This window comes from Zootermopsis nevadensis, unplaced genomic scaffold (genome assembly GCF_977971745.1).
Source record: "Zootermopsis nevadensis isolate Lab colony 2312 unplaced genomic scaffold, Znev_1.0 Znev_ptg000001l, whole genome shotgun sequence".
NCBI classification, from domain to species: domain Eukaryota; kingdom Metazoa; phylum Arthropoda; class Insecta; order Blattodea; family Termopsidae; genus Zootermopsis; species Zootermopsis nevadensis.
Window position 1 is genome coordinate 22,345,916 of NW_028259133.1, and position 141,974 is coordinate 22,487,889.

The following is a 141,974-nucleotide window of genomic DNA, read 5'->3' on the forward strand; positions in this document are numbered from 1 at the left end:
TTGGTCTGAAAGTAGTATTTATCCACTGGTTTGGTTCCTTTGATCAGTCATTGTTTTTGTTTGTATCGACAATTCTCGTTGACTATCTGCTCTCTGCAGCTGACAGTTTGATTCTCGATCGGAGGTTAAGTTCGGCGGTGAAACTGTCGAATGCCCTGTTTACGTATCGCCTTATTCCTGCTATTTAAGATGGAGGCGGTGCGTTGCTTAATCCGCCTGCAGTCGGCCATCGGGCCACGTGAAGACGTCTTGTTCACCCCCGGGCCTTTAGGGCGAGCGGATTACCGAGGGATTTCGAAAACGACTCTGTAATTATTACTACAGCATCGCGGGGCCGGAGGAAGGCCGGACTAGTCTTCTGGACGGGGTAAGAGAGACAAAACATCGGGCAAAATCTGTTTCTAATGTTGATGTAACTCCGCGTGGACTTTTAAGTGCACCGCAAACAAAACTAATCTTTTATTTTCTAGACAGCAGCCGGGAGGCTGAATGAAGCTCTAGATCTGCGAAGCTCCCCCGAAAGTAGTCCTCCCTTAATTTGTGCGTGAACGCAATTTTGGTTTGTTATTGTCGTTCCCGAACATCTTAACTTTGCGACATTTACGAAGGATTTATTAGTCGCTTGTGTTTAATTATTTTGTGCTGTAGTTGGGTGAGTTGACAGGAATGGATGGTCTTTCTCTGCGGTTGCATACGGCCTAGACCGGCCTCTTCACTTGCTTCTAATGCAGATGTAACCGTTCAGCCCCTGAACGCGGACAGCTGTCTAGCTTTGCTGGGTGCCGTCTCCCCCCGACAAAGTGTGCACACGTCCAGGAATAGAGTCCATCGACTGAAGCTATGGTTTATCAGGCCTTTTAGTTTTAATTTACAACGAAATTACTAAAACCTGTGACTGAGTGTAACATTTTCAAAAGTGTTTGCCGGCCTAACAGGGCTCGTTTCAAACACAGGCTTTATTAATAATATTACGGTCTCCTACAAGTGTTATGTGATAACTTGGGAGATTTCAGCCCATGGGGTAAGTTTCCGATAGGTCCTATTTGTTCTGTGTCAGAAATATTACATCCATTGTAATTTCGGGATAAAGAGAATGCGTGAACTGCGAGACGCAGCGAAGACCTACACGCCATAAAACGAAACTGCTGCCTCCTTCCTCCCCCGACCTGTCATAAACCGTCGGCAGACATCAAAGCACGGCCATCAAGTGCGCATCTTGTCGAAATATTTTGCCCACTCCAATAAAGCCATTAGGCCGACAGCTCAAAGCCGAAGTGTGATTTACGGCCCCGCGCAACGGCTCAATTTGCTGTCTGTGCCTTGCTCAATAGCCCGTACAGGACATGGGCTAATAGCTCGACAGCCTTGCGTTTGGGACACAAACATGACCACTTTACCCTACAAGTCACTCTTTGTGATGGTTGCCAAGCTCGATGTGAGCTGACGTCTTCACGAAATAGAATTAAGCCTGCCTGCAGGTCAGGCGAGAGTAATTACGAGCATCGAACGCCACTGTTCAAGTGCAGAGTCTGCTAATTCTCTTGTACACATCTAGATTCAGACTCAGCCTCTTCTTTTGTAGGGCCTTTCGCCGCTATAAACAGCTTCAGGCCAAATATTGCCTCGTCCGGTCCCAGATATCACAGCGTTAGACCTAACCCCAGATTTGAAGTCCGGCCGGCAACCCAGAAGTACTTAGTTAAGTCCTCCTTGAGAAGCTGGTAGCACGCTCAGCCAGTCAACAAATTCCCCGCCTTTATGTGGAACCCGAATGTTCATTACCGCGCTCACAACAGCCCGCCACCTGTCCCTATCCCAAGCCAGCTGAATCCACGTGACGTGGGTTGGCGCATTCGCAGGGAATCTCCGGCCCGACTGGAAAAGTATATCGAAATCTGTTCAAATCGTCTGATCGTTATTGTCACGCAGTAAAAACAGATGTACCTGTCGTTAAGTATTCATTCATAAACAAGTTTCTCGGCAGATGCGAGAATTTCAAAAGCAAAGCCATCGCTTAAGCTATTTATGGACGTTCCATAAAATATCTACAACAACAAAGATTCCGTGGAAGCGACCAATCTCTCGGAGACTTCATTGGCCGGTCGCTGTGCCATGAGAGGGGGGGCAGGGGGCACTTGTTAACACCGGCGTGGTCAGCAACACAGAAAAAATAAGGGGCAGAACCCAGGGGCATCAGAGAACATGGTCACGCGAAGCGGTGCGTGACTTGAATTACGACCAATCGGGTCTCGCAGACATCCGTCCCCAATAAAAGTGAGATTAAAAGTTGCCTGACTTGTTTTTCTGTGTATCGGGAGGTTCAAGAAACGAAAGTTGCCCTCCATTTAATTATCCCACCTCTCTCGAGCCTCTTCAGATTGAACTGAAAATTCCAAACCGCGTTGCGCGGTCAAAGGTTCCTCATTTGGTGTTACAGCGTAACTTAACCCGCGAAGGGACATTTTGTTTTACTTTGCTGGAGATTTATTTGTCGACATGAATTCAAACAAATGCGCACTGCGTCTTTGGTCACGACTTAATGGCGCGCCAGCCCAAATTTATTCGGTTCGGCATCGGTCAAAATGGCAGACGTAATCGAGGCCCCGAAACAACAAATATTGCGCCGTGAGAAATTCTCTAATTTGACGTAGATCCGTCGGGCCACGAGTGTGCGATGGCATTTGTGGCGAGGTCCGTACCAGCGAGCGTGCTCCGTGAAGTGTACCGACGTTTCAGCGATTCTGACCGCCTCCATCATCAGGGCGATCTCACGCAACTTTTACCTGCTTCGCGTGGGGAACACAGAGGCCTCACTTCCATTGCACGAGGAGAAAACGCTGTTAAATACCTACACCGAATGAGATTTTCCATTAAAACAGGCCACGACTTCGGTTTTCCTCCTTGTTTGAGTGCTGAACAACTGCCACAGTTGATACAGCCTCATAAAATGAGCCGTGAGGCTGTGGAATTATTGATTTCGGCGATAATCATTTGGCTTTGTCAGGACGGCCGAAGTACTTCGGCAAGATTGAGGCATGAAGACGGCAGAGAAACCGACGTAAGGCCTTCAGGCCAAAAAATTGCAATGACAACCACTTGTCTCCATCATCAGGGTCGACTAACCAGCCTTTCGCACAGATTTATCGTTACGAGAGGTTGCGGGGTTTTGCGAGCAGTCGAAGTGAGTGAGGGCAAGTTAGAACAAATGACAGAGCAGATTGGTGTCGGAGGAAAAGCGCGAACTAGTTTCGATCAGAGGAGGAGGCTGCTTGCCCGTGGTCCGGAGTCCTCGGCTCCAGGAGCATTTTGCTGGCGGTAATGGTTCCCCAAGGATCGCTTTACGCTGTTCTTGACGTCAGATTTATGGCTCCGTTTATACACAGCCCAAGAACTGTGGCTGGCAGCACGTCGGTCGGCCATTTTAGTTCCGTCATGTGATGTGGCGCCTCACGCCACCGAATGCTGCAGCTGTAATTAATATTCGGGCAGGGAAGGGGCAAACTGCCGACAGTTTTATAACCACTGGAATTTACGAGCGGTTTATTCCGACTGTGGCAACATCAAACCAGCCTCATACTGGGGCGACACCCTGTAATATGTTAAATAAAAGAAAAACACGTTACCACAGCGAGCAGGGCGTCTGATTTAGATCTTCGGATGAACAACGAGTCGGGCCAAATGAGCATCTGAAACCTCATCTTCGCCAGAACAAAGCACTGACCACCCCAAACGAAGCGTCGTAGGAAAAGCACGTGAGCGGTAACTGCCGAAACGATTTTTCATTCTAAATTATTTACACGGGCGTCCAAAAGTACAGTAAACGGCGCGATTTTCTCATGGAGCGCCGGGAAACTAACGAATGCTTTCTCTCCTTCGAAATTCAGGCACAGACAAGTCCGGCGCGTATAAACAACTTTCCAAGAGAAAATTATAGATTTTTCTGTTTCGAAAAATAGTACGGGGTGGGGGTGGGGGGTCCAGAGAACATGCGGGACGTGGAGTTTTTTCTCAGACGGCCAGTCATTATTAAGATTTTAATTTCAATCAGCCGAAGATTTCTTGGCGCTGCGTCGCATAAACACACGTTGTAATTTTTAATTCCCATTTAATTTAAATTTGTTTAATTTAATTACGGGCATCGCCGGAGTATTTTTGTTACAAAACACGGGGAAATAATACAGCTTGTGTGTACCTGGGATGACAATAGCTTACGTACTATTTTGAAATGAATTTTGAACTGGAATTTCATGTAGCTTGGACGTTGTAATCGCAGAATTGGCCTGCAAGTTCTATGCCAGCTGATGCACTCTTTTTGTAGGCTGTCTGACGGGGCAGTGCCAGGCGGCAACCAATATAACATTCTGCAGTTGATACAGTATGAATAAATAATTACTCCGACATCAGTGAATCAATGGTAGTGCGCCAACAGGGTTCTTCTCCTAAAGCTGATATTCCTTTTATGGAGCCAGGTTCATGTTATCGTGTTTACAACGGTCCCCCGCCGGACCCAATGGAATCTGGCCCAGGCCCTAACAGAATGTTTCAGTGTTGTCTTGTCATCTATTCCTAGGTCTGAAGCAGTTTCTTCACTCCAGGGTTTCGATTATAATTTCTTATGCATTTTTTTAATATTTGTTATGTGTGCTACATGAGGATAGTTTGTCTTGAAATTACGAAAACAATTGCAATGAGCAATTGGCACTAGGGAGGGCGATTTCTAACACAGAATAGATTTTCACTAGTTACAGAGTTCAGTGCCAGGATCGCCATTTGTTAGAACCACTTTTGATGGCACGAGACTGATTTTTCGCCCTCAAACTTGCAACTCCAAAGGTCGATCCGACATCTAGCACACAGCTGCTGGACCGATGTCGGGAAGTTACGTGCCTTTGCTTGTCGAGTTCCATCCATTGCTAATCAAAAGCCATTTGATTAGCAATGCCAGCAAATTAGAACGAACCCATCGTTGGAGAGATCAAATCCATTTTGCTTTGTTGTCTGTCCCTTAATATGAGGCAGCCAGCATTTTAATTTGTCCACATTTTAAAAATATTTACTACGTTGCGAATTTTTCCTGCATGCTACGCTCTGATAATGGTTTATTTAATTATTCTGTATGTAGCAGCATAATTAATGAGCAGGATTAATTAAAATTAATATGGAAGTGGTTGCGGCCTAATTTAAGGCATTCTCTCAGAATACGAATGAAGGGACTGAGGAAAACTACGATACATCTCAGTCAGGATGGCTAGTTTCCAGGCCGAGACGAAAGGCATGCTCGGACATGGCTCATATTCGCAGATCCAAAAAATGAAGGTAACGATGTCTTGATGCAGAGCAACACAACGTTCATTGCAGCTGTCAGCAACATCCATGGATGGAGCGCAACTCTGCCCTCTCTCCAGGTTCCGCATCGGCTACCTTTATTTTTTAACGTATTCAGACCCTTTTAACCTGTAAACTTTTAATTCTTTAATAAATGATTAATTCCTAATTCCCACGAAGCTTTTTAATTTCACATCCATTGTCTTGTTTTTCTTCTAAGTGTCCATGTTTCAGAACTCCGTGGTAATACTGGATTAAAAGTACGTCTTACGTATTTGTATTAACATTTTCTTGGGACCACCTCATTTCAAAGTCGCTCCTTTATACTTCGTTGCAGTCACAAAGTGGTTAATTGAAACGACGTCATCAGGGCGATGATTTTCGGTTCAAAAAAATGAGAAACCAAGTAGGAGAAAAATACTTCATTTAATCATCTGAATGTACACGGACAATTACATCACAACGAAAGACAGTTCCTGTGAAATGGGGCATCCAGTGGCCACACTTCACGTCTCCTCCTCATCCTTATTTTTCTTCGTCGTATTTACTGACCAACCCGGCAGGCGATCGTAACTCTTGGATAATTTTGCGTGACTGAAGTCAAATCCAGGATTCTGGAAATAAATAACAAGACTTGATGTGTCACAAGTCTCAAAATGTCGTCTGTTGACGGACACGAAAACTGAAACAACCATCAAGAACAGCGGCGAGACTCGAAATGGCAATATCAGACGAACCGTGGCACATGAAATACGTGCAAGTGAGGTTATGTGCGACGACTCTTGTGCTGTTGGAAGTGATTACTTAAGAATGATTTTGCACACAAATAGAACAACTTACATAATTTTAATCTATATATTTTGCATTTGTTTCTTATGTAAACGCCTAAGTCTCTGGCATCGATAATTATTCTGTCTACTTAAAATCCATGTATAGAACAGGATTAAAATGTCAACGTACTTCGATCTGAAACCTCTCGAGGTCCAGCTTCGTTCTCATCTCGTGTAGTGTGAATGGATCTGGTCTGTACATATCCCCTTGAAGCAAGGACACCCATATTTCATCCGTTAAGGCAACATCCGCTTTGGCCAGCACAATGCTCAGCAGCGTATTGTCTTCTAGCGTCCAAACTGTTTCATCAGGATGCACTGTACTGTATAACTGACCCTAAAACAAAAATCCAGAAGTTGGGGCAGTTCTTGATAAACACTTAAAAAATAAGAACAGAATTATTATCTAGCATACCTTGAAAACAACCTCTTTGCAGACAGTGCAGTTAATTTCAGTGGCACGGACTTTCACAGACACATCCTTTGCCTTCGTATTTTTAGACAGGTTGACTTCAATGTGCACTTCATGTACGGTCTGCCACCAGCAGCCCCAGTCAGTGCGGCACGACACGACTCCACTCCTCTCGTCAAAATGACTGAGATTGTCCAGTGGCATTTCAACTGCAAATAACAGAGACAACCGCAACTTAGTAATGTCTACACGTGACTACTTTACTTTATGGATATTAAACAAAATCAATCACATATGGTACATGTTAATTGTCACCAAAGCTAACACCATGTGATCTTTAATTTAAGTAATTAATGTTTAATTTCAACCATGAAGAAGAAGGTGATATGTAGCTTTGAAGCATCGGTCACCACCAACAAGATCACATGTAAAAATGACCCATTAGACAACAGACAGATTCATATGGTACAGTTGGCCCCACAAGCCTTCAGGCCTTACACACACGTGGAAAGGCCTGTGCCTCACAGAGCTTTCCAACATGGGAATGGCATAAGAACATTTAAGTTTGACTTTTGATGGCTATAGCTCAATCTGACATCCAGGACATTTAGTTTACAGAAACATATTCTACTGCACTGAGGTCTCCTAGATGTTCAAACATTTCAGAGGGGCTTACTGCCTACCCTGAGGGAGGAGGAAGAGGCATTAAGCTTCTCACTATTTACCAGACTACACTTTGCGATATCCCAGGTGATGACCTTCTTCATACATGTTCCCATTGCAATCTCAAATCTCACCTTCTCTTACATTGATTAATTAACTAACTACTTAACTAGATGGCTTAGGGAACCTGAAGGTTTATCACCAAACTAACCAAAGCCCTCCACAGGTCCCTGTCCTGGGACACTGATTAACTAGTGTTCATAAAAAAAGGCATAAAACAAAAAAAATCACACATAGGAAATGATAGTAATGGTAGACTACAGCAATCAGGAATGCAGTGACTTAATGTGGTAAATGAGACAGTGATGACACCTCTTTAGGCATAACTGCCAAGTGGTAACTGTGAATAAATGGTGTTGTGTTCTGCCTTTAACCAAATACTTGAACATAGATTTTGGAACTTTGCCTTTGTTAATAGATGCAGGTACACATAACCTTGCTGTAGGACGTTAATTTTATATAAATACCGAATTTGATGGTGGATAAAGTGTAATTTATATATGCCAATTTTAAGATGTTTAAAAATAGAGCTGATTAATAAACTACTCCCTTAATGCATGATTATACCGTCGTAAACAAATATGTCACAAAACACTAAATGCATGCATGTACCGAGAATGTGTGGCTATTAAACTGCAATACTGTCACCGAACAGAACAATTTATGCAACGAAAATACTTCCAATACAGTTACACAAAACAATCACACTTCAATAAGTTGCAGATCAGCCAAATCCTACTCGAACGCCTTCATGTTGGCAGTATTGCGCCTGACAATGTCTTTTACGTAGGTATTCTGTGTTTGTAGCTAGCTTCATTCCGCAGATAACCCATGTTTCATACGTAGAGCATATTTGCTACAAGGACGTGTACGTGTAGAGGTGTATGATGTAGTGTGGATTGTAACACGTCACCTTCTGTATTTGTTAATTTTGGTTTACTGTTTTAAGTTTTAATTGGGGTATCAGAAGTTGTTTGTAGGTTATCCGTGATCAGAAGTGACAACAGATCTTGGAAGTACGAGTTTGTTAAATGGTAAGCAAATATTCATTTTTAAAGAATGCTGTTTCATGAACCACGTCGGTTTCGAAGTTCGGTATGCAAAAATGGTTATGAATGGGTACAATAATGTAACAGTAATTTAAATAGAATTATATGGTTATAATTCATTAACATGAATATCAAGTGTGTAATGTATAGCAACTTTCAAACCGAGAGTACGCATATAACACATGGCTTTCAAGAGTTTGCAATCGTGTGCAATCGTCTTTAAGCTATATTTGCAGGAAATGATGAAATAAATTGGTAATATTTCATATTATTAGAGCAGTTGAAATTAAAGGATGCAATAATCTCGATGTAAATAAAGCGAAAATACTAACAATAGTAGGCTTGGTTATGTGGATCCAAAATGTCATGCTTCTATATAATGGAACTCGAAGTACACATTATGCAACTAACTTCACACTTGTTTCACAATGCTACCATTGGAAGAAAGCATAAGCTGGTAAAGCTTATAACCATTTCTGTGTGAGATCAGTGATCACCGTATTGATTTTTCGAGTCAGAAACATGACTTTATTATCAAGAACGACGATTTTTTACGAAAATATGCACTGGGTTTTGGCGCTGTGTACATATCAGCGTTTTGGAGAGACGTACTGTCTTCATCTTCAGGGGTGAAGATGAAGACTGTGTTTCTTCAAAACGGTGGCATTTACCGACGAGTCTACATGACGTCAAAACTCAGAAGTGCAACATCACCACCCTCCCCATGTGACACCCAGAAATCTCACATAAATAAAGGAACATTTGAATGAAATGATTTATGTATTAGATTATAAAAAAAATTCTGTGTGTGTGTGGCTGCAGATTACTGGAACATTTTATGCTCCATGCAAAATCAACACAGCCTCATCTCCCCAAATGTATATGGAACATATTGAATGTGTAGAGAGTAGAGACACATCTTCCTGAAAAATGTAGCTCCTCATGTCTTGTATAATTCAGCACCAAAATTCCCAGACTTACAAAGAATTATGGGAAAAAATTAATTTTATTTTGCAAATTAAAATTTGATTGACAAGCCCTTATGTTTGTGAGGAGGTAAAAATGTCAATTTTTGTTTCATTGAAGTGTCGGTATCTACGTGCAATGTAACATGACATTAAAACCCAAAAGGACAAGACGATGATATGAAGGAAATGTTTGGACAATAGTGGAATGACTGTAACTGGCTGCCATGGGTCAGACTGGAAATTGTGTTTTTCTTTCTTGATCTGGCATGGCATGGCCCATGAAAATGACAGAAGTGGAGCTAATGTCCTCTTTTGTTGAATGGAGACATATGCATACAAACAGAATTATTAATGGGTTAACTCAACTGCAATATGAACACATTAAACAAATAAAACAAAACTTTTAGTATTTTGTAGTGAAGCATTCTATTATGTGTCATATTAAACCATTTATTTTGTTAATTCATCACACATGAACTATTAAATAACAAAATTTAAAGGGGCTGCATGTTTTGAGAAATTCAGTTTCCTGTCTTCAGGCCTACACAGATTGGCTTCATGCAATGTTACAGGGTTAGATTTTGGAAATGGATCAATTTTTTTATTATTATTATATTGACATATATGGAAATAACACATTATTTACAGAGTGTAGGATATTCTAGGGCGGCAGTGCTTATTGAATATTATGATATGGGATTATTTGAAAGTTGAAAGGTGCAGGCCAGAATGCTTTATGGGCTTGCAAAAGAATTTGTGATTAAGTGGTGAATATGAGATGGGTGAATGCGTTCTGTAGTTTGGAATGGGAGATGTGATGTGAATCAAATGCTGGGTGGAATGGCATTGTGCAGAAAGTAGATTCATCAGAATTTTAAGTTCGACGTTTCTTTCACGCTAATCATAACAATTATATTGTGACGTGTTGCTGTGAGAGCAGCATGACAATGTCAATAAACAGTTTAGTTGTCTGTTTATTGGCATTGTTGCGTTTAGCATTGTTGTATTCGTTTATAATTGTTGTTTTAATTTTACTGCAAATCTTGTGGTGGTGATGCGTGAGAGACTATACACCCTCAGATATGAATATGAAAGTTGAGATCATTATAAACAATGGAAGAAGAATCTTTGTGGCATATGCCATTTGTAACATCATAATTTGTAATTTGATCAGCGGTTTTCTTTTTTTGATTTCTAGGCTTCTGCAGTTGATAGAAAGGGTACCTTCAAAGTTGAGTACCTTCAGAAAATTGAGAAAGATGTTCAGGCAAAGTGGGAAGAAGCGAAGATATATGAAGTAGATGCTCCAGCAGAACCCAGAAAGCGTCAAGATGAAAAGTTCTTCTGTACTTTTCCCTTCCCATACATGAATGGCAGATTGCATCTGGGCCATACATTTTCCCTCTCCAAATGTGAGGTACTCATAAACAACTTGCAAATTCAGATATCTCACATGTGGTTCTATGTTTTCTAAATTACTCAGTTTTATCTGTTCTTGTCAAGAACCTTGAAATAAAGATTCCTTGCTTTAATTTGAAATGTGTCTATTTACATTGTGAAAAGTTCTTCTTTCTCTCACACCTGGAAGCAAGTAGTAGTGCATATATTTAAATGAGATGCAAAACTTTTTCTCTTAGAAACATTTTGATTTTGCTGTTACTCAAATTTTATTGTCCTTTGTACATATTTAGCTGTTATTGAAGCCCCGTTTCATATCTTCTGTTCTTCTCCTGACCAAAACTGTGTGAAGAACTCTCTTATGACATCTGTGGTTTCTTGTATTTGTGTTCACTGTTCCCTTTTTCCACTTTATTTTTTCTTTATTGGTCTGTAATGTTTTTGTCCCATTAACGTGTGTGGAAGTAAATAAAGCCTCAGTATTGGCTTCTTAAGCCTGACACGTGATTTCTCTAGTTTGCAGCTCGATACCAGCGCCTTAAGGGTAAGCGCGTCCTGTTTCCATTTGGCTTTCATTGTACAGGAATGCCAATTAAGGCATGTGCTGATAAGCTTAAGCGGGAGATGAAGACATTTGGCTTTCCTCCTAAATTTCCAGTCAGTGCAGTCGAAGCAGAACCTGAGGAAACGACAAAGGCCGACGCGGTCGCCAGGGACAAGAGCAAGGGCAAAAAGGTAACACTTTGTGCAGTTATCATGACAGGGCGCTGTGGTAAGGCTCCATTGTTTCCTCCGCACTTCCTGGTTGTCACTAATCTTGCATTATTGAGTATTTTGTATTTTGTTTTGAAAAAATGTTATTGTGAACCGTCTGTCTTTCCAGAGCAAGGCAGTGGCTAAAGCAGGCAGTGGCAAATACCAGTGGCAGATTATGCAGAGTCTGGGTCTCGCTGATGATGAAATCAAGAAATTTGCAGATGCTTCTCATTGGCTAGAGCATTTCCCTCCACTTGCAGTTAAAGATTTGAACAGTATTGGAATTCATGTAAGGTTTTATTGAGTTTACCTCTCAGGGTGATTAGTAGCGTAAGTTTTTATAAATTTGCATTATGCCACATCATGACACTAAGAAGGGACAGAGGCAACTGGAGAAAATCATGCAGTCCCAAAATGGACTGAGGAATTGCCACTGTGTGCAACTATTGAAATTCAATGGCATTACGAAGTGAGAGTAGCTGTAGAGGTTGCAGATGTTCAAAACTGAGTAAGGTAAATAACCACTGAATTTTAAATGAAATAAGAAACTGTAAAAGTAACATTGTGATGAGAAATAATGTGAAAAATATTTGCAAAAAATGTGTGTTGATTTTGTTTGTGTGGGCGTTTGCCTGAGGAACGTAATGTAAAAATAACGACTGGAAAGCCATGTGACTTAAAGGCACACTGAAGAGAGAAAGGACGAAAGCACTAACGGAACAGAGTCCTTTAGAAATACTCAGTTCTTTCAGTTAGTCAAGATATTCCCGACCTTTTGTGGAACCAGAAGGTTTGTTACTGTGTTCAGAAGAGCCTATCCTAAGGCAGATGAATCCAGTCCATACTCTCTAACCATTTTTTCTTGGATCTGCTTCAATTCTATATTCTTATCTACTCTTTGGTCTTGTGAATGGTCTCCTCCCTTCGGGTTTTCCACCCAAAAATTTTGAATCCATTTTTCATCATCCGCATGCATGCTGCTTGCCCACCTATCTCATTCTTTTTGATTTGATCTTTTTAATACTTGATGATGCGTTACATAAGTTGAGGAACAGATTATTCATTTTTTTAAAATGTTCATGTTAGAATCTTTTAATTGAACATTTATAAAACTAATTAGTGCATGTAATGTGTATAGTAGAACTTACACGCATTCAGCGGACGCACATTTTCGTACTTGGCTGATATAGAAATTATAACCCGCACGTTTTGTGTGTATGTTTCCGCAGTAGTACATACAGTGTTTTCTTTGGTAAGCAGATTTTGTAACCTGCATTTTAATGTTTTATATGCTTTTGTTTTATTATTGTAATATTCTTTTGTGGCAGGTTGACTGGCGACGCACGTTTATTACGACCGATTCAAATCCATTTTTTGATCAGTTTGTACGGTGGCAGTTCCTGCAACTGAAAGCAAGAAACAAAGTGAAGTATGGAAAGCGTTATACTGTGTTCTCTCCAAGAGATAATCAACCTTGTATGGACCACGATCGGAGCACTGGCGAAGGCGTTGGACCGCAGGAATACACACTCATTAAGATGAAACTACTTGAGCCTTTCCCTCCAAAGCTGAGGTATGTGGAACAGATCTGTTCTACTAGGTATCACGTGTTTAAAAATTACGAACTATTGCCCCGGTCTTCCCCTTTCACACGTTACATTTTTACAGTCTAATCATGTTTAGGCCTTAAAGTGGTCTCTTTCAGGTTTTCTGACTACATTTCATTTGCTAACTTCGCATTATGTGTTCTGCATGCCCTGCCCATCTCATTCTCTTGAATTAGATCACCCTAATAATATGTGGTGAAGAGAGCGCATTCTGAATGCGATAGCGCAACTCTGGTAAGCTCTGCTCAGCATTACCTGAGGTCATCACACGCACGTACACTCACACATATACATACGTATGATGATACCACATGCCTCAGGCAAGGTAAAAATTGATGAAGAATAAATTATGTGAGTCATTAAATTTGAAGGATCATTTAGTGTTTCTCTTATAATGATGTTCTTAAAATGAAATGTAATATAATCTGTTCAGAAAGAGCAGTGCTTTGGTGTATTGTGTTTTTCCTAAACTGAAATCTGAATGATGGACAGTGTTAATTGTAACAGATCTCACTCTAATGAGGATGTTCATAATAGAACTCTGAAACATATGTTTGCAGCTCACTTAGAGGAAGACCCGTGTTCCTGGTTGCCGCTACTCTTCGGCCGGAAACCATGTATGGCCAAACAAACTGCTGGGTTCATCCTGACCTTCAGTACATAGCTTTCGTGACAACTATTGGGCAGGGTGAAGTGTTCGTGTGTACGAGGCGCTCAGCGCGAAACATGGCTTATCAGGGCTTCACAGAAAAAGAAGGAAAACTTGGTGTGCTGCTTGAACTTACTGGACAGGTAATTTGTTCATATCACAGTTTGAAATAAGTTTTCAGGTGTTCTTTACACTTCAGCGTAGGCAAATAACACCGCGTGGTTCCATTCTATATATTTGTCTGTCTGACACATCTCGTAGCCAAGAATGTTACTGCCGTCTGTTTCTTATTGCGTTTCAATTTCCTGCAGTGGGTAATACCGGTGTGGCGGATGCTGAGAGTTGTGAGGTTTTTTTGATCAGGATGCCATTACGTGATGTGGTTTTTATGCCTTTTTGAGACCAACCCAAAATTGTACTTTTTAATTTCCTCTAATTGGTAGTACCAACATGATGGTAACTTACCACAAGAAGAAGAATGATAATGATGACAAAGGAAAATTTTAAATGCTTTTACCGTAAAAAAAAAATATAATTTGAGAAAGAAACAATATTGTGTTGCTTTGTTTGCAGTTTCTCTGTTACACTGCTTTCAGGACATTATGGGCGTCACACTGGAAGCCCCTCTCACGTGTAATACGAAGATCTATACTCTCCCAATGTTGACCATAAAGGAAGACAAAGGTACGGGAGTGGTGACAAGTGTTCCGTCAGATTCGCCCGATGATTACGCGGCCTTGGTGGACCTCAAGAACAAACAGCCACTCAGGGAGAAGTATGGGATAAAGGATGAAATGGTCCTTCCATTTGAACCTGTAAGAGACAGACTCATTTAAATGTAATTACTTGCTGAGGTACAATCCTACACCCTGTCGCATGTCAGTGTGAGCGACATTTGTGCAATGAAATATTTTTTAAATCAGTTGTCTGTGAATATAATATATTCTGGTTAGTAACGTAGATACATCTTTCCTTTGGAGATTAAAAAAATAAAGTGGCGAGTACGTAGCAGATTAAATAGTGGACTTATTCAGAACACAAATTAAAAGTTTTCGCAGTGGTGAGAGTTTGCATGCTCCAAAAGTTTTAAGTGATCTGTCTTCTGAATATGATCTTACTCTTAAGGATAATGAAACAGCAGTGGACATGCCAATTGGAATGAGTGCCACAGTTTTATGTGTTGTACTTTGTTCTCTTTTTGTAACAAACGTAATTCATTTTTGTTGTGCAGGTTCCAATTATTGATGTCCCGGACTATGGGTCTCTGAGTGCGGTGACATTGTATGATAAACTCAAGATTCAAAGCCAGAACGATAAAGATAAATTGCAAGAAGCTAAAGATTTGATTTATCTCAAGGGATTCTATGATGGGGTAAGTAAATAAATGTCAGAATAAAAATCAGCTTGAGAAATGGTTCATAAAGATAATATGTGAAAGTAATTTCAAAATAATAATAATAGGATGTGGTATATAATCTGAGTTATCTGGTGAAATGGCAGACTCCTGTTGACATGGTATGGAGTCTTTGGGTTCCAAGGACGGCAGGGAATTTCTTGATCAGCTGAATCAAATTGTGTTTTCAAGACATTGACTCTCACCAAATAATTTTCTTTACTCCAGTTAAGTGTGGTTTTAATTTATGCTTTGACGTTCAGGTTATGTTGGTAGGAGACTTTAAAGGGAAGAAGGTTCAAGATGTTAAAAAAGCTCTGCAGAAGAGGCTTATTGATAACATGGAAGCTGTTATTTATTATGAACCAGAGAAACAAATAATGTCCAGGTGAGTGGGTGATCATTTGCTTATATTGTGAATGCATTGGGATTCCTGGTGGTGATTGTTGAACATTTGTATCCACTACACGCATTTCATTTTAGAAGGTTTAATTTTTGAAAGTGTTTATGGTAATTGCATCTATTAAAAAAAAGTCTAATAAAACACAATCCATAGTCATTCTCGTTTGATTGTTTCAGTATCCGCATTTTCTCTGTTTTGGCAGGTCTGGTGATGAGTGTGTGGTAGCGCTGTGTAATCAGTGGTACCTGGATTATGGCGAAGAACAGTGGAAAGCACAGGCAATTAAAGGTCTGAATAACATGAACACTTATCATGTTGAGGTTAAGAAGAACTTCATGGCTACATTCAACTGGCTGCATGAGTACGCTTGCTCTCGGACTTACGGCCTTGGTTAGTCTCCTGATTTAAGCAAGAAACTTGTTGGAGACGCGACTACTGCAGGAATATTTAGATGGTATCCAATATGAATGTTGAGTGTCGTAATAAAGACTCCGTTACTCAGGATACGCGCTGAATACTGAAGATGAGCCGTGGAAAAGTAGATGTATGGAGATCGGTTATGATTGGAAAATTTGGTTTCCAGATGCTGATTTGGGTTGGAAAACTGCAAGCAAGAGGGGAAGGGTTCCGTGGATTATGCTGTTGATCCATTCTCTATTGTAGTAATGTAGTGAGATCATTAACGTCCTGGATTATAGACGTATCTAACTTCTTATATCTTGCATTATAAATATCCATAATTTTAGAGCCTGCAATAATTTTATTTGTCATATTTATCTGAACAGACCTATCTATTCTGCATTTGTTTGATCCAGTTCATTTTCTGTAATGTTTGTCATTGTGTTTAATTTGTTTACAAGAAATTGTGCTTTGGAGAAGGTATTACTTTTTTATATTGAAACTCATATTTGTAGGTACAAAGCTTCCTTGGGATGAGCAGTGGCTCATTGAATCCTTGTCCGATTCAACTATTTACATGGCTTTCTACACCGTTGCTCATCTGCTGCAAGGTGGAACATTTAATGGAAGTAAAACGAATGCACTTAATATCAAGTAAGTGGATGGATGTGGCAAGGCTCATCGTCTGTAAATATATTCTTGGATGTTGGAACTTTTCAACATTTAGAACTTTTAAACAACTTTATAATCTCCCACCATGTTGAATTTTATATGCCAAGACAGTTTAGCTCATTGTAATTATTATATAATATCAGAAATGATGTATATGCCTCATACGATCTTCATATTAATTCCTTGAGAATAATTTAATATTTTTTTTAAACACCAATCATTAAATAAAAGTAGAAGAGATGATCAAAGATGTATAATGCAAGGGTGATATAAGAAATGTTTACACAATTTTGGTTGGAAAACTAGAAGGGAAAGGACAGATAACTTAAGTCAGCTTGGTATAAATGAGAATAATATTAAAATGTATCTTAAGGTGTTAGGGTGTGAGAGTGTGGGCTGGATTTGTCTTGACTTGTTCCATAGCCTGATTAGTTGGGATTCATTGCATTCATATAGTCAAATCTCCTCTGGCTTGGGATGGGATCTAGTAACAGATTCTTCTGGACATGGCACTGAACCTTCTGGTTCTGCAAAAGACGGGGAGTTTCTTGACTAGCAGAGCCTGAGGGTCTTCACTGCATAGAGTAGTTAAATAATAAATAAGTGTTACTAGAGACACTAATGATATTCTACATGTCTCTGCAGGGCAGAAGAAATGTCACCAGAAGTGTGGGACTATATCTTCTATAAAAATGCGGAGTTTCCGGCAAGCACAAAAATTCCAAAAGATTCTTTGGACCTGATGAAGCGAGAGTTTGAATTCTGGTACCCAGTGGATCTACGGTGTTCTGGGAAGGACCTTATTCAGAACCACCTGACGTTCTTCATCTACAATCACTGTGCGTTGTGGCCGTGTGATGAGAGCAAATGGCCTTTAAGCGTTCGTGCAAATGGTCACCTGCTTCTGAACTCAGCTAAGGTACACAGAGTCATGGGATAGGTAGGGCTTTGCAAGCAGCACGGCCTGGTCTAGCATGCTTCGAGCTGTTGTGTTAGTTTTCATTTTCTTACGTCTTATTAGTTTTATGTGTCTGGTTCTTTAGCACAACCTTTGCAGTTTTGAGGTTTGTATAAGGCATGCTGGAAAAGTATAGAGATTGAATCTCTGAAGACTGTGGTCTTGTGCTTACAGGGATGCGATGTTAATTCCTGTTAAGGCAGTCCATCTATGTCCTAAAGGGAGCTGTCACATTTTCTTTCTTTCACCGTACCTTCTGTCATATTCATACCATTTTTGTAATAAGTTGCTTTGTCTTGTTACCTGAGACCTGCCTCATCCCTAAAGCTTTAGTTAAAATGGCCTGACATGAACCATGCAATTTAAATCAGGAATTCAGTCTTTATATATTCTTTGATCAGGATGCACATAGCACATGTTTGAAGTAACATTTCTGAAACCTCTTTCCACTTCGTGTGGGTTGCCTCTCCATCTTCATTTCTTTTCTGCAACTCGTCCTCCTCAGTTTTTTCCCCATGTTCTTCTTTCCTGTTGTTCCTGTCTTGATCTTGGTTTTCTTAGTTATTTTTATTTTACTTTTTTTAACTATGCAGACAATGAAGGATTATACTGGAATCAAGACAACTGTCTAATTTTAACATGCATTACTTTTTAGCTGGAATTATTTACTGTCTTGTTAAGACACTGGTGTTTTCTTATGCCATTACAGATGTCCAAATCAGAAGGAAATTTTCTTACTCTCTCAGAGGCTGTGGAGAAGTTTAGTGCAGACGGGATGAGACTCTGTCTGGCTGACTCTGGAGATTCTGTAGAAGATGCAAATTTTGTTGAAAGTACAGCAGATGCAGGTGGGTGAACTCTGGTTTAAAGCATATACAGATGTGTCAAATGCATGAGGAAAGATGGTGGCTCTCTGGATTTTGCACTCTGTGGTCTTTTGGTTGCGTGACTGTTTTGGAGGAATCCCCTGACTTGTCTACAGGGCTAAAGGAAGGAGGGTTTGTAAATGAATGTCTTGTATGGGGTTAGTCTGAGATCATGCTGCTGTCAGTCGTAACTATGGGATGAGAGTGGGAGATGGAGCCATGTCTAGGCCAATAGGAAAGAGCTGTTTTCACGGCACCACAGAGGAAGTCTGGCTGAAGAGAGAGACAGAAAGAGAGAAAACGGATCATCAAGGGTAGGAGAGGGACACCAAGAGAAGTCTTGTTCTTGGAGAGAATTTTCTTCCTTTCCTTTAGCCATGTTAGCAGGATGCTGTCTAAGCACAACGTCAACATAGGAGTCATCCCACCAAAGAATTTCTTCAGTTTTCTTTGGCCAGTCAAGGATGACGTGACTGAAAATGCCAGGCATTTGTAGCATCTGCTGTGAGGATGAGATGGTTTCATTTGGTTTGACACATCATTCTATTGAAACCAGGAATGAGGAGTGCCACTGCCATGTCTGGCTTTATCATCGGGATGTGTTGGCTGTGGCACAGCAGAGCATCAGTGTCAGTCTCCATATCCTGCTGACTGACGCCACTGTTCTGACCAGAGACATGAACGGGATTACTGGGGAAGTGATGGATATCGAGCTCCATCCTGACAGAATCAAGAAAGGGAATGGGTGCTGTCTGTGCAGGTCACGAATACCACTTATTCACACCCTGAGGAATTGGAAGAAAATTCTATCCAAGAGCAAGACTTTGTCTTAATCCTGCCTTCCTTTCTCTTTTCTTAAAGGTCATGTTTGCCCATTCTCTCTCCTGATCTAGCCTTGCTGCATGGTGCCAACAATAGGGTTCTTTATTATAGGCCCAGGCATTGCTGCGTCTCTCATCTTCATCCCATGACTCTGAGTGGCTAATCCTCTGGATCTGATCTTTCACCTAATCCTGTATAAACCAGTCATTCCCTAACCTTCACTTTGGTTTGAAGATGGAGATGGTACGTATGTATACAGCCAGAAGACGTACGAGATGTGAGGTTCACGCATTGGTGTCAAAGCCAAGAAGACCGACATTTATATGAATTGTGTGGTTAATTGTTAATTCTTAACTGTCTGTTAATTGTATTTATGCCTGTACAGGCATTCGTCATTTGTTTACCTTCATTGAATGGGTGAAGGAAATGCTGAGTGTGCAGGACTGCCTTCGAGGGGGTGCAGCAAGGACCTTCAATGACAAAGTATTTTCTAGGTAATGTCCCAGTGTTTCTTCCATGCTGAGTCCTTTGAATCTCTTCTTATGATTTTAGGCTGTGTTTGTATTGGGATATAGTCTGTAGTGAAACTTCCCTTCCTTAATAAAACTTTATTTTCTTTATATCGTTATCACACTGTGTTGGTGGGTTATGTGAAAGGTTTAGGCTGAGGGAAACTAGAAGGTTTGCCATACAGCCTGAAGATTTGTGTAGTAGATTCCTTTTAAACATCATTAAGCATACACATGTGTCCCATCACAGTCTAAACTTCCATTGTCCTAAAACCTCCCACATACAAAAGATTAATTGAAAGACCTGAAGAGAAGACATCACTTGGAAGACCAACATGTAGATGGAGGGGTAATATTAAGATGGATTTAAAGATATAGAATATTGATTGGATTCATGCATCTCAGGATTGGGTCCAGTGGCAGGCTGTTGCGAATATTGTAATGAATTTCTGCATTCCGTAAAGGGTGGGGAATTTCTTGGTTGCCCATGTGACTGTTAGGTTTTTAATAAGGACTCCGCTAAATGGAGTTGGTATTCTGATTCAGATATAATTTATTCATTAGCATGTTACTTAACATTACGTATATCTAACTTACCGATTTCAACTGGCTTTGCCTCAGTTTGAGTAAACAGTTTACATGTTATTGTGGTTGTTGTTGGGACATTGATCAAAATATTCACATGCTTAAGATTACAAAATGGTGGTGATGATGAACTCTGGGAACAGGTGAAAAAGAATGTTAAAAGAGCAATGTTCTGATCTTGACAAAGACTGCTTATGCATTGTAACAGAAAGAATGAATCAATATGTGTTGACTTTATGCAACATTGTTATTCATTTCTAAGAGGAATGCAGTTATATTGCACAATATGTGGGATAATAGGCAGTAATTAGATATTTTATTATCCAGTCATAAACTTTGCTTTGAAGCTTTGTGTGTTTCATACACAGTGTAATAAACAAGAAGATTCGTGAAACCGAGGATTGCTACGAAAAGATGTTATTCAAGGAAGCATTACGAATTGGCTTCTTTGAGCTGCAGCTCTCCAGGGATAAGTACCATAAACTGACCCCTTTGAAAGGGATGCACAGAGACTTGGTTATATGGTTCATTGAGGTTCAGGCTCTGCTTCTGTCACCAATCTGCCCGCATGTGGCAGAACATGTGTGGGAGCTGCTGGGAAAGGTGAGTTTCAGGTGTGGGTATTGTGCCATCAGGCCTGCCATTTTGTAATGACAGATTAGGCATGTGAACTTCTGTAACATAGGGTTCTGAAATGTTATATGGTAAAACATCTTCAAGAAATTGCTCTTTTGTTCAGGCCCTTTTTTTAATATCTTGAAATAACATGGTTACTACTGAAAATAAATTTAATGATAGCTTATGAGACATTATGAACGGGAATGTAAAATTACTACAGTGGTAGATCATAAATTTATGAATTTTATGTGAAATATTCTTTGTGTAGAAAATTATCATGGTGATACAATGAAATTTTGAGATATTGTCTGGAGCATATGCTATGATTTTTCATACATCCTGAAGTCAGTATTTAATTTTACAAAGATTTGGTATAATTTATCAAATCGCTCGCCACAATAGAGGAAACAGGTTAGGAAATATATGGATAGCATAACTCTGGTGTGTTTGCCATTCTTTTGTTTAGATGTCAGTTTAGTGATGCTAGCTTCTGATGCTGTCTTAAATAAGTGCAAGGATCTGACCTTGACACTTGTTGGGTAACCCCTAATGGAATGATAAAGCATTTGATTCATTTTCAGAAAAGAAGTATTCTTCATGAACGATGGCCCACTGCTGGGCCTGTTGATGATGTTCTTGTTATGTCCTCACGTTACCTCAAGGAGGCAGCTCGCTCATTCCGGAAAGCTCTGGAGAACCATACTCGGCCAAGAAAACCCAACAAAGGTGCAGGCAGTGAGAAACCAACCCATGCCATCATATGGATAGCAAAGACGTTTCCTCCTTGGCAGTCCACAGTGCTGAAGACATTGAAGCAGCTTCATGATGTAAGTTTGCACAGTGTTAGAAATGGTCATTGTCCGTGTAGTGCATTTTAACTTGTACGGCATAAGGATATATCTACAGGAAAAGAAAGTGTCATTATATGTGCCAGCCTCTATTTTGGATTGCTGGATATTATTGGTCATCCTCAAAGTATGAACCTTTTGATTTCAATATGTAAATTCCAAAATCCCTGCCATACCTGGAAGTATTGCTGAAAATAATTTTCCAAATGTGCTTTCAGTATTGCTCTGAATGTTGTCAAGTGACCAGGCATGATACCCTTTCAAGGAGAATTGGTTTTGGTAACGTGAAATCGTCACACGTGGCCAAGTCAGGTGAATATGGTGGATAGTTGAACAGTGGTATTTATTTTTTGCTCAAAGTGCTGTGGGGAAAGCACTGTGTTATGATGCAAAATCCTCTTTTCCAGCCAAAGATTTGCTTTTTAACTTCTCTCCCAAGTGTGCCGCCATGAAATGTTTTCTTTTGTACCTTGCGGATAAAACTGTTTATTGCGTCCATAAAACAAATTGAATCTGAAAGATTGTTAGAATTGTTGTCTCTGATATATACATTAACAGATAATAGTAATTGGATAAGAATCTTATAACTGATATAGTGACTCCATAGTTTATCTGCTCCCAGTTGACTTCCACTCATTATTCTGGCACAAGTCTTTCAAGATTTTAATGCCTATTAGTGCTACTGAAATTACATAAAAGTAAAGTAAAGCTGTCCCACTATATGCCATTCTTGACCTCGGCACTAGATGGGGGTGAGTGGTCAGCATCACGCCTCGGCCACGCTTTACTCCCGGGAAAGGACCCCGGTACCCACTGGATAGGAGGCAGAACCGGTCTGGACGCAGAGGCTAGAGGAAAAATCCTCTGCCCCGTCGGGGATCGAACGCCAGTCGTCCAGTCCGTAGTCAGTCAATATACTGACTGAGCTATGCCGACTCAACTGAAATTAATTGAATTATATGTTCTCCTTTTGCAGGAGACAGGTTCTCTCCCAGACAACAAAGTAATTTCTTCAGAGCTGAGCAGGAAACCTCAATTGAAGAAATACATGAAGCGTGTAATGCCATTCGCAGAAGAGGTTCGTAAGAAGATGAATGCAGTCGGTGTGCAGGCTCTCAACCTTACGCTCGACTTCAATGAAATGGATGTTTTGTCAGAAAATATTGTCTATTTAAAAACCACACTAAAAGTAAGTATTAAAGTTACAATTCAGGTTGTTTTTATTAACAACCCTCCCTTCTGCAGGATAAAATGGGGACGAAATAATTTATTTTCCCTATGGAGAACATGAAGAGCGTCATGATCAGGTGTTTCACTCATGTTCAGTGACTGGTGTGCTGTTGTGATTTCTTGTAAACTGTTCAACAGAGTATTGCATTGTGATTTTGATATATTCAGAATTTCATTTGGGTAGTGTTCTTGCAGTTTTATATACCAAGAAGACAAATGGTAGTGGTGACAACTTAACTTAATGAAGTTATTCTGTGTTCATGACCACAGGTTCAAGATATAGATCTGAAGTATTCCGATTCCACTGAAGCAACGGAAAAGATCCGCGAGGGCTGTTGTCCAGGGACTCCCTACATAGTCTTCACTGTTCCTCCAAGTATATCATTGACTCTAATAAATCCTCAGCCTCAGAGCAGCCATTTCACACATATTGTTAATGTGAGAGATGGTGATACAGTTGCAGAGTTGGCTGATCAACTTATCAGTGCTGACGGACATATCATAGGTAAGAAATCTCTGCTATACTTACATTATTTGCTGTTGTGTCGTATTGCAGTGCCATGCTGTGAATATGACTAGAATATTTTTAATTTTCCATCTTCACACAACGTAATAAATAAATTCAAGGACCAGTATGTTGCGTGTGTTTATGCTGGTTTTTTGTGACATGTTTCAGACCAAATTGAGCATAGCCAGGTCACTGTTCCTCCAAGTATATCATTGACTCTAATAAATCCTCAGCCTCAGAGCAGCCATTTCACACATATTGTTAATGTGAGAGATGGTGATACAGTTGCGGAGTTGGCTGATCAACTTATCAGTGCTGACGGACATATCATAGGTAAGAAATCTCTGCTATACTTACATTATTTGCTGTTGTGTCGTATTGCAGTGCCATGCTGTGAATATGACTAGAATATTTTTAATTTTCCATCTTCACACAACGTAATAAATAAATTCAAGGACCAGTATGTTGCGTGTGTTTATGCTGGTTTTTGGTGATGTGTTTCAGACCAAATTGAGCATCGCCAGGTCACTGTTATTCTTGAAAAATCCTTTGATGTATACATTAAAATTTATTTAGTTTGTTGAGTATCAAAAATATAATACTAGTGCTTTTTGAACTTTCAAATCTTGTATCTGCCAAAATAATGGCCACACTTCACTATTTTCTGGAGTGACATTGAGGAAAACTACTTATTTTACCAAGTACATTTCTTTGGTAGCCTGTTTCACTGGTAATAGTTCATCAGTATTAATTGTTTTATTTGCATATATGCACCGCACCAGTTATTTTCATCAGATGTTTAATTTTTTATGATTCAGATCCAAACAGTATTCAATTGTGGCGCTATGAGAATCCTGAACTTGGCCCAAGGAAGATGCCCGTATTCGACAATCTGACACAAGGTCTAATACGCATTGAAGACAGTGCAGTATTCCACACGAATTTTGGAAACAAAGAAATTGAAGTTGCTGTCAGTGGTACAAGGTATTCAGTTGGCTCGCAAGCAGTTTACATTGTTCAATAATAAACAGATTAGAACAGTTATAGTAGTTTTGAGTTCTTGACAAAACCAGAGCTATGGTACGGAGGGTGCGTGTGAGGCTGTCCGTCCACCTTCATTTGGTGCAGTTTTCAAGAATGTGTGAGGCTGAACCTCCATCCCCCTTACATCTTTGTGGCGTGGTGCATGATTAAGCGTAGGAACACATTTGCCTCACCATGCATAAAGGATAACAGAGAGAGCTATTTATTCCTCCTGGTATCATACTCGCCCTTTCGTATAGAATCTTCGTTCAATAGCTGCTGCTTTCAGTGCCATGCCATAAGGCAAACTGTTGTACAGACAAATATTTGCAGCAGATGGCAACAAATCAAAATTGTGTTTATGTAGAAATTAAGAGCAAATTAAATCTGGGTAGTGCCTGTTACCGTGCAGTTCAGAATTTTGTTTCGTCTTGTCTGTTTTCTAAAAAAGGTAAAGATTAAAATATAAAATGCATTATTTTGTATGGGTATGAAACTTGGTCTCTTATATTAAAGAAAGAATGTGTATTAAGGGTGTTTGAGAACAGGATGCTGAGAAAAGTATTTGGACCTAAGAGGGAGGAAGTGACAGGAGGACGGAGAAAATCGCATAAAGAGGAGCTTCGTGTATACTCTGTACCATATATTATTGTGATCACATCGAGGAGATGGATGTGTCATGATCTCACATGGGGGAGATGAGAAATGCACACAAAATTTTGCTTGGAAAGTATGAAGGGAAGATGCCACTCAGAAGACCCAGACCTAGATGGGAATAATATTAAAATGGATCTTAGAGAAAAAGAGTGAGAGGGTGTGGACTGGGTCACCTGATTTTGGACAGGAATTGGTAGTGAACCGCAATGAACGCAGTAATGATCTTTCAGTGGTATAAAAGGTAGCAAAATCGATTAGCTGAACACATTATCAGCTTCTCAAGGAGGATTCAGCTTCATAGTGTTTATCTGATGCAGGAAAGAGAGAGATTTAATAATATACGTAACTGATGACGAAACTAAATTTAATTTATTTTATTGAGTCTGAAGTTGACTGCTGGTACAGTGAAAGTCACAAATATTAGCATATACCCCAACATTTGTGCTTATAAGAACATCGCCCACTTCACCATGTTTTCTGATTTCCTTACGTCTTCTTGTAACATGAGAAAATTCCGTTTTTGGACAAGCAACAGACAATGCATTTATTGTGATTTTGCATACACAGTATTATTGTTCAGACCCTCGAATCATTCATGATGCTTAACATTAGAGCAACCAGAAACTTTGTTTTATGGGCACTAGCATAATAAGGCAATGTGACCATTTAGAATACAGCATTCTTTAAGTACAATACACTGACTACTCACAAGTAGAAGCTAAAAAATATTTCATATAGCTTGTTTTTGATGAAATGTACTGACTGACAATTAGCAATATCTTGGAATGTTTTGTGCTGTATGTTGGCAGCAGTTTCTCCTACATACTAACAAAGAATGCACATTGCCATTGAAGTGAAAACTAGCTAATGCGAACAGTATTCTGCTTGGAAAATTTAGGTACATAAATAGTTTTCCTGAGTACTAAGCAAGTGATGAGCAACTCTAATGCGGATATGACTAGTATGTATGTATAGTGCATCAAACCATGCAAAGAGTTTCATACATATGTTACTGACGTATCTTAAATAAATTGTATTGTAGCTTTAAAATATGAGAGAAACTGTCACCATTGATTCATTCCTGTCTTCACATGGGAATTCTTACTCAGCTCCTCCGTCATCTGCCCCCTTCTCTTCTTCGTCCCCAAGTTCAGATTTATTCTCATCAGCCTTGGCCTCGCTGCTGTCACCTTCAAACACTGGACCTGGAGTACTCTCCTCCCCCTCTAAAACAATTTCTTCAGGATCTGGAGCACGTGGAAGAAATTCACTGTCTTGGTACATCTTGCTAAATATTTCTTTTGCCTGAAAGGAGGGAGGAGGGGGAAAACAGTATAAAATCACTTTACATATTAAGTAGGATCTCAGGTTATGAAGATGGCTGTCTCTTGGGTTGTAGTGTCGTAAAGTGTTTTAGAACTTTGCTAACATTTCAGAGGCCCTTGCTGCCTCCATCAGTCTTGATGATGTACATGGTGCTATAACCTAGAAGACAGTCATCTTCACTTTACATATCGCTTTATCTTCTTCCCAACAAGTTAAGTGAAGATTACGTATTAATGTAGGTGACAAGTTTTAAATTTGATTGCTACTCATTAGCTCCTCTGTACACTTTACCTGTTTTACTGCATGTTCAAAGTCTAAATCCACATCTGGTCCAGAGCAGAGGAAAACATTAGTTGGCACATTGGCAGTAAGGTCACAGTCTGATGTCTCAGGGCAATTGAAGAAGAGTGACCAGAGAACTTGGGGTTTCAGGTCACTTCCCGGGTCAGACTTTCCTTTGTCCTCAGTTTCATTCCCCTCTTGTCCTTCGCTGTCCTGACATAGAAATAATACAATTCCCATCATTTAACCCTACATATTTTAGATTTGCTGCTAGACTTCATTTTCTCTCTGAACTGGAATCATTTGTATCTACATGCACTGTATTTAACAAGCAGGTGTCAAATTCTGAGATTTCTCCCATTTTGGTCAGTTAAAGTCTCACCATCAACGTAACTTGGAATGGAGATATTGTAACAACATAAAGATGTCAGGATATGAAACTCATCAATTGGTGTGAAGTGTCTTCATACAATTTTCAAGACATACAATCAGGGCGCCAGTAAACTTTTTCTTTTTCTGGTGCCTTGTTCAAACATATTTTCTCTGTGGCTGGCAGTTTCACAATGAAATGCCTTTCATAGTGGATTTGTGGAGGATTTGCTTGCAGCTACTGCCTGAGTGTGAACTAATGCCAGTCACCTATAAAGATTAGTGTGTCCATGGTGATGGATGTAAACAGTGTCAGTGTAATGATGGTGAACAGGAAGAGGAAAGTACAGCAACATAGTCTGCAGATAAGAATAACTCGTCATCTTCAGACATTCTCGGTATAAAGATGTTAGACCAAGTTTGGTGACATCACACAAGGGAGGGAAGGAGTGCCATGAATGCATGCACCCAATGAAGGATGTGAGGGACATGTAACTTGCTGCCATTTCAGTAGGAGTACATAAGTGACATGGCATCTGAAGTTGATAACCTGATGTCTTCCTTCTTTAATTCCTTCATTCACATTAAGTGCCTGGAGATAAACTAAACTGTGCTGCCTCATCTTGTTGTATATGAATACCTCAGAATGTGTCTTGTTGGGCGACGCAGTTTGAGTCGACTGGGTGTCAGTGTTGGTGCGGATCATGGCACCATCTGAGAATTCAGTATGTAGAAGTTTCTGTACCACAGTCTGCAGGTCCTCTCTGGCCGTGATCTTCTGCTTGCAAGTCATGTGCACCACATCTGCAACAAACAGCTCTTTTATGTCACATGGAATCTTCAGTATTTAAGGAATATTTATTAGTCAGAGAATGTTCATATTTTACTTACACATCCCAGGAGGACAAGCATTTGTTGAAGGTCCCACTTCAATTACAGTAACCGGCTCGCCACATCCATCTGCCGAAGGGAACTGCAGTAATGTGAGTGACTCCTTGTCAGCTGGTAGAATGGATCTAGATCAAAAGTAAGAAGAAAGACAATTATGTGCAGTAAGATAGTGATTTCTGAGCTCTCTCTTTCTTTTTCCAGTGTAAATGAGCTATCCCAGCTCCGCAAATCTACACTACCTGTCTGTAATGAAAATTCCACGAGATACGCCACCATTAGGAGCTGTTTGGAGAAACTGTGGAGGAGCATAGCCAACTGCCAACACAAGATGAGATGTGTTAAGTCTTCGTCCTCCAGACACAATTGCATGACAAGTCAAGTTGGAGTCCTCTCCATCACTCACTATCACAGCTTCGGCTGCACGTTTCAGATGATACAGACCTCCAAATACAGCACAGAGTCTGACAAACCAAACACGTAAACATTTCAGGATATAAGATGTATTGGCAAGGATATCACAACAAATGTGACATAGTGAATGAAGCATTGTCTACACATACAGGTATTTATTGACGTAAATACGTCTATACGGAAGGGTCATTCAGCAAAAGAGTAACAAAAATGTGTAAGATCCATATCAACAAATTGACAACAATGGTTAGCTTGCGTGCATTGTTATGTTACCTAGGAAACGTCATCTGTTTACTCGGCATTGTTGTGTTATATTACTGCCATCAACAATCCGCTTTCGTAACAACATGGATGACATTGAAGATAACATTACATTACAGAGACGTACATATAATTTAAATACTGAGACGTATTTACATCAAATTCTCTGGAACCGTGGTTCCACTGTCAATTTTTTTGTTATGATCACTTTACAAAGGTGCGTGTCTGCTACAATTTTCTTTGTGTAAACCTCAGCCATGTTTTGAACATGGTGTATGATGTTTCATGTCTCATAAGATTCATGTTTGTCTGCAGTAGCATGCATCACCATCGTTCAATGACAAAAAGCTCAATACTTCAACTAACTCAGATATTTATGACACTAAACCATGAATAAGCATGCTCAAGTTACTACAAATTAATTTCTCATTTCATACTACGAGGAAGCAACAATGGCTTTGTTTTGCATTCACCCATCATATGCCGTTCTGCCTCTTTATGAAAACTGATGACTTCCAGTTTGCTTTGCAAGTCAGAGGAGAGAACAGGTGCCTAGTTTAATAGAATGTATTACTAAATAAATATTATTATGGAAGGCCAATTTATAATACTAATATGTACAGAAAATCCACAGCCATTAAATCTAAGATAGTCTCCTACCTGCAAAAACACTGGGGTATTTCTCCACTGCCATACATTGGCCATAAGAAAGGTGTGTTCCCATAACGCCCCAAGCTGTTGAGGAACTTCTGGGTACGGGCTACACCCTCCATACAAGGGGTAGTACCAGTGGCCATTGCAATAGCGTACAGTACGTAATGTAAAAGGTTTGGTGTCAGTTTCTTTGATTTCAAGTACTCTAAAAATGGTTTGTCTTCAAAGCCTAGGAATGGAAAAATGAGGCATTAGAAATAAAATGAAATAAAGCTGTCCCACTATACACCATGTAGGCGCTTGGTGGGGAGAGGAGGTATAGCTCCTACTCATTCTTGACCTCTGCACTAGATGCGGGCGAGTGGTCACCATCGCCCATCTTATTTAACAGTTGATCAGTGATAATTTCTGTCCGTTTTAAGTCACCTTTTCCACATCTGGGTCAGTTATTGAACTTGTGAGATTTGAGCCTATCACAGTGGTGGAGATATTGATATTTTCCTGGCTTGTGATGCCATGTGAACTCAAAGGTAGATACCACTGTTTCAGATAAACATACTGTCAGCCCTGAAGATGGAGACAGTATGTTTCTTCTGATATGTTGGTATCTGTGGGTCTGCTTGGCATCACAACCTGGAAGAACAATAGAGACAGAGTTTGATCTTGTCAGATGGCTGGACCTTCTGTCTTGAAATCACTTGGTCCACATGAAAACCTGTTCTACTTGACTGTTTCCTCTCCATAAACTTGAAGTGTTGAACTCATGATTAAAGACAGTTTTGTTCAAAGTTTTCCTACAATTAACAGAAATCTGCGACTAAAGTGAATGGCTACAGGATGAACAATCAGGTTTTGTCTCTGACAAGGGAAGGCATTGATTCTCTTTGCCACAAAGTAAAGTACAACTCTTGAGATCACAGGGGTAAAGCAAGAGGATCATGAAGCTGGACCATCACCTTCATCCAGTTCCATCGTTAAGATTGTGCCCTTGTATGCCATAATATCATACCTTCTGTAACACATGATTACTGCTTTAATATGTGAATCCATAATTCATAAAATGCCTGGACTAACAAACAAATCACAACAAAATCTAAATAAATGAATTAAGAGTATGTACCTTCAAATTCCTTTGAACTGTTTTCATATTCCATGCAAGCAGTCAACAACTTCATAAGCATTCTCTTTTCAACAACTGTGACATGACGAGTAGCAAAAACGTCAGCTCGTGAACATGGAACTGACTCGAGACGACCGTCCAACCAGGTCAGAACTCGAGTCACACTTCGGAACTCAGCATAGCGCGCGATGTTGGAGGAGATAAGCAGCTCAACTAGTGAGCCCCGAGCAAACAGGAGCTGAATGAGACACACAGATCAAAACTGAGGAGATCCTAAGGTTTTATTGTACTCCAAATAAATTATCTACAAGTGACTATCTGTCCATTGTATTGAATTAAGGTCTCTAAGTCAGTATGTACATAAAAGGGCATGGGTTAGTGCCCAGAAAAATGGAGTCAAATATGCTTTTACTCACTACCTACCTTTGGAGAGCCTGTAAGAGCTAAGCAACTAAAATTTTTCATAGCACAGGTTGGTATGTTGCACACACTCCCCACTCCCACTGCTTGCTGTGCCTAGACTCATCTTTTCTCTTTCCATCACAACTGACATTGAAAAGTATTCTTGTATCACTTTGCATTGCATTTGGTTGTTCCAGTTCTTATCACATTTAATTTCTTCCATCTCGTCTCCTTTGGTATGTCAGTTCTCCGTACAGTCCACTTATAACTACTTCGTGTTGAATCAGAAACAAATATAGCCATTCTCCTAGCATACTATTAAGTTCCTTAAAAAAACTCACTTTTGGTGCTAAATCCAAATTAAATTTGCGGTACTCTTTCTTCAGTTTAGCCTGGCTCCACTGCTGTGTAGGGGCATGAGGTACAATATCTTTCCCACACCCAGCTTCACTTTCTTCCTCTTCATGTTTTTCTGTTTCATAATCCTCTTCCTTCTTCGTATTATCTACATCTCCTTTAATTTCACCTCCATCTGTCTGTGTGTTCCTGGAAAATAACAGCCCCTCTTGGTAGTCTGCAAGCTCTCTGAAATTAGGGAATAAGAATAATGAATAGCAACATGTGATGAGGAATTATAAGTGGAGGTAATCTCCACAGATTTTTTAGATCTGGACTAGACAGAAGTGGATGATGAGCTTTACATGCTGTTGATCAAAGGTGCAAGAAATATTTAGGCAATATTTGGTGGACCCAGAGACAGAGATCAACCTAGTCTTTCAGGAATTGAATGCTTGCCATCATTTCTGTGACCATATGGGCAAAAATCATTGAACTTACTCTACAATATACCATTTTTCTTCAATGTTAGATATTGTTGAAAACTGGTTTCCTGCTTTAATTAGCATCTCTCCATCATTTGCTACTGCAGACATGACATTTTCCTCCTGTGGATTTGCGGGATGATGACAATCTTCGATCCATTTCTGTATGCCTTCAAAATTGAATGATGCCCACAGACCTCCATAATATTCATTGCTAAATGCAAAGGAACAGTATCAGTGTGATGGTAAATTAAACAACTCTTAAATTAGGATTTGTGACCTGTTCCAAATCAGAATAATTTCTGAAATGTTCAGTCAACACACATTGACAGGGCTCTTTGGACAAGTAATCAGCCTGTCACAAAGCCTCTGCCTACACAGGGCACCATAACACAGAAATAAAAAGACATGCATGCCTTCAACAGGATTTGAACCTTCAATCCCCTAGAGCGCACGGACACTGGGAACAGTGGGTATAATTGCGGCAAATCAATTCTAAGTCTATGAGAAGTCATACAATTTACCTATCGAGGTGCAAAACTCTTTTGCCTATTCTACTAGCAGCTGCAGCCACAATAGATTCAGTCATCCCTAAACAAAAGAGAGAATTCATTATAATATGCAATGGAAATATTAACCAAACAATATTTTTTCTGTAAACATTAAATGATTGGTACATTTGTAGTTTAAATCCAACAGTGAATTTTCACTACAGTACTGAAAATCATCTTGTATTTTCATGTATCTTATTACCCGTTCCTACGACGATAACGTCGTATTCTGAAGGCAGATCGTCTTCCATATTTTATTTATCTCAAAGTGTAAAAAAATTAGCCAATACAATGTTATCTATTCCCTGTTTTAATTTTTTGACGTTAGCCCATTATTGACCACAAATAGTACCAACATATTGACAGTCGACATGGCCAAAATCAACGGTTGTCAATCGCAAATCAGTACTACCAACTGACGTCAATGTAATATTTCCGTCAGTATTTCCACCTGAAGAAGAGTGCAGAGCCAGCTACCGAAACATAGTAGTATTGTTTTTGAATTTTGAACGATGGAAAAAGACCAGAAAAACAGCAGTGGAAGGGTATATTCATCAGAAAATGCCACACCTGTATTTATTACCGCAGCCCAGGAGCCTTTTTGGGGTTGCATTGTATTCTACGAGGTTGGGGAAGCAATTACATGATCAAGATCGTGAAGCTTGAACTTATAGTGTATGTGCCCGTTCTTTCAACTGTAGTTTAGTTAAATACTTTGGTAAATAACTGATCAGATGTCTCATGTACTGATATGTTTTGTATTTCTGACGAATAAGTCATAGAAAAATGGAAGTGATGGACATTTTAATATTGGTAGTCCTGAATGTTATTTTGTCATTAAGAATGGCGGCTATTGGGTTAGGAGGTTGGGCTGCGGTGCCCACGAACGATGTTGATTCTCGAATACCATGCAGATATGGTCAAAAGTGCTATCAAAAAAATCCTTTACATCACCAAAAGTATAAGCACCCACCAAAGAGAAAATTGGAGGTAAGTTACAGTTATCAATCTAAAATATACGCGGAGGTAGGATGTGGGGTTCTCACGAAGGTGGCTGTCTTCAGGGTTGTATCGTTGTGTAGTCTGGTACAAGTTTAGTAACGTTTCAGAGGCCCTTGCCGCCTCCATCATCAGGGCATCCAGTATTCCTTATGATGACGCTGTGTAACAAAGCATGTGGACTAGCTCGGAGATTTTGGTTACAGCTTGAGATGTGTGATGAGAATCTGAAATTATAGGTGTGAGTGACATTCAAAAATTGAGCCATAAGAGTGTATGTCATTTTTGTGTAGACATAGTTGCATTTCATAGATCCCAGCAAGAAGACAGTTAACAGAAACATAGTCCAAGAATAATATACAGCACAGTAGACCTACCTTAATTGTTAACAGTTGCAAGTATATTTACAAATTTGTGTGTAAAATGACACTGTGCTCAAAATATGTTTTGTCTATGTCATATTGCTATTACAGAGAAACATTGAATGGTTGCTGCAGTGAAGAATCTAGCAGTTTCCTATGTTTTCTATCTTCCTTCACCCATTTTGTACCTGTTTTGGTTACATTAATAGACTTTTGACAGTTCTAAAAGTATTCATTTTAGGCAAATGATCACCACTATTTTAAGTGTGTTTCATTGCAACATGTTTGAATACTTTTCGGTGGAAGACTTAGTTCCCCATTTACTTTATTCTTTGGTTGTTGTTACACAAGAAGGTAGCTGTTTTAATAAAATTGTAAATGGCCAAAACATTTTTTAAGTACATTCTTAAATGTATGATTGTGACTGGTATTCATTGGAGGGAAAATGTAAATTATGTGGTTGTCAGGTTAATTAATTTATATGTGTTTTTTGTCTTCTTTGATGGATTTTTGCTGCCACCATTCAGATGAAATGAAGGTGTATCTTGAATAGCACATAAGTGGAGGATTACCTGACTGGCATGTAGACAGACTGAGCTCCTGGCTGATGTCATGAAATTGCAATTAAACTGTAGACTGACGACTACATTGTTTTATCAGTCTGCTTCTTGTTCAGACCAAAGATGGGATTGTTAAGAAGAAGAAGAAGGAAGTGGCTGCAGCTGACGTACCCATATGCACGGTACCGGTACAGGTTGAGGATGAGTGTAAAGCCCTGAGTGTTTCTAAAGAAGAAGAAGATCTTCCTCCCACACCTGAAAATGAGAAGGAAGCTATCAAGCAGAAATTTCTTGTTGAGATGCCAGAAGATTTTTATTCCTTTTGGTCGTTTTGCCAGTCCCTATCACCAGATAAACCTGAAGGTGTGTTACATCTCTGCTCATTACTCATTAGATGTTGGTTCATTCTAATGTCAATGGTTTGACCTTGGATATGCTTGCTAAGTATATATAAAGATATTAGGATCAGTTCAAATAGGCTGCCTGTCAAACCTGAACAGCTGCAGAGTGCTGTCAGCAAACTGTTAACTCAGATTTTTTTTAATCGGTCTGTTGGACAGCCTCGTCTTGGAAGAATCTATGATATAAAACAACTGTAAATTTTATCATTACATTTTCATCAAAGTTCATCAGGAAATTGCCAGGTTGGGGACCCAACAGAAAATTACCAGTTGTATATCCTTCTGTTCAATCAAACCATTTTCATCATTTTGAGAAATGTTTTGACATTTAAACATCTATGGAAATGGCCACAGGTTGTCCTTTTAGTGCCTGCAATTATTCTGTGACAGTCCTCTTAGCAAAATACATTGAACTGGGTTTATGGATAATGTATTGAAGATTTGTTTTCCAATTTAAGTTATTGTCAATTTATAGGCCCAGAAATTTGGTTGTTTCTTCTCCTTCAATTGTTTTATCCTCAAATCCTGTACCTAGATTAACACAGTTTTTGTTGGTAGTACAAAATTTCATTGTTATTAGATTGTCAGTTTAGGTAAAAATCTTGTTTATGTTTGCAAGATGTTTTGATGCCTTAGTAATCCATTCATTATTTTCAGAGATCATTTTCACTGTTTTGGTGGGGAAACTTGCTTCAGAAATTTAAAGAAGATATTGAGGAAAGTGTTGAATTCTGAATTTACATCATGGCTGTTCAATACCGAGTCCCAGTTTTCATTACTTAGATGTGTTCTTAACAGTGTTTTAATTTATAATTATGTTTTAATATTATAAATAAATCATACAAGAATACAGATTCTGGAAAGGGATTCTGTAGATTTTGATTTTGAATTGAGGCCACTGTAGATATTCATTCTTGAATTTGTTTTATTCTTTGACACATTTCAGAGGCTCTGAAGCATGTTGGCCTTTTGCTTGTAGGCCCATTTGATGTATTGTCAGGAAATCTGAAGAAAGCAAAGAATCGTAAACTGGCCATATATTTAGTACACTGGAGGTATTATTATGACCCTCCAGAATTTCAGGTAAATGAGTTTTTGATTATTCTTTGTGAGCAAAATGGTGCATCAGATTTGCGCGTTTCTCCACCTCCCTCTGTCCGACTATCCTTGAACTTGTTCAGATGGAATTTTATGTTGATAATTCCTAATAAGATTCAACCTAAAATCATTGCTTTGAATTTTTGTGTTTACTTTTTTATAACCATTTTTTTCCTGTCATATGTTTTATTTATTGCAGTTAGAATTCATGACTAAAGCTCTATTATGGGCACATGTGAATGGTATTAAAACTTCCATGCCAACAAAATTGTTGTTGATTTGTGTTTGAATGTGTTCACTATGGATTAAAAATATTTTGTTTAAATATAAATTGAGTACAACCTGTAAAATAACAATGGTCAAAATTAAAATGTAAGTGTTTGAAGGTATATTTATTCTGAACATTGGCAAATAAGGGTTGTAATTTTATCGAATATGTTTATATTACTCCTCCAAACTGAGTATACAGACTAAAGTAATCTCCATTTCTCAAACCTGGGATTTTGCTGTTTTTCGTTAAGCTGCCAGTCCATCGTGGGTTTTTCTTGAAGACATGTTTAGAACTTTTACATCATGTTAGAGACTAAAAAAATGTTACAAAAAAATGTTACAGGACTTGAGATTCGTTGCTGGATCACATATTGTCAGTTTTGAAATTGTCCAATAAAAGCTAGCTTTTAGGATCCCACAATGCAAGAAATACGAATTCACATACAAATTAAGTTTATTAAACCATCTGACAGCATTTCCATGGATAAACAATTAAATAGAAAGTTTTAATTGCCATACTACAGGACTACTAGCTGTACTCTAACTCATGTTAGTGAACATGCAATCAGATGGACTTTGCGTAAGCCACGGGAAGACAAATTCCCCTTAAGGCGTGGCAGTGTGCCTGTTGCTGGTCTCCAGATTTAATTCAGAATTGCGTAAAACTCATTGTGTGGTATTAAAGTTTGTATTATATAATAAACAAAAATAAAATCACCTCTAGTTAATCAGTGTTTTGCCCAGTTTCATGGAAACCCATTAATTGGTACAATAATTATTTGGAGGGAACTACTACTATATGTACAACATACTGTCAAGAAAACCTGATCTTTCAGCAGAATTCTGCAATTAGGGACATCTAACTGTTAAAGTTTTTATACAGATATAGCAGTAGCAATGACCAATTTGAAATGGCACTTGAGCAAAGAATAATAATAAAAATTGCTCACTCTTGTCTGTGAGCATTCAGTTGTTAATGGGAGTATCTTATCATTTCAGACTGTTATCAAGGGTGATGATACTAAGCAGTATCACGTGGGATATTTCCGGGATGACCCCCAGGAGCTGCCTTGTTTTGTGGCCAGCAACGCTGCTGCAGTTGGCTGCACGCTGACTCTGATGGCTGAGAATATTTTTGGGGCTGTTAAGTGAGCTGAATCATTTGTCTGTGCAGTTTTTAGCATTAGTTTTTATGGTGTGGCAGATTTATTGCTTTTGTTCTGCGTAAGTCTGCCACCACGTTCAGTTCGCAGTCAGCTAAATCCAGTTCATACCATAACATTCTGTTTCATTCAGGTTTTATTTGAATCCTATAATAGCGCGGTGTAATGAGACTGCGTTAAAAGGCCCTTTTAATAGTGCAAAGCCTCTTGCCAATATTTGGAGTTTTGTTTTTGAAGCACTACAGCAGATAAGTCTTTGGAATTGCATGTTATTCTGAACCATGTCTGATTCAGCGTGATTTGGGTAAGAATATGGAATGACAGTAACATTTTAAGTTGTGCAATTGGGCCCAGTGTAATTAATATTTTCAGTTAACTTTGACAGTTTGACATTTATCAGAATGAAAGCTGGCTGAAGGAACTGCATGTCCTGTTATTATTTTGAAAGTATAATGATACAGGTTTAAGTGACACACTTTTTTGTATTTATTTCAAGTTGTTACCTACAAGACATGAAGCGGATGTGTGACCCATTTCAAAAGATTAAGGTATCAAAGATTCAAACTGCTCTTCAGTCATGGGCAAAGGATAAAAACTTCCCCTTGGATGTGTCCACTGCAGCAATGAAGGCACGGAACAAGAAAGTAGTGACAAAAACATTTCATAATGCGGGCATGGTTGTCCCATGGAACAAAGAAACTGATTTGGGTTACAGGAAACTAATAGAAACAGATGGTGAGTATTAGAAATTCTTACACGAGTTGTTCTTAGTGGATGGGATTTGTTGCAGTGTAACGAAGGCTTGTCTAAATTATTTTTAAAAATTCTGTTCTTACTTGAAAGAAAACATTTCTGCACTAAAAAGATCAGTTGTTTAATGCTGTGTAAGGAAGTAGTTGTTTTTTATTGTGATAATTACATAAAACCTGCAAATTCACTGGGTCAGATAGAGGGAGAGTAGTTTTGAATGTCAGAGTAGGTGGTACATATAGATACCACTGGGTTTTAAAGGGTTAAGGGATGCAATTCTTTGAGCCAGGCTGTAATTAAATCCAACTTCTTGTTTTAATAATTGGCAATGACGTTTTGGTTTACTGTGTTCTTACTATGTTGACAAGATTGTGAATAGCAAGAAACTTGAATCCTGGGAAACACTTTTTATTTTTTAATTTCTTGTTTCTGACCTTAGTGGATTTCTACTTCAGATAAGAGTCATATGAAACACCTGATTCTGTAAGGGTTGAAAATTGATATCTGTTTCCACTGTGTCTTGGTCATGTTGTGTTTTTGTTCACAGATTAATTCTGTAGTAAAATCTGTTCTCTTAATTGTTCATAAAGTTTCCTTCATCAGTACATATTTGACCCAAAAATGCAGTGTGATTTGTCTCTGTGGCATGTCTGATAATTATATTTTAAAATTGACATTACATTGGTGCATGAGAATGGAAGAATTTGCCTATCAACACACTCTTTTGCTTCCATGTGGTCTCCCATGATCAAGTTATGTGTTTATTAAACCTTTGTTTAATAGGCACAATTATTATACAGTTAAAAGGAATGACATAAATTATGTAAAATATTCATTATTTACACTGACGATGAGAATATTACCAAGGGAAGCAGCACATTCTGTTTGGTTGAACAGTAGCAAAAGCAAGCATAAGAATTCACTTCAGATGATGATGTGCCATTACAAAAGGTACTAAATTTTATTATCCCCCCCCCCCCCCCCCCCAACATTTTAAATTTCTGATGAAAAGGAAAGTAAAGAAATGTTGTTTTTAAGTTTAAATGGATGTGATATTTTATTGTTAACTTAGCAAATCTGAAGCAAATATTGAGGAATGTGTTGGGGAGCAGCTGCAAAATGGAGCGGGATGCTCACCTGGAGAAATTACAGCCTGTTGTTACTGCTGTCAACATTGCCAATGATGAGTGTGATTTTGGAGCAAGTCTTGAGCTGGGTCTCGACTTATTCTGTTTTGGAGGGGAAATATTCCATCGCACAGCACTGAATCTGCTCAAGACTGCATACAGCCTACTTCAAAGGAATGAATTTGCTGTAATAGCAGAGGTATGCACTAACATTAGTCAAAATGTAGCAGAAAATATTGAGAACTAAAATATAATATCATCTTTCTGGAATCATTTCCGTGGCTTGAACTGGAAGTTTTATGTGGGTGGTCAGATGTGTCTGTGTTCTTGAGAGTAATCCATAATAATATTTGGTGATGACAGCAAATTATAAAATCTCTCATTATGTCGTGTCCATTCTGCAAGGTACATCCGGTCTCTTACGTTTAAATGTTCTCGTCAGCGCTCTGTTCCTAAACACCCTCAATCTGTGAGGCAAAGGCTACTTCATATTCTTAATATATTATTTGACATTTGAAGGTTCCATCAGCTGTTCTAGCCATCACTGTTTATGGAAGCTGTGAATCAGACCCACGTTGTCACTGCCCAAAGCTGCCTCGGAGAATCTTTTGGGTGGTGGCATTGCACGTTATTGTTGCTTGATCAATTTATGTTTTCTATTGTGAGGCTGAACTGTAGTAATTATTGAGACATATCACTTTTATCAACTTCATACAAAATTTTATCGAACATCCTTCTCTCAAGGTTGAGTCCATGTGTAGAAAAATTATTGGGGATCATCATTCTGGGTTTTGATATAATAGGTCAACTACTTATCACGTTTTTTGTATTTGTTACATACTAGAGAAAAAAGGGGAGCACAATGAGACAGTACATGATCTGTTCATAGACTTCAAGAAAACATATGATTCAGTTAGAAGGAAAGTGTTCAGTATTTTCAGTGAGTATAGTAAAGTCCGTATAGGTAAACATTTGTCTGACATCTTTAATATTCAAAATGGTCTAAAACAAGGAGATGCTCCTTTGCCACTGCTTTTCAACTTTGTATACAAAACTATAATTTTTCCTGTAGTTTTGTATGAGTGTGAAACTTAGTCTCTAACACTAAGGGAGGAACGTAGACTGAGGGTGTTTGAGAACAGTGCTGTGAAGAATATTTTGACCTAAGAGGGATGAATTGGAGGCTGGAGAAAGTTGCACTCCTCGCCAAATATAATTAGATGAAGTCAGGGAGGATCAGGTGGGCAGGGCATGTTGCCTGCATGGGAGAGAAGAGGAAAGCAAAACAGGGTTTTGGTGGGCGAATCAGAAGGAAAGAGGCCACTAGGAAGACTGAATGATATTAAAATGGATTTTAGAGAAATAGGATGTGTTGTGGATTGTATTCATCTGGCTCAAGATAGGTACCAGAGGCAGGCTCTCAAGAACACAAAATGTTGGGAACTTCTTGAGCGGCTGAGTGAATTGGTTTCTGAGGAAGGACTCTGCTCCATGGAGTAGGTAAGTTGTGAAGCTGATTGGACTTAGAAAGAGCCAGGAAATTACTTATTAACACTAGAAACATCACAGAAGAAACTTACAATATTTTAGTCTCAAAAATTCAGATATTTATACTTTTTCGTATTTCGTAATGTGTTACTTTGTTATACCATTTCAGGCTCATTTGAAGAACAGACGAAAAGGAACAGCTCTCAGTGTAGTGGATCAGGATGCTTGAAGCTGTTGCTGTGTTTGCTAATAAAGACCCATAATTTATTGGAACTACGCTGATGACCTCTGTTTTGAAGTTATATAAAAAGTGAAGCTGGACTAAGTTAAATTCTTTGCACTTGCTTTTGATGTAAATGTTGCAATTAATATTATGTAATAAGAATACTTATGTGTCATTTGAGTTTTGTCAATAACAAATTCCATGTACCTTTTCATGTTTACAATAAGCATGTCAGGGTAATGTCCTGTTTTAAAAAGGGAATATTAAAGAATTTTGAACCTTGTTCTGCCACCTTCAGGGGGTTAAAATGTATACTTTTGTGATTACAGCCTTTACTTTCAGTTAACACCAGAAGCTGGTTCGTGTACACGTCTGCAGCTGTTATAGAACAATATCCCTGTTTATGCTGACGGTAATACACGTACAGAGGCAGGTATTCATCCAGATTATTTGCTGATAAGTTGACTAGAACTATGAGTTCTATAGCAGTTTCATTGTACAGCAGGTCTTTGCCAGTCAGTTTTCATTGTGTGTCTATTTTAACTACTGTATTAAAGTGGAGTCCCAATTATCTGATATAAACAGGACTGAAGGATGATTGGATAAAAAAAATGTTGGAGAGTGTGGAAGATAGATGAAAAAGTTGAGGGTAAATATCAACTCAGTTTGTGATACAAAGATGGTACAATATGACATCTAAATTTGTGAATGAAAGTGTTTATTTTTTAAAATTAGTAATGGGCATTTACTTATTAGCCTCCTTTCTTTGTGCAAGGTCATGCCAGCACCTGAAAAGTATTTGTAGCAACTGAGTACATAAAATGTAGGGGAGTGTGAATAATTGTGCTGCATGCCGAGTTCCGACATAACACGTCGGATATAACAGAGCGCCAGATAATTGGGACTTGACCGTATTACGCTTATGTATCTGCATTTTTAAAATTTCTTTACAAGTGAAAGAAATCCTTAGCTCCTATACAAAGAAATATACATTTTCTGGGGACCAGGGCTGCACAAGCGTACATGTTTTTCCCATAAGGTGTTGGTCTAGCTAACTGGTGTTTTTAACATGTAACCCCCACTGTTCGCAGTGGATTGCTGTATTAAGGAGAAAGTCAGGTCAAAGGCAAGAATATATGGCTTGATATTCCTCTAGTGGAAAGATGTATGTTAGCATATTATGTCAGAAACTTGGAGGAACAGTGCAATGGCCAAGTTAATTTGTTTCAGTGAAGATGGTACAGGAACAAAGACCATAACGTTGAAAAATGTATCGTGGTTTTGAGTTCTGGTGAAGATGGTTTTTCTGTATATCGAAAACTGATTAGAGACAAATTAACTTAAGATTAAAAACACTTGTTTTACCAAAATTATTCTTTTTTGGAATGCTATCCCCCAAAATTATGTGCTGGGACAAGACTTCCGGTTAAACATTTAAGAAAGAGTATAGTAGAATTGACAGTTTTAACAGAATATGCAAAAGATAAACTAGTGATTCTAAAGTACCACTATTATAATACCATTTGAGTTTGCCATCATAACCAGTAATGTTCAAGGTTAGGTTTTAAAAGAACTGGGCATTGATTTAAGAGGTACACGTTTTTGAGGTATGTAAAAGGCTTACATGTACTGGTGCCCACAGGAAAGAAGAAACAAATGTAGTTTGTAAAGGTCTGTGTTGTATTTTAATCATAACAACCACATTTTGTAGGATTTGAGATTTTCTGGGTTATTGCGCCGTGTAGTGGGGTTGAAGTTTACCGACGTTTTGCAGGTTCTTGCTGCCTCTATCATCAGGGCGATGATCGCCATGATGATTGAGCAATCAAAAGGCAGTGTGTTTATAAGTAAAGTGAAGAGATGAGAGTTTGACGCTGGAGTAAGTATTAAGCCCAAAATCGGGTAGAAAATGGAACAGCTGCACAACTAGAAGAGCGTGTTTTGCCAACAAATATTGGCATGTATATACACTCATGCTTCAGGCAATGCAGTGAAGTTGGACGAGCCGTACGTTTTATTTACTGAAATGGGGTAACGATAATGGCACGAATTATTTTATGTCACAAATTAGCAAGAAGCATGCTAGAATATTTAATCCACGTGATAAATGTCGGTGCCATTTTCCTAAATCGTTAAGTTTGGAACATCGATACACCGCATCGTAGCCCTTTCTCAAGCTAATCGATATATCTGGGAATTATAATTTAGACTTCCACCAAAGTCGGTCAATAACCACAATACTTACTGTTGGTATGGGGAGATTATTCAACATTATATTAGTAGGTATTCAATTACGTTTATAATATTAGGTGTGGGTATCTGTCGGTCCCCTTCAAGAATTACACGCATGCCCTGTGCAACATTGTTGTCTCATCAGGGGCGCAGCAGCGTTGAACGTGGGGACGGACGGAAACATTCAGTCCTTATCGAGCTGAGTGCGAAGTAGGGTGTGCGTTAGAAAAAGACCAAGCTAAAAAACAGACTGCTTAATTCCAAGCTTCGGCATAAAGCAAACACATCAAGAAAGGAAGCACCATGCAGCAGCAATTCCTGGAACTAACCGTCATAAGCCCTTTTAGATTTATCAAACTGAATTTTCTTCATAATCTTCGAGCATCTCGAGGAAACGGGATGGGTCTGCACACGTGACTTAAATATTTACAAATTTCCTCCAACTTAAATGAAGGTAAATATCATATACAGAAAGTAATCTGATATGGGGAGAACAGGAAAGTCAGTTTGTCCTGTAATTGTGACGGAAATGTGGTGCTGTTATGTGTCTAAGATGGCGATGTTTTGGTTATAATGGGACCCTTAGAAGTGTGGGTTCAGTGAAATGTTTGAACAGGTAGAACGCATTGAAATGTGACGAACCCGTAGTAATATGTTCCGTAAGATTTGTCTGTTAATGTAACTTTAAGTTCTGCTTTTGTGATAATGAACGTTTCAAAAGCAGCATTTAGATTCAACAAAGTGCTCGGAAAGGGAACATTTTATAGACCGCAACTGACGCAAGAGAAGCTACAGGTGTGAGTTGTTTCTTACGTTTATATCAGTGTAATTCTAATAAGAGAAGGAACCTAATGGAGTTTGTGAGTACGATCTGATGCATAGTTCGTGTGGCGAATATAGGGCGGAAGAGAAATATGGCACTATGGGTTGTTATTAAAGGGCGTGTTCTGTTCCAAGTGTGTCTTATAGGTGTTGAAACCCGGGGTAATCTGCGCAAAAGAAACAGAAAACGTGAAGAAAATCAACACGTGTTTCTTCAAAGAGTCTGAGCTCGGTAAGTGTTTTTCTCAACTCGTATTATTGCCATAATTTTGTTTCTGTTGATTGAAGTGCAGCTGTTTTAAAGCAACAACTGCAGTATCGCCAAATCTTGATCTGTTCGTACTGTTTCATGTTTTTCAGTTACACTTTAAATCAACAAAGCCAAAGAACGAATACCATCTCCCTAAAATTTCACCAACAGTTTGTACCAGACTGAAAGAAGTGGTTTTTTTAGTAGTATAATAATTGATTTGACATTAGTCAATTCATTTACAAGGCAGCTGTGTTTTGCATGAAAATTAATGGCTTTTATTTGTATGTTGCTTCAGAATATGCATTGGCCATGACCTACTTTGAGATATTCTGTAGAGTTTGCTTATTTTCGAAGAAATTTACATGCTGTCGACATGGAATAGTGTTACAAATGATATTACTAAAAATTTCATTGGGAAATATCATTCCTATTGCTTTAAGTTTTAACATCTCTGCCAAGCTTTCAGCATCATCATTTCTTTGGCATAAAATTGCTCTGTCAATGTTTTATGTAACAAAGACGTGCCCTCATAGTTCTCGTTGTTAGTGAACGCGGATTTTGCAGGTTGTTCTTTCATAGAAACGACGTTACTTTCTACAGATGCGTAAGTTTTACTGCCGTATATTACAACCCATAAGCGTCACTTTTTCGGCTGTATCGGGGGTACTCTTCCTTTGAAGTTCTGGGGCCACCCTCACCCATTCTTATTGCCTTGCGTGTCGCCGAATACAAATTTCTCTTTGTTGAAACTTCGTGGTTTTCCTTGTGTTCACCCTCTGCTCGCTTTAGGTGCAGTCAGAAGAGCGGTTACAGAGTAAGATCTAACTCGGGAATGCAAGGATTTGTAAGGAGACGTTTAGAATTGCCGAGCACGAATGAAAGTGATGTGTTTTACTGCAGAAGGACGAGATCATTAGACTTTTTTGGGTTTTGTTGTAACTCGTGACAAAGTGCCGGGAAAGTTTGAAAAATATTCACACAACATGAAAGTTTCTCCTGTGAGTTCTTGCACGAATCAGTAGGCGTCTTGTTGCTTGTGGAAGAGGCGTTTACTGCACTGAACTTGAATATTTATGTTAAACATTTCCAAATATAACAATTTATGAGAAAATAATTCTACAGCATAATGATGTATTATCACGAATGTGCGTAACAAATCTACAGAGTTATGAAACCAAACTATTGACGTATTTCAGATGCATGCCAGCTTAAGCCTCTCAACGCCACTGATTTTGTCTGTTCATTGTACAGTAACGTTGGTCTTCCTTTCAGGAGGCAGAGACTGTTGATCCTAAATGTGGATTTTATTTGTTTACTCCAACCGCCTGAATTCTTTGTTACTGGTGTATACACACAGAGCCTAAAATAAGATTTCTGCGTAATGTAGCAACTGATTTCACAGCAAGCAACGAGAAAAGTGAAAATAATGCTGTGTGTGCTTTCAACCAAAGCACGACAGTCTTTGGATTCCGAGATTTCATACAAAGTCGAAACCGTATGACAATAATAGACATCGTAATTTAGCCACTTCATTAGTTTCTCGCGAACAGAATTTAGGCAGATTCCATTTCGTGCTTTCAGAAGTTGGCAACGGCGTGTTACGACCTAGGACGGTAACAAGTGCGAAGTATAACAATCGCCCGAATAAAGTATTTGATTGATATTCATTGTTAGTATCCGAAGGGAAACTTTTTTCAGATAAATTACGTGAGATGTGCGGGCGGTAAGTTCAGGTCATAAGAACGTTTGTTGCAGTCGAATTGTGAGTCAGCGAAGGCTTGAAGCACATTTCTTGTGGCTTGCGATGCTCTTTCAATTTAGTTGATTCAGTTGAAGTCGACGTCAGTGAACGGTTCAAAGCGGCGTCTCTGCTTTCAGTATCAAGTAGCTGCACTTTCTTTGGGGGTAAAGTCTTAAAGGTTACTTTTCTGTAGTGCCGAAGGAAGTGCTCCTGTCCGTCCGCACATTTCGGCAAGGAAAAGCCGCTGCTGGTAGCACAGCGGGTTTTGTTACGTGAAGCGATCCTTTTTTGTAGTCTGCTTGGACGGCATGACGAATGGCGGTGTAATGGAAGACCTGAATACATTCTGCTACTTTGTACAAGTGAAAGCTTCCAGTCGTCACTCCATCTCCGTTTTAAAACAAACTTTCCTGAAATAATGAAGCTGCTAACTTATTATAACAGTCTTCATGCACACACACAGGAAAGTAACTGAGGTGATATTAATAGTTTTAATGGCTATCGATCAGCGAAATATTTTCTCTTTTCCTTGCGTCCGGCCGAAGTGTCACAGCGACATTGCTCGTCCGTACGTTCCCACCCAAATGACACCTGCACATGAAATCATTTGTCACGGATTTATGCCACTACTGCGTTCAAGGCCCGGACTAATGGAGCAGGCAGGATCTCTCCGTCTCCTTGTATAAATTCAGTGAAGCTATTTCAGGGTTCATTCAAAACAAATACCACACGGTTCTTCTGTGCAAGCGCCTCGCACATCGGTTCTGCTCTGAATTCGTCTCTCGTCTATGGACCAGAAATCACGCGCGCTGCATCGGCTCTGTTACTAGCAAAGTAATGAATGTGCTGGTCGGTCACATTCCTTAGTTTGAACAGTTCAGGAGGCTGCTGCAGGATGTCTCTTTGCTCTTATGAATGGTTTCGCCTCCCCTAAGACAGTCGAGTTATCCTTGAACCCGAAGGCTCGACGCTTTCTTACTCAAAGCCCGCGACTGAACCGACACAAAAGACGCCAGACTTTAAAACATTTTTCGCTGAGGCACTCTTTAATATTATCCTCCCAAAGCGTCGCCTTTCACCGTAACAACTGCGGGTCCTGAAGTCGTATTCCCCAGTCCCTTGGGTCCAAATATTCTTCTCGGTTGGCGCCTAATTCTGTTCTTTCAGACTTTGTCAGGAAGAAGTCTTCATAATTTTGTAAATTGCGCTTCGGATTTTCAGAGTACCAGTAATTGTTGTATGAGGGCATTTTTCTAGACTTTGGTTTCGAAATGTAGAAATTATAGTTTATTCTACAGAGAATTTAACATCGTCGCTGTCTTGCTAAAACAGGAATTTGTTGTGAAGTGGACGCCCATCAGACAAATATTTACCCAAACAGGCTTCATTGAAGGTTCTTTCCAAACAGCTTTTACTACCAAACGGCGACAGGAGACATTTATTGCATTCCAGGCTGCAAGCCGTGCGCCAGTTGCTGAATGAGAGAACTGCCTTCGCCACGCTTTTGTTCCGCTCCGGCTAAAATGTTTATTTGTCCGAGCCAAGAATTCTGTGGATGCAACAGCACTTATTTCTGATAATAATAAAAAAGTGCGTTTGATCGCATTACGTCACACATGACGCGAACTGTTTGGGTTCTGTTCGTGAATACACCATGCTGGAACCTGCGCAACTGGCGTGAGCAGCGGCCTAGCAACAAACATGTGACCTTGACCCGAATGTTACGCCGGAGCCTCAGATTTCGATTTCATTTCGTGATTGTGGTCCACGTCTCCCAGCTTCGGTCTTCTGCACGAGGCGCAAAATACGATCTTGGCAAGTTCGGGCACATGCAGGGTTAACGAGAGGATTTTTACAAGCCCAGAACGTGAGAAAAGGCAGCTAAGCCACAGCCAGCTTTCTCGTGGTATAGACTAGGCGCATCTTGGACAGCTGCATTCTGCCAGATAATAATTTTCTTCGTTGACGTTTCTGACAGGCATATTAGAAAAATTTCGTCTGTCGGACGACGTTTTGTGTGTGTGGTGGTCCGTGGTCTGTTATACGTGATGCATTTTTACTCTTTCGGACGCTTGGTTTGTTCTCTTCGTCAGGTCGACTTACCCTGGAGGTGTGAGGTACTTTAAGTCAGTAAGCCTTTTACCCACAGACGAATATCGTGCTGAAGTTTCAGGAAGTCTGAAGCCAGCTGAAGAGTACAGTCCGTTTTCACTGGTAGAATCATTGCGTGGAGCATTTTCAATTTGTTTCAGTGGAATTCCTTCCTGTTCGCATGTTTCGGACTAGTCGTTCGCCGTCTGCTTCGCTGCCAGACTGATCTCGTCAATGCGTCGGTTAACTGCCGTCTGGCCGTGGCGTCTTGCGCACGAGACGGTCTTCTGAATGCATTTCGGGGTGCTCACTCTCAAGTAAATATAGCCTACGCGTTTGCTTGAGTTCTTCGGCTTACACCGAGACATATTTCGTAAGACTGGAAAACTCCCAGCTCCTGCAATTTCGTTTTAGTGATGAGCTAGATAAGTGCAGTCGCCTGTGCTGTTAGGCGTTCTTTGCGCGATGCGCACAAAATGAACGCGCTCCGGACCGGTCGTTTCTGCAAATATTTCTGTTCGAGAACCGCTGGACGGATTTGGATACAATTTGGTACGGGAATTATGCCACCGAAAAGGCAAGTCCTACTCTTAAAGCTTGGAACGGTACGTACAAACCGCGCCAAGGTCCGAGTTTCGCTCCGTTCTGGCGGCTGCCGGACGGGACGCTCGGGATTCAGTTGAAGACCAGCGCAGATGGAAAGGGTCTTCGGCAGTAGCAGTGGGCCCAGTTGAACGATGTCACGTACAGGGCATTGGCGGGTCCTTGATTTGGTTTTGCCCTTCAAGACTGAACGCAGGAGAAAGACTCTCGTTACTGGGTGACGTCAGACGAAGTAAATGTTAAAACGCTGAGCTTCACCGCGATTCAAAGAAAAGAAGTTTCTCTGTTGAAACGTTTCTTCAGCGATTAAGGACATACAAAATGTGAAATTGTCCTCGTGCATCTGCTTTGGCCGCCACTGGTCCGGGTGAGTTCAGAAACTGTTGCTATGGCAACCGTCGATCAGATATGACGTCAGACAGTACGGTAGTCGATTGACGGGAGAGTGAAGTGGGAATGTCTTGTGTGCAAGAACACAATGAGAACTTACCACCCCACGTGTTACATATTCGTGGGTGTATCAGCTCTTTTCAACACGCGTTACGTGATAATCGCTTCCTGCTCATTTACTTAAATTACTTGTCGTTTCGTACAACATACAGCAAAACGTCCGTTTTCCGTATGGATTTTCTTTAGTAAACTCCACTGCTTGTTTTTAAAGGGGATGTACCTCATGGATCGGATACTAATGTAAGGGCAGGTTCTTACCAGATCAATGAACGTCGGTCCTGAAAAGCTTTTTCACTTTACGAGAAACGTTTGACACTTTGCTTTCCCGCCATTCTTTAATTTTCGTGAAACGCTCAAGAACGCTCAGCTTTTCTAACGTTCGCATCGGAAACCGGCAAGAATCGGATGACGCCGTGTGGGCCACACGAGAGACGCGAGCCCACTGAAGTGCACTCCGCTCGCCGCATGGGGCAGAGTCCCACTTGACTGACATTCGCCGCTTTTTCTGGATCGCTGTCGTGTTCACTGGACCACATCGCGAGCGACGTATCTCCAGTCTAAATTCCCACGTCATGTTCTTTAAGGTCTCTTTTGACGTCACGCCACATCAACGCAGTCGTCTCTTGCAAATGCTTCATGTCGTCCTCCTAATAAGTATGTTACAGAATCAATTCAGTAAGAATCGTAAAGTGATAAAGTGAGTTGTCTTTAAGTTCCTGTCTAGTCCCGTAAACTTAGCGCCAGCTGCATTTTAAGCCGGGACCGTGGAATAGTGAGTATTGATTATTAGGAAGAGCCTTTGACCTGAAGTCACATAACACACTCTTGCCTCGACATGAAGTCACCTGTGATCGCGGGACCCCGTGGCTGTGTCCATCTTGCAACATTTCTGGTTGGCAATCATTTCGGAAGACGGAGGAGCATCTGATCAACCTTAAAGAGAATCTGAATTGGCAGAAAGAATTGATTCGGCGTTGCTTTGCAGTAGTTAGTAAACCAGTTTAGAAGAATCGTTTTTCGATGTCGAAGAGGATAAATAACGTTCCGTGAGACACTTGTGTCTGCAGGATTACTTTTGTTGTACCAACATGCGTTTAACAGAATACCGCGTGGAATTTTGTTCCTGTGCCTTTGACCCTAAAATGAATCGAGGGCCCAAACTTCATGTGATACTTTGAGCTCCTTTTTCGTTCCCCTGCGAGCAGACTGCACTGCATTGCCCTGTTTAAATCAGCAGCCGAGGACTTTGCTTTCGACGACTGTTCCGTAGATTTGGGAGTCGAAGGAGTGCGACGACGACAACAGGTGGTGTCACAGAGTGACTGAAAAGCCAAGAAAATGATTTTCTCTCATCTCCTGTCCAAATATTGTCTTCCGCACTTCGTTCTGCGCTCCTCCATTACTGTAGGAAATGAGTTAGACGCAATTAATGTCAACGAGTCTTGGGAGGCGGTGCCATGAGATTTTAACTTGCCTTGTAGTCTTCATTGCACGACCCTAACAGCTGCGAGTTCGGTACAGATCGTGTTAAAGAGGATGTGTTGTAACATTCCTTTGTAGCTTCTTAAGAGCAGATGTTCCGACTGCGCTGTACTTCGTGCGTTAGAAATTTGTATTCGGGAAGTCAGCTGCCGTCCTCACCGAGGTTTATCGTGATTTTGCTCAGTCCACGATGCAAATGTTGGGATATTACTTCAAAACAGGCCGCATCCTTCTTAAGCTTTGGTTTTTGAATAAACTATAAATAGCTTTAACGTCCATGTTTTCGTGATTCAGTAACCACTGTTCGTGTTGCTTAACAACGCACAGGACGAAAGCCCCTGCTTCTTGTACGCAGGTTGAAGACCAGGCTACATCTCGTTTTGGCCTACGCAGTTCATTTGAAGGAAGTAATTTATGGGCGAGTTTCTATAGCAACGCGTTTCCAACGCAAACACAAAATAACAAGTTTTGCGCCTACGTAGCAGGTAAACGTGGCGATCATAAGATTGTGTTATTCATGTAATGTGCTCCCTCTGGACGTTTCTTAAGCCCAACAGTTACTGTGGGACAGCATCGATATTATTGCCTGAACGAGGTTCTCACTTCGTGGCCCGCGTACGTTTCTTGCGTCTCAGCCTGTTTGACGAAACGTAGAAATCGCTGTCCTCATAGCATTGACGACATCGGAAACAGTCACGCAGAGAATTAAGTGTGGTGAAAGAGGGAAGACTTGTTACAGCCTATTACTGCATGTGGTTGTTCGTTTGAATGCCTCAGCAAATTGAAACTACGTCGTATTACTGGGTCGTTTATTAGTGCGTGTTGTTGTTCCACAGAAGTCGTGGCCGATCCCATGCAGGATGGAGGCCATCAACCAGACGACAGGCGACGTGGACAGTGCGACGATCAGCTTGCGGGAGCAGACGAGGCTCGACTTCTACCGTACGTACGACGTGATGACGGGAGTTCGGATCGCTGCCACCCTGGGAGGCTTCTTCAGCCTGATGGTGCTTCTCGTCGTGTACAAGAGCAAGTGCAAGTCGAAGTCTCTCAGCGACGAGCACTTGAGCGCTGCGGCAGCCGCGGTTGCCGTCGAGGACGAGGAGCACCACCAGCAGCTAGCTGTTCGCGCACTGTGTATCGGCCCGCGCCGGTCGCTTGGCAACATGAGCGCCCCGGCTTTGGTCATAGCGCGAGGCGCGAGGCGCTTCTCTTCCATCGGGGGGTACTCCGCCCTGGAGCCTCCCTCCCGTTACTACTGCCAGCGGGGCAAGAGTCTTTCTGGTTCGGCGCTCAAGTTCCACATGCGGAGTGACGAGGTGCCTTCCTTTGCGACGACAGACAGAACTCACAACGACGCTGAAGGGAAAGAACAGGATTCCGTGTCGGCTAGCCCGTGCTGCTATCACCAGTTTCTGACGGTTCCATCGGGCCCGGATGTGCGTAGACTCAGTTCCATTACATGCTCAAGCTCTGATACTTCCTACCTCGAGCGACGAGGATCCGCAGTCGAAATGGGAATCCCTGCTCCTCCTCCGTTCCCTCACAGATCCCGTGGCAAAGGACGCAACGATCACCAAACCACCATGGCAGAAGAACCCTGGGACTTTTATTACCCAATAGACATCCAGGTGATTCAGCCAACGCCAGAAGTGTCGCCATGTGGAAGTGAAAGAACATTGTACGACCATCCAATGGAGTTAGTACCATCAGGACTCAGACCTCCATCACGGGGTTCCATAGCAGAGTCGGCGACGTCCAGTGTGAGTGTTCCTACAAGATTAGCTCCTCTTGCGTCTATTAGCAGTGTCGGTGGTTCCCTTACAGATTACCCGGACTTCGACGATTTGCATTCCATAGGCTCAGATTCAGTGTTTCTGGACGAGGGCAAAGAACTGGACACTGAAGATGAAGTTGAGGGTTTCTCCACCGATAGTGAAGATGATGGTTTTAATAATTATAACGATGTGCGTGGGCAAAGACGCCCTTGGGAGAAAATGGAAGGAGCAGGGTCTGCAGTACCTCTTGCACAACCTGCATCTCCCTTTCACAGGTCACTTGCACCTATCTGTCATTGGGGAGCAGAATGCAGCAATGGATTTCACTCCAGACGACACCTCTCCACCCCGGAGTGTCATCATTACCACGTCTGCAAAAACAAATCATCTCGTGCAAGAATCAGTGCTGAAGTGGTAGAGACAGCATCCCATTCTAAAAGAGTGGATCTGCTGACCTCTAGTAGGCTGTGTGAAACCCAAGTACCTGTGAGTGACATATCCCAGAGGCCACAATATCCACTTCCGGTTAAGGAAACCAGTAGCACGTCTAGCAGCGACAGCTTGACTCTGCTCAGTAACTCACGTGCAAATTCACAGCGACTGCTGGTAAACAGAGTAAGCGCTGACAAGTCTTCTTACCGAGGTGCGAAATCTTTTGAGAGCCTAACAACCACATCCATTCCTTCCTCTTCCTCAAACATGCCAGGCCTGCCTTCCTTGCCTCTGCTTAGCCGCAGCTCATGCGAACACCTCATCAGAGCTCTGAACGAGAAAACTTCAGCACCGCCAATAAAAAATTGCTCCTGGTCCCAAGAAACATTATTTTAATTGTTGAAAAATGCACCATATCCGATCTGACAGGGTCACTTTTCCAGAATATTTTTTCAGCAAAGTTCGCAGACGTTTCTGTGAAGAGAAAAACTTGGAACATCACCAACTGCGGCTGTAGTGTTTAAGTAACAAAAATAATCAGGGTCTCAAGAAATCTTTGAGTCTGAAGGAACATAATTGTGTTTTATTCACTGGTCACCCATTGTAATGAAACCTGACAATTTCCAAATATGTACATGAAGTAACCTGACGATGTAAATTATTAATTGAACGTTGAAACCCAGTCCGAAGTGCTAATATATTCCACATGTATTCTTTGTGATGTTACATACTTCATTGGCCTTAGTGTGTATATTTATTGCTGACGCAGATCTCGCAGGAGAACAATTAAAATTAATTTCTTCTTCACAAGGGGACTTCCAGATGTTAATGAGATGTGTATTTTATATTAGTGAAATTTTTGTGAGAAAATCGATAAAATTTAATTTGAGCTTCACGTGAAGCGTGGTTATATTTGACTGATACCAATCAAAATTAAACTAGTGTGACAACTTTTAACTTTGACCCCAATACCAGATTTCTTTGAAATCTGATCAGCAACTTTGTAAATGAGACGGGCGGACGTATAATAACATTACGGTTAATGAAATTCCATTCTTCATAGGGTCCCAGATAACAGGAAACATTATTTTCGTACTTTGCCACCTGGGACAGTAGTGAGTGTCTATAGCGTTATTTTTGTATGGATTTTATCAGCTTCTATTCCATGGTGCTTCTTCAAGAATTGATGAGGCATAAAGAATCAGAAGACAAATGCTGTAAACTTTGCCAAGTTGGGATAGTTCTAGATCATGCGGTGTGAAGTCTGGGAATGATCTGCTGCAGTGCGTATCATTTTCCAGTATAGGTCCATATCTTGTGTTGAGTTGGGCTGCCTATCTGCTTTGGAGAAACAATTGAAGTTTTTCAAAAATTGAAAATTTTTATAGAGAAAACGATGAACTTCTTCAAACCATACTTTCACACAGCTTTAACTTGGTGAATAGAATTTGGATGAATAATGTTAAATACAGTTCAAATTTCTAAGTACACATGAACTGAACCAAATGGAATTAAAAACCTCTCATATTGTTAGTACATTACTTTCTTCGATGTCCATTTGTCTCCTGACATTTACAGAAGTGTGTCGTGGTTGGAAGGTTTCCAGCCGTGAAAGTTATTCTCTGATATGCAGTGCTGCCTGTACAATTTTAAACCTTAATCCGCTGGGAAGCAATCAGAATAAAACACATCCCGTAGCCACTGTACCTGTAGCTGGAGTTGATGTGTACTTTTATGACTTATTCCTTGAGCCCACCTGTTTGTAGACCCTGGTGGCATTTTTGTGCTGAAACTCTAATTTTCTGCATTGCTAGAATGGAGAGGGATTTTTTTTTTTTTTGAAGAATTAAAGCAACACTGTGGACTCTAATATAATAAGTGTTCATAACACAGAATAGCAATCATAGTCCATGAAGAAATATAGTCTCAAATATTTTGAAAAAAAATTACTACATATTTAGAGATCAAAAAATGTAAGAGATGATATTACTTTTTTTTGTACTGAATTATCCCTGTGTGAAAACCTACTGTCTTTCTATGATGAGAACTAATTCTATCAGAATACAAAAGCTCAATGTCAGGTAATCAAAACTGGGTAATCCAATTCAGTTAAATCTCTATGTTGGTTTCTGCCTTAGAGCAATGTACTTTCATAATCGTGTGTGTATTTTGGTGTTTTTACATGTTTCCAACAATTCAACATGGCAAACAAACTACTGTCTGTGCTCTGTTTGTTATTAATTTATTTCAGTTTGTATGCTAAATAAATGTGGGGAATGAGGGCATGTAACTTTTGCTTAGTGACTTCTTGTAATAATAAAGTAAAGCAAATGGAGATTAGTCAGTAAGTGACAGCCAACCATGATGAACTGTAATGTAGCTTCCCAAACTTGGCAAATCAGTTTTCAATTAACTGAAACTGTCTTATTATATGGGTTACAGTAGTCTGGGGCCCAACATATTCGTTTTGCTATTAAAATTATATTGATTCCGTTTTAAAAACACAACTGCTGTCCATTTCGGCTAAACTTACCAGAGAAGAAAGTAGCACACAGTATGAAAATCAGCACATTACTTCACAGCTCTGTCATTATTATTACTGAGTATTAATGTCGAGTTGGGTGTCTTACTAATTTCAGTGAATCTGTGTACGATTCTTCACAATTTTGTATGCATTTGCCATGACATCACTAATACAGTATACTCCTTAATCAATAAACTTTATTTGTTAAAAGTGAGTCAGATGAAATCTTATTTCTTCTCCCATTTTTCTATAGTTGATGCAGCAAGGAATTTGGAAGGAGGTTATACTGTTTCTCAAAATACTTATTTTTGCAAATTGTTTAAATGACCACCAGCAGTTGCCAGTTTCGTGATGCTCTTAGTAAATACTGAGAAAGGAACGATTTTTACAAAGTATTACATTTATTTTCCTAAAAGAAGTTGTGTAGTGAAAGCCTATGTGAGTATAACAAAATATATTATAGTGATATTAGTGTGTGTGTGTATACACATACACACACAATATAAATTCAATATCATTTATGAAACTGTTAACAGAGCTAAACTGTGTAAATGCCTTCATTTTATTGTAGAAGACACCATAAATATTGTATAAACGTTAATGCTAATAAATTGAAAATAAATGTTATATAAATGCTAATACATTTCACAGCAAACTTTGTTCAGTGTTATGTGTGTTTTGCCTAGGTCCCTTTGTATGTCTCACAGCAAGACAGTGAAATGCAGACACTGGAGGAAAATATGAATTAAAGGATTAGTTTTTACACCAATGGAAGCTTCATTGCTTCAGGATGTGGGAATGCAGTATTTAGATTATAGAATTTCCACATTCATTTAGGATCCCAGTAGTTTTCCTTGACATTCTTAATTTTCTTCAGTTGCATATAAATATTTCTCTTCCTTAATTTACTGCCTTAGATGTTCATAATCAAAATATTTTTGAAGGACCATATGACTTTGATAAATTCAACAGCTTACTTTCTGGGAACAATTCTGCCCTAATCAAGTTTTTTTTTCATGGTTACAAAATAAAATTGTGAATGGCAGGACAGGAGAAGTGTTTCCTTTTTGTTATTTTACAATGATTGTAAATTCCGGGCAAGTTGGAGCATTATATTACTATGTTTTGCTCACAGCTTAGCATAATTTATAACAAGTACGAGAAATCCATAACGCCTAATTTGTAATTGGCGCACGTGTCCCACACCGCCCCTTCCAATACGTATTTTTATGGATCAGAGATGACAGTTCACATTCATACAGTCGAGGGTGTGCTGGTAGGATCTGTGGAAGTAGCGATCCGTTGGACCTTGCAAATGAGAAAATAGGAAAGATGGCAGCCGTGTGGAGATAGCTAAGTTAAATCAATGCAGCATAATTACCAGTTTTATTGCCTGCAATGTCACGGTTGGCGGATTACTTCGTAATTGTAGGCTACGATCATGAGAAAGAACGTAAGTAAATAAGCAGTAGGACTGTTATTTTACTAATATGTTGGCTGCTTCTTGGACACTGTCAGATTTATTTTAGGATTAATTCAGCATGTAAGGTGGTTTGAAAAGTTTGATGTTTTCAAAGAGGCACCAAATTAAAGATAGGCGTTGGCGTTCCAGATGGTGGTACCATTTGTGGATAATTGTTTAATAGTGCTCGCCACATTATTGTTTATTTTATTCTTTTGTAGGAAGTGGGATAAGCAGTGGAATTATCTTGCAGAGATTCCCAGAGAAGGATTGGAGTGATACACCATTCATTGAAGGCATAGAATGGGTAATAAAACTTGTAATTTAGAAATTATTTTCTAATGTATTGTTTAAGGAGAGAGTATTTTCTTTATTTGATATGTCTTTAATATTTCATTAAGTGGAGAGATGTGTTACAGTTTTGTCAGCCACAAGGATGGGCTCTGTCAACAGAGCGTCAGGAACCACGATTCTTTGTGTCTGTTTTGACAGACATTGATGCAAACAGACATTACTGCGCTTGCCTGTGTTTCAATGAAACAATTGCCATCACACCCAGCAAACCTGTTGATGAGGTAATTTTGTTGTTGTTAACATATAGTATGCTGCTTGAACTTTTGTGGATGAATCACGTGCTGTAACTGGTGCATTTTTAATGTGTTGTGACGATTTATGTTTGCTTGCTGTGTGACTGCATTATAAATTTGGGTAATTGAAATGACAGGGCCAGTTGTAATATAATCTGATGGTTGTTATTCACATTTGGACATATGAGTTGTATGTAAAACATTTTGTATCCTGTGAAAGTCATCAAGACATATTTTGATCAGGGTTTATCTTAGAATGCCTTGAAATATGTTTTACATATAAAACATTTAATTTAATATATGTAATTACAGGAAGAGGATACTGTTGATGGGGAAAGTTCTCATCCTCGTAGCCTGACGGGAAGCCTTACACGGAGCATTGCTACAATAACACATCACAGTATCATGTATGCTCCAAAATGTTTAGTGCTTGTTTCAAGGCTAGACTACATTGAAACATTCAGGGTAAATACATTCTTATCATGACATCTAAACCCATGTATCTAATACAAATTTAAATTTAATTTCTCTGACACACATGGCATAATTACAAGGCATAAGCAAGGTCTAATTCAAGTGAGTGGTAGCCTTGCTAGTTATCAGAAAGGTGTTAAGTTGTGGTACAAAAGTATTTAAACCAGCATTGGAAGCTTATCTTTTGTCTCACTCTTTATAGTCTAGAGGAATTTAGTTTAATTGAAAATTATTAAATACCATAAATATTTGTTTAAACAGCCGTAATAAGAATGCAATTGCAATTTTGTTTTGGTATTTTATTGTACAAAATGTTCATAATGGGACATGTTCCACATCCTTGGCTTATGATATGAAGGATCGTCAGAATGTAAATAAATTCTAATTCTATCACAATAAATTAAAAGAGCATAAATCAGCACATCTTCTAGTGCCAGGACGTTTAATTAAAATTAAAATTAGAAGCAACTGGGATACGTCTTTGTTCAAGACAACCAGAAAGTGTTCAGAATGTTACTTTGTGATAGTTAAACCGGTAACAGAACTGATATTGGCCCAAAGGACAGAATTGCTTTGCAGAGTTGAAACACTATTTTTTTATGGTAAAGTAAAAACTATAAAAGGTTTGAGACTGTTGGAATTAAGTACGTAAAGACAAATTGTCAATCAGGTAAAGTAGATAAATTGCTGTATGAACAAGACATGACTTTGGAGAGTGTCTTACACCATTTGCTTATTATCATCTGCTCAGTGAAGTGAAGGAATGATATAGTTTAGTAAGATACGTCCAGCTCGGGTTAAAACAGTGCTTGAAAATTTACAGAGTTGCCTGGGAATCATCTATACTGTGTATGTGGAAAACATCGGAGTTCCATTGGAGACATTGGTGGGCAACATTCTGGGATGTATTCAAGTGCCACCACCAGGAGGCCCACAGGTTCGCTTCAGTATTGGGGCAGGGGATAGGCAAGCACTACAGCCACCAATAAGTCCTTCATTGCCTGTTACTCATACAGCAGTGAATCTCTTATTTCAGCAATTAGGTGAGTAAAGTAACATACCAATAATAACCATTTAATTATGCTATAGTACAAATTAACTATTTTTACAATCTGTCTGACATAGTAGAACAGACAACATAATATATTGGATTGGATTCCACCTTTTATTATTTATAAAATAAAAACCTTGTCTCAAACCTTCCTTCCTTCCTTGAAGAAACAACTTCACCTTTTATTTCTATCAGACTACACAGTGCTACAACCCAGAAGACAGCCATGTTGTTTTATTTGTCTCATGGGGCAACCACTCTTCAGGGGTGCATTGTTATTAAATATTGCCTCAATATATAGTTGAACCTTTATGTTTCTAGTCTCAGTATGTAAAATATTTATAATTTTTCCTACAAAAAAGGGACTTTACTAATATACCCAATTTTAAATGAATATCTGAAATGCAGAACAACACAACTATCCACTCAAATATTTCGTATGATGCTGCTCTCAAAGGAGTTGTCAATATACAACTTACATTTAAACAAATTTGTTACACCAGATCAACATAAAGTGTCATCCACGTAATGCCTCTAGATTTGTTCGGAGTAGTCTTTCATTGAGTTTATGGTTCTACACTGGGTCCAGTTGCCAGAAACTTATTTCCTCCATGAAGTATTTTATAGATAAACTTGTGATAGGAATCCTCTAGCACAGGGGTTCCCACGATGTTCGACTTGAGATGAATTGATATATATACCGGAGAGTGTTGAACTCCAGAAATAGAGCTGGGTTAGAAACCCATTTGATGGCATACACGGATTTCAAGAAAAACTTGCCCATCTCCAAGAAAGTTAAATTCACGAAGTGGAGAAAAAAAGAAAGAAAGGATTTCTGTGTTCAAGCTTTTGGGCTCACCTCAGAGATAAACCGATTCCAAACTGGAAAGATGAAAAAATTTTGCTCCATCTCCTGATGACATACCTCTGCAAAGCACGAATTTGAAACCTTTTAGTGATCAAGACTGAGAAAAGAAATAGGCTTGATCGTCAGCATGATATGCGTTGTACCCTGGCTATCAGTGTTTAGCCTGGATTTTACCAGCTATTGAAGATATTACAAGAGCTTCATGGAAACCAATATAGTTGAAGGATTTTTTGTAATTGGGAGTTTTGATATCAATTTCTATATTATTAATTTAGTAAATAAAATAAATGTTGCTGATCATTGTTTTAGTTTATTTTTGTAACTGTAAATGCACCTTTATTCTTACGACAGTTAACGAAATATAATACTAGTATATTTATAAAAAACTTTTGTTTCTATGTAAGACTTGAGGCTCTCACAGCAGTGAGTATGAAGATTTCCGTCTTCTGGGTTGTTGCGCTGTGCAGTCACAGCGCAACAACCCAGAAGACGGAAATCTTTTGTTTCTATGATTTGTCCCTAATTGGCAAACTATGTCATCAGATGGAAGAATTTTTAAATGCTGGTTTGCAAACAAAAAGGTTGGGAGTTGCTGCTCTGGCATCTAGTGGATCCACAGTCCAAATACTGGTCATCTCTGATCCTTTACCGCTATATCAAGAAAGGCGCACATATTTGGCCACTCAACAGAGAAATAAAAGTGATCGTAGTCAGCACGCGTGCACACAGACATCTCAATTCCTTGTTTATGGTGTTAGTAGGATATACAGTTTTTTGAAATGTCAGGCATTTTGTATTATAATTTATGCTTTACTTCCACGAGTGAAATTGCTTTTTGTGTTGTTTTCAGGTATTCGTAATGTGCTGGTATTGTTTTGCGCTATTATGACTGAGCACAAGATCTTGTTTCACTCAAAGAGCTATGCGCGCCTGACGGAGGGATGCCGGGCCCTGACGGCTCTCATGTACCCATTCCGTTATACTCACGTTTATATTCCGCTGCTGCCTGCTGCATTAGTTGAAGTCCTTTCCACACCAACCCCTTTCATCATGGGTGTCCATTCTTCCCTTAAAGCTGAAGTTGCTGAACTGGTAAGTGTAAGCTCTTGTTTTTAGGACTACCTACATATGCAAAACCTCATATTTGTAGTATTATTTGTTGTTTTACATGTACAGATTTTCATGAACTCTTATGTAGGGATTCGTTAGTAAAATGTGTGCAAAAAAGATCTTTCGGACTATATTTGTCTTTATTTGAAGGCTATAATTAGTTTTTAAGAATTTATAGTGTAATATTCACAGGCTTTGTAAATACTGGAAAATACTTGAAATCTCTGAGCTGAAAAGGTTATTATTATTCGTTTATCATCCTGCAACTTGATGTTGTATAGTCTGACTTACTGTCAATGTTGTTAAATAAACAATAAATGCGAGATTACAGTACACTTCTGATTATCCAGGGGTGGATTAACTGGGGTCTCTGGTTTAAATGAAAATTAAAAATTAATTCAGAATTTTTTTTGTAAAAGTTAGAACGTTTAAGATGAAAGGGATAAATGCAATAATGACATATTTGATGTATTAACATAAATCAGTTGTTGCTAAAACTTGACATTCATGACAGTACAGTGTTATTACTATCTGTTGGAATCTTCTTTTTTTTAAAAAAAAATTGGTATGTTTTGTATTAAATTTAATTTAAAATTATTTTTGTTATTAGTAAATATCTACAAATTTAAGACATGTATGTCTATGAATGAACTTATGCATTTAATTTTTGCAGATAAGCCAGAGTTTCATGTAACTGGGAAAATCAATTTCCCATCCTCCCTTCATAATCAGTAGTCTACCATCTAACAGAGCAATCAGTCAGTCAGTTAATCAGTCTTAATGCCCAAAGTGAGAGGAAAATGCATGCAGAATCCTATTTGGTAATAAAATCCATGTAAACATACAGTCTTGAATTTGATGTACTAGTGTTAATCGTATGTTGTGTTGCAGATGGATGTAATCGTTGCAGATCTGGATGGTGGTTCCATCACAGTACCTGATGGTGTTTCATTGCCTCTTCTTCCTGAGCCTCTCTTGAGTCACATGCAAGAATCACTGAGTCTGGTTTTGCAGCCTGAGCTGTGTTGTGCAGATCATGCTTTTCCACCCCTGGCAGTGCGTGCTACTCCACCTGCTATGTTGGATAAAGAAATTCGTTCTGTTTTTATGAGAACATTTGCTCAGCTTCTTCAGGGTTATCGGAGCTGTTTGACCATCATACGTATTCACCCTCGACCTGTTATCACCTTTCATAAGGTAATTTATTAATGAATTAAATATGTGGATTTTTAGTTTCATAAATAATTTGGAATTTGTATCTCTTAGAGTCTGATTTAAATATTAATGTTATCAGAACTTTGATTAGAAATTAATATATAGAAAGGGAATAAGATAAAGATGACTGGAGGAAGAAGATTGGGGAGGTCATGGCCCGAAAACGGGCCGAAGTGCCATAGATGATGATATAAGAAGGGATACAAATTTATGGCTGTACATACACCCTTGTAATTACATAGTTCAGTTTTGTATGGAAGTAATTTTCTGTGCATACAATTTCAAAGTGTAGGAGAGTTGTCACAAATTCATAAAGACTGACACAACAGGTAATCTGCATTTAATTGTAGATGTGAAACAATTTTTTTTAAGAAAGAACAAAAAAACAGAGATGGAAACACATCTTCTCCTCCTCCTCCTCCATTATCATCATCATGTTTCAGGCACTGACAGTTGTTGCATCTGCAGTTGTAAGAGCATTTGCCATAAGCGTATTCATAGTCAATGTCTTTTATAATATTTTGGAATGAAGACGGTGTCTTTATGTCTTATTCACATTTATTGAAGAAAGAAATTACTTTTGTTTTGTTTTGTTTTGTTTTATTTTCAGTTACTTTTAATCCATAACTTGAAGCATAAAAATTTGTAATCTCGAATCATTGGCCTGAAAATGCCTATAATTCCACTTTTAAATATCTATGTCAAATTTCACTTTTGTAGTTAAGGTCCAAGCAGTGAATTTATTTATGTTTGAACGTCAGGAAACAAATTTTTCTGAGAATTCATATTTTCTAAATGCCAATTCTTACCTTTCAAGGTGTGATTAGTTTTTGAGTGACTTTTTGAAGCTGCTACTTCAGAAGTTTCTAGTTTAATTCTCAGAGGATGGTATCATATTTTGCTGTGTTTCGTGCGGAATGTGTACTGTATGTGACACCAGGATTGGCAAACAACCTGTCATGTGACAGTTCTTCATTTGCGTTGCACTGTTGATTACAAACAGACATGCTTATCTGCATAGAGTGTAAAGGGTTTATTAAATTCAATATTACAATTTTGAAAGTTATTTTTATGATGGAATTCTTGGCATTAAAATAAATCTTGTTTTATTAGGCTGCATTTCTAGGTGAACGAGCATTGATGGACTGTGACTTCACAACACGAGTACTTGACTGCATGTTCTTCACTGGATTTGTGTCCGAGAGAGGTCCACCGTGGCGGTCCTGTGATGTCTGGGATGAACTGTACAGCAATATCGGAGATCTTCTGCGTCTTGAGGTTCAGGACCAACGCATGCTCTTGGTTCACATACAGGTAGAAGATGAGCACAGGTCCCTGTGTCAGTGCTAAGTGGTTTAATTATGTTTTGTTGCATTTTTACATCTTTTGTATAATTTTACCAAAACTGCAGGATTAGTTGTATGTAAAAGCCTCTTTTCTTGAAGTCGTTTAATTCATACAAAAATCTTTTTGTGCTCATTACCTCTGCTGCAGTGTTTTATAATTGTCGATGGAATTTTTCTAGAATTCACAAAATAAGTGATGCTGATTTTCTGTTCTAACTATTTAGCAATCATTGTTTTTAAACAAACACTACACCAATAACTGCTACTACAAGGCAACTGCAGTCATGTGATTCAGTATGAATGAACTCTGTAGTGTTGCCATTTGCTGTACAGAAACATCAGTTCATTGATTTAATTTTCAGACCACATGCATAGAAGAGAGACATATACCGTATTATCAAACTAGAAGACAAAGTTTTATATTTTATTTTCATTATGTTGTGTATGTAAATGGATATGCATAAAACACTTGAATTCTGGAGAAATGGGCACTTGACAACTGTGTTGTATCTTGAAACTGTCATGTACATATTATTACTCTTATTGTTGTGGAACTGTGACCACTAACAGGCCTGTTGTCAAGTCCCCAGATGATACATGAGTGAATATAAGAGTTTTGTTAGCAATAGGCCTAATTGTGTCTATTAAACTAAAAGTCTTTCATGCCCATGAACTCATATAGAGCCAGATCTAAGTTTGTGGTTATCAGGTGTGCTGAAAAGACAAATAATTACATGGCATGGAGGAAATATTTTGGAGCACATGTGCGATGATGGAGGACAAAGAACAGTGGATAGTTAAAGGTGTTACTATTCTGTGAACCAACCATTATGAAGAGACGAAGAAAAAAGTTGTGTTTGTGCCAGAAAATTATGCCTGAAAATGTTATCTGAGCAAATAATCAAAAAAACTTTTTCTCAAGTTTTTTAGTCTGAGGAAAATTGTTAATATTTACATGACAGGGACAGAAGTTATGGCATCCCCCCCCCGACTTATCCATTCACTGGGAGAATTCAAATTTGCATTTCAGAAGTTGGTTCTACTTCTGTCTTCAGGTGACAGGAGGATAGAAGATATATTGGTCCAGGCATTATTGGCAGATTTTATATCTGGCACTTTAATGTTGTTGCTCTCCAGGTTTTAGTCTAGGTCAGCCACGGGACCCAACAGTTGGACTTCTTTCTGCTTGTCTGCCGGAAATGGAACCAACTTCTGAAATGTTGTGGCTTTCAAAACACACAGGTGGTGGATTAATTCCAAAAGAACAATTGTACACAGTGTGTGTCACATCATCAGAAAGCTTCAGAATTGGAATTCTTGGTATTTTAAATAAAAATTGTAACCGTAGATGAAACTAAATAGACACATCACCCTGCAATTTTACTGCTGTTACTGCTTCAACCTTCTGAAAGGCCTCAAAACTCTGTTAAGGTGTTTTTACCAAAATTAAATTCTTGCTCTGCATGATTTTGAAAGCATTTGAGTACATAACACTCCACACAGCATACCTGATACTGAGTGTACCAGTACATTATACTGTAAGGTCATCAGCCAGCTTAGGCAGTGCTTCTAGAACCAGCCTATATTAGTTTGTGACTAGGATTGCTTAATTGTCTGTGCCTGCACAAATAATGAGTTGTTATTGATTGTAGTAGGCACGATTTGATAGGAGCATTTTCTTGAAATCATAGGACTTACTGTATAGATTGATAATATGGGGACTGAAGTGAATTTTTTCTGATAACTATTGTAATATTTTTTAAAGGAACTTGCTCAGCAGTTGTATACAAATGAAAATCCAAATCCTCAGCCGTACGTTCAGAAAATCTTGAAACCACCTGATGGAGCATTCACGCGTATTCACCAACTGCCTTTCCCTTCAATCAATGTTTCTCAAGTGCAGGCAATTATAGATGAAGGACTTGCTAAAAACAACCTTAAATCAAGGTAAGTGTAAAGGGTTTTAATATTTGTACTGGATTGTACAGCGGAATGCTGGCTGAGTATCCATTTTATAATGCACAGAATTTATTAAGTTACTTTTGCTTATAAGTAATAGCTGTATTGTAAACTGAGTGTAATTGGTAGGTCTGAATACTAAGTTAACATTATTCCATAAATTTCTTGAACACAGCAATTAATTCATAAATTTTATTTGAAACCATTTTTAGTGTGCTTACTGCCAATATGTTCAAAGAAAATTTATTTGTGCTTTTTTTCAAACAGACATCATTATGAACTAACATTCGTAATGAAATTTGTCTAACAACTTTTATCCTTGATTGATGGTTTATTAGTGGTTTGTAATTTTATTTAGACTGCACTGCATTATGCATTGTGGTGGGTGTGTGACATCTTCAGCAACATTTTTGGTTGGTTAAATTTTGCCAGTGTGCTGTATAGGTGCGAAACTTGGTCTCTCACTTTGAGGGAGGAACATAGATGAGGGTTTCTGAGAACAGAGTGCTGAGGAAGATATTTGGACCTAAGAGGCATATGTGGGTGGAGGACTTTAGGGAGATAGGGATCGATGGATCAAACTGGATGAAGCTAGCTCAGGATAGTCTGGTGACTTCAAAGTAACACCATTCAGAGTGAGTGAGAGAGCGGTGTATAGCATTAATGTTTTCTGTACCTTTAAATTAAAAGTAAACTAATAAACATATTGAGTTCTCTATCATTAATATGTTTCAGCTTTTGTTTGGGTTCTTACTATCTGTTTTGTCTACTGTTCTAAGGTCTTTCTTATTTCTCCTAGTAAGAACTGTTGAATGGATGTAGGGTTTTTGCTGTTTAGCAGCACAAGTGTAATTTTTGAAGTTTGCCCCTAACTATCTATGCATGTACGCAATATTATGTGCTTCTTTCACATTTAAATACTAATGCACTTGTAAGATTTTGAGGTTTTCACAGCGGTGAGTATGAAGATTTCCGTCTTCTGGGTTGTTGCGCTGTGTAGTCTGGTCGATGTTAACCAACGTTTCAGAGGTCATACTGCCTCCATCATCAGGGCGATGAATATGCCAATAGGGTGTGAGGTGCTAGGTTTATAGGGCCGGAAAGTGAAAGGTGTAGCCTGCCCCGAGCCAGAAGGACAGAAGTAATTTTTGTGTGGTGTGAAATGTCTTGATCAACATTTTTTTACATGTTTTTCTCAGGTTATCATCCATGAGACCAGTGCAGCCGCGTATTGTTCCAATGGGCCCACATATTTCTAACATCCATGATCCTCGTCACATAGTCAGCAATTCTGCTCGTCGCCTTGAGGTAACATAGGCAGCTTAACTTTGGTTCTTTACAGCTTTGTCATCTTTAAGTATTTGGAAATGTTTATTCTTTAAGAAATATATATTACTGGAGTTCTATCCCTTCATTTTTACACTGTGTTTAATTGTGCCTGAAAGCAGAAATCTGGAGTCTTTTGACTTTGCAGAAATATAATATGCAGTAAATTACAATTTTCCAAGGTGCCTTATGAAATTTGGGTGTAAAGAGCAGAACCCCTCTTCTTTAACCTCCAAGCAGGTATAAAATTCACTCAGAATAAATTTGAATGAATATGGATAACTTGTCTAATTTTCAAATATAATGCCAGGAGATTAAAAATGCATTCAATGCAGTTAGCAGCCATTACAAGAAAGAATAAGAAGGCTGAGTAGGAGTTATGAGTATGTAAGAGAAATGTGCTGTGTATGCTGGAGGTCGAGGGATCTGGCTCAAGATTGTGCCTGGTGTGGAACTGTTGGGCTCTGCTACCAAGGAATGTGTCTGTGAAGTTGCCTCAAGCAATCAGGTGTCTGAGAATAATTTACAAGCGTTATGAAGAGTATCTGCCTCCACCATCAGGGGTTTATGGAATCTCTCATGATGGAGGTGGAGACTTTCCAAAAATTGGAAACAAACTTCGTCAGATGGCTGAGAAGGCTACGTTGCTGTCATTCACTATGGAAGCTTTATATTGTGTGAGGAGCGTTGTTTGGTTTTCTGAATCTGTTCTTTCTTTTCAGGTGTTACGCAATTGTATCAATTGCATCTTTGAGAATAAGATATCGGATGCACGGAAAACATTTCCTGCTGTACTGCGTGCGCTGAAGTCAAAGGCTGCTAGACTTGCCCTTTGTACTGAATTAGCTCAACATGTGGTTGGCAACAAAGCTATGCTGGAACATCAGCAGTTTGACTTGGTTGTGAGACTAATGAATTGTGCATTACAGGTGACTGTTCTTGTTTTGAATATGTATTTAGTTTGTTCAGGAATCCACAGCTTGGTGCTCACATGATTATTTCCAAAAATATTATGAGATAGCAATGGAATTATTTTTTCATCATAGAACTGTGTTAATAGATGATAAAAAATTACCTGAATCAGTTCAGCATCTTGATTGTGTGTGTCTGATAGTAATTACATATGTATTTTGGGCATCATTGTGACTGTGTGCATTCAGGCCTAATTATTGCTATTCCTTCTGAGATATTTATGCACTGCTCTGTACATATATTTTTGTTGTTACAATAGAATATTTGAAGGCAGTGTGACCAGATTTTGAACACTTGGAACTTTAAATGCATACTGAAAACTTGAGTGTTAAAGAGGGCATAAATTTCACTGCTTTTGGTAAAAGTGGTGAAGTGAAAAGTTTGGTAGGCACTTCACCATAGCAAGCGAATGATATGGATGGTAAGTTGTAAGATCAATAATTTTAACAATATTTCAGGGTAGTTGCTTCAAAATTCTGTTAAAATTGAAATCAGATTCTGTATCACGTGAACCCTTATATCTTCTTGTGCTTAATTTACAGGATGATTCAGCTATGGATGAACATGGGGTTGCTGCTGCTCTCTTGCCGTTGGCCACGGCATTCTGTCGTAAACTTTGTACTGGTGTCATACAGTTTGCATATACCTGTATACAGGTAATATATAATGTTAAAACTGAGCTTCCATGTCTCCAGTTGCACTAATCGATTTTATTAAGCCATATGATTTTAGGCAGCTGCATTAAAATGTTATCATAAAATATAGCAGATGTCTGAAAAATATTAAAGTACTTATATTTTCAAAATATCGAATGAATTTTCTTCACTTACGCAGAATCTTCACCTTCTTAATCTTAATTTAAATTACTACAGAATGTCTGGAACACACAGCAGTGACTCTTGTGATTGTCACATTAAGTTTTTATTGATGTTATTTATACATTTGTATAAATACGCCAATATTTGCCAGGACATTATTAAAATAAGTTTGTCACTTCTTTCTGCTTTCAGATGTACCTAGTTTTTTTCTCTTTACATTCTTTCAAAGGTATTTGAAATTTATTTTTGAAGTTTTGTGTAGAGCTCTTGACCATCGAGGATGCCTCTTTGAAAAACGTGGCAACTCTCCAAATGATGCATCTTCACCCAGTAGGTCAAATGCTGTTTGAAATTTTCAGCATGTCTGATACCTGTCATTTCTCCATTTCCATTGTTTCACTTACCACAAGATGCGAAGCTGCTATCTTCTTGGGCAGTCTTCAAAGTTGGTGGTGATAGAAAGTCACATTCCCAGGTTTATCTGAAACTGCAGTTTTATTGAACAGTTTGCTTGAGTGTCTCAACTAATCTGAGTATGTCTTTTGTTTTGCAATCTGGATTATATCCTGGCCCATGGGATGAAAATATAGACATAATATTAGCAGGAAGAAATTCAGCGTAAAGATTTTTCAGTTTTTGTGTATCCTCTTCGTGCACAGTTCATAGATACACAAAGAGCAATATTTTCCTGTCTGTGCAAATAAGAAACTCAAAACATTCCAGCTGCATTGTGTCTGAGCCTACATGGCATTCTCTTTACATTGTCTGTTTTTGATCTTTGAATTCTTCCATTTGGTGATTTAGTGGGCTCCATAGTAACTTTTTGACAGTAATAGCACAACATTTGTAGGATTAAAATTCTGTGCTTTAGGAACTTAGTCTTTGTAAGTTCTACACAGTACTGCTTGTTCTATGCTGATTCTGTAATTGGTTTCATGGCTGTTGGTAGGAAATCAAATTAAACTGCTGTCATTGCTACTTCTGTTGCCATATACAGTACTCTTTACGATGCCCATTTCTCAGTGAACTGTAGTAGAAGACAATATCATAATGAACTACTTAACAGAGTATTTACTTAGCAAATTCCTTCTGGAGAAGATGATGGTGGAGAAATTCCCACCTTTCAAGGAATCAATAAAAGTAATGTGTGATGTAACTGGTGTGTAAATTGTACTTTTTCTATTAGTTATAATTTGGTATTTCATATATTATTTTACTGTTTTTCTTCTCTGTCATTATGAACAGAGTTTCACTATATAATACAAGGTTGTATGACTTTTGTTTCTAAATCATTAAGTTGCATTCAGAGACTAAGTTACCACTATAACCTATAGGAGCATGGAGTATGGCAGAACCAGCAGTTCTGGGAAGCAGCATTCTATCAAGATGTGCAGAAAGATATCAAGGCACTGTATCTGCCAAGAATAGAGGCCAGTCCACCGAACCATCGACTTGGTTGTGACACAATTCTCAGTCCCTTGAGTCCAAGAGAGGTATGTGTACAAAATGTTGGAAATACCATTCATTTACTAAAGTTATATGGAGTAGGTTAAGTAGGAAAAATGTAAATTAGTATGTGGGATATTTTATGGCTATTAAAGAACTGAATCTGTGGAACAGAGTCTTTATAGTTGCTCATTTGGTCATCACTGCCTTTTCTGGAACATAGCTTCAGTCAGTGGACCCTTGCCTGATGTATCCACTTCATATCCTCACATCCTGTCTCTGTTTATTCTTCCATCTACACCTGGGTCTCCCAGTAGTCTCTTTTTCATTTACGGTAATGCATTGTGTGTAATGTATGTGCCCTGTCATCTCATCATTTTTATTTTGATCACCCTGACACTAATTTAATTGGTAAGGGTATTAACCCCTCCTACCTGCCTTTTACACTTGACAAGTCAGAGCTGTCATCGTGGAGTGCAATAATTATTACTATGCATTCATCAGTTTTACTATCCAGTTTGCCATGCGGCAAGAGAAGAAGTGGCTGGTGACATCAACGCTGATGATGGAGATATGATTCTTCACACAGCTGTTTTCATGAGAAGACTTTATTGAACCCATGTTCATTGAATGAGTTAATTTCTTTCCCAAATACCATGTATGTACATAGTTTTCTCTTACTATTCATATGTAAAACATACGGCCGTATCTAATCTCGGAATACATGGTGCTCTGTAGCATAATGAAAAACAACTTATTAAGTGTGATTGAATGCAACTACACATCATGCTTCTGTGATGCATCAGAAAGCACTGAATTTGCTCTTAATGCCTTCCTGATGAGATACTGCGTGGTACGTGCTGATAAGTTTTGCATTCTAGCAATGACCATAGGAGTTAAGAATCCTTGTTTCTGAGCTATTCCTGCTATTTCTGTAGTCATCACTCCCCACTCTCCCCTACTGTGTTACTGAAAAACCTTGAGGTAGCTGTGATTCAACATTTTGGTTTCATCACAGTGATGATAAATGTGCACTTCTGGACGAGTTTCCGGTTATTGAACTGAAATTTAGACTCTTTAGACATAGTGTATTTTCAGTTATTTATGATATGTATATGTAAAAAGTGGATTAAGTACACAAAATGTTAACTTTGTTGTTCATTGTGTTAATAGTTTTGTGTGTTAATTTTGTTTTGTAATTAACATGCTTCTGATTTAGAACAAAGAGTTTCCTTGGAAAGACAGAAGATCTGGTTACAGCAGGCCACAGGAACCTTCTGCACTGGAAATTGCAGCAGAGCAAATGAGGATCTGGCCCAATATTGGTCAAGGTAATTACACTCGATCAGGTTAGGTGGGGGTGGGGGAGTGTTTGTTGTTAGGATATGAGGCTCTTGTAGCAGTGAAGATGTTGATGTTTGTTTCCTACGTAGTAACCCTGAAGATGGTGACAGTGTGTTTGTCTGAAATGTTGATATCTGATGGCATTAATACCCAGAAGATCAAGATCAACATCAACACACTGGTCCAGTAATTGATGCTAGCTCTTTCTGTTGGACCCAGCTGAATAGGTGCCACTCTTCCCTTTTAACCTGAGGACAGAAGCAGATCCCGCCTCTGAAATGTAGTGTTCTTTTTAAAAACAAAGATGATGGACAGAGTCCAAGAATTCAGTGATCCTGATTGTAACACACCATTGTCAATACCCTTTAAAATTGATATCTACATTTCTTGTACATTTTTTCATCTTGCAGAGAAGCAGATTGAATTGGTGAGCAGTGAAGAGTCCACATTGTACAGTCAGGCCATCCACTATGCCAACAGGATGGTGTCTTTGTTGGTTCCCTTGGACAGTAGCTGTCGGACGCACAAGCAGGATGTAGCATTTGATGAGGAGAGAGCTAGCAATAGCATTACAAATAGGTAGTGTGGACATTAGCCTTGTGCCAGCATACACAGAGACTGATACATTTAGTGTAATGAAAGCCAAAATAATTATGGGCATTTTATGGTACAGTGTGGCAGAGAGTGATAGTGCTGATGCCGAGTCCGGGTTTGAAGAGCAAGACCCAGGAGAAATGGGAGCAGCTGTTATCAAAATGGTGTCCCGCTTTGTGGATAAGGTGTGCACTGAAGGTGGAGTCAGTGCAGAGCACGTGCGTAGTTTGCATCAGATGGTACCGGGAGTCGTCCACATGCACATCGAGACGCTAGAAGCAGTGCACAGAGAATCGAAGAGGTTGCCACCCATTCAGAAGGTAGGAGTACTTGACATCCCGTTTTGAATTAGCTAAACATATAATTATTTACACAGTTTTTAGCACCAAGCTATCCATATTGTTTCTCAACAGAATATTCTTTCACAAAAATGGCTTTATTGGAAGCTGCTAAATAAGATAGACTTGATTATTTGTCACTGATAATTTTGTCTTGGTCTTTGCTTGATGCCCAGATTGCACGTAACTTTTGTTTTTATATCGTGTATTAAACTACCATTAATACTTATGAATGGGAAGACGATTATTATGAACTGGTGCTAAGTGCAATAAAATATTCTGGGGCGGACAGCTACATCAGTTGGTTATGTGAAGTGACGAATGTTTTGGGGACCATCTTTTTCCCCATCATCAGGGTTCTGATGTCATCAGAACCCTGATGCAGCTGATTACCTGAGAAGTTTTTTCTTGACTTCAGTTGCCATGAAACCTTCAAATTTTATGTGTTGCTAAGGAAAAAATCTTGGTTTCTGTTAATCTAGCCGAAGATTCTTACTCCAAATATGCTGCCAGGTGAAGATGCTATTATGGAAGGTTTACGGGTTTACCTGCTGCCTGATGGGCGTGAGGAAGGTACTGGTGGTGTGTTAGGTGGACCCCCTCTCATGCCAGCTGAGGGAGCCATTTTCCTTACAAATTACCGAATTGTGTTCAAGGGGACTCCTTGTGATCCTTTTGGTAAGTTCAGATTGTGTTTCTTGCCTTACCAAATAAACTTCTGTGGCAGTTTTCTCTCAAGTGAATTTTATGCCTGCAGTCTTTATAAAAAGGACTTGTTTTGTTGATAGCGTGTGAACAGTTGGTTGTGAGGTCATTCCCAGTTACATCCTTAACAAAGGAGAAACGTGTTACAGTGCAGTATTTGGCACATTTGGACCAGTGGCTGCAAGAGGGTCTCCAGCTCAGGTCATGCACATTCCAGGTAAAACAACAATTGTGTTGTACCTTAGGTCCATCCTAAGCATGTAACTTCAATTAACTTGAGCCTTTGTTTGTTTGTTTTTTTGTTTTTTTCATCAGCTTATAAAGTTGGCATTTGATGAAGAGGTGACTCCTGAGAATATTGAAAGTTTCCGGAAGTTGGTGCACCGTGTTCGCCATCCACCGCATATCCTTCACCATTTTGCATTCACTGGACAGGTAGTGGTACCACAAGCACCGTTACATAAGGGCAAGGAGAAGAATGCCACTCTTAAGTGAGTAAACGTACAGAGCAGTCTGAAGAAATAAGAATTAGCACTCCATGTGCATTTTCATTTCAGTTCCTATTTGAATTGAATGTCAACATTGTCTGTATGTATCCATTATTGTAACAAGTCTTCACTGTACCACCACTTTACCTGAAATCAGAAGTTTTAATTTGAATCTGGTGTGATGACAACATCACCCAACCCTATTCCCCTACTGATCTCAGACAACTACTCCATTAAAATTTTGGTGAATATACCAGAATAGTTAAACTATGTATATACATGTACATGTATATATGTGAATTTCCTAACTTATGAGTTTTGAGGTTCTCATATCATTGCTGGTCCTCTGGGTTGTAATGCTGGTGGACTTGTGGGTATGTAGCTGTGTTTCAGAGGACTGTACTGCCTCCAAGATGGAGGTATCTACCTACAAGTGTACATGCATTTTCCTAACTTGTCTAAGGTATACTATGATAAAATAATAATTTGTCTTTCAGAATTCAGGAGATAAATTACTTGTGAGTATATCTTTTTGGCACCCAATGGAAAATTTTACACAGTCAGCAATTTTCTTACGAATTGTAGAGGGTGCAAACAAAAGTAAACATTATAGTCTTCCCATCTGTTTTTTTCCATCTTGTAAAATAAAAGATAAAGTTCTCTTCTACATACTTTTGAACACTGTGTACTTGCTGTTGAAAATTCAGCAACTTGGTTTTCCTTTCCTTCAACATGCTTGTGAAAACAAAATTTTTTCCTTTGAATTATCATTTAGAAGATAGGAAATTTACAACAATTTGACAATAATTTTCCTGGAGTTATATTTTATTACCTTTGGGCACTAACTAATGGTTACTGAGTTTCAGACTTATTTTGTCTGGAAGTAACCTAAAGGAGGCATGAGAGATGGTGAGACAGAATGACAGGTGGACCAAGGATTGTGAATTACTGAAGTTATTAGGAGAATTGAGTATGCATTTGTAACCAGAGTGATACTGAACTGAGACTATCACTTGGGTAATATTTATAATTTTCCAGAGGATTTGCCAAGAAAACATTGTTGAAAACAGCTCGGAAAGCTGGATTCAAACCCAAAACTTCCTCAAAGCGGCAGAAATATGTGTTACCAGACATGAGTAACAGTAGCAAGTACCTGACTTCCCCTGGCTGCATGAGTCTTCCAATTACTGACCCTGGTGATTTTGGGCATGATGATGACATGTCAGGTGAGTAAGATTTCAGATGCCTTGAGGTTGTAAATGGTAAAATTGTAATATAATTTCAAATGATGTTTAAGTGCCATATTTTTAAGTAGTGCTGTATTTTGATTCTTATCTGTGCATAAGTTTAAGAAAGTATGAAGAAATTAATAACCAAGATTTATATCGAAAGTTAAAATCAGTTATTGATTTTGACTGAAATCTGCCCTTATTCTATCATTAATTTTGCCATCTCTCCAAAACTGTTCAGGAATAATTAATTTTGATTAGTATTGTTCAGCATATTTGAAAAAAACCATGTTGAAGGGTTTTGCTGCAATTCAGAACAAAACATGTCACCATATACATTGTTCTTGCTTACATTTTACCTTTTTGGTGTGATGACACTTGTAGAAAATCTGTTGTAGTATGAAATACAGTAAGATGTGTTAAACATATGGCTTGGTTTGTATGTTATTTGTTACGTAGCACAAAGGCTGTTTTTTAAGAGTCAGATTTGTCAAGAGTGCTCTTCCTCAAAACTGAGTAATTTTAAATATGTTAATTCCCTTACTGTAATGAACATGAATATCTACTGTGTGGAAATGCTTGCTGTGTATGATGATGATTTCTGCAGTGAATTTTAAGTATGTACGAATGCCTTTGTCAAGTTCTGCGTGGTTTGCTGTCATCAGGAAGTGCTTATAATTAATACATAGGTCATGGGTGCACAATTGGTTTTTTAGAAGTTTAAGCTCTATTAGGCACTAGTAAGGATGTCGGCGTAGAAGTAAATGCAGAGAAAACTTTACCTGTGTTTGTGTCTCAACACCAGAATTCAGGGCAAAAATGTAATGTGGAGATAACTAATATATCCATTAGTAACTATAGTAACTAGGATATTTGGGATGTGCTTTATTGCAAACTTTTGTAATGATCCAAGAATGCAAGAAAACAATGTTTCTGCTCTGTAGTTGATGAGTTTGAAGTGCCAGGTCCAGGATTAGTGCCACCAGCACCTACTGATGCTAAGACACTTGAAAGGTTATCGGAGAGAAGCTATGTGCGGGACTGGTACCGGCTTGGGCTCGTTAGTAGCAGCTCGTCAACAAACTCAAATTCTCGGCAGCACAATGAGCCGTTTCACATCACAACTGTAAATAGCACATATATGATGTGTCGAACGTGAGTAATCAGAAAATTCAAGCTATAGTTAGACGTAATCTATAGTGAATGTGCACAGCATTTATATTAGTAATATGGCACCATGTAAATGGAATAACAATTATTACGTAACTCAAATGAGAATCTGGCTTCAGTTAAATTTTACATAGTCAAAATAACGATGGAGATTCTAGAATATCTGTCATATTTATTGTATATTACTATTACCTATTATAAGGAACAGTAAATATGTGTGTATGTTTACAATTGCTTTCTTATAGTTATCCTGCCTTGCTTGTAATGCCAGTGGGCGTAACAGATGATAGTATCCGCCGTTTCTGTCGTTGTTACCGACATGGTCGTATCCCCAGCATCACTTGGAGGCATCCTCGGACAAGAGCATTGCTTGTTAGGGGTGCAGGTTACCATGGAAAGGGTGTAATGGGCATGCTGAAAAGTCATCCTTCTTCAGCTGGTAAGAATTTGTTGTAACATGCTGTACACATTTTTTAAAGCATAGGTGGCTTACTTAAAGTGGAAACATCTTAGATGAAGAGATGGATTTGCTGTTGGTAAGACTTTAGTTTTTTTCATTAAGTATTCTGTAGATAGTATTTGGTTTCAAATTATGTGTTTATGATTATGGGTAATTGGCTTTGTTATCCTGAAGGAACATGAAAAGCATAAGAAATTGACTTGTTCATCCTAAGTACACAGAATCTGGTATGAATACAGAAGTTGTTGTTGTTTCTTGGTTCACATGTTATTGCCAGTCTCACAAAAGAAACAAGAAACTATTTCATGTAACTAAATTAGACTTAAAAGACCAAAATTATTCAGATATCCTAATATTTAACACTAACTTTCCTCTTGCAGTATCCACTTCAGAAACTACATCATCTGTGGAGCAGGAGAAGTATGTGTCAGTATTGGTATGTGCTACTCCTCTTTCTGCACTGAGACCAGGTTCAGCCTGGCACATGTCTGACAGTACACTCAGCATCGACTCTCTGCTACTAGCAGCTGAAGACCATGCACAGGGATCTGGCACATTGACTCCAGAAGTGCCCCATAGGGCTAACCCATTTAATAAGGCCATGGGGACTCTTAGGTAAGTAATAACATTTTAATACTTTCCTCTCTCTTTTCAGCCATTCATTTAGTCGCTGTTATCTAGTGCACTTTACTGACAGGGCTCGTAAAATAAAGCATAAATCTATTAGCCACTTTGCAAAATTTTCTTGCTGTACTTCATTCAGAGTTAAATATCAAGACTTGTGAGAATTGTTTTCCTTCTGCACCATATGCATGATAATATTTTTTCTGGGACTGAACTGTACTTGTTAACCCACCTATGGTGAAAGGGCAGGTATATTTCTGGAGTTGAGTGTGTGATTAGTGAACCAGCAAGTAAGGAAATGTATGCATGGTGTAACATTTCTGGCTTGGTCACCAGAATTTGACCTCTGTGAATGGCACCAATGATGTCAGGGTTTTTTGTGGGGGGTGGGGGGGGGGATTGAGTGATCTTCACATGTGTGGTATGTTTGGCCAGGTGTCGGTGTTATTGTACAAGATTATCCCATGAGGCTGCGTGTCTGACCTAGAATTTCCCATGCAGGAATTTCCAGGCTTGAGATTCCCTTCCCAGCCACTTGTGCTTGCAGGAACATGTAGGCCAGGAAAGTATGCTAAATCTCATGACGTGTTAGAAATTTGGTGTAGTCAGGAGAATTGTTTTGATCTGTAAATCAAGTGATAGCTGAATATTTTGTTACTGGAACGCATGAAATTGTACATGTTGCAGTGTATTTCCACGATCCAGTGGAGGGAAGGGCCCTAAAAGCTTTGGTAGGTGGGGTTCACTGAAGGATCGCCGCCACAGCTCACAGGGATCGCTAACAACGCTCTCTGTACCTCACCGTGGCAATCCTCGGCATTCAGCAGACTCAGACTCTGGTACAGAATGTGTTCAGACATTCCAGAGGGCTGCACTTTACATCCTTGGTGAGAAGGCCCAGATGAAGGTAATGCATTGGACAGCACCAGTAAATTCTCCTGTTTCTTGCATGTGAAGGAAGTTGTTCTAGTTCACGTTTGGACATTATTTCACGTGTCAATCCGATGTATTTTGCCGGATTGTCTAGCTTCATGATTACATTTATGGGACACATGGTCTGTGGCAGTTATTCTGGATTAGATTTAATGTCACTTTCAGTATCTTTTGTTAGTGTTATAGAAAACTTCAGTAAATCTATCTGTAAAGAACTCTATGAAAGCTATGAAATGGTTGATGTTTTGACTCTTTACTGCCTGGAATTTTATGGTAAAAACTTGTTCCTGGAATGAACATTGTCCCATTATTTACATAATTTTTTTCCAGTCCCTTTAATTTTCTTGCTATTCTTAGATTTTTGTTCCCTCGAAATATGTGCCACTTCATTTGAATTTCTGAGGTTTTTGCCATTTTTTGTAACTGTTCAGTTTTCTTTTGAACCGATGACTACTTTGATGAGTCATTTTCCATTTTGCAAGAATTTCTTAGCTTACTGTGTGTGACTGCCATGAAATTAGCTGCTTATGCTCCTGTTATCATCATCATCATCATAATCACCACCACCATCTTTTAGCTGAGTCTGCTGCATGCACTGTAGTTCTTCAACTTGAATTTGTATGTTTGATCAGGCATGGTAACACAGAAGAAAAACGTTTTCATAGAAGAAGATATCAACATACAATGGGACATTGACAAGCACTTGGGCACTTGTATTTCCTTGGTGAAACATCTTGTGTTATCAGAACAAACTGTAAATGTGGTAGTAGAAAATTATGTTGAAGAAAATGACATGATTATAACTTGCATAATGATACTACAGCTTTGAATTTTCTGTGGGAGCTGTATTTATAAAAATGTTTATGCATTGCTCTGTAATTTACTTACCTTATTTGTTGGTCATCTTAGTAAATGGTTAAGTTGAAGGTAATTATTAAGGTTATGATTATTTCATTTCCTGCATTTTGTACTTTTCTTTTTAAATTTGCACTATTTTACATCAGTCCCCAGTAGAGTGTAAATGTAAGGTTCCACTCACTGTATGTGTTAATAAACCATCCTAAGGTGTTTGTAACCTTGCAGTTTTAAGCCCAGTATTGTGGTCAGGTCTTTATACAATGTGACTGCTTTTTACTGTGAATGTTATAGTTAATTTATTCCATTGAACGATTCTGTTGCATGCATCTTCGAATGTGGGTGAGTCTTAGCAAATGTTGTACTGTTGTTGTTTTCTTTTGAACAGTAAACAGACACAAATCCATTAACACAAACACTTGATTTCTTGTTCATGTTACCACCATTCTATTTGCAACCAATGTTGATAATGCATTATTTAATTATTTAGGGTGTGAAGGCAGAATCAGCACCAAAGACTGACTTTATCCCAGTAGAGTATTATGATGTGCGACATACAAAGGCAGCATTCAAGAAGCTTATGCGTGCTTGTATTCCCAGTTCCCCAAACCTTGAGCCAGAGCAGAGCTTCCATAAGTGAGTAATTAGACAAGAGCTGTATGTATTTATTTAAAAGTTGCGAACACTAAATAATGTAAGAATGCTTTGAAATGGTTTCTTGTACATTATACTGACAATGATCCAGCTTGTCAGTCAGTATTCATAATAATGTATTTATTTGAGTATCACACACACCTTTCTTTAGACGATTTTTGTGGAAAAGACCGAATGTTTATCATATATGAGCATGTGATGTGATTAGTGTACAGTGCTGCATGAGGGAGTATACAGTCTGCCACTGTAAACTTGATAACATAATTTGTACCAGTGGTATTGGTGATTTGGCGATGCAGGAAGCTTTCCTTTAAAAATTTTTCTTATTTCTTGCAGTAGGAAGTAAGGACTGGGGATGTATTGCCATTTGTCAGTTACTGCAAGACATTCCTTATATACTGTATTTACCCATATATAAGACAACCCCTTTCACAATCTTAAATTTTCATGAAAATACCAATATTGACATTACTTAAGTTTTTATGTCACTCATAAGAATTTCAAAATGATTGTCTGCATGAACATTATTTATTTTCATGTTACTTTGAGAAGTAGAAAAACGGTAGTCAAAAGAAAAAGGTTTTTCCGGGAAAAGTTGTAGCAGTTACAATATTTACATTTTTGTCCCACATTGAATACACATTATTTAAGTAAAATTATTGTCCCTTTGAGTGTTACATTACAAGTCAGTCAGTCAGTCGAGCAGCGTCGTAACGAGCATTCACGAGTGCGAGTTGAAATTGTTAACACAACCTCCATGTCTGAAATGTGGAGCATCATTAAAAGGAACGCAGATAACACAACCTCCATGTCCGACATATTGAATGAAATGAAGTGGAGCACACACGAGCACAGTTGAGCCGAGCGTTCAAAACGAGCATTCGATGCACCTCACCAGTTGTGGTGTAATGTAACATGCTCGCCACGAATGTTATATTACGAGTAAATGTTACAAGTCAGTCGCCACCTTAAATATCAATGTCTGTAAGTGTTATAATAGATAAGGTTTTAGTGGGGGGAACACCTCTAATGGATTTGTTGGATGGGGATCCCTGACTTCCAAGCTCTTATTCAGTAATTCCTGATATATATTATTACATTTTCTTTTATTTCTACTAGTATCAAACATCATGTTTGATGTTTTTTTTTTCTTCTGAAAAACGATCTGCATGTTGTGGCATGTGTAAGATCATGCAAGTCTTTTGCTATTGTCAGGTTGGTAGAAAGCTCAGAGTGGCTTCAGCAGCTTCAGAACATCATGCAGCTGGCAGGGGCTGTAGTGGATCTGTTAGATGTTCAAGGTTCTTCTGTTATGATCTGCTTGGAGGAAGGCTGGGATGTAACTGCACAAGTAAGTTGAATTTAAGCCACAAATTAATTTTGAAACATCTCAGTTACACTTTCCAGGAGACTGGCCATAACATATGTGAATTATGTAAAGTGTAAATGATGAGAAATTAATAAATTAGTGTTCATTGCATTTCACGTAAAGTAACTAACTCATACACTCTGGAATGAGTATTCCTTGATAAGCTAATAGTTGGTCAGGTGGTCAAGGCATTCCCAAAATTGTTTGAAGCCCAACATTCAGTACTGTGATCATGAGCTACAACAGCTGTACTCTGTCCAGTCCTATGTCTTATTTTACATTCTGGAACAAAGTAACTAGCTCATGGTATTTTGACTTATTCAGCATTATCATCTGATCAATATTTTGTTCCTTAAGTTAGCACTACTGTAGAGTAGAAATTCTTCTTTTTTAATGTATAATTAAGTCCTCTTATTTTAATGAAATGTGATTTTCTTTAGTGTAGTGTGTTATTTATATGAATTTATCTTAAAATGGCATAGACTGCTCAGAAGTCTTCATTCTGCCAAAATATGAACTGCAGTGATGTACACTCCAGTTGGATATTTGTTAGCACTGTTAAAATAGGGCGTGGCACATATTTTCACATAACAGACCTCAAGACATTTTACAGAATTTTTTACGTAACATTGATATCTCGCATGCGTCTGGCATAGATCCACCAACAGCTAGGTTAACAAGCTTCTTACAGAGAAATTAACAGATGGAATGACAGAAAGAATAAGAGTAGTCCTTGTAGTTGCAACCTTGTACAATTTTGCTGTGACCTTGAAGCATGAAAATTTGATAATGTCTACCATAACCATCTACCATTGCAACAAAATTTTATCAGAATTCATTCTAGTAGCATATCAGTTCACAACTTCCTTGATTAAAAATACTAAATCTTTACTTTATAGAATTGGTACAGATTTTGAAGTAGTAGTTTCTAATCTGTGTAGATCTCATCACTGGCACAACTTTGCTTGGATCCTCATTACCGCACATTGGATGGATTCAGAGTTCTGGTGGAGAAAGAGTGGTTGGGATTTGGGCACAGGTTCAGTCATCGCAGTAACCTAGCTGCCACTTCTCAAGCCAGTGGTTTTGCTCCTACTTTCTTGCAGTTCTTGGATGTAGTTCATCAAGTAAGACAATTTATGTGTTGTTAATATTCGGTCTAGAAATGCTGTATATTATGTTTTTAGTCACTTTCAGAGTAGTATTAATAGCTAAAACTTCAAGAAAGTGTTTCATAATTTTTTCTTTGTAATTTTGTAGCTCTTATTGACTCAGCTTACATTGTGATGTTAATGCCTGTTGTTATTCTTATTCAATAGATCCAGAAACAGTTCCCATTGGCCTTCGAGTTTAATGACTACTATCTGCGCTTTTTGGCATACCACTCAGTATCATGTCGTTTTCGTACTTTTCTCCTGGACTGTGAACTGGAGAGGGTGGAATGCGGTATTGCAGCTGTGGAAGATAAGCGTGGATCCTTGGCTTCACATCACAAAAGTGTGGACACAGGCTCAGATGATGAGGGTGTCTATCCAGGTGTGTTGTTTGTCCATCAGCATATTTAATGTCAAAAATAACAGATAATTTTTGTTTAAATTTCCTACTGGGAACCTGCACCAAGTTCAGTTTGTTTTATAATATTTACAAATAAATATTAATCAGGTGTCAGAAAAGCTACTTGCTGTAAACAAAATTTTGTGGGATGTAAAATGCAGTTGCCATGTATCATACATGAATATTTAGCTAAATGTAAGGAAAAATGTCTCTTGGGTACTGTGAATAGCTTTGCAGCAATTCATTTGTACCCATCATGTAATGGAAATGACTATTGACATTAATTTGTTTCCTTTCTGGTGTTCAAGAAGATCTATATGTAGTAACTGATGTTAGTTCATTTTTTAAAATGTATTTAAGCTGTGGTTCAATACTAATACTAATAGTATTTAGTCAGGATTTAAATGAGTTATTACATAGTAAAGTATAGTAGCCATAAGGATTGTTGACTTAAAGGAGTTCAGTCTATTTCAGAGATATATCCTCAAGATTTATATCAGAAGGATTTAAGGTTCTCACAGTGGTGAGTATTAAAGTGGCTGTTGTCTTCTGGGTTGTAGCATCATGTAGTCTGGTGGAAGTTTATTGGGGCTCTGATGATAGAGATAGCAAGAGCCTCTGAAACACTGTTAAACTTCTATTAGACTGTATGGTAAGATTAACGGCATTCCACAAATGAAATATATTCAGTTGGTATATTAGTAGTTGACACTAGTTCTTTGATGTTGAAATTGCTCTTGAAAAATATGAAAAAATATAGTCTGATCACATGATATTGATCACATTTGTGCAGAACTTGCCCAGTGAAACATTACATTTTGAGGCACTCATATTTATTCATTCTCATTGGGATAAGGACAAATTTCCACAGTAATAAAAGGAATGTGTTATTGTACATATTTATAACACATTAGAAATTGTACAGTACCGTAACAGTTTGGACATGTTTGGAAGAATTTGAACTTTTACTTTATGAATGGCTAGGAACCAGTAGTTAGCTGTTATGAACTTGTTCATGTTTTTTTTACTTTTATCAATATTTGTGTTTAGGCCAATTCCATTAATGGGTAGTTAAATTTTTCCTTTATTTTGACCTGGTTCATTACATTCAGTTTCCTGCTGGCATATTCTAGAGCAGAATTTATAAGCAATAAGGATAAGAGGTTTTCATGGCGGTGAGTCTGAAGATGGCTGTCTTCTGGGTTGCTGCGCCATGTAGTGTAAAATATTCTACCAGACCACTTGGTGCAACAACCCAGAAGACAGTCATCTTCAATAAGGATAAGTCATGTGCATTGTGAGCTGGAAGAATCTTAGACTAAATGATTACCCTGCATATACGTCATATTATCTGCATTGGTTTCGTTTTCAGGGGGTCGGCTGGCAGGCAGCAGTGCAGGTCCTAACCTAGGACAGTCTGTGTTTGACTACATTGAGAAGCAGAATGCCAGGTCACCGCTTTTCTACAATTTCATGTACACACCTGACACAGACCATCCTGTAAGATTTTTTTCTGCTTCAATATAATGTACACCAGGGATATGCAAATTCCACTTTTTGAGTCAAATTTGAGAAGAAGAAAAGGGGGGAGTGGGAATAGAGTGAGCTTTGTATGGCTTGGCTCAAACATTAAAATAGGAGCTTGAATTTTCAAAGTGAAGTTTTAACAATTTATTGTAATAAATGTGTTGTATTCAGCATTATGTATATTTGTATTACTTGATGTCTGCTATATATTACATTGTGATCAACTCACTCTGATCAAGACTGGACTTTGTGTCATTTACTGAAACATGTGCTTAAGTGTATGGAAATTGGAAGTTGTACTCTCTGACACATTTTACTCACCAGATGGTGCTGCATTGCTGTGTGTGTAGTATTAGAACATTTCTGGAGAGAAACAGATTGCGCGAAAGTCAGAAAAACTCATACGCATTAATATGTTTACTAACAGAAGTATCGTTAAAATATGAGTCTGTTGTGTTGACTTCAAAGCTGAGCATGTTCGTTGCTTTACTGTTTTCTGAGGTTTTTTCAGTAATGTTACAGATAGTGTTGGGAGCAAGTATGAATTGTGGTACTTGCTAGAGAAGAAGTTCATGTACATAGGGTAAGGTGGATGGATAAATGAATGAGTGAATGATGTCTGTCGTATATGCTACATCTTACAGACAGTGCAGCATGAGTCCCTGGTCTTATACGTCTGCCTTCTTTATTATATCCATTTATACATCTTTTTTTTAAGATTATACAGATTGGTTTTAATCAAATGTTCTTTGTGTCGTTGGTCTTCTGGGTTGTAATGCATTGTATGGTTTTTCTCTAGTGCTTTGGTATTGTTACTCTTATGTCCCTCAGTTTTCTGGCTGATGTTTATCAATAAAGTTTCTCCATCTTATTCTGTGGAGCTAGGTATTGCTCCCAATGTGAGATTTTTTATGTCGCCAGGTACTAAGGCCACAGTCTGCTCTGCCTAGTCTTGAAGTGTGGCAGTATTACTTAGGGGAACAACTGGCTCATGGTCCCAATTATGATCTGGAGGTGATTCAATTGGATTTTCAGCAAGAGGAGGAAGCAGAAGCTGCTGATGGAATTGCTAGCAAGTCGGCTCGAAGAATCGTTACACTGGGGTGAGTGATCGTGCTCTTATAGTCTGAAATTACAGTGCAATTGAGACTGTAAGAGTACTAGGCTTTTATCTGGTTAAAGAAGAGTCTGAAGTAAATTATGTATATATAGTTGTGGAAGGATAGACATATTTCTGTAGTCAGTACATGTGATAATGAAAGCAAATTCCTGACACCAGGTCTTCCTTAGTATCCATTAAATGACTTTAATATCACTGTTTCAGGGAATTAGATTAACTTAATTATTCTATGCCTTGTAGTTTGAGAGAACGTATACATTATGTAGCATACCATCATTATGTATATAATACCAGATATATATTGGAGTGCCATGTTTTTTTGTGTTATATATTTCATTCAGTCATTTATTTACACAATGTTGTTTCAGCATCAATAATCACTGCAATGCTATCGTTATACGTTGACATTATGTTTGAAAGAAGTTTGAATTCTAGCAATTGTCAGGTTCCCAGTAACATTTCATGCAGAAACAAATATAATACATTGCTGTACTTTGAAGGATGTCACTGTTCAAAGAGTGAACAGTTAGTCATAGGTCCAGGGAAGAAAATGCTGATCCAATTTGTCACTATTTCATTCATCTCCAAATAGACTGCAAATGTGTTTACTGATGTCATCCATTTACAGATATGATGATGTTGAGCGTGTTGTACCTGATGCGTTTTCTCATCTATTGGAGGAAATTCACAGGTTGGAAACTGAATTAGGACATCTGCCACAGAAATGGAAAGTTCTTTGGGACAAACTTGAGCTACCAACTACTGACTCTTTGACTGTAAGTTTCTTCATGTTTTTAACTTTTAAAACTTTTTTAATAGTTAGTCTCTGAGATTTCAAAGGAAATTTAACTGTTGTTACTAAATGTTGTGTTGTTGGGCAATACAGAAAAGCCTCATCCAACATAGGATTAAGTTCCTCAAGAATGGTGAATTAGGTAAACCTGCACTGGACAATCTAAATACCTTGTGGGTTAAATGGGGACACATGAATGAAGATGTTTACCATTGATACTTGGATATATAGAGTCCTTACAGACACACAAATGAATGGCCGTATACCTCCTCTATTCCCACCAATAACCTTCATGGTGTATACTGGAGACAGGTTTACTTTAAAAAGACACAGAATGGGTATTCATGTAATAAGTAATAAATTCTGCACTGTGGTTTCTTCAACAACTGATGAATATTTGGCTGTACACTCTTCCAGAGGCATGCATCATTCAGTACCCAACTTGTGCGATCGCATGGCCGCCTCCTACACAAACGTTCCACTTTGGAAATACTGATGCGAGGCAAGATAGTAGGGGCAGCAGAAGCAGCTCAGCACGTGTATTCGCACCCTCATCGATTTGAGCGCTACAGCTACACGACACCTACATACTGTGACCTCTGCACAAATGTGCTTTGGGGACCTGTCAAGGTAGGTTTGTTTGCTTGCTGGCTCTAATCCTGATACGTTACTACAGGTTTTATGTTGCGTGTGTGTGTGATGAACAGGTCATGCTTTGGAGATGCCAACTACACTGCAATAAGAGGAAAGCTCATATCTTTACAACATATTTTGTGGAGTGAGGAGATTGCATGCTGACTGCTATATACGGTATATTTATTGTGTTGGGTGTGTGTATTTCTTCTTCAAGTATCTATTCTGTTTTATGTGGGTTTATGGCATTACCAGCTGGACACTACATTAATTTTTTTTTAATATTTAAGTCAAGATCATGGCATTACAAGATACGTTAAGAAGCCTGTTATACACCAAGTAGTGCATCAAGAACTGTTCTTATTGTTCTCATGCCGAAATTCAGGTTCCATCAGAGAGATATTAATTACTTAAATAAGTTGCTCCTTTTTCAGACTGGTATGCGATGTGTGGATTGTGGCTATAGTTGCCACGAAAAGTGTGCAGAAGGTGTTCCGAAGAACTGTACAAAGTACAAGGCTGTGACTGATGGGAACCTCACAACACAGACTCTCACTCGTAGTGGTGGAGACAGTGGTTCCGTTACCTCCAGTAAGTGTTATGCATTGTTAGTTGTCATTCATGACAGGTTTGTGATGGGAACATTTTAATTACGCAAATTTATTGTCACTGTTATAGTTTAACCTTCGAAATACATTCCATTTTCATAAGAACATTTTATAGCTTAAAATTAATTCAGTATGTTTTGTGTATGGTTCAGGATTTATGTTAATGCATTATGGGATTATTAACTCAAAGAACTTTGCTGTACCAGAGTTTTTAGGCATTAGTAAAACTAAACCTCACTGTTTATAATTTCACATTAAACATCATGCCTATCCCATAATTTGCAGGTGTTACAACAATTCAAACATCAAGTCAGCAATACTATGACCAGTTTTCGTCTAATGTGGCAGAAAACCGGACTCATGAAGGTTACCTCTACAAGCGTGGAGCTTTGCTCAAAGGTTGGAAGCAGCGTTGGTTTGTTCTTGATTCCATCAAACACCAGTTGCGGTATTATGACGCTATGGAGGATTCTCACTGCAAAGGATACATAGGTTAGTCTTTTGTGCGTGGCCCATTGTTTCAGTGGCACTGATTTAAATTCTGTGTAGGTTATCCATGAAATCATTTGCCTTTTGGTTGCTGATCCTACTGCCATTTGTATGAACAGAAATTAAAATGAATGCATTGAAATTAGGTTACAGATAGAAAGTTGTTGATTCTGTTATTTTCCTCAGAAACATTTTGATAGGGTGTTTATATTTACAGATCTGGCTGAGGTCATGTCTGTAATGCCAGCAGTCCCAGCACCTGGTCCACCCAAGAAGACTGATGACAAATCATTTTTTGATGTAAGTAAAGTAAATGATACTCCATGGAGTCAAATCTTTTGGAAACTGATAATTTCTCAGGTAGTCAAAAAATTTCCCACCTTACATGCAACCCAGAAATTTATTACAGTGTTCACAACAGTCTACCACTGGACTCTGTCCTGAGACAGTTGAATCCAGTTCGCATTTACACATTATTTATTATATATTTTAATATTTTCCTCCCACCCATACCTCAGTCTTTCAAGTAGTGAGAATTACACAGATCTTTCGTATTGTCTGGGTCAGTTTACGTAGTCACTGTAGTGACTAGCTATGGGCTGGATGACGGTGTCAATCTCCGAGAGGGGCAGAGAATTTTTCCTCTAGCCTCTGCGTCCAGACTGGCTTTGGGGCCAACCCAGCCTCCTCTCCAGTGGGTACCGGGGTCCTTTCTCGGGGGTAAAACACGACTGGGACATGACGCTGACCACTTGCCCCCATCTAGTGCCGAGGTCAAGAATGAGTAGGAGCTATACCACCTCTCCCCTCAAGGAACCTACATGGCATGTAGTGGGACTGTTGTATTTTACTTTAAAGTATTATTTGTATTATATGGTGGTAGTTTAATTTTAAAATGGTAATAATAGTGAATCAAAAGGAAGCTTACTTTCACTTGCTAGTCATTGTGATACTTGTGCTTGCTTTGTTGAGCAAATAAGATCGATATGTGGTGGAATTGAAGACGAGGCAACTGTCATTTCAGCATCCACGCTCTGCAGTCATTTACTTTTTGTAATCTTTATTTCCGTCAGCGTCGAAAATCCCAGCAAACACACGTATGTCGTCGTTGAAAGTGGCAATAAACTTTTATAGCCCTCTCAACAACTGTGGGATATTCTTCCCTCACTGCTGTACAAAAGGAGTCTAACAACAGCTAACTTTAGATTTAATTTTCGGTGAGCTTTAAGGAAGGTCGGTTCTTCTTTGGCTTTTAGTGGAAGAAATGGCGTTATTATAGCAAGCTGATTATGAACCCAGCCCAAATGCTCTATGTCTGTGACAAAATAATGACAACATTTCTATTGCAGTGTTTTATTATGCTCCTTGATTACTGGAGCTAACATCTTATGGGCAGCAAGTGATATGTTGTAACTGCAGCTTCAGATTCTCATGAAAACCTTAAATTTTTAGTTCAGGTTTGCAGGTAATAAATAGAGAAATGAATATTCTTGGTTAAATTTGAACCACATAAATGTGTGACACTTGATTATATCTTGTGTTTACTTATCGGTTGTCATCATTAATGTGGTTTTTGGTTATTTGATATAGTCAGGTAAACACAGGTATACATTATTGAATTCAGAGAAATGCAATAAATAATAAAATAAATAATTTGTAAATTGAAGCAGACTAGTATTGCCTTGCATACTTGACACTAGAAGAAAATTTGAAATGAAAAAGAATACACTTGTTTCATACAGTCCATCAGTGAGAGTTTTAAAGTAAAAGTTGTATGTTAAATCAGGATGAACTTAATATTGGTTGTATGTGTTTTATTCATTGTAGTTGCGAACAAACCGAAGAACATACAATTTCTGTGCAAGTGATGCATTGACAGCGCAGGAATGGATAGAGAAACTGCAGGCTTGTCTCCAGTAAAGAAGTTTTAATAGTGTGTCAGTGCTGTATTACAGGAGACAGAACGTTACCAGATGTGATTAACATTGATATTACTTTCATAGTCTACTTTCTTGTTAGCTGTCCTTTGTGGATCTTAATCGTGTTGTGATAGGTGTGATGTTGCATTCAGTATGTAACAGTGCAAAGTGTAATAATTTATTATCAAGTGTAATAGAAATTGAGCTATGTAAACATTCTGTTAAATATGGTAGCCCATTTTTGTCTGGAACAATTGATTGTGTTTGTAAGATACAGTAAAAAAAATCTATGAGGACCCCTGATTAACTGAATTTAAGGGGACCACAAATGAAAACTGATTTATTACAATGATAATATAGGATGTGGTTCTGTTTTTGTTACTAAAGAGAAGTTTTATTAAACAGTGGTTTAATGGACAGTGGAATATCCTGTTTATGAGCTCTTGACTAAACAGAATGTCATGTACATGCAAGTCCCTTGGAGGTCGTTTCATATGGAAAAAATCTTCTCTCAATAATTTCAGTATATGATACTACTTTTTTTTTTTTTTGGGGGGGGGGGGGGGAAGCTTCATAGTTAAATGTGTTATGTATGTCTGAGTGAGTGACATGTATTTAGCGCCTGGGTTCCCAGAGAAGGAATTGACCAATGAGGTTTGCATATATTGATTGGTTGGCAAATGTTATTTTGTAAAGTAACATATAATTCTTAAGAAAACAGTCTTTTTCTAGTTAATATCTTTGAAGTCATCTTAGCATTTCTTATTTCAAATATAACTCCAAATTGTTTGTTATTGTTCTGGGTTTTGATGGCATGTGGACTTGTATCACAGCCTGGATCATCATCATCATCATTATCATCCGCACTGCTATGAGAACCTCAAGTCTCTCTCACATACATGCATGTGCGCATGCAACACACACACACACTCCCTCACTCTCACACTCACTCTCATTTTTAATGTTACTTCATAATGAAATTTTTATAATTACATCTTGTGTTTTTAAAAATACAAACTTAGAAAGAACAAGTTACTTATATATTAACATTATCAAAGCTTACCTAAATAATATTTAATCTTTATCTTAGAATAATAGTGGTTTCAAACTCCTGTACTACAGGAATTTAATACTAGGTAAATGGTTTAACAGTAAGCAACTTTAAAATATGGCCAGCTAGATCATGTGTAATCTGTGCTGTATGGATGATAAAAGATGGAGACATGGTCCTCACATCCAAAAGAACTTACCAATTCACCATTACACGTACTTGAATGATTTTTAGGAACAGTTTTGCTCTTTTTATTCTCAATATAATAAAACAAAATTCATAAATACAATCTGTGAGTGATATGCAGCGTTTTTAATATAAAGGCAAGTTGTAAATGTAGTTATCCCTGACCTATAAAGCTTAGTGATGGAGGCTGGACATGTCACAAACAGTAAAACAAAATATTAGCATAAAACATTTGGTCATCTGTTTATACCTATCAGTCTGTTATAACACACCCACTGTTAGATGTTACTGTAATAATCAAGTTCAGTCCTACTTTAATTATGGGAACTGTTTAACTATATTTATTTTCTGAAAAGGAGAAGTAGTGTTGTAATGTAATTTTTTTTTTAAAGATTTCTGTCTTCTGGGTTGTTGCGCTGTATAGTCTGGTCGATGTTAACCAACGTTTCAGAGGTCATACTGCCTCCGTCATCAGGCAGTATGACCTCTGAAACGTTGTTAAACATCGACCAGACTACACATCGCAACAACCCAGAAGACAGAAATCTTCATACTCACCGCTGTGAAAACCTCAAATCTTACATAATTTTTGTTACATTCTCCTGCTCCTGTTCAGACTAATCTTTAGTGACTGATAGTACCTCTTTCTAATGAACCCAGCTAAGTAGATTCTCCCCACTTTTTTACCTAGGGATGGAATGTGCAGTTTCTGAAATTGTGTGTTCTGTTCAGATTACTAGGTGACGGACAAGTTTTGGAAACTCAATATGACAGGAGAGAGTTATTCGTGAAGTAAGTGTTTAACTGAAGAGTTACACAGAGTTCTGGCACGATACACAATATTTTATACCAGAAGGAAGTTTCAGCACTGGGTTCTCAAGTGCAGAGAAAAACCATTTAGAAGCTTCTATTTGTACTTTATAAATTGATGGATTTGCTGAGAGTGATGTAAATGAATTACTTTCATAAACTTCATGTATTTGTGTTGTCTGATGTACTGTGCTTTGTCGGGGGATACAAAACCAGAGATTCTGTATGGCTGTCACTGTTTTCTGCATTTCACTAAATGGGAGAACTAACAATCAATATTCAAAATTTTGATAAAGTATAAATTTAAAAGTGACTTGTGGTCAGTTCGGTTACATCTTTGAAGATTATTCTTATGGTGCAGGAGCTATATGTGTATTAATACATCTATGAAGTTGGTGCGATTGTGTAAAAGTCTTCAGTTGGCAAAATAAAATATCTATATTAGTGATACATGCCATTAGGATTGTAGAACAAAACCATTTATTTCTAAAGACTTCACCATATATTGTACCGATTGACCAGTGGGACACAACTTGGGTTATGTTTTCTGAGAAGCTCTTCCCAAATGACATATTAATTTTTCACCTAAAGTTCCTTTGGTGTTTACTTTTAAAATGTCTTTAATCTTATTGAGTATTTCTCACATTCAGGGTTAGAACCATCCTCTTTTGGCATTGTAAATGTAAAACAGTTGTTTTTGATGTGTATAATTTGCACCACTTAAAGTAGATTTGTATAATAAGCAGCATTTCAAGGAAGAATTCAGATACTGAAAATGAAATAGGTGATATCACAATTATATCATTGTATTGAGTATATGTATGTACAGCCATACCTTGTTTTATTGCGCTTCGCAGATATTGCATTTTTTACAAATTGAAGGTTTAAGGCAACCGTGCGTCGAGCAAGTCTATCAGCGCCATTTTTCCAACAGCATGTGCTCACTTCGTGTCTCTGTGTCACATTTTGGTAATTGTCTCAATGTTCTCGCATTGGTTTTTTTAGACATAATGCTATTGCACACTTAATAGACTACAGAATAGTGTAAACATAACTTTTATATGCACTGGGAAACCAAAACATCCGTGTGACTCGCTTTATTGCGGTGGTCTGGAACCGAACCCGCAGTATCTCCGATGTATGCCAGTATTGACTTCTGTTTTACATTTGATTATCCAAACTACAGTCCAGGAATAGAATCTTCTAATACCGGTAAACCAGTTCATAAATCGTTCATCATCGCGAGAATGATAGCTTGTCATAATCAGGGCTGAAATGTAATGTATCAGTTCATAATGTTTGCATTGAGAGCTTGTATACATTGATTGTTTTTATCTGCTTTTTGCCCCAAATTTCTTAATTAATAAACTTTGTTTTACAATGTTTAACTTGAGCAGAGCATCTTCCTCTCTTTTCAAGTTCTGAAATTAGATTGTGTAAACTGGACTGTAATTTTGTATGCGCAACAGTTTGTATAGAACGGCATGCAGGACTGGAATTAACCTTTTGTAAGCAGGGATTTCGTAATTCTTGACATGTGTCAGTTGGTGGATTCATGGTTTTTGACTGAAGTGATGTATATCATGATGAAATTGTCTTTGAACGTTTTGTTATGAATGTAAGAATATATTAATGCAGAATTATAACCATTTAATGTATCTCCATGATTTAAAACAGTTGTCTTCACAAAAGTTAGGCTGTCAAGTTGATTCATCGTGTTTCATTTAATTTTTGGCTGTGCTTATTGTATCATTACGGAGCGAGCTTTCCAATTTAATGATTACCAATCACAGTAGGTATCTTACAAGGAGTTCCATGTAACAGAGATGTATCTTAATATGAATGGAAAGGATTTAATGTGAATGGGTTACACAGTGATCCAGTGATTCATTGCAAGTACAAGAAGCAGTTGCCTTGTTCTTACTCTTTCAGATCCCAATCTGCACTCGAGAAATGGACATGTCATACCTCTAATGCAAGTACTGTAGTAGTATTTTAGTGATATTTATATAATTTCCACTTCTTGTGTGGCATTTGCCCTAATGATACTAGAAGTGAATGTGTATATGCTATTATTTTTCAGGTTCTTTGTCTTTCATATGCTTGAAGAGCTTTATTATTCTGAATGAGAAGAAGTCATCTCAGTCCTTGTAGAGAGACTCAAATGAATATATGAAACAAAACGGTGGAATTTTACATATCCCCAGGTTGAGCCTATGTATTGCATACCTGGGAGCAACAGTTGGCTAAATCACACATTATTAAAACAGAGATACACTCAAGCATTGGGGTTCTGCATGCAATTGATAGTATACCAAAAGAGAGAGATATAAAGACAACATGCTTAACATGCCTCTTTAGAAAAGTGATGTTTAAATTTTCCAACTTTGTGTGTTTGCCCATCGTTGCTCCCAGGGCATCAATCATAAACACTGCCATGTACCTGCCTCTGTTTCTACTGTGAAGGAAGTCTGTTTTGCATTGTACCATCATACATAAATACCTGAGAAGTGCGCCAATATTGCAATGAATATGTGTGGACTAGCCTGTCAGATAGTATTAGAGAGTTGGACCTATGTACCGTATAATACTGTAACTAGACTAATGTGTTCAGCAACATTTATGTTTGGTTAATATCTTTGTTGTTATAACATACATTTCATTTATTGTACAGTATATGTTCTTGTATGAGAATTGTTACTAGTCAGCTTAAGATGGTACATAATCTTAACAACAAATTTTGTTTGTATTTTTAAAAAATATAAAGATTTGGCATTATAAGTCTTTGTAGTGAAATTTTATGTAACTCGCAGACCTAGTGTCTCGTGCTGTTTTATTTTGTTATTATATATACATTATATATATTGAATCATAATATGGGAAAAAACAATGAAATATCATTGCCACAGAAATTCTTGAATGGTGTCAGGCTGAATTGGATTTATGTGCCTGTTAAAGTGACAGTCCCTTTTTGCATATTGTTCATGCTGTTTTCTGTTCGTTGAATTTACTGCTGTAGCTTCCTGCAAAAAAATTTAGTTGTCATAATTACAATTCATGATACCTGTTAATCGCGTAATTTCTGACAGTGACAGAAACTGCCAAAGTTAAATTTGTTATGACATTTGTGGAGCCGGCGTAGCTCAGTCAGTATAGTGATTGGCTACGGACTGGGCGACCGGGGTTCGATCCCCGACGGGGGCGGAGGATTTTTCTCTGGCCTCTGCGTCCAGACCGGTTCTGGGGCCCACCCAGTCTCCTCTACAATGGGTACCGGGGTCCTTTCCCGGGGGTAAAACCGGCCGGGGCGTGATGCTGACCACTCACCCCCATCTAGTGCCGAGGTCAAGGAAGAGAGGAGCTATACCTCCACTCCCCACCAAGCGCCTACATGGCGTACAGTGGGACAGCTTTACTTTTTTTTACTTTATGACATTTGTGATGCTGTAAAAATATGTAGATGAGAAGTGCTCTCAATGTAATATTCTGTATGCTGTAAATAAAAAACAATACAATAAAATCAAATGTAACATTGTACTTCTCCATGAGCACTTTTTGGCTACTAGAGACCTCCTTACCTGTCTGATATAATTGCTGGATAGGGATGCAACCGCCCTTCCGCAGACTATCTTCTTCTTCCTCTGGTTGCCACGGGATCAAACCCAGTAGCGCGCGGTTACAGCTCGAAATTAATCTGGATACGCGGAAGGATATGATGAATAGTTGGTGTAAGATTTGTCGGAGAGCAAGATTTTCCGACTCCCAGGGATTATACGGGGACTGTGATAGTTGGAGCGGGATTTGCGCCAAGGAAGTGAAATCTGTGGGTTTGAGCAACTGCAGATCACAACGAAGTCACCTTGAAGATATTTCGCCTTTTTATTGCCTCTCGAGACAATATTTTACAATCAGTTATTCTGACTGTAGGGCAGCGCGATGATTCGGCGGTCGTACTTATAATTGCAAGAATCAAGCAGAAACTGTCTACCAAACTTTTTGAGAGCCCGCACCAATGCAATCCCGCTTTAAATACCCCGCAACGTAACTGTAATTAAATTTTGAATTTAATTACGACGATCCGTTTTGTCTCCCAAAAGTCACCCATGACGTCGGAAACGCACTGAAAAGTCACATTCGAATTTCATTGGTCCGATTCGTAGTGAAGCAACGGTTGTCGGGCTGCCGTTATCCCACACCTGCAAGGGCTTTAATTTCCGCCTCGTAAACAACTTTTACGAGTGCGGTTGTCGGGAGTAGAGACTTTCACACGACTGAGAATCGTCACTCTTCGTCAATGTAATACATTGGACAATGCCTGGTTTACCCCTCATCTCAAGTTTTAGTCCGTTCGGGAATTGAACCACGGACCCGGACTGGCACATTGGTTGAGCAAGTCCCGTCGCAGTGTCTTGTGCGCACTTGTTAGATCTTGTGCTTCCAACTTACAGCGACCGTTCTAAACAGATTCGGTTCGGCTCCCGATTGCTTTTAAATCAGTAACGGATGGCTATGCTAAACAATGGTGCACGGCGATACACAAAGATTTGAAGAGTTTTAAGCAGTTCGAGGTCGCCATAACCCAATTGTTGTGGAATCAGCAGATACAAGCGACCGCGCGATGTTCGCTGTACCAGGACAATTTTGTCAAGAACAAAGAAAGCAGGTCGGAACACTTCTTCAGATATGCCTTATTAGCAAAGAATCTATCGCCGGCGTTGTCCGAGGCAGACTTAATAGAAGCGTTGACAGCCCATTATCCCGTGTATGTTCAAAGATCGTTTTTGTCGGCAAGCGTGAGAACAGTACAGGAGGCGCTGAATAAGTTGCAGGTGATGGAGTTTGCTGTGTTGAGCAAGGGGATAGGTTACAAAACTAGTAAGTTTGGGGTGTGGTGTTTGTTATGAATTTGGATTTGCTTGCAAAAATCTCATGCCCAGTAGATGACAGTTAGATTTGTTTATTTATTTGGCTGGGTTTTTTATTTTTCGACTCAAGTGCTTTGAACACGTGGGTTTTGGTTAAAGATTGTTGACCTGGAAATGATATGATGTAGGTTTAGTGTTTGTGGACCACTTTTGTCTGCTCCTTCATAAATATGTTTTTGCATAACCCCCTCTTTCTGTCATCTTAGGCTCCCATATCCCACTCCAGGAAACCCTCTGTAATTTTTTAGAGGGCAGAAATCGGGAAGGTAAAGCATACAAAACCAAAACTGTTTCTGCCCTCCTTTTATATTTAGAACTTAATACTACTGTAAAAATCCGCTGGGTCTCGAACTGCCGACGTCATCCCCCACAGTCTCGTACGTTACCGCTTCGGCTACGAGGCGTGTGGTAGATTCGGATTCTGGTTCGATCACTTATGCCCTTCTCCCGCTGAATACGTTGTTTATTGGGTTCGTTACTAGAATTCGTTGTGGCCAAGTTCGCAGAGAGAGAGAGAGAAAAGAAGACAGAAGTGGGTAAAAATTGTTGCGTGATTGTAGTCTTTGGGTTTATCTAAAGAAATTCTCAGACACCAACTCCCGGTTAATGAGATGGTCTCTCAGATTAGCGGAGTTCGATTTCCACCCAGGATAGTCTATCCAGCATGTAGACGCCCTAAGTCGACACATCGCGACCCTCGAAAACGACCCCTTGAGTCGGGAAGACATGGCTAAAGCAGCAGAGCGACAGTTTTCGTCAGCGTCTGTAGAAATAACTTTGACAAAGGTCAGTTTTACCTTGACAAAGATGGCTTACTACATCGGCGAGCGGGAGGTCGTTGCCCCGATCAGGTGGTAATACCACGTGGGTTAGTAAATGACGTCATAGCCTCGCGTCACAACCAGGACAGAACAGGACTCTGAAGCCACGGATGAACCGAGCGATGTCAACAACTACGAGTCGAGAGACCGACGGAAACAAGGCCATGAGAATAAAGCCCCAGTGGGAGACCCGGAAGGGGCGAGGGAGCCATCTCAAGCATGCGCCGTGGATCATAAAACATCAAGGATTGGACTGCGTGACGCGGGGTCAACATTTCTAGATCAACGATCACGCAGGTTATGAATTGGCCGTGACGTCGAATGAGACTCGAGTCCATGCCTACCGATTCGCTAAGCTAATTAAGAATCGCTGAGACAACCCATCAAAAACCCGAAATATCCCACCAGCTACGTCACTCTCCGGGGTGGGACGCAATGTGCGACCAGCCACGACGTAGCGAACACCGCGATGTACGCGACAGACATTAAGGAGGCTCATAAATCCTTTGAAAGTGTGACAACGTTCAAATACGAGGCTGGTCTACAAAGTAAGTTTCCCTGGGGCCGTTTACAGAAACAAAACACAATTTCATGGAAATATTTATTGCAACAGATACAGCAAGTGTCCAGCTATTTTTTAACATATTCGCCACCGGAATTGAGACATTTGTCATACCGTGGGACCAACTTTTGAATACCTGTGTCGTAGAAGTCTGCCGCCTGGGATTGGAACCACTGTGTGACAACCATCTCCGCCTCTCAAAACGCTGACGCTGACCGGACAGGAATTTCTTGAGGTGTAGGAAAAGATGGAAATCACTGGGAGCGAGGTCCGGGCTGTAGGGTGAATGATTAAACACCTCCCAGCTGAACTCCTGCAGGAGACTTGCTGTCCGTCGAGCCGTGTGCGGCCTAGCGTTATCACTGACCGCACTTCACAGTCGGCGGGAGCTGGAATAAGAACCTCCATCTTCAACAGCTGCAACGATGCTACTGTGAGAACGCGGGAAGTACCGTTAGTGCATGCGCCATGCTACGTCATTGCTCTATCACGTACGCACAGTCGCTTCGCGCAATATAAGGTTTGCTAGCTGTGGGACGAGTGGGAAACTTACTTTTGGGACGCGCCTCGTACTTGGGAAAAACAATAACTATTCAAAATGATGCTCATGAGGAAGTTAGGAGGAGATTAAATTCGGGAAATGCTTGCTACTTCTCAGTTCAAAATATTTTGTCTTCCCGTTTGATTTCTAAGAACCTGAAAATTAAAATATACAAAACAATAATCTTGCCTGTTGTTTTGTATGGGTGCGAAACATGGTCAATTTCATTGACATTACTCTGTTAAAAATTTCGGGCACAAACCTGGGTCCACATTTTCGCGTTCCGCTGTTATGTTATGTCAGTGCGCGTCGATGTGGACCGGCTTTAAGAGGCCGAGAAGTGAAAATGAAACTTAAAGATAAAAAGAAGAAGAAGAAGGCAGAGCTAAGACTCGAGAACAAGTGTTCATATCCAGAAAATCATTCCGTACCGAGCATATTTTATTAGCCACGTGATCTAATTAGAGGTTTGTGGCGACTATTACCGATTGGGTACAAGAATGTTTTGTGGGGTGGAGTTATTTTATCACGTGCTCGAGGCTGATTTTCAAAAGACATGCGTAATTTAGAATTTAAAAAGAACCGGTTATGACGACAGGCGTTTTACTTCTGTACGCTGTCAGAACTTTCGTTCACTGTTTAACGTTCAAATGCGGCAGGCAAACTTTTTAAATTTTGGGACTTTACTGAGTTACGATGCAACTGACCATGAATGCAGAATGCAACGTGCGTGTTATTTCAACAATTTTAGCGTTCCTGAATTTCTTGTCACAGTGAACTTACTAAAACTGCAGCTGTGGTAGCTTGCTTGGTGACACACGCTATGCGACTCCACCCCCATTTAAAAGAAGGTTGAGCTGAAACAGGGTGTTTCATGTTAATTGTCGTTGAAATAAAATTTACTGTGCGTTAGATGTATAACACACCTCTTTCGATCTTTACTTTTTATGTATGAGGGGATGGTTATTCATGTAATAAATGTTTCGAACCCCCTCTGAGCTTAAGATTATGGCAGAACAGATCTCTATCTATCTACCTGTCCGAAAGTCCATCAACCTGTCTTTATTATCCAGAGTTTCCGCATAAAACACAGTAACTAAGTACAACAGCAGAGCATACAGGCTTGGATTCAAACCGGTAACCTGCCGAGTACGAACCCCATTCCACAGCGCCCAGTTCCCACGCTGCGCGTCGCTGCCTGAACGTACCCAGAGCAGCAAGACAGAGCCTTCACTGTCCTAGTGTGTTCGTTGCTTGGTTCTCAGCGTCAATAACAAATATAATGCTCCATGCGCTGTGATCTAATAGGGCAAACCACGGAAGTTTAGAATACTTTTCCAGAAGTCAGATTTCTTGAATAGCCCAGCGACTATTACATTGTCAAGAAGCATTCTGTTCTATAGTTTGTTTCGCAGTCAAATCTAGAGCTTATAACGTGACGAGGACAGTCCTAATGTATTTGAATACATTTATACAAAGACTGAATAATGACCTCAGAATTTCATGAAGCTAAACCTACGATGGCTCAATTTTGTGGGCCCTCAGATTTTAACTGGGAAACTTGGATGTTTTCAAGTTAATGTATGTTCAATAATTCTCTTGTGTTTGGATTATTTACGGCGCGAAACTTGGTCAGTGGCATTTATGCAGTGTCACAAACGCCTACATTTTGCGTTTTGGACGAATGCTTTGTGTTGAAAAGCATGAAACATTGGGTACTTGGCTAGTAACAGCGGAGGGATACAGAGTGACATAGCGTGGGAACCGTGGCGCGCCATTTGCTTGTCTGGTCTGTGACGTCACTTACCCCAGGTTAAAATTAAATAATTTTATGTGTGTCGAACTTTAAAACCCAAATAATAGGCGTACTAAATATATTTAGTGACGTCTGCACTTATTATTTTGATCATTAAATGCCGTCCGTTTGTTAGATTTAGCTTTAACCGTCACAGGATGTCAGGTGGGGTGACATCTTACGGGCGAAATCGCTCTTCATTTTTTTAATCGCGTAGCATCAGAGAGCCATTAGCCTTCGTAAGGGTGAGACGTGAGCCTGCCTGCAGTCTATCTTGGCCTACATCGTACGAATCTGGTATTGTAGAATAAGCAACTAGTGTTCATAAGTTGTATTAAATAGTTTACGTGAAATTAATTGTGATTTCGTATTAATAGAGACAAATTATATGTTCTCGGACACGTCCAAAAGCTACTTCACTTTTCTTTGTATAGTTGGATAAAAAGTAGTTCGTGGTGTGTGCAAATCAGGTCGTGTGAAACAATGAAGAAGTGTTCACTAAAAACGTCGTAACAGTTTCGTGATTTGAAATAACTTCGACTTTGATTTCACGTTGCTCGGTCAACAATTGCAAAATCATTATTCACGATATTCATTCCAACATGGAAAATTACGTGCGAAGTTGGTAGCCATTATGGCGTCTTTTTGCGATGTAGAAATATTAAATATTCAAGTCATTCAGAAATGAAGAACTTTTCCAAAATATTAAATTTGTTTGCCGACTTTTGAGCACGTACACAAAATTACTGCTGACCAGTGGCTTTGTAATCCGCGTAGCCTATAGGAACTGTACCGAGTACACATTAATATGAATAATTAATTAGTTGCAAAAGTGGTAGACATTTTGATTTTTCCGACATGAATATTCAAGCTGATCTGAATTATATTACATATTAATAATGAATGAGTTTTGCAAAGTTTCTAGAAGTTTCTCTTCAAAATTCTGGCGAACGTTTGGGAATCAAATTACTGTAGGACATTAATTGTTGATTGTCATTCTTATGATTTAGTCTAAAAATTCAGTGGTCCCATTGTAAAGTTATTGTCGTAGTTTCATGAAAATAATTTTAAATGCACTTGAGGAGATACTTAAATAATTATTGTGATAATATTATGTCAGTTCGGTTTCATATAAATTGATGAGTACATTTCAGTCAAATAGGGTTACGATGCACTCAGATGTCATTGCTAATATTAAATAGTTTTGTTTTCATATTTATAATCAGCTATTTACATGTGACATTACCGTAAAATGACCTCGCTCGGCTCACTGCTTGTTGCATCCGGAAGGCTCTCGGATAGATTCCCGAGCTGGTACAGAAGGTTTCGTGTTTTTATCCAGTTTCTCAGCGCATAACTAGTCACTGTGTCTTATATTATACTTTATTTTCGAAGCTGCAAAATGATGTGAGCACTAATGTACCAAAGTTAAGTCGTGGGCAATTCTTTTGCTGATCCTGGGATTTGGGATTCGTGCAATAGAATGACGGACAATTGTCTTCCTGTGATTAAATGAAAAAGTTAATTACACTTGAGAAATATGAAATTCATTTCTTAGGATGTCTGCACCATTCCACCCCTTCAAACTACGTTACATTTTATCTTTACGTCGACACGTTAAATGATTTGTTACATCTTTGCAGCTTTTCCTGTACTCTCGCGTAAAATATTCCCATTATCCATAGAGTCAGGAATTCTTCCACTATTTCATCTTCCAGGATAGGAAACCATGAACACTTTTCATCTCCTCGTAATCTCCCGAAGTTTGTTCTACTTAGGCTACGAAGTCTAAACTGCAGTGCGTTTAAAAAGTTCGGTTCATTGTGTTCAGAATTTGTACAAAACTTGAAACATGTTCGCCTGCACCAACAAATTATTCCCCATTATAGCCAAGGTTCTTGGATTGTGACTGAGTAAGAGCAGTAACTGTCAAATCCGCTGACGTCACGTAAATTAAACATTGATATAAAATTATTTGATGGCAGACTCCGCACACGAATCGTACAAATTATCATTCTTTCTGCATGACTAACTCACTAATAAACCTAATAATTCTTTCCTTCTGTGTGCATGGCCGGCGAACACTAACTTTTCATGATTTGTACGTTCTCGTGTGCCCCTGCCATCCGTTGCTTCTTTGAATGTAGACAAATTTTAAATTTCGTTTCGTGAAAGAGCTTAAGAATGAACTTCAGTCGAAATCACGACAGTAAATAAATGGGACCAAAGGCGTCCCCACTCACAAATTCAAGGAATATTATAAAGAGTAGTATGATAATATTAAAAATGTCGCTAAATATGTTACTTGTGATGGGTAGTTGGACAGAACCTTCTATTTAATGTGTTTTGTTCTGAAGTTTCGGTCAGGATTACCACAGTGAAGTTTGCAAATGTTGAACACAGCTTCCATATCAGGTGTTATGTTATCCTGACATATCAATAAGAGCTCTTAATTAATTTACATCTCGACGCTGAGGCTCTCTGTCCGTGTTCCAACTTCTCGATTCTCTTCCACGTCTTCATACATTACAACGTTCTCTGGAAATTCACTGCCACAAAAGAACACGGAAGTTAATTCTCGTCACCAGAAAAACCGAAATTCTACTCCTAGTCCGAACCATTTAACTTAAATTCGGATCTTAACTCCGTTTTAATAATATTCTCCTCCACTCCGAGGCCCCTTAGCTCGTGTCACGTGTTTCCGTGTCAAAGTTTTGTGCTAGGTTTCAAATTCCTTGGGCGTGGCCTTCTTGATGTAATCACAGGAAAGAATAAAATAAATGAAACTCCTTCAACTGATACATCGTTGTTATATCATCATGCTTCGAGTCGAGAATAATTTCAGTTATTGTAGAGTATGAACTTATGTAGGCGTTGCCTTAGTTTTCTAATTTGTTCTGTGCTAGAAAAGATGATTCCATGGACCCGGAATCAAAACTTTAAATAATTCATTTTGACCAAACATCGGACGGCCGTCTTCGCTATGTGAAACTGAATAAAATCACGAAACCAAGCAAAGAGGAGGTTTTTGATCAGAGGAGCTTATGAATGCAACCAGTGGTGGACGGAGCACGGAAAACCAAAACTGTTTTGTTATTGTTAAATTGAGATTTGCAGACATCAGCAACAAATCTTTTTAAAATTGGTTGTCTGTCCATTGAAGAGCCTCCCCCCCCCCACAGCTTATATTTTATACGCAACGTGTTATGTATGCTGTCTAAATGCCCAGCCAATCGTAACCATATTGATTTGTTTATGGCTGTGATGTTCTCACACTAAAAGGCCATGTTACACGATCATATAACTTGCCGAATTCGATGGCGCACGCATTCATCGCGAACTAACAGACATGTCGAAATTTCGTAGTTATATCGCGCGGTGTATTACAGGCAGGCAGGCTCTGGTCATTGCGGTAAGATTTTCGATAAACCAGGAAATATAAGAGAATATTTGCTCGTCAGGGATTTCGAAGTGTTTAGTGTTCAGTAAAGATTGGCTCAGAGTTTCGAAAGAGTGTAAAGTCTGTGTGTGAGTGAAGCGGCCCTCTGAGTATTTGTGGTTGTGTTGTGTTGTGTTGTGCCAGCGAGAGACTTCGAACCAGGGACCATGGCAAGAGGAGCAACGCGCAAACAGTAAAGTTAAGAGAAAAAACCAGTGTCGGCCGAACCCCTAGTGGACGAGGACCCATCCGCTGGAGGATGGGCTGGGTGCTCGCGGCAGATCTTGTACGCCATAGCATCGGCACGGTCTTATCAGAGCGGCCAGGCCCCAGGTTGCCAACGATAACCACGTCGGTCCGTGCCAGGCAACTTGTATTTGACGCGGCGCCCGCCACGACTGAGGGCATGTTAGGTTAAGGTCAAGTTGGCAACCCTGTGCACTTTATACTTTTTTTTATAGTTTGTAAGTTTCCTCCCTGCCCTCCCCGATAGGTGCCCAAGTTAGGTCGCGTGCACTTAGCTTTTGTGTCCATGGCAATGGACGTTCAGTTAGGAGGGTTTGATATTTCTGTGTGTTTTTTTTTATCACAGGGTGCACAACTTGACAGGTTCGGTCGGCACGACCAATGAAATCATTGCGAGAAGGAGAGACAGACAAAAAGAACTTTTGCATTCTCTTCCTGTGAACAAATCGCATTGCAAGGAAAAAGATTCAGTAAAGCCAAAATACGTATTTTGGTTCTTCAGTCTTTCGCTTCAGTGCTGAAAGATTTGTCTGAATCTGTAAGGTTATTTATTGTCAGGAATTCTGAAGAGAAATATTATGTTTTGTTGTGTGTTTTATTCTGTGAACTGAATTACAGGTTATTCGACGTTAGAGAAAGACATCGATTGTGTTTTTTCTTAAGAAAGCGTAATTCAGCGTTATCGAACGCAGATCAGTTACACGAACATTTTGCGTTTCGTTTGTCCGCGAGAATCGCGGAATTGGCGCCGGAGTTAGGATTTTGCACGACGAAAACTTCGCCGACGTAATAACGCGCTTTGGTTTGAACAAATTAGGAGTTTCGTGTGTTGTTCCGGGCCGCGAATCCGTGTCGCTGTTATTTTTTTCAGGAAGGCGAACTCCTTGCACGGGCGTAAAGGTAAGTGACAGAATAAAGGTGGGTGAGAGGTTCGACGTTGTTTGGTCCTCGTTTCCGACGTTTCGTTCTTCGATTAAGTGAACCGTCATTCCAGCGCGACAAATCTGAATTTCGTGTTCTCGTTTCATTTCCGATCTTATTGCGACGTCGTAAAAGCTCGATAAATTTTAGTCCGCGTTTTCGTTCGCCGAAGTGGATGGCCTGCAGTCGTGTCGCTTCGAAGTTGCGCTTGTCAAAACGGACAACTGCAATGAGCAATCATAAATGGCTACTAAACTCTGCGCATGCGCACAGCAGAAGAGATGAGTCACGGAGTCAACGAACAGCACAGGTAAGTTTTCTGAGTTCGTGTTCTTACTTCCAATGTATGATTGTTGAGCCGTTCTTACAGAAGTCGTTTTGTTTGTTTGTTTGTTTGTTACAGGTCCCGCTCATTTCCTGTGCCTCAACGTGGCGAGCGGGTGAAACAAAGAACGATGCACGCCCGAAATTGGTTTTAGGTTTTACTTTGACGGAAATCCGTCCATTTTGGTCACACTGTTTCGTCTGTGTGCGGTTATGATTCGTGATTTGCCCAAGTTAATTGTCCTTTAAACGTTTCAATGTTATTTCGCGTCGCCTATTGACACGTGTTCGTCTGTCTTATTTTCTCCAGGTTGTGAGGATTTGAATAGGAGAGTCGACTTATGCACATAAGTGACGTGGAAATTATAATGGAAATGTCCGGGCAGTATTTTACGAAGTTGTGATTCATCGATTTTGATTAACATGGTTCGGGTAATTTGGACAATTACTCGCGGACGGATACGATGAGACTAATGGGTGGTCTTTAAAAAACACAGACGAGGGGGATTGTTTTGGTTTCTTAATTGTGACACTCTGTGGCACTTATAAAAGTGTCAATTATTTGCTTTCATGAATGTACAGAATTGAAAAATTTGACAGGGTGACCAAAAATGCTCGGAATGATGAAAGAATGTTTTGATATTTTGGCCAAGCAACGGAAGTGTGATGATACAAACTTCTGTTAAACCTCTGTTGTGTGACCACAGAGTTGTATTCGTGAATCTGGTAATTTAGAAATTATGGGGATGCATCGTTCCTTGGCCAAACAGGATGAACCTGATAATTTTAAATAATTTCCTGGTCACCAAGCCCTCGTTCACAGCTTCAAATGCATTCAGTATTTAGCTTTTCAAGAAGTTCCCTCTTACAAATCCTGCCATTTCAGTCTGAACCTGTAACCTAGCAACCTTAAATTTATTTTCATGTTAGCGATGTCACGTGTTGAATGTTAACCGAAGAGATTTTCTGAATCTTTCCGAAATTATTCACGTGTCTGTAGTAATAGCAGTGCCTGGATCCAGTTTCTGAAATTTAATGTCTGAAATATTCATTATTATAATAATTTCTCTAACTATACATGAGTCACTTAACTCGACTTTTATCACAAGAATACTTTTAACATTTGCCTTAACGTCACGTATAAGAATTGTGGAATGGAGGGCTTAATGTTCATCAAAAGGTTTCAGGTAACTCGTGTCATCACTAGCTCAAGTTGAATTTTGACATTCTGTGAAAATGATGTACGTAAATCTGTGATTTATCGGAAGGTACTACGCTTGCAGGTACCTGGAGGAACTAACAAAAACCAGGACAGCTCATCCGCAGTCCAATTCTTGAGCACAGGACGTCCAGAACACAGAGCAGAGGGGCTACGCCTTCAACAATTCATCATCACGAAGTTTTGTTGTTAACTTGATGCATGTTTTTGGATATTTCCTGGGGATTGAGACGAGCTGCATCCAGTGAGTTTTTCTAGTGTTACAGGATAATGTAAGCAGAGCCAGCGTCTGAAATGTTGTTTTTTTCAACAAAAATATATTTGTTTCGAAAGTGCAATTAGCCTCTTTACCGTCCAGTAAAATGTTAATTTTAACTTTGTCCAGTTAACACAATTTATTCCAGCAGTATCAATACAAATCACATTAAAATTACGCAATTTATAATATTTCTCTTTAGAGTAAATTAAATGTAAAAATACCTTCACGGCGACTACCAAAAACACGTAAATAAAACCGAGCGCCTTACTCCAGACTCCTCCCAGTTCCACAAGAGGCGCCACCATCACCTCGTTTTCATCTCGTGCTACCAAGGTCTCCTACGTCGCACTCGCATAGCAAATTGTGATGAGCATTGACTATTATATTAGGAGCAAACCTTCGTGTGTTTTTAAACATAATTCTCGTGTGTTCTAATTGTGGTGCAATGTATTCAGTACAGCTGTTTCTCTGTCGTTCAATATCCTAGAAACAAAGCGAGCTCCTGAAACGCTGAGCGATGGATGAACACAAATCTTAGTACTTAGTACATCGTATTTGATTCTGTGTAAATGTTGTTTTGAAATTGATGTTGCTAAAACTTCTGTCACTATTTACGAGATAAATTGTTAGTATTAACTGAAATTATGAATTGTAAAATGGTATAAAAGATACTGGACTGAGAGCTGTGTTTTAAGTCCACCTGACGTCATATTTTCAGGGGCTTAAAATGTCGCCTTTGATACATTTCATTGCCTCATCTTTATCAATTCCTCGTGGCGTCTGTTTCGATTCTGTCTCTGAGAGTTTGTTTCTGTTTTGTGCGGTCGAAATTGGAACTCCATTACGACAACGGAATCATCCAAATTCGAAAGAGTTCAGAGAAAGTTTCGTGCTTTGTGCCACGGTAATTACGAATGCATTTTAGTTACAGTAAATATCTCAGGCGGCGTCTTGATGACTTCCCTTTTCAATTCGTTTAAGAACAAAATTAGCTTTTTCCGTGTTTGATTTTGCTTTTGTCCTGACCTCTGTACATTTACGGTTAGTCTCAATTTCAAGGTCAGAGGCGTACTGCGTGTTTTTGTGCAGTAATTAAAGTTAAGATTCATCCGCGAAAGACTTGCTCGTGTTGTGTTGGTGGACGTGTATTCGCGTTACTAGACTTCTATGTCACTTTTATTAGATTCGATGTACGAATTAAAATAAATGTATGCTTATAAAAAATCCGGACAATTTGTGACCGAATGTCAAAGTATCATAACAATTATGCACTGTCGTCTTCGTTACTTCAATGCAACACGAATATTCAAAATAATAACGTGTAAAATTTACTGCGATGTAACTTAATGAAGCTTCTACAAAGTACAGTCAAATAATTAAATAAATTTAGAGCGTGATGGAGCACGTACACACAGACGTAGTGTTCCGTGCTCCGTGACCGGAGAAACCTAAATGGAGAACAGCCCGTTAAATCGGAAAATGTTGTGGGAGATTTGTCGCCAGTTACGAGAAAAGCTTTGACCTTGGTAGTGCGCGCAGAGCATAAGGAAAATGTTTTCTCAGCTAGAATACGTTCTCACGGCGGGGAGTACGAAGACGCCCGTCTTCTGCGTTGTAGCGCCGCGAAGTCTGGTAGGAGGTCCCTCCTGCCTCCATCATCACGTCGTCTTATCGCCCTGACGATGGAGGCATCAAGCAGCGTCGGTTTGAAGCCACAGATTTACAACCCTCAGACTTCTACAGAGGTCAGAACTGCCGAGGTCAAATCTTTCGCCGTGAGTCAGGAATAATATGCATAGCAGATCGTTACAGATTGCACCGTCCTTTAATTACGAGTCGTAGTTCGTAAGTTTTTCTACGCACTTATTAAGTAGCTGAGCGTTGCCACGTTCAGCGCTGATTAGATCGCTATAGCCCTTATGTCCGGATCCCCTGTTTTCAGTGCACGTGCATCGTGTCTCAAGGTCCCCTCCCCGTCCTCCCCTGCGCCTCATCGTGGGAAATTGCAGGTGTCCGGAGTCTTTTTCTGTAACTTGTTTGTCAACTTGTTTTTCACCTGAAAATAAATAACTAAAGCCTCAGCTGAGGCGATCTTTAATTAAACCCCGTGAACCCAGCAAAAGAGTCTCATAAATCCCTTCATCGAACCCAAACCCACCTTGGCAACAATCTACAAAGAAGAAGGGAACGGTTTCACAACCTCTTCAAATGCCGTGCTTTCAGTTAACAGATGTGTTTATTTATTCAAGGTATTTTTAGGTATTTTAATGAATAAGCACAAAATATTACCACAAAATACACAAAATTGAATTTCGTTAAGGCACATACAGAGTAACAGGAAAATGATACAGCTCTAATCAAAGGGGGAACTCAATTCATGTTTCCGAGATAAAATCAAATACAGAATCAGCTTAACAGATCGTAAGCCGGGCCTGAAAGAAGACTTCACGTCTTATAACTGCCTCGAACCTGGACAATACCTCACCAGAATGCGCCACTAACCAGGACGTGGTTAACATAACACATCATTTATTCCGGCCCGAGTCCATTGTGTTACAAGACAGAACAGTTTCATTTCTTCGAGGACACCAGCAGAATCTAAAGTTCTCACGGCGGTAAGAACGAAATTTCTTTCGTTCTGGATTGACCACTGATCGGCGCTGCAACCAAGGACACAGTCGTCATCCTCCACCTTTCCTTCCTCAAGCGCAGAAAAATCAATAACGTCCCGAAGTTCCTCGTCCGCCAGATGGCAGGAGAATGTTGATGTAGACCATGCACGCAGCTAGTTTCAGCTCGCAGACACAGATAGCGCGCGTGTCAACACTTCCACTTCCTGTTCGTACAGCGGATGTAATGACGACGTATATTAATTTGCACGTGTTTAACTATAAGCATAATTCACTATGGCGTGTAATTAGCAAATGGTCATTTTTGGTCCAACAACACAAAGTTTATTCGCGGGAAATCTGTTGTCTCGTCTCAGTAAATAAAGAAATTAATTAATGCCTGACGGCATGACAAAATATCCAAAAGACAGTCGCCTTCCTTTGAATTTTAAGTTAATATTCTTTAACGATGCCATTTTATAATGACTCAACTTTTCGGTTCATAATTAATATATGATATAATGATTACCAGCCCATGAATATTGGTCATCTGGAGAGAACTTTTGACTGTGAAAGAGGCTTAGAGCCTGCCACTTCAAAACCATCGTCAGTACGGGCTTCTACTACACATTTTTCACATAACCGGAAATCTTCTAGAACTATCTAAACAAAAGACGGGAGTCTAACGAAGGTTTATTGCGATTACATTCCAAATTCTTTTGCACTAAAAGGGCTATAAGCTGTGTCTATTTCTTGTTCCTACTTTTTAATTTCTGTTTTGCATGGATCAGAGTCCTTCATCGGAATCCGATAGCAACTTACTCACTCAAGAAATCCACCGCCTTTCATTGAATCCAAAGGTTCATCACCGCCTTCACAAGATTATCCTTATTCAAATTCAACCCACTCTCTAACATTTAACTTCATTACAATCCATTTTAATATTATCCTTCAACTTACTCTTATGTTTCATGGTAAATTTAAAGTGACATAGAAGATGCTGTAGAATTTACTTTTTCTTACAATCTCTGATTGGTTAATTAGGTTAATGGACCTATAATAACTTCACCTAGATTCTAGGTTGTCCCCAGACATTGTGGCAAAGGGAAGGAAACCCCCGTCCTGCCAAGAATTGAAGCCCGAACGCCCAGTTCGTAGCTAGTAGCCTGAAAGAGGCCCCAATCCGGATTGACGGAGGCGTTACTTATATACTTTGTATATCATCTTGGAAATTCAGCGGACGCCGACTTCCTTATGAGCTCGGCGTAAACCGTAGTCAGAAATGTGGGGCGTAAGCGAAGCCTTTTCTATTTGTGTAACTTTTCTTTTGAATTCGAATCGTTTCATTGGAAAACAGAGACAGATAACGGCGAACGAATAAAATGTACGGAGAAGAAACAGGGAAGGAGAATAGGAAAAGATGGAGCTGAAACAAGAGGGAACACAATAATAATTGTGATCTTACCTCTCGTTCCATGTGTGGATTTTCCACGGATCTGCGTTCTGACATTCGACAACCGAAACCTCCCAATAGCCGCGATGTACGCGACAGACATTAAGGAGGCTAATAAGTCCTTTGAAAGTGCGACAAAGTTCAAATACTTGGGAAAAACAATAACGATTCAAAATGATGCTCACGAGGAAGTTAGGAGGAGATTAAATTCCGGAAATGCTTGCTACTTCTCAGTTCAAAATATTTTGTCTTCCCGTCTGATTTCTAAGAACCTGAAGATTAAAGTATACAAAATACTAATTTTGCCTGTTGTGTGGTATGGGTGCGAAACATGGTCAATTTCGTTGACATTACTGTGTTGAATATTTCGGGCACAAACCTGGGTCCACATTTTCGCCTTCCGCTGTTATGTTATGGCAGTGAGCGTCAGTGTGGACCCGGCTTTAAGAGGCCGAGAAGTGAAAATGAAACTTAAAGATAAAAAGAAGAAGACAAATCTAAATAAGTTGGAGACTCGAGAACAAGTGTCCATATCCAGAAAATCATTCCGTACCGAGCATATTTTATTAGCCACGTGATCTAATTAGAGGTTTGTGGCGACTATTACCGATTGGGTACAAGAATACTTTGTGGGGTGGAGTTATTTTATCACGTGCTCGAGGCTGATTTTCAAAAGACATGCGTAATTTAGAATTTAAAAAGAACCGGTTATGACGACAGGCGTTTTACTTCTGTACGCTGTCAGAACTTTCGTTCACTGTTTAACGTTCAAATGCGGCAGGCAAACTTTTTAAATTTTGGGACTTTACTGAGTTACGATGCAACTGACCATGAATGCAGAATGCAACGTGCGTGTTATTTCAACAATTTTAGCGTTCCTGAATTTCTTGTCACAGTGAACTTACTAAAACTGCAGCTGTGGTAGCTTGCTTGGTGACACACGCTATGCGACTCCACCCCCATTTAAAAGAAGGTTGAGCTGAAACAGGGTGTTTCATGTTAATTGTCGTTGAAATAAAATTTACTGTGCGTTAGATGTGTAACACACCTCTTTCGATCTTTACTTTTTATGTATTAGGGGATGGTTATTCATGTAATAAATGTTTCGAACCCCCTCTGAGCTTAAGATTATGGCAGAGCAGATCTCTATCTATCTACCTGTCCGAAAGTCCATCCACCTGTCTTTATTATCCAGAGTTTCCGCATAAAACACAGTAACTAAGTACAACAGCAGAGCATACAGGCTTGGATTCAAACCAGTAACCTGCCGAGTACGAACCCCATTCCACAGCGCCCAGTTCCCAAGCCGCGCGTCGATGCCTGTTCGTTGCTTGGTTCTCAGCGTCAATAACAAATATAATGCTCCATGCGCTGTGATCTAATAGGGCAAACCACGGAAGTCTAGAATACTTTTCCAGAAGTCAGATTTCTTGAATAGCCCAGCGACTATTACGTTGTCAAGAAGCATTCTGTTCTATAGTTTCTTTCGCAGTCAAATCTAGAGCTCATAACGTGACGAGAACAGTCCTAATGTATTTGAATACATTTATACAAAGACTGAATAATGGCTACAGAATTTCATGAAGCTAAACCTACGATGGTTCAATTTTGTGGGCCCTCAGATTTTAATTGGGAAACTTGGATGTTTCCAAGTTAATGTATGTTCAATAATTCTCTTGTGTTTGGATTATTTACGACGCGAAACTTGGTCAGTGGCATTTATGCAGTGTCACAAACGCCTACATTTTGCGTTTTGGGCGAATGCTTTGTGTTGAAAAGCTTGAAACATTGGGTACTTGGCATAAAATGAATTAATGGTTTCATCATCGCACTCAGCTGTGCTGATGCAGTGAAAGGTTTCGACGGACTGGACTCGTAGGTCGATTGAATCTGGTGTCAGAGTTGCAATATTAAGACGAAAATTCTCCGGGATGTCGCGCCGTATAATACAGTAGAAACTGGCCGACGTTTCAGAGGTGCTTACTTCCTGCATCATTGGGCACTCATCGCCCTGATGATGGTAGGTAATAAGCACCTCTGAAACGTCGGCCAGTTTCTACTAGATTACTTGCCGCTGTGAGAAGCTGAAATCTCACTTACAGCAAGGATGTTTCTGGCAAAGTGACAACTTGCAAGATCAAGAAGGAGATGGGGGATACCATTGAGGTTGGTTTTATGGAAATAAGTTGCGAGTACGTGGACTGGATCCGTGTGGCTTGGCACTGGGACAGACGGAGGATTCTGTTAAAGGCCTGCTTCGTGTTCGGCAGGTCCCGGATTCAAATCTCGGCTCAGAGCCCGGCTATCTCAGCCCCTCCAGGCAAATTCCGGGATGGTACCGTAAATTAGGCCACAACCGCTTCCTTCCACATCCTTTCTAATTCATTATTCATTGTCTTCCTCTCATTCGACGCTGTGTAATCCGTTGAATTGTAAAAAGATAATCACGAGGAGGTTTTATCATTATCGCAGCTGCGTCGTCTCACGCACGGCTCTGTCTGATTTCCGCTGGCCTTGACCTAAGTAATTGGTTCACGCGGCGATTTCTTGCTTCAGGCAGGATCCGGTACGAGAGCTCGTGGCAGAATTTCCTGAAGAGGACGTCTGCATTTTATGGCTGTCGACACGATCACTGTGATGGAAAAGTTCTCTTATCACGGAATGTTAAACTGCAGGTCGTGTCTCAAATATTTTTAGATGCATTTAACTCTTTGAAGCACAGTGGTAACTATATGTACCACCTGCAGTTATATTTATGGGGTCCTCTTAAGGTACAATTTGGCTGCACGCGACAGAGACGGACTCATCGCAGCTTCCCGCCACTCACTTTTGAGGTGACGACCGAGACATGCGGCAAAGTGTTTGTTTTGTTGAGACGCGTGCACATATTCTGTGAAAAATGAGTATAAAAATGCTTCTAAAAAGGTTACTCCAAGAAGAAGAAGAAGAAGATGTGTTGCTGTGTTATTTGTTGCGAAAGAAAGAAAGAAAGAAAGAAAGAAAACCTACGAGTTCAATATTCAAAACCAGACGCGAAGAAGGATCTTTCTGTCTGTTAATAAAGAATCATTTATCATTAGAAGAAGAAAATTTCAGGAGTTATTTCAGATTGAATCAAAAGCAGTTTGGTTACGCACTGAGTTTAATAGAAAAAACATACAAACAACAAAAACTGTCGCTCACGTTACGGTTAAGTTTCTTATATTGTATTATTACTAATTATGTCACAAATGTAATGACAATTGTCTTCATTCTGTGATGTTGGTTGGTTCGGGGGTCGAGGCAGTTCTTATAGGAGAATGTGCTGATACCTCAGATGAACTTGGGTTGGACATCCCATGTTGCTCCTCGCATATCCATCTGAATCACTTCATAGTGACTTAAAATGTTAGCTTGTATTTTCAAACGTGGAGCCTTTACGTGGTTCCCAAATGAAGCAATTTCGTCTTCAATTTCTGTATCAGTGTTGGCACTTAACTGTTGCACGAGATTATCAAGAATATCATCATGATTGTTGTTGCGTCTTTTTCGTCGTGGAGGCTGTGGTACAGAGGACTGCGATGCTTCATCTGGACAACCTTCGCTGTTTTCAGTCCGAGTCTCAAACTGTGCGTTTGCCGCTGAATCTGACTCAACATTAGATGCAGTAGGTCTTTCTGTTGAAACCGGTTCTAAGAATTGGAGTCTCTTGAAAAAATCCCACTTAGAATTTTTCGGTGGTGCAGCTGATCCGGTTGACATTTTTCTTTTGCGTTTAAATCGATTGTATGAATCCCGTATATACTTCCAGCGTTTTCTACAGTCTCCATCTGAAATGAGAAAATACGCCCATTTTCGTGTGCGTGTTCTTTGTGTACGATATCACTTATTGAGTGATTGACAATTTTTTCCCTTCAGATTTATGGCGACTGGCGAAAGTTACGCTTCACTATCGTTTGCTTACCGTATATCAGCGCGTCATATTTCACCAATCGTGAAAGAGGTTCTTAGGTGTCTAAGAAACAAGTTGGTACCTCAACTCATGCCTGAACCTACGCAACGAGAGTTTCAACGCATTTCAAACGAATTTTGGATAAAATGGAATTTTCCGAACGCCGTTGGAGCCAATCTCTTTCAACTACAAAGCTTTCTTTTCTATCGTTCTTTTAGCCATCGTGGACGCTAATTACAAGTTTATTGCGGTCGACGTCGGTGCATGTGGCAAAGAAGGTGATTATTGGAAATAACTTTAATCTTCCGGGTCCTGAGTGCCTTCCGGGAACCATTTCTAACTTTCAGGCGAAGCATCGGGTCTCGACGCGTATCTGATGAAGTTGCAAAGAATGACGTAACTGAACAGACATTCAATTATCGCCTTTGTCGTGCCGGAAGGGTATCGGAAAATGCATTTGGGTTGATTTGCCAAGTATTTTGAGTGTTTTATACACACATAAACATTTTGCCGGAGACATGTGATGATTTGATATTAGTCGCCTGTTACGCGATGGATTCCTAGTAAAAATCTGGAAAAACTTTCTATCACTTCAGTAATGACGTGGAAACAACGCCACCAAACACGCACTCCTTATCTCGAGCAGGAGGCGAGATAAGAGAAGAGTTGAGAAAATATCTCATGTCAGACGCTGGTGCAGTTTCTAGGGAAGTAGATCTCAAAAACCTGGTAATAATCCATTCATTGCATGACGTGTTTAAATCTAGAAGACGTTATATTGTATTATAAAAACGCAAACAACTAACCACTTTTGTCTAATTAGGCGAGCTTCGGGATTTAGAGGGTTAAGTCTGGCATTTATGAAAGCGACAGTGAACTTATGAGTCCTGCAAATTTCGTGACTGTCAGGCATCGAGCAGGACCCCGTTCCTTGGCGTATAAAAATGTATTCTGTGAAAGTTAAGTTGCCACCACGCCCCGCAGTAAAGCTGACAACCGATTTCAGACTACGTTGCCGATAACTGGGTTACACCGAACGCCTATTGATTGCAGCATCCTTGGCGATGTAAAAGTCTGACCAGAACGAGCTGCATGGAGCAGAGTCCATCTTCAGCCCTCGGTCGGTCGGCTAGTCAAATTCTGAACGAAATTCTTATCTCCTTATAACGCAGTTTCCTCCTCGCTCTTGTCACTTCATCCGTCTCGGGTCCAGATATTACCCTCAGCGCTCTCTTCTCAGACACCCCGAGTCTGTGTTTTCGCTTGAAGTGAAAGACCGGGTTTCACACCCATACAAAACAGTAGGAAACATTCGTTGTTAGAGAGGAGACGGGAAACAGAAGATTGTGAACTGCGGGCGGGAGAATGTGAAGGTGCGTCGTGCAGTTGTAATACGCTTGGAAGTGCCTGAGGTAAAGTTGGTAATCGGCTTCCTCAGACGTTGGTAGTATTTCGTAGGATTGGCGGGCAGATTGAAATAGCTGAAGGTTGTCAGTTTGTAGATAATAATATGAAGAGTTTTATTCAGTCTCAAGACAAGATCAAGTTCACGCGCCCTGGGACCATGAAGTTTATGTATAATATCGAAGAAGGTGGCGTGATGTCATTCTCTTTATGAGTGTGACCTCACACGTGATCTCGTTACAGGCGATGACATCATAAGGAAACTGTTATCACAGGAGGCGTTGCGAGCTGTGAGGGCGCTCTCATATTACATCTGCTTAATCTCAATACGTGGAACTTACACAGTGTCTGAATTTAATTCGGATGGAGTTCGGACCTCAGCTTCTGGGGAATGCGGTGATGATCCTTCGCGGAAGTGTAGGCAACTGTCAGTTGCTCGAGAGACGTGCTAATTCCTTTCTTGTAGCTCCTGAGAAATGCCGCCAGTCGTTTTTCTGGGTCTCTCCGACTGTCGGTTGTTTCCATGGAGACGGTTCCCTGACCTTGACCGCTATTTGTGATCTGGCCTTCGGCGTTGTGCGAGGGCTGGGCCTGCCAAAGAATTACGGAATGTTGGTCGTTCGCTTAATAACTCGCCCTGCTCGATTAATCCAGACCCGGGGACTAACAGGAATCTTTACTCGAATTTACCGCGGGCCGGCGAGGGAAGTAGGTTGTGTGGATAAAGCTGGCTCAGGAGGAGAATGCCCCGCGTAGCGAACTTTCGGGTTGCTGCCCTCAACAGCGCTGAACGGATTTTGATGAAACTGAACGCGAACTGGCGTCGGTAGGCATCGCTTCGGGAAATTCTCCGCTCCACATTTAGCTCATCTCTGGTTTTCAGAGTTCACTTGGCAAATGTTCACATTCGCTGGCTTCATATTTTAGGGTAACAAGTTTGAATCCACGAAGTCATTGTCATTATCGGAGATAGAATTGAAGTTGCTCAAAATCTGCCACCACGCGAGATCCGACATACAGACAATTGTCTCAGTTCCTTGCCCACGTAAAACCGACGTTTCGGGAACAAACCCTGAAGATGGGGACAGAGTTTGTTCCCGAAACGTCGGTTTACTACGGTAACCAGTTGATTATGTGTAATAAAATTGTTTGTATCTTGTGAATCACACAAAACATCATAGTTGAATGGTTAGTACTCCTGCTACATGTTTGGCAGGTCCTGGGTTCAGATCTTGGCCTGCAGACTGGCTATCGTGACGAAGGCTTGTTGTGGTTTTCCTCAGTCCCTCCAGAAAATGCTTGGATAGTTCCTTAAATTAGGCCATGATCACTTCTGTCCACATGTTTTCCAATTCTCTGTTTACTATCATCCTCTCACTCGACATTATAAAGTCTCAGCTAGTGACAGCATCGTTAAATAAAGTATAAATAAATTGTGAGTCACATGAAGATGGCTGCCTTCTGGGTTGTAGCATTACAACACAGAAAACGAGTCATATTCGTACTCGCCACTGTGAGAACCTCAATTCTTACTGTGACTCGCATGCTTTTGTTGTGCTGTAACTTTGTGTGCCTGAAACTCGGGACTGTCAGTGTGATGGTATGAGATAAGAAATTCATGAACATGTGTCTGCACGACCTTGAATTTTAAGACATCCCATCTTACTAGTGACATCTTATAAATTGATCTGAAGTTGTCACTGACATGAAATCCCACAGTCTTGGACTGGGGACATTAAAATATCATAGTAATTTATAAAAAATACATTTAACACTGCTTTAGCTTTATTCAGCTTTCAGTATCACATTTAATTTTCATTGTTGCAATTTGCATGCTCTTTCCTAATGTTCTTCAGTAAGACACATCCTAGTTGCTGATTTAACTTCCTTGTGTAGAGCAGATGCTCATGGGAAAAGAGTGTGAAGATGACAGCGTTGTGGGATATTGCGCAGTGTAGTGTAATATAAATTGACACCATTATTAGGCGATCTCTCTGGTGATGAAGGCAGTAAGCATATTCCCCTTGTTACTTCATGCTTTTAAGTTAGTCATGTTTCTTTTCTGTATTAATAACATAGGCAGGAAAACTGTGACATGAGTTAAGAAAAATAAAAGCAGTAAGTACAGTTTCTATGGGATATTATGATACAATGTATAAAATGTGAAAGTAGGGCAAGGAAATATCTCAATTTGGGAACTCTACATTCAGACAGGTAAAATGCCATTTGTTGCTTTCGAACATTTTCGCTAGATCTACTGATACTATTGGTAGCACTGCATTAATCTAAATATATCGATATGGGAAAGAATGACTAGCGAAATTGCGTCGATCACTTTCGTAACCTGTTTTGAAGTACAGTACATATTTCTTGTACAGAGGTTTTGCAGTTATGTCAGACAGCAGACTGGCCGTATCTGATGCGAAGGTCTGAAAAAACAAGCACACAAACTGTGATGATCTCGTGGTAGTGGATTGTGTCTTGGAGTCTACGACTAGACAGCGGCGGATTTATCGTACGTAGTAAGATTTAGCAATTTGTGCGTTGTATTATAATTTTAACGGTTACATTATTTCTTGACGATGACTTCGCAGTTATACACACGAAAGTAAACAAGGTACGAAGTACTGGTTAATCTTGCACTTGTACTACCTTATCCGTGTGTTTGGTCACGTAACTTCGTCTTGTTTCAGGTTCGGACTTCTGTAGGGCCCTATTAAGCATGACAGATCTGCGATTCGATGGCCGAGTGGTTGTAGTTACAGGAGCTGGTGCAGGTGATTATCGTACACGAAAATAATGTTTGTGCCTGATCGCTTTTCTAGTATGCAAGACTTTCTTTCGGAAATATTTAATTCTTGTCGAAATTATTTTAGGTTATCGTTCTTGTCTTCGCGGTTTCAGCTTCATTAATGACTATATTGTACAAAAAAAATATAGTTCTTTCCCTCATTTGTTAAGACAAAAATATGAAATTGAAGGGTGTGGGCTGCTACAACAGTATGTTTCCAGTTTTAATTGTACCAGTTTGTGTGTGTCCATTTCCATGGATAAAAGTTGTCATGATAATATTAAAGTATGATGAGACTCCACATGCCATGTGATGTGTGCACTGCAGAGGTGAGTTAATACCCTTCTCTTTTATCATTTGTCTGTTTCCATTGTCTCATAATCGTATTAATCATGGCATTTGCTTACAACTTCTTGCAATGAACAGTTCTGTGTGTCGTTTCACCCACTTATCATTTCTTGTGTGCCAGTTCCTCATAATTCTGACCAGCCATGACTTTATGTTTCAGGCCTGGGTAAAGCATATGCCCTGCTGTTTGCGGAGCGTGGAGCATCAGTTGTGGTGAATGACCTTGGTGGTGGTCGCCATGGCGATGGGAAGAGTAGCAGTGCAGCAGACAGTGTTGTAGAAGAGATCCGGCACAAAGGTGGGTTTAGTGCATTATGATGCTTGTTGGCTGCTACTGCATTCGCATGTAAGTTTCTTGTTTGTCCTCTCACCTCTTCTCTTTCTCCTTCCTTCTTACAAACTGCTTCCTTGTGTCCCCCTCTACCACCTCCGTCTGATTCCCTTTCCTTTCCAACTTCTGTTTTACGGTGAAGTCGCAGCACCGCGGGATTGCATCTGTATCGTAGATTGTTTTGTTTCTGGTAGGTGGCAAGGCTGTAGCCAACTATGATTGTGTGGTGAATGGAGAGAAGATTATAGAGACGGCTCTGGAAGAGTTTGGACGAGTAGATGTGGTAGTGAACAATGCTGGGATCCTGGACAAGTCATTCTCCAGGATTAGTGACGCAGACTGGAGTATGTTTGAGATTAAATCTTATTCTTGGCCATAATATCAGATTGTGGGGTACTTTCAGTGTATTTGGACTGCTACAGTCAGTCAGTCAGTCAGAAAACTAAGAGCGCCAGTGACTGGATATTATGTAGCTGTCCCAGGGGCCATTTTACCTTAAAGTCTGATAGTTCAGTGAAATTGGAATATCATTTTTCTGCAGAGACTAATTCTGAAAGAGTTAAAATTCACAAGCGTCTATTCTCATTGTGGTTCTGACCAGTTTCAAGAGACTGTCCATGGCATTTGCCTAGAGAGGCTGAGGAAAACCTTGACAAATACTGTCTGCTATGCTGAGCTGTTTTGACTGTTATTGATATTGTATAGGAGGCCAAAAGAAAAGGGAATATGGTAGATTTCTTGAGTACAGGGATGGTTTTGCATGCTTTTTTGTCTAGTTACTAGTGCTGTTGAGGTTTAATGATCATTTGTTACTGTTGCAGGCTTAATTCAGGACGTACACCTAACAGGTGCTTTCAAGGCAACTCGAGCCGCGTGGCCTCACTTCCGTAAACAAAAGTATGGACGTGTCATTGTGACATCCTCCAATTCTGGTCTATATGGGAACTTTGGGCAGGCAAACTACAGGTCGGTGTTAGTGACACTTCAGTATATTTATCTTTCATAGGATTGATCATTTGTATAATGTGTGCGTGATATCTTGGACATTAATCTGTTCTGCTTTGAATATCTTTGGGATTTAAAAGTATTAATTACAATACACCCCTCCCCCCGCCTATGAAATATTGATTTAACATTCTGGTTATTTATAAAAATAAAAGTTTGTCTTTGGTTGCCAGAAATGGTAGAAACTGTTTTCCCCCACAGTTCCTCAAGACAGATGCTGGGTTAGTGTGTTATATAACCGAGGGTCACTTCTACATCCTCTCCAGTTCGCTCTTCCTTTCAGGACTGTGTAATTTGTGCGGCTGAAAAGTTGTTCTCAAATAAGAAAGTTGGTGTGAGCGATGGCCGCTTTATGCATTTCTTGGGAGGAGTCCATGTATGTTTTTTTTATGGTTGCAGTGCTGCCAAGATGGGGCTGGTTGGTCTGAACAATACGTTGGCGATAGAGGGCAGGAAGGACAACATCCACTGCAATGTGATTGTGCCAACTGCGGCATCCCGGCTTACTGAAGACATCCTGCCACCTGGTGGGTGCTGCTGATACTAAAGCCTGACAGTGTGTCACTTCTGTTTACAATAAATGAACATCAAAATGATGCAAACAGTGCATTTTGGAAGTATATTCACCCTTTTGTCATATTATCAGTTGTAATAAATAGTTCATGTTTTGGAGATCTGTTATCAGCAGTTTTTAATATTGTCTCATGATTATAAACACTAATGTGATACTGATAAGTCACTTGTTTGTTGCACAGATTTCTTTGCACAGCTGCGCCCAGAGCTGATTGCGCCAGTCGTCGCGTGGCTGTGTCACGAATCCTGTGAGGAGACTGGCTCCATCATCGAGTCTGCTGCTGGCTGGGCAGGAAAATGTAAGTGTCAGTGGCACCCCTGTTCGGAATATGCTCGATGCCTGTAACGACACCACTGGTTCTGAGTCATGTGATGCCGTCCAAAACAGGACTGCATTTCATTAGGGTCATGAAGGTTGGGTCTGTTGTTGCTCTTTCAGTGAAATGCAGAAATGATTTTTTCACTGCAAATCACAATCGTAGATAAGTCGCAGAATCTGCATGTGGACTTCCGTAGATGTGTCAACAGCGGTAGAATGACCGGATTCATGTTTCAAGGGTCCTGATTTCAGTGAGACAGCTTGGAATAGCCATGAAGCGCAGTAATGATAGACAAGCAGAGAACCGTTTACCTCCCGTGCTGAGTGTCGGCAGAACTTTCCATCAGGATGCGTTCTTGTCTGACAACCTTCAGGTTATCTGGTGCGTTCACCGGGCGGCCTGCTGCGTGCACAGATGAATGAGCTGGTGACGCCAGAGGCTGTACGTGAGAACTGGGGCAAGGTGACAGATATGTCTGCTGCCGTTAAATTGGAGTCCATCCAGGAGGCATCTGGTACCCTGATGACCGTTCTGGAGCAGATGAAGTCGAACTCTGGGCTTTCTTCTGATGGCGTGAGTTATGACTCGATGTAGTTTTTTGCATATGCTTTCAGATAGTAATTATTCAAGTTACCCCTGTGTCTAAGCACGATCCAGTGGAGGTGTATAGAGGGAGTGTAGTATAAGACGTATGAATGAGCAGAATTAATTTTGTTTATTGTGTACAGGATTTTAGCCCGTCGCCATAATTGTAGTACGTGGTTTACGTTACTTCAGTTGTGTGTTTCTTGCGTATGGTGTTGGAAGAAGCTGACTGCTTCATTGTGGCTTACGCCACTGGAGGTCCAGTATTTTGTTAAATGAGGTGTACATTAGTTTTGGCAATGGCTGGTGCTGCCATCCAAGTATTGATGGTGGCTAATCTTTGTGCAGACTTGAACTTCTTTTGTCTTTTTGATGACACTTATTCTGTGAACATGGTTTAAGGTCCTGATTTCCTTTCCAGAAGAGTGTTGTGACAAAGTTCCAATACACTCCTCATGACCTGATCCTGTGTGCACTGGGAGGTGAGTAATGTGCCATTATGTGCGTGTGTTTGTGACAGTGTGACAGACAAGTAATGTGTTTGTTTTATTGCAGTTGGTAGCACTGTGACCAACCCAAGTGACCTGAGATTCCTGTATGAAGGCCACGCAGACTTCTCTGCGTTGCCGACGTTCCTCGTGTTGCAAGGCGTGTCTGCCGTGATGGAGTCTAGTGTTACTGCTGAGGTGTTCAGTGGCAGGGATTTCAATCCTGCCAGGGTAAGTGAGGTTATGTCTTGATAAGCAGACTCTTTTGAGGATAACCGCAAGGTTCAGCATCGGTCATTTCGAAGCCTGCCTTCGGATGCAACCCTGAGCCACCTTACAATCTTCTTGCTGTGTTTTCATCTCTGTATGTGCATTTCTTGCCTTCGCAGCTGAACATGTCCATATATCTTAACGCAAGGCACATTTTACTGCCTGTGCTTTGTCTATTACGAATATAATAGCCAGTCTCCATCGCACTTGACTTGTTTAGTTCACTGTACATGCAGTGAGGAAGAAATTAAAAGTCTGCTGGTCCTCATGGAATGAAAGCAGATCCAGCTTCTGCAAAAATAATACTGCAGTGAGTTGTTTTTCTGTTCAGTGCAACGGAGGATCATTCAGGTCGTATTCTATGCTAGTGAAGTTGTAATTGAGCAGTGTGGTGTGGACTCGGGGAATGCTTGCTATCATTCAGTCCAAAATGTTTTGTCCTCTCATCTCACATCAAGAAAACTAAAGATACAAAAGTTGTGCTGTATGGGTGTTAAACTTGGTCTCCCACTTTGAGGGAGGAACATAGATTGAGGGTCTTTGAGAACAGAGTGTTTAGGATATTTCGACCTAAGAGGCAGGAAGAAAATTGCATTATGAGCTTCACGGACTGTACCCCTCACTTGATACTGTTAGGGCAATTAAATCGAGGAGGATAAGACGGGCGGGACATGCGGAATGCATTGTGGAGGGGTGGGGTGTTTACAAGATATTGGTTAGAAGGCCTGAAGGGAGGAGATGGTGGGTGAGACATTGGCGTAGGTGGGATGGCGTTAAGATGGACCTTTGGGAGATAGGAATCTATGGAGCAAACTGGATGCAGCTGGCTCAGGTTAGTCTTATGGCAGGCTTTTGTGAACTCAGTGATGAACCTTTGGCTTCTATAAAGAAAGTGTTCTATTTTTTGAGAAGCCAAGTATGCAGTCAGTTTTTCAAAGAATATCCTGCACCATAGAGAGAGTGAGGATAGAATTCACACTGATTCAGTGAGCTGCACAAAGTGTAGATGCTTCCCACTGGCATGCCACTCGGTCGTGTAAACAAATGACAGTATTCAGTTGTTTTTGCAGATATATCATAAAGTATTTCTTTCTTTCTTTCCACTAAATGGATTCGAGAAGTTCTGCTAACTTAAAGATAGTTCAGTGGTTTCGACGTAGAGACTGATTGGATTATGAACCTTAGGGTTGCTGATGAGGCACAAAGGAATGAGAAACGATTGAGTACATAATTGGAGTTGACTGAGGAGGATCGTGTTGCTGCTATGTTGCCAGATGTTGCATGGTGAGCAGTACTTGGAGGTTCTGCGTCCCATCAACAGTGAAGGGACTCTTGAGGTGCACTGCAAGGTGGTGGATATGTTGGACAAGGGATCCGGGACTGTTGTGCTGGTGGAAGGTGAGATAAAATTGTGCAGTATGATCATTCCATTTGTAACTTCTGTCAACTTGGTTCGTGCAGTTGTAACGTGTCTCTTTTTCTTTGATCTGTCTAGGCTAGGGGGAATATAAGTGGTTTAAAAGTCTAGTCTTCAAGGTGATACAAATTCAGTTGCTGTCTGTTGTCATTATTGCAGTGGAGACATTTGATGAAAGTGGTGAGAAGGTGGCACAGTCCCTGCTGACAACATTTGCTGTTGGAATGAAGGGTGTTACAGACAAGCGTACTTCACCCTATCATGTGCCAACAGCAGAACCACCAAAGCGGATTCCTGATTTGTCTGTTGAGCAACACACGTCTCTTGATCAGGTCAGAATAGAGGGAAGCATGTGTTACGTGTGAGGCTCTTTGGTTATTTTTCTTGGGGGGGGGGGGGGGGGGGGGAGTGAATGTAACTTTTCTTATTCTGTGTATGTATTTTTAGTTTCTTCTGTCAGTAGTACTAACGTGTGAAATATGGAGAAGAAGCACAATCTAATTAAGATCTTGACATATTTGTGGTGATAGAGCTTTGTAAAATGTGCATCCTTAAGATTATTTGATGTAGACTGAAAATGCTGACTGCTTTGAATCTGCACTTATTGCTGTGTGTGAAAATTATGACTAATGAAACACTGCAGCTAAGTCTGTAGAATTTAGTATGGAGAGAGATCATAAACACACCTACAAATTAATTGTCAATGTTTCTTCACTTCAACATTATTTCCTGCAGGCTGCACTCTACCGACTGTCTGGAGACTGCAACCCACTTCACATTGACCCGAATGTGGCTGCATTTGGTGGATTTGATCGGCCCATCCTGCACGGTCTGTGTTCGCTGGGCTTCTCAGCCCGCCATGTCCTACAGCAGTATGCGGATAATGATCCAACCAAATTCAAAGCCATAAAGGTGTGTAATAGAAACATCTCTTTTTGGGGCTTTCCTATTTTCACATTCTCATGATAACATTCCAGCACCCTCTTTCTGTTGTTCTATGGATTGTTTGTGTTCACAGCATTTTTCACTTGCCTCTTCCGTGTCTGATGTACAGTTCAGTTGATGTCAGTCATTGTACTTTCTTATTCTTTCCACATGCTTTCCTATTTTCTCGCATCCCTGTTGGAATACTTCATAACCGTGACTCCCATTCACAGTGGATACGTTAAGGGAGGCCTATGGTAAGTAAAAAAATATTCATGTGAAGCATGGTGCAATGGTGTGGCTTGATAGTAGATTTCTAAGTTGTAATTCCGGAGGACTGTTCATAACATTTTACCATTTCAGTCTCTTTTTTTTAATTTTATCATCTTGTTGCTTTGTAAGTTCTTTGTACTTTTTTTCCATCAGAGAGATTGTTAAATATGATGTTATTTCATGAATCTGTTTCATTTTCAGAGGTTATATAGCATCAGATAGAATGAGAGGATAATGAATGGGTATGAATTTGGAAAGGGGCAGTAATATTAATTTTCATGTTACTATGCTGGAAGTTCTTTGGAGGGACTGAGGAGAACTCTGATTAGCCTGAGAAGGATAGTCAGAAACTGGACTGAGATGCAACCTGATATCCCCATTAATATGGTTTAGATCGTTGCACTACACAGGCCATCAGAGTGCGAGGGTATGAAGAAAATGATGACTGTCACTGGTTTACAGGCTCGGTTCAGCAAGCCAGTTATCCCTGGGCAGACACTACAGACTGACATGTGGCAACAGGGGAACCGTATCCACTTTCAGACCAAGGTGAAAGAGACGGGGAGCGTGGTGATATCTGGCGCATATGTCGATCTCACCGAGGCATCCGTCCCGCAGCACAAGGTACGTTTTTGTGGCTGACTGATGGGCCAAGATCATCTTTGATGATGGTTGTTCTGCTGGTGAGAAATTTCGTTGCTGCTGGCCTTTCACCACGTTCACATAATTCTGCCCTTATGCTCTGTCATGAGCTGGTTGAGTCTATCTATTTCTTCACATCATATTTCTCTAAGGTGCATTTTAGTAATGTCTGTGTATGTGTAGATCTCCCAAGTACTGTCTTCCTTTCAGCTTTTCCAATGAAATTTTTGTGTTAAATTTCATGTCTACGCAGTGGAAATAAAAGGTCACACATATTGCAGCTTCCTCACAGAAAAATGCAATTTGATTATGCAGTACACTGCTACTAAACAAGACGAAGCATTTGAGCTGTGTTGTTTGCATGTAAAGCTTACTTAATATAAATGTACATTTTGATGTAAATTCTGTAATTGTGTGTTGGAGAATGTTTAATTTAGTGTGGGTTTAATGAGCCAAATATAAGATTTAATTCTGGAGTTTTAGTAAAATGATAAGAAAGCTCTGATGGGCAGGGCATACAGCATGCATGAGCAAGACATGAAATGAGTACAGAATTTTGTGTGGAAAACCTGAGGGAAGAGATGGCTTCAGAGACCAACTCATAGATGGGAGTGTAATATTAAAATGGATCTTTAAAATACTGGGTGTTAGGTTGTGGATTGTGTTCAAGTGGTTCAAGATAAGTCCATGAGGCAGGCCTGAGCTGTGTGGTGTTTGTTCCTACAGATTGCAAGTTGTGTTTATAATCGCTATAAAGTGTAACTGATATTCTGTTATCTTGTGATAACCTGCATTGTTCAGCCTAGCAATTTCTTACTCTCAGTGACAAGGTTATGTTTCCTTTTTTGTTAAGATCCCAAACATTACAGCATTGCTAGTATCACATCTTCAGTAAGATCCATTTTAACCCTTTAAAGCTGAGTTGTAACTGTATGTACCACCTGCTGTAACAGTCATTATCTCTGCATTTTGCCCACAGAATATATAATGTGGGTTTTATATTGATCTCAGAATAAACAGTAATTTATTTCTCTAAGCAGCATTAACTAGTTTAGTGTTGTCGTGGAGACGTGTTGTGTTTTCTTTGAGGTAACAATGGATTGATAGAATATTATGCACCTTCACTGTGGCTGAAGGGGTTAATTATTTTCTTTAATTATCTAGTTGGTCTTCAGAGGTTACTCAAGAGCTCTATGGAATTTCTTTGTTTTCTCTTTCCTAGTTACATTTCCAGCTTATGGTAAATATCTGCAAATCAATTTCTCAGGATATTTGCATCTTCAGTGGGCAAAGTGAGGAACAAACTTCACGATTTGTACAGTTCACTTAGTGCTTTGTGAATAGTGAACTGTGGGAGACAAAGAGAAGTTGTCACATGAATACATTGTTTCACTACACTTGTTTATGTAAAATGTCATTAGGTCAGAAATTGGCTTAGACTTGGAAAAAATTTTGGCATGAAGCTGGGGGTGGAGCCGAGTCATGATATGGTCATTTGTGTGTGTTTTGTCTAACAGAATAATGAACCTTTGTTTTGTAAAAGCAGTAAGTTTTTTGACTAGCTGAGTCACTGTCAAGGAGGCAGGAAAGACTTTGCACTTTAGCCTACATGTAAGGTTGTCTTGATAACATGTACAGTACAGTACAGTACAGTACAGTACAGTAGCTGTGTTCAAGGTCATGGAAGAAACACAAGTGAGTAGCTCTGATGTATGCTGGTTGCATCAGTCAGTCACTATGCCTGCTGTGATGAGGTCCACCAAGGTGAGGGAAGTGAAAACTGGAATTTGTAGTTCAGAGGCACATCTCATGTCCTGACATAGAATGAAAATATGAACATTGTTTTGCATTTGTTTTTAAGCTAAAAATATAGTATTCATAAATATTTAACACGTTCAGGAAGTACTCATTATTGATTACAGAGTGTGTAACCATCGAAACTACTCTCAGTAATGCTAAAGATCAAGTTACATCATATCCATATTTTTCCACTTTTGTATGGTTGTAAAATATGGTTTCTTTCTTTGTGTGAAGAACCTAAATTGTGTTTGAAAACAACCAAATATTATTTGGGATGTTGAAGGATCAAATAAGTGGATTCTTAGGATAGTGAACTAAAGGACTAAATGTGTTGTTCATAAGATGAAAACACATAATGTATGCATAGTTTGGTGGGAATCCTGTTAAAAAAATTGGACATAAGTAAGACTGAGAATTTAAGGGGAGGATAATATTAAGCTGGATCTTAGACAAATACAGATGTGTTTGAACTGTGCCAAAGTGGCTTGGTCCTGCAGCTAGTGAAACTGTTTGGTATTGGCAATGTTCGACCTTTGTTTTCTATCACCAGAGAGTTAACAGGTTCCTAGAGACATGCAGAAATGGTGTATGATGTTGGTGGCTTTGTAAACTGTAATGTGAGGTTGCATTGTTGGTGCAGGCATCCACATCAGCGCTGGATTCGGATGGTGTGTTTGACTTGCTGAAAAAGCGGGTTGCGGCAAACCCAGAGCGTGCCAAGAAGATCGGTGGTGTGTTCCAGTACAACATCACCAAAGATGGCAATACTGTTGCCACCTGGAGTATGTATCACACAGTTGTCATGGATTTACAGCACTGTTAGAGAGTAAATTTTATACAGACTAACTTAAAACTTTCATCTGTTAAACGTTTTGTCTGTGTGGTTAACTCTCCTACTTCATATCTGGCAGATCTTGGGTTTGTATCTCATTTGAGAGACAGGGTTTTCTTATCATAGTCACGGAAGGCAATGATGAGACCCTCGCCGGGTTCGCTTGTCACGGCCACTTGCAGCTGAAACGGAAAGACTTGTAAGACTTGAGGTTCTCACAGCGGTGAATATGAAGATTTCTGTCTTCTGGGTTATTGCGCTGTGTAGTCTGGTCATATTCATCGCCCTGATGACGGAGGCAGTATGACCTCTGAAACGTTGGTTAACATCGACCAGACTACACAGCGCAATAACCCAGAAGACAGAAATCTTCACGGAAAGACTTGTTATGCATTTCTGTTGCGTCCTACAGGAGCAGTGTGTGACGATGTTAACAGAAACCCAAAAAACAAAACAAGAGATAAACTTAGGAATTTTACATGATTAGAGGCTTTGTGGCATATGTATTTGTCAAGAAGTTCTGGAAAAATGAAATGTATGCAGAAATTTGATGGTGAAACCTGAGGAACACCACTTGGAAGACTTGTAAGAAGTTTGGAGATTAATATTCAATTTTAGCTTTGATGTTAGCTATATTCAGTCCTCAGTTCATTTTAATTATGAGCTTTGAATATCAGAGAAGCAGACAGAAACAAGTATGGTGTCCATAGATGGATTTTCCAAGTAATATTTAAATGTTTCAAAATGAAAATCATTTTATCAATCTGAAGAATTTGTGTTTTATGCTCATTATTTTACAATGGCTTCCTGTACATTCTAAATATATAATTTAGGACCAGCACAATGGAAATTGCAAACATTTCTATAAATTTTGACCACGGTCCATGCAAGTCATAACTCACTTCAGAGGCATCCTCTGTTGATCTGTAGTTGACTTCTGCAGCTGTGAAGTTGAAGTATCCATATTTCCTTGGTCTGACAACTACTACATGAGATACATTTGTCCCTGCAGGGATCCTGTCAATCTTGATGTTGAGCTGACCACCCACCAAAGTGAAGGCCTCTTTGTGAAAGCTACTGTCACTCAGCTTAACACCAAGAGCAGTACTTGTGCCAACATTGTATAGTGTGTACTGCAAAGAATGTTGTGTGTTATAATCAAACAAGTTTATGAGGTATGTTGGTATTATATGGGTACTAAATACAATATTATCATGAGATGCTCCATATTCTTTGGCTTGTAACATAAACGGCCTATGATATGTAAAAATTTCTATTCTGCAAAAACAACCGGACGATAATTTTTCTGAAACAATATGACATCTAAATATCCCAGCTACTATGTCCATGTCTTCAACCAGATATCTATTCAGTATCTGTTTCGAAATTAGCAATCTGGCACCCGTTTCTTCTTCCTCATTACCATCTACATAAGCAGCTAGGGCTGCGAGAACAAAAATACTTAGAAATTTCATTCTTTCAAGACTTTTAACGAAATATTAATTTATACACTCCCCAACGTGTTGTACGCACGAGTACTTCGAATCTTTCCCAACGGAATGGCACTTCTTTATCAAAACTTCCAACTCGTTGCCAACTCACAAGCAACAAAGCATGTAATTCGACTCCTACTGGCAATGACCGCACTTAAAAATTAGTTCCGGTTCCCTTCATTGTCACCAATTTAAAAGTTAATGACGATAAAATATACCGTTCCAGCCGTTGCCAATGTTAAAATGAAACTGTTTTGGCTTCACTGTTAAACACGGAAGTTTAGAAGTTCCATAGTTTGTAACATGCTTTGTAACTCAGAACTGTAGTTTGTTAATCGGCTGTACTTCGTATGCGATTATTTGGAATAATTATTAGGCACATATGGATGTGCTTTGTTATCGGTAATATAACGTAACTGTGTTGAGAATCATGTCGATGTCTCTGTCATCAGACCCGGAATTGGAAATGAAAGTTAAAAAAGGTTTGAAAACGTGTCAAACATGGATTGAGTTGTTTATGTTGAACTTATATACGTAACATTGCAAAGCACTGCCTCCTGACGGTGGAGAAGAGGGTAGAAGTTACCAGACTGCATCATGAGTTGCAGGGACGTTGCTACGATGTGGAGTATGCCGTTGGGTAAGGTTTAAAGGAAATTCTGTTAGTTCACTAGTATTCAAGAGGAACCTTGTTCCCAAGTGAATACTTTTCCACAGGCTTGTAGCAGCATCTTGCTCATTTCTAGTTGACATTTTGAATTATGTGAAGTGTAATTTCTTTATGTTACAAGGAAAGCTTATTATTTAATCAATTAACTTAGTGATTTTAGACCTTCATTCATTTGACATTTCTGCCTGGCAAAGGAATAAGATCCTGAGTCCTGACACAAAGTCGCCAAATATGGTGTGTGGGCGTGTGTCTATCTATCTATATATATATGATTTGGAAGAAAAGTGAGAATCACAAGACCTTCCCAGAACTTTGTGTAGTTTTTTCAGCAGTTGTATTGTTCTCCAGGGCAGTGAAGTCTATGGAGGGGGAAGAGGAAAACCTTGGTAACATACAGGAACTGCTGAAGAATGCGGTGTTCTTGCGACAGCAGATTAAGTACGAAGAAGCTCGCAGGTGAGTGTTATTGTGAATGTTGTGGACGTGATTTCTGTGGTCTGTCTGTGCCTTCTCTCAGGGTTCTTCCCATTTTATTCATATGTGAACTGAATGTAAGATGAGCAAATGTGTTTCAGTTGGAAAAGAATGTACTATAGCAAGTACAGAATGCTAAATTTGTGGGTTACCTGTGTTTTAGAATACATGAAGGAAATAGGGTTTGGAGAATTTGGGACACAAACTTGTTTTATAGCAACAGGAAGGAAGTCTGTCACTAGTGTAAATCCCCCATAAATAAATATCTCCTATGCGTAAGGAAAAAATGATCTGAATTGTTGTGTAGTACATGGACAAAACTATTCTGTGCAAATCCTCGTTTGGGAAGGAGTGATTCTACCAGTAAATTATAGCAGTGTGGTGTTAGCACTCCTGTTTCTCAAATGAATTACGTCCTATGCACAAGTCTCAGCAGGGGATTTGCTGTCCTGACTGAAGAGGGTTTTTTTTGTCAGTTTCCTCAGATCTTCCAGTTGAATCTGATCATAGTGTATCAGAATATGCCAGTTGATCCAGTGGTTTTTGAATGACTTATAAAGCAGTCTTATTAATTAAGTAAGCTGCATGTGTATGTCCATCTAGCCTGATTCAGTTACACAGCAGTTGACTGGTCTTTGTGAAATTTGGTGTGAATATCTACCATTTCAGTTCTCTTGATCTTCTGTTCATTTTAACTTTGTCATCTGCCATTACTGAATTGAGTTTTGAGGTTCTTATGATAGTGAATATGGAGGTGGCTGTCTTGCAGGTTGTTGCACCATTTAATGTAAAAATCAGTGTGTGCAACGTCGCAGGCAACCATCTTTGTAATGAGTTGTTTTGTAGGACACTAAATTAATTTTATTGCTCTGTGGATCACTGTTTCATTCACAGTAGTGTAGAATACCGGTCAGACAGTGTGTTAGTGATTTTTCACCTTTATGTAGCTTGCTGTGATTCTTCATGTGTGTTAGAATTGTGTTTTGTTCTTGTGTGCTGATCCAAGAACATTTGGATTGGCACGCGCATATGCGCAACGCATGTGATTTATGTTGCATGTCTTGTCTGTGTAGGCTCCCCCACTAATGCTGTGAGATGCCAGGTAATTGCTGTTTATTATGTTGGTAGTATATTATGGTAAGCAGTCACTACATGATCATGATGAAATTGGGGATATCACATGGCCTTAGAATTGTCACTGTGTAGGAGAAAGAGTGCATGGTCACATGGACATAATGTTTCATTGATACAGAGGACACTACAGAACAAGGGAACTGTGGTCCTATAAGTGGGAAATATTAACCTGTCAGTGTGGGCTGTGTCGAATGGACGTCTTTGCACGGTGTGATAGGTGCCATGTATGTTTCCAACATCAGAGTGAAAGAAATGACTATATTTATTAAATTGTGAGGTGATACTGAACTGTGCAATATCGTTATACTAAGAGACAGTATATTTAAGACATTTATTTCCTCTATTAGGTTGAAGGCCAGTTCATGCTTCATCGTTGAAAGTTCCTGCTTTTGGAAAAGTTCTTAATTACAGATAATAATGGCTACTTATTTCACCTGCTGTTTTGTGTGGGTGTTAAACTTGGTGTCTTGCACTGATGTCTGTGATGAGCAGAATACATGTAACTAAGAGAAACATACAGGCAGCGAGAGAAAATTACATAATGAGGAGCTTCATGAATTGTGCTGTTTTTTTGGGAAAGTGTTCAAATCAAGAAACCAGTGGGTGGTTGGTGTTGCCCAAGGAATGTAGTGGCACTTCAGTATTAGCAGTGGATAGTTATATAATCAATATTGTTTGTGCATGTTTTTTTTCCTTCAAATTAGCCATTTAATTACTATGTATTTGCATCGCTGTTTGTTTAATTTTGTTCAGATTACAATTTCATGTCTTGGATCCTCCATTCACAATAATCCTAATCCCATTTAGTATTAAGTAATTTGTACGGTTGAAATATAATTATTAAATAGCCTACGAATCAATTAGTCAGTTCATTCACCCTTTTAGCCACTTGATCTCTTAATCACAGTCAGGCGGCTAAGCAACCAGTGGATCAATCAACTGCTCATTCTGTTCAAAGATATTTGTTCGTACAGGAACAAGAAGGAGTCATACTAAATTAAGGGTTTGGTGCAGTCTTTACTGTATGATCTACTATTAGCTTCTCAAGGACTCTGCTTCATGAAAATTTTATTTACAATCACAAAATCATGTTTAGATCTTCAAGGACACTGGTTGACCACAGTTTGTTGGGAACAATACTGGTGATTCATGGTTAGGATCATTTTGGTTATATTTTGAGGATAAAATTCATATTTTGGGTATGAAATTCTTACTTGAAACTACATTTCTCGGGCATTTACAGTGAATCCTTCATTTAGTTCAGATGCCAAAAGTGGTGTTCTGAAAGTGCAAAGTTAAGAGCTTTCATTAAAGATTTCGGTGAGGAATATTTTAGTTCTGATGGAACAATTCTGTTCTGTAAACTTTGTGAAGTTAATGTTACAGCTGGTAAGGGATTTAATGTGCAACAACATTGTGATACGGCAAAACATAAAAATAAATTGAGCAAGCAGTAGGCAGGTCAGGTTTCTGTTGCGATATGAAGTGAGCCTGCCAAGTGTACTGAACATACTGCACTGATTTCCTGGCAAGCAGTAGGCTGGTCAGGTGACAGACAGCTTTTCCCCGAGTAAAATCCCAAGGATCAATTAAGCTTCTTCTCTCAGCTATTCCCAGAAAGACAAAATGCATTCACTTTTAACTAACACAAATGCAAAAATAAACAGCATTCTGATGACGCAGTTGATTGAACATGTACTTTTGTTCTTGGGGAGGGGGGCACACCACACACACTTCTGAGTATATAAATGTCACTTATCAATGCCGTAAACGCCTAATGGCGTTTATTTATTTGATTCCTCGGGAATCATCGACACATAACCTCAACCGTTAAACGAGAACACCCTATCATTCCGTAACCTGATGACAGCCCACCTAGATCGCTGTTCGCACACATAAACTTACAGCACCTAAGACTAGATTCACGCAACAAATTTTACCAACTCTCTCTCTCTATCTCTGCGCGAACTTGACTACAGCGAATTCTAGTAGCGAACCCAGTAAACTACGTATTGAGCGGGAAATGCAGGGCATCGATATATCAGGAAGATCCAGAATCGTAATCTTGTAGGAGCCTGGTAGCCGAATGGATAGCGTGCTGGCCTGCGGAATACGACATCGGCAGTTCGAGACCCAGCGGATTCTTACAGTAGTATTAATTCTTAATTCTTACAGTAGTATTAAGTTCTAAATATAAAACGAGGGCAGGACTCAGGACTCAAACGATTTCTGATTTCTGATTTCTGCCCTCTAAAAATAATTGTGGGTTAACGGGAGGGTGGGGCGCCTAATATGATAGAATGAGGGGGGTTATGCACAAATATATAAAAGGGGGCTCAGTTGGGGGTATACCAACAACATACAGACATCAAAGCATATGAGTCGAAAAAGAAACAATCCAGCGAAATAAAATAAATCAAACCATCAAACCTGCATGCTTGTCATGTAAGCTGTTGAGTGTGTTCGCAGACTGACTTGATATCTGAACAGGAAACCTGATGGGACAATGAATGAAGTGTGTAATTACCTGACCTATAGGATGTACTTTAAATGTTGTGATTGTAAGTGTGAGATGATATGTTGACAGAAGTAAATGCAGTTTGGGATTGACATTATTGCTGTTTCCAGTTGGTATAGGTATCGTTTGTAGGCGTGGGTGGAGACTATTTGTGAAGTGATTTCGGTTTTTGTTATGTAGTGCTGTGACCTGCCGGGGTATTTTCTGTGCTTGTGGTGTGTTAAGCAAGGATAAAGGTTTTAAAACTTGTAAACTTGTAAGTTGGCGTGTGGTGTTTGTTATGAATTTGGATTTGCTTGCAAAAATCTCATGCCCAGTAGATGACAGATTTGTTTGTTGATTTATTTGGCTGGATTTTTTCTTTCGACTCAAGTGCTTTGAACACATTTTGGTTAAAGATTGTTGATTGATATGATGTCTGTTTGGACCACCTTTGGCTGCTCCCTCGTAAATATATTTTTGCATAACCCCCTCATTCTCTCATCTTCGGCTCCCCACCCACCCGTTAACCCTCAATTATTTTTTTAGAGGGCAGAAATCAGAAATCGGTTCAGTCCTGCCCTCGTTTTATATTTAGAACTTAATACTACTGTAAGAATCCGCTGGGTCTCGAACTGCCGATGCCATTCGGCTGCCCTTGTGTTCCCGCTCAATACGTAATTTACTGGGTTCGCTACTAGAATTCGCTGTGGTCAAGTTCGCGCAGTGAGAGAGAGTGAGAGAGAGTGAGTGAGAGTGAGTGTGTGTTGGTAAGCGTGAATCTAGTCTTCGGAGTCTTGGAGGTGCTGTAAGTTTATGTGTGCGAACAGCGATCTAGGTGGGCTGTCATCAGGTTACGGAATGATGGGGGTGTTCTCGTTTAACGGTTGAGGTTATGTGTCGATGATTCCCGAGGAATCAAATAAATAAACGCCATGAGGCGTTTACGGCATTGATAAGTGACATTTATATACTCAGAAGTGTGTGTGGTGTGCCCCCCTCCCCAAGAACAAAAGTACATATTCAATCAACTGCGTTATCAGAATGCTGTTTATTTTTGCATTTGTGTTAGTTAAAAGTGAATGCATTTTGTCTTTCTGGGAATAGCTGAGAGAAGAAGCTTAATTGATCCTTGGGATTTTACTCGGGGAAAAGCTGTCTGTCACCTGACCAGCCTACTGCTTGCCAGGAAATCAGTGGAGTATGTTCAGTACACTTGGCAGGCTCACTTCTTATCGCAACAGGAATTTGGCACGTGGAAGATTGTTTTTTATCCAACAGTTCTCAGACTTTTCCTGCGTAAGACGTAGTTTACTACTACTCTGCTATGACAAGGAGGTCGGATGAGTTCGCTGTTTTTCAGACGTTGCCGTCCCTGCCTATGATAAAATGGCGTGGGCGTTCTGCCCCTCTGTATTTCTTTGGTTGCTAGGATGCATTCTGAGTCCAGTGCAGATTTACTCTCATATATATTGCCAGGGCGTGGAAGTTAATTTGAATTGATGTGTGTCATCTTTCCCTTGTGTGAAGGACGTAATGTGTGAAATATTTTGGTTGCATGGAGGGTTGGTTTAGTTGGCCAGTTGATTATTGATGAGGTGTAGAGTGCATTCGTAGTAGCAGTTACGACTGGTGTCACAATGCGGATATTTATTTTGGTATTTGGTATTGTTTCAGGTAGGAGTGCCTGCAAGCATGTGGGATACTATAGCCGTTGCCCACTTTTGATTCCTAGTGACCAAGTATGGGGTGTTCGTAGCATGCCTCACAATGCCACAAGGAAGACCTCAGGCCCTCGTGCGATTACCTTGCTTTCCGAGGAGGTGTACGGTTATAGATTTAGTGGGAGTGCCTAGTATGTCTCAAAGAGTAGTTTGAGATCAGGGGATGTACTGAGTAGCAACTTTCATGTGAACTGTAGCTGTAGTGTGTGTTTACTGGTATCAACGAAGACATGGAGGACTAATTTGTCTGAATATCAGCGTTTCAGAAGATCAGTTGTGTGCGTGATGGGGAAGCAGCTTTTTTTGGAGTTGGAGATGTGAAGAACCAGACAGAACGAAGCACCTGTAGTGTTTGTGACTTGGATAAGGAATTGCATTGTTCAGGTATGTTAGAGAGTAGAGTTTATTTACATTCCATAGATCCTTCTTAGGACTAAACCAAAGGATGGAGAACAAATCATTTCATACAATACATATAAACTTCAGTACTTTTGACACAATTACAAGGATGTGTTTCACATGTGAATGTACATAACCTTCAGATTCTGCAATTCAAGTATGAAAAATAATTTAAATGCAGGCTTGAACACCTTTAAATCATTTAGAGTTTTAATTGTTGGTGGAAGATCATTAAATGACTTGATACGCGTATAATACGTTCCTTTTTGACGTTTATTACGGTTAGCATAGACTATAGAAAAATTATATACTTGTAATTAATTTTTATTTTATTGTTGAGATTTGTCAAACTCCACTTACAAAATAAAAGTCTAGTCAATGATATGTTGGTGTCCATGAAACCCAAAGGTTCTGGAAATAAATATGACATGCGCCCTGATGTGGAGAAAAGGTGTTTAGAGTATTACAGTAAGTGCAGTACTTGAAAGTTACTGTAACTAAAACATTTGACTTCCCTTACCAGTGAATGTGGCCTGCGTTGTCACTCGTTATAACTTGAAACTGTTGCTTGTGTTTTCCAGGTCGTGGAGACAGCATGTATTGCTCTGAAGTCAAGCACGACGGATCCGTTACCGTCGTCAGTGCTGGGAAATAATTTGCTGTTTCTTGGTGGCATCCCTGAATTTTAATGAAGATGAGAATACAGTGCAGCAGCTTTTCTCCTGTCCAAGGTATATAAGAGCAGTTGGAGGCAGAAGAATATTGTAAAACTAACCTCATTCTTGATATTAAAAAAGTGTACAAAATAAAAGATGTTTTTCCAGCCTGATGGTACTAACATGACATAACAGATTGTTAATCACTGGCTTTTCAACGCAGAATTGTAAGCGAGTCCCATGGCAGTCTATGAGGCACTGGTATAGATCTTTCTCTGAGCACCCAGAACTCATTATTTACTGGTACAGTGAGCCTGTTAGAGGCTGTATCACAATTAGTTTGTGTTTAGTATCCTGCCAGTACCAGGAGGCATCTGCACGTAATGTATTTCTTTCTCATATCATAAACCCAGATTTCCCATTTTCTCTGTCCCTTTTACATCAGTTGCTGATTTAGGAAGCAGCTACTGCATTGGCCACTGTTGTGACCAACATTTTGTACACTGAACATTAGGATGTGAGTGTAATTATCTGTACTCATTGTGATTCGCCGTTGCAGTTCTGATGATCCACATGTGGAGATCTCCGCAGTCCATGGGATTGCGTGCAGATTGCAGGACAAGCAAGCCAGAGCCACTCACCAGATGGCAGTCACAGGCAAGTTCATCCATTTGAGTAAATTGTTTAATGAACTTATTTTCTGAATTGCAATGCCATTATTGAAAGAAGAAGACCTTTTTTCCTGAAAAGTAGTAAATGGTTTTAATGAAATAAAGAACTTGTCTATTTCTTCTATTGAGACTACAAAGAAACAATGAAGAACGTGATTTTTCTTTGCCAGTTTAAGGAACCACATTTTGAGGCTGACCTCCACATTGTTCTATAATTGAGAATGCATGGAGTGTACCTCCATGCTCCCACTGCCTCATGGCATTGCGCTTAGTCACAAGGATAACTGCAGCTGATATAGCGAACCATTAAATGTTTAAAAATCATAATCTGTGTTGGTTTTCTGTAAGTCCAAGTGGTGTTAGAACCCAAAGACCACTGTGAGAACCTGAAATCTCTCTTAAAACCACATTTAGTATGTGAACTTGTTGAAAGCGTCTGCTTCATATCTGGAAAAGCCAGTAAGGCCTGTTGTGTATGTTGGTAGGAGTGTTTGTTGCTGCAGCCATGAAAGAGTTACGACGGTGTGTTCCTTGTTTGTCACTACACAATGGTGGCGATATCTCAGGTAGCTGGTGAGTTCAGTTTTATAAATTTAGATTGTTCAACATTGAAACAATTTATATTACTGATGGTGAAGTTTCCACCTTTGCTTCCAGAAGGTATGATAAAGTGGCATTACTGATGGTGATATGTAAAAAAAATCTAATTGCTACGGCTACCTCCTGCCCCTTGTCGGTTGAATTCACCTTAGTAGTAGAAGTGCTACAGATGTTGGCTGTGTTGTAGTGGCTTGCCATTTCTTAATCTTTCATTTAGGTCCTTTCTCCATGACATCAAAACAGGCGAACCTGAGGGGCATGGACCGAGTGGTGTTTGTAGACTCCCTTGCTGTCATAATGGGGCACGAGGAGAGGGAGCCGTGTATCTTGGAGATAGCGATCAACATCCTCGGCTCCAAACAGACGGCAAGCGAACTGTTCGTTAAATATCCACTGAATCAGTGGCAACAGAAGTTGCGTGGGACTGACGTGATGTGTGTGAGTTGTAGAGTTTGTAGTTGCAGTATTATGACGTGTGGAATAATGGCCCACTTGGCGAATGCTTTAAATTTGCTGGGGGGGGGGGGGGGGGGGGGAGAGAGGAAAGAAAGGCTCCAGTATGAATCTGTGAGTGAGGGAGTTCAGAATTTGTCAGGTCGCTGGTTGTGACACTGTCGTGACCCGTATTTAAAGTTAACTTGTGAATGGGTTTGTAATGAACTTGACAGAATTTGTCTTCTGAAAATGGAAGGTGCTTGTTCATTGGCTAAGGTAGGAGTGTTAACTGCTTGGTGAAGTAAAACTGTGTGCTCTTAGAAGAGTGTGATGTCTTGATTTCTTGAATGTGACTGTATTTTCTCTTTCTGGGAGTAGCAGATTACGAGAAACAGAATGATCCTTCAGATTCTACTGAGCACCATGCTGTTTGTCACGTGACCTGCGTACTGCCAGCCAGACAAGCATTGAAGTACGTGCGGCAACAGTTGGCGGACCGACTTGATGTCAGAAGATTAAACCTGCTGGGACAAAGAAGGAACATCGTATCCGCAAGAAACTGATATCAGTCTGAACGAGGCATTCGTTGTGTGAGTACATGAGCATTAGAATGTATTTGATGTGGTTGTCGTGTGAGAGAGATGAGTCTGTCCAATTTTATTAGGTACTTCAGATGTTGTGAACTTAAATGTGAGATTTGATATGTTGAAAGACCTATGTGCGGTGAGAGATTGGCATAATTGCAGTATCTGTGGTATGCTAGAGGCATTCATGATTCTCTAGTGAATATATTGTTCATAGGACATCAAAATTGGAGGTTAGGTATAGCTTGTAGACGAGGGTGGTGACTATTTGTGATAAGGTTTTGTTAATGAGTGGTTTTGTTACATGTGTGATGTGTGTAGTGCTGTGGAGCCTTTAATGTGATGTGTTTACTAATTAATAAGTGAGTAATTGCCAAGGTAAGGAATTTAGTTTTGTTGATGTGTGAGTATTGTGCACAGTGACCGGAGCTGCTGGGATATTTTCTGTGCTTTTGGTTAATTTTGAGCAAGGGGATCGGTTATGAAACCTTTAAATTAGGTGATGTGTTGAATGTGATTGCATTTTTTTTCTGGTAATAGCTGCAGAGAAGAAGCTTGATTGATCCATGGGACTTTACTGAGGTTGAAGGATGCGTCACCTGACATGACTACTGCTTGCCAGGAAAAGAGTGGAGTATGTGCAGAAACACTATGGTGGCTCACTGATATGACGACAGGAAATCAATCGGCTGTTATCACGAAGGACCTCATGTCTGCGAGAGATTTATCTCTGTGTCAACTTGACATGCATTGTGTAAGTATACGAGAAATATGATTATCAGATGTGCTAATTCATGATTCACACAATCAAATTCTTTGGCAAGATAGCGAAATATTCCACCAACATGCACTTCATTATTTAGTTCACTTAAGATTTTGTGTGTAAAATTCAATAGCACGTTGTTGCATGTCTTTTTGAAAATTTTTTAGAGAATGCCGTTGGTAATGAAACTGGTCTGTAAGTAGAAATACCTGTCAATTTAGGTAAAGATCTTGTTTATGTTTACAAGATGTTTTGATATCTGCATTGGAACAAGTTTCACAGTTTGAAGGACAGTATTAGGGTGTGGTGTGGAGTACTGGCAGACCTAATAATATAAGGTTGCTTCACTGTCTTAACCTAAAATAGACCCATGACAAAAAATGTCTTCTCAAAATGGAATGTGAATTTATTTGCTTTACATGAGGTGTAGGGGCCGTCAAAGACATGTATTTCTTTAATTATTTGATGTTAGTATTCTACCATACTGACTAAAAGACTAGAAAAGAAGAGTGATGGGAGACGACCAATTTGGATTCAGGAGAGGAAGAGGAACCAGAGATGCCATCGGAGTTATGAGAATAATTTCAGAGAGAGTTCTCGATGTCAAGGAAGAAGTATGTGCCTGCTTCATCGACAGGAAGAAGGCTTTCGATCGAGTAAAATGGAAGAAATTAATGAGGATCCTACAGAGAATTGGAATTGATTGGAGAGATAGAAGACTAATCGAAAACCTGTACATGCAGCAGAAAGTCAACGTGAGACTGGACTCAGGAGACACCAACAGCGTTGAGATAGGTAGATGTGTAAGACAGGGATGCTGCGTATCACCACTTATTTTTAACCTGTACGGGGAATGGCTTGCCAAGGAAGCTGTGGAGACTTCAAAATTGGAGGATCATAATGACTGTAAAGTATGCAGACGACTTGGTAGTATTGGCGAAGGAAGAGGAGGAATTACAGAACATGATGGACAAGTTAGTGGTAACAGGTAGAGAGTATGGAATGGAAATCAACATTGAAAAATCAAAGGTAATGAGGATGGCACCGAGAGCAGAACCATTGAACGTTGTAGTTGGAAACCAACGGCTGGAGAATGTGGAGAATTTCAAGTACTTGGGAAGCATAATCACGACGGACGCCCTATGCACCAAGGAAGTAAAAGCAAGGATAGCCATGGCCAAGGCAGTTTTCCGTCAAGAAGAGGATACTTCTCACTAGCAAGTTGGGATTGGAGATGAAGAAGAAAGTAGTGAAGTGTTACGTATGGAGCAGAGACCTGGACACTCAGGATGAAGGAACAGAAATACCTGGAGAGTTTTGAAATGTGGTGTTGGAGAAGAATAGAGAAGATCAGGTGGACGGATCGAGTTACCAAAGAAGAAGTATTGAGGAGAGTCGACGAGCAAAGAAACATTCTGCAGGCGATTACACGAAGGAAAGTTAACTGGCTCGGACATTATGAGAAGGAATGGGTTACTGAGTGACATCATCGAAGGTCAGGTTGAAGGAAAGCGAGGACTGGGAAGAAGACTGATACAGCTAACCGACGATCTGAAACAAGGAAAGAAGATGAAGTTCCAGGAATTAAAATGAG

General features: G+C 39.5%; 10 protein-coding genes and 1 long non-coding RNA gene across 23 annotated transcripts in view; 7 read left to right on the forward strand and 4 right to left on the reverse strand.

Moving 5' to 3' along the window:
- Positions 1-5,732: 5,732 nt before the first annotated feature.
- LOC110838657 (nudC domain-containing protein 2) lies at positions 5,733-8,056 on the reverse strand. Its single transcript, XM_022082054.2, has 4 exons — positions 7,903-8,056; positions 6,571-6,776; positions 6,286-6,492; positions 5,733-5,939 (listed from the first exon to the last, which is right to left on the reverse strand). Exons 2-4 carry the CDS (start codon positions 6,769-6,771, stop codon positions 5,832-5,834), a joined length of 516 nt encoding a protein of 171 aa, XP_021937746.1. The 5' UTR covers positions 6,772-6,776; positions 7,903-8,056; the 3' UTR covers positions 5,733-5,831.
- An 88-nt stretch (positions 8,057-8,144) lies between these two features.
- Positions 8,145-30,517, forward strand: LeuRS (Leucyl-tRNA synthetase). The gene is made up of 21 exons (XM_087346629.1): positions 8,145-8,324; positions 10,506-10,724; positions 11,222-11,440; positions 11,589-11,750; positions 12,790-13,034; positions 13,629-13,860; positions 14,314-14,532; positions 14,949-15,089; positions 15,374-15,498; positions 15,716-15,903; positions 16,428-16,566; positions 17,230-17,503; positions 18,252-18,390; positions 19,616-19,724; positions 20,693-20,927; positions 21,524-21,769; positions 22,767-22,979; positions 23,291-23,525; positions 23,697-23,861; positions 24,347-24,512; positions 28,278-30,517. Exons 1-21 carry the CDS (start codon positions 8,322-8,324, stop codon positions 28,555-28,557), a joined length of 3,954 nt encoding a protein of 1,317 aa, XP_087202755.1. The 5' UTR covers positions 8,145-8,321; the 3' UTR covers positions 28,558-30,517.
- On the reverse strand, positions 29,405-32,334 carry Rep (Rab escort protein). Its single transcript, XM_022082057.1, has 5 exons — positions 32,270-32,334; positions 31,762-31,959; positions 31,266-31,509; positions 30,523-30,760; positions 29,405-29,631 (listed from the first exon to the last, which is right to left on the reverse strand). Exons 1-5 carry the CDS (start codon positions 32,332-32,334, stop codon positions 29,405-29,407), a joined length of 972 nt encoding a protein of 323 aa, XP_021937749.1.
- A 575-nt stretch (positions 32,335-32,909) lies between these two features.
- On the forward strand, positions 32,910-41,020 carry Hpf1 (Histone PARylation factor 1). Its single transcript, XM_022082053.2, has 7 exons — positions 32,910-33,286; positions 34,334-34,580; positions 35,565-35,701; positions 36,986-37,134; positions 37,646-37,884; positions 38,972-39,225; positions 40,684-41,020. Exons 1-7 carry the CDS (start codon positions 33,083-33,085, stop codon positions 40,741-40,743), a joined length of 1,290 nt encoding a protein of 429 aa, XP_021937745.1. The 5' UTR covers positions 32,910-33,082; the 3' UTR covers positions 40,744-41,020.
- A 2,088-nt stretch (positions 41,021-43,108) lies between these two features.
- LOC110838655 (uncharacterized) lies at positions 43,109-55,784 on the forward strand. 3 transcript variants are annotated; one of them, XM_022082048.2, is made up of 2 exons: positions 43,109-43,423; positions 51,248-55,784. In XM_022082048.2, exons 1-2 carry the CDS (start codon positions 43,418-43,420, stop codon positions 53,015-53,017), a joined length of 1,776 nt encoding a protein of 591 aa, XP_021937740.1. In that variant the 5' UTR covers positions 43,109-43,417; the 3' UTR covers positions 53,018-55,784. The 3 variants fall into 3 exon arrangements, with proteins under 3 accessions (XP_021937740.1, XP_021937741.1, XP_021937744.1); XM_022082049.2 differs by having other exon boundaries at positions 43,111-44,023; XM_022082052.2 differs by lacking the exon at positions 43,109-43,423 and adding an exon at positions 49,151-49,701.
- A 623-nt stretch (positions 55,785-56,407) lies between these two features.
- On the forward strand, positions 56,408-94,016 carry Sbf (SET domain binding factor). Its single transcript, XM_022082058.2, has 36 exons — positions 56,408-56,598; positions 56,829-56,914; positions 57,027-57,182; positions 57,507-57,659; positions 58,492-58,711; positions 60,438-60,679; positions 61,589-61,894; positions 63,026-63,226; positions 65,024-65,205; positions 66,417-66,525; positions 67,266-67,472; positions 68,058-68,171; positions 69,668-69,826; positions 70,999-71,110; positions 71,534-71,702; positions 71,797-72,037; positions 72,538-72,733; positions 72,844-72,977; positions 73,076-73,251; positions 74,287-74,474; positions 75,422-75,632; positions 75,893-76,086; positions 76,488-76,722; positions 77,419-77,638; positions 79,010-79,155; positions 80,389-80,524; positions 81,484-81,669; positions 81,862-82,078; positions 83,469-83,596; positions 84,545-84,726; positions 85,372-85,519; positions 85,954-86,166; positions 86,604-86,760; positions 87,063-87,269; positions 87,484-87,566; positions 89,094-94,016. Exons 1-36 carry the CDS (start codon positions 56,544-56,546, stop codon positions 89,184-89,186), a joined length of 6,162 nt encoding a protein of 2,053 aa, XP_021937750.2. The 5' UTR covers positions 56,408-56,543; the 3' UTR covers positions 89,187-94,016.
- Positions 94,017-113,476: 19,460 nt separating this feature from the next.
- LOC147875252 (uncharacterized) lies at positions 113,477-117,368 on the reverse strand. The gene is made up of 2 exons (XM_087346716.1): positions 116,023-117,368; positions 113,477-114,155 (listed from the first exon to the last, which is right to left on the reverse strand). The coding sequence occupies exon 2, from the start codon at positions 114,085-114,087 to the stop codon at positions 113,659-113,661; it is 429 nt and encodes a 142-aa protein (XP_087202842.1). The 5' UTR covers positions 114,088-114,155; positions 116,023-117,368; the 3' UTR covers positions 113,477-113,658.
- Positions 117,369-117,553: 185 nt separating this feature from the next.
- On the forward strand, positions 117,554-129,500 carry LOC147875253 (peroxisomal multifunctional enzyme type 2-like). Of its 8 annotated transcripts, none has more exons than XM_087346663.1 (18): positions 117,554-117,690; positions 118,060-118,196; positions 118,375-118,458; positions 118,981-119,118; positions 119,346-119,495; positions 119,973-120,117; positions 120,556-120,683; positions 120,912-121,028; positions 121,423-121,622; positions 122,056-122,116; positions 122,190-122,353; positions 123,667-123,790; positions 123,969-124,141; positions 124,545-124,721; positions 125,469-125,630; positions 128,089-128,230; positions 128,770-128,865; positions 129,293-129,500. In XM_087346663.1, the coding sequence occupies exons 3-17, from the start codon at positions 118,404-118,406 to the stop codon at positions 128,829-128,831; spliced, it is 1,998 nt and encodes a 665-aa protein (XP_087202789.1). In that variant the 5' UTR covers positions 117,554-117,690; positions 118,060-118,196; positions 118,375-118,403; the 3' UTR covers positions 128,832-128,865; positions 129,293-129,500. The 8 variants fall into 8 exon arrangements, with proteins under 8 accessions (XP_087202789.1, XP_087202795.1, XP_087202791.1 ...); XM_087346665.1 differs by having other exon boundaries at positions 117,671-117,799; XM_087346669.1 differs by lacking the exon at positions 118,060-118,196 and having other exon boundaries at positions 117,561-117,690.
- Positions 127,488-129,755, reverse strand: LOC147875254 (translocon-associated protein subunit beta-like). The gene is made up of 2 exons (XM_087346693.1): positions 129,183-129,755; positions 127,488-128,462 (listed from the first exon to the last, which is right to left on the reverse strand). Exons 1-2 carry the CDS (start codon positions 129,753-129,755, stop codon positions 128,376-128,378), a joined length of 660 nt encoding a protein of 219 aa, XP_087202819.1. The 3' UTR covers positions 127,488-128,375.
- The window catches only part of LOC147875255 (uncharacterized), a 13,240-nt gene continuing 580 nt past the window's right edge, over positions 129,315-141,974 (forward strand). The window contains exons 1-3 of one of the 2 annotated variants that reach the window (XR_015534601.1): positions 129,315-129,455; positions 130,792-130,899; positions 132,399-132,911. This is a non-coding gene — a long non-coding RNA (uncharacterized LOC147875255). Of the gene's footprint in view, positions 129,456-130,791; positions 130,900-132,398; positions 132,912-141,974 lie in introns of those variants that run through there. The other variant, XR_015534603.1, reaches the window with a different exon arrangement.
- Positions 135,869-141,974, forward strand: part of LOC147875256 (uncharacterized) — a 40,424-nt gene continuing 34,318 nt past the window's right edge. Inside the window, exons 1-8 of one of the 3 annotated variants that reach the window (XM_087346708.1) lie at positions 135,869-136,113; positions 136,226-136,656; positions 137,253-137,402; positions 137,887-137,984; positions 138,484-138,571; positions 138,816-138,964; positions 139,412-139,623; positions 140,158-140,371. In XM_087346708.1, the coding sequence (XP_087202834.1) occupies positions 137,972-137,984; positions 138,484-138,571; positions 138,816-138,964; positions 139,412-139,596 (435 nt within the window). In that variant the 5' untranslated portion in view covers positions 135,869-136,113; positions 136,226-136,656; positions 137,253-137,402; positions 137,887-137,971 and the 3' untranslated portion in view covers positions 139,597-139,623; positions 140,158-140,371. Of the gene's footprint in view, positions 136,657-137,252; positions 137,403-137,886; positions 137,985-138,483; positions 138,572-138,815; positions 138,965-139,411; positions 139,624-140,157; positions 140,372-141,974 lie in introns of all 3 variants that reach the window. The other 2 variants (XM_087346711.1, XM_087346704.1) reach the window with 2 other exon arrangements.

Coding starts and splice junctions, on each gene's coding strand:
- LOC110838657 (XM_022082054.2), bottom strand. CDS start 6,771: ATGCCACTGGACAATCTCAGTCATTTTGACGAGAGGAGTGGAGTCGTG. Junction 6,493..6,570: donor GCAAAGAGGTTGTTTTCAAG/GTATGCTAGATA, acceptor TTTTTGTTTTAG/GGTCAGTTATACAGTACAGT. Junction 5,940..6,285: donor TCGAGAGGTTTCAGATCGAA/GTACGTTGACAT, acceptor ATTTATTTCCAG/AATCCTGGATTTGACTTCAG.
- LeuRS (XM_087346629.1), top strand. Junction 10,725..11,221: donor TTTCCCTCTCCAAATGTGAG/GTACTCATAAAC, acceptor TGATTTCTCTAG/TTTGCAGCTCGATACCAGCG. Junction 23,526..23,696: donor TGCTGACGGACATATCATAG/GTAAGAAATCTC, acceptor GACATGTTTCAG/ACCAAATTGAGCATAGCCAG.
- Rep (XM_022082057.1), bottom strand. CDS start 32,334: ATGACTGAATCTATTGTGGCTGCAGCTGCTAGTAGAATAGGCAAAAGA. Junction 30,761..31,265: donor ATTTGGATTTAGCACCAAAA/GTGAGTTTTTTT, acceptor TGTCTCATTCAG/CTCCTGTTTGCTCGGGGCTC. Junction 29,632..30,522: donor CAGTTCAAAGGAATTTGAAG/GTACATACTCTT, acceptor TTCCATTCCTAG/GCTTTGAAGACAAACCATTT.
- Hpf1 (XM_022082053.2), top strand. CDS start 33,083: ATGGAAGTGATGGACATTTTAATATTGGTAGTCCTGAATGTTATTTTG. Junction 34,581..35,564: donor ATCACCAGATAAACCTGAAG/GTGTGTTACATC, acceptor GACACATTTCAG/AGGCTCTGAAGCATGTTGGC. Junction 37,135..37,645: donor AATATTTTTGGGGCTGTTAA/GTGAGCTGAATC, acceptor ATTTATTTCAAG/TTGTTACCTACAAGACATGA.
- Sbf (XM_022082058.2), top strand. CDS start 56,544: ATGTCACGGTTGGCGGATTACTTCGTAATTGTAGGCTACGATCATGAG. Junction 72,734..72,843: donor GACTCCTTGTGATCCTTTTG/GTAAGTTCAGAT, acceptor TTTTGTTGATAG/CGTGTGAACAGTTGGTTGTG. Junction 76,087..76,487: donor AAGTCATCCTTCTTCAGCTG/GTAAGAATTTGT, acceptor TTCCTCTTGCAG/TATCCACTTCAGAAACTACA.
- LOC147875252 (XM_087346716.1), bottom strand. CDS start 114,087: ATGTCAACCGGATCAGCTGCACCACCGAAAAATTCTAAGTGGGATTTT.
- LOC147875253 (XM_087346663.1), top strand. CDS start 118,404: ATGACAGATCTGCGATTCGATGGCCGAGTGGTTGTAGTTACAGGAGCT. Junction 122,354..123,666: donor GGGATTTCAATCCTGCCAGG/GTAAGTGAGGTT, acceptor CTATGTTGCCAG/ATGTTGCATGGTGAGCAGTA. Junction 123,791..123,968: donor GACTGTTGTGCTGGTGGAAG/GTGAGATAAAAT, acceptor TCATTATTGCAG/TGGAGACATTTGATGAAAGT.
- LOC147875254 (XM_087346693.1), bottom strand. CDS start 129,755: ATGAAATTTCTAAGTATTTTTGTTCTCGCAGCCCTAGCTGCTTATGTA. Junction 128,463..129,182: donor CAACAGAGGATGCCTCTGAA/GTGAGTTATGAC, acceptor TTTCCGTTTCAG/CTGCAAGTGGCCGTGACAAG.